The sequence below is a fragment of the Nothobranchius furzeri genome, chromosome 13 (assembly GCF_043380555.1).
Source record: "Nothobranchius furzeri strain GRZ-AD chromosome 13, NfurGRZ-RIMD1, whole genome shotgun sequence".
Classification (NCBI taxonomy): Eukaryota; Metazoa; Chordata; class Actinopteri; order Cyprinodontiformes; family Nothobranchiidae; genus Nothobranchius; species Nothobranchius furzeri.
In genome coordinates, this window is record NC_091753.1 from 33859043 (window position 1) to 33981300 (window position 122258).

The 122258-nt window shown below is 41.9% G+C and overlaps 2 protein-coding genes and 1 long non-coding RNA gene across 4 annotated transcripts; all 3 read right to left on the minus strand.

Moving 5' to 3' along the window:
* Positions 1-2290: 2290 nt before the first annotated feature.
* On the minus strand, positions 2291-2984 carry LOC139062386 (uncharacterized). Its single transcript, XR_011515958.1, has 2 exons — positions 2458-2984; positions 2291-2391 (listed from the first exon to the last, which is right to left on the minus strand). It is a non-coding gene; the product is annotated as an uncharacterized lncRNA (long non-coding RNA).
* A 26341-nt stretch (positions 2985-29325) lies between these two features.
* LOC107397333 (arf-GAP with Rho-GAP domain, ANK repeat and PH domain-containing protein 1) lies at positions 29326-75765 on the minus strand. Of its 2 annotated transcripts, XM_054742758.2 has the most exons (34): positions 75642-75765; positions 72318-73425; positions 64078-64223; positions 60513-60601; positions 60358-60437; positions 58041-58187; positions 56932-56998; positions 56736-56856; positions 56390-56574; positions 55804-55910; positions 53418-53617; positions 53215-53300; positions 52889-53071; positions 45476-45650; positions 43397-43531; positions 43098-43233; positions 42677-42779; positions 41723-41915; positions 41592-41637; positions 39553-39716; positions 38744-38956; positions 38284-38389; positions 38038-38185; positions 37748-37831; positions 36550-36639; positions 36293-36410; positions 34501-34614; positions 34258-34403; positions 34092-34174; positions 33783-33842; positions 31762-31825; positions 31296-31454; positions 30099-30144; positions 29326-29762 (listed from the first exon to the last, which is right to left on the minus strand). In XM_054742758.2, the coding sequence occupies exons 2-33, from the start codon at positions 73358-73360 to the stop codon at positions 30124-30126; spliced, it is 4812 nt and encodes a 1603-aa protein (XP_054598733.1). In that variant the 5' UTR covers positions 73361-73425; positions 75642-75765; the 3' UTR covers positions 29326-29762; positions 30099-30123. The 2 variants fall into 2 exon arrangements, with proteins under 2 accessions (XP_054598733.1, XP_054598735.1); XM_054742760.2 differs by lacking the exons at positions 72318-73425; positions 75642-75765 and adding an exon at positions 66166-66435.
* Positions 75766-83975: 8210 nt separating this feature from the next.
* Positions 83976-119770, minus strand: LOC129163945 (E3 SUMO-protein ligase ZBED1). Its single transcript, XM_070543502.1, has 3 exons — positions 119639-119770; positions 84196-85284; positions 83976-84115 (listed from the first exon to the last, which is right to left on the minus strand). The coding sequence occupies exons 2-3, from the start codon at positions 85120-85122 to the stop codon at positions 84104-84106; spliced, it is 939 nt and encodes a 312-aa protein (XP_070399603.1). The 5' UTR covers positions 85123-85284; positions 119639-119770; the 3' UTR covers positions 83976-84103.
* Positions 119771-122258: the final 2488 nt, after the last annotated feature.

The window sequence follows — 122258 nt, forward strand, 5'->3', positions numbered from 1 at the left end:
AATTTGTTCAAGGGCCGGATTTTTCCAGCAGACACCATGAGCGCGGCTGTTAGAGCGCAGTGGTTAGAGCTGTTGCCTTGCATCAAGAAGGTCCTGGCGCTTTCCGGCCTGGAGTTTGCGTGTTCTCCCTGTGCATGCGTGGGTTCTCTCCGGGTACGTCCAGCTTCCTCCCACAGTCCAAAAACATGACTGTAACCCCAAAATTCCACTATCTCCGCTCCGCTCCGCTGCGCTCCGCTCCAGTACGAACTCCGCAGCTAAAACAGTCCCATTGTAGTCAATCAGAGTTGTTCCACTACTGCGGCGCAGTGCGCCGCCCGCCGTTCCACCATCTGGCAAAAATAGGACTGATTCTATTTTTGCCGGACGCCGGAGCACCTCCGCAGTCAATGGACAGAAATCCCAACCGCCCAACAGGAAAAGGAGCAAGCACAACTTCCGTTATTTCACAATAAGTCGATAAACAAAAAGCGTTTTTTGCTTTATATGCACAGGTTTAACAACTTATAACAACTATCAATGGCGGCTGAACTTTAAATACAAAAAAGTAAGCCATAAATACAGTTTCCACTATCAAAGTAGTCACACTTTGTTGATCCAAACACTGCTGATCTCTCAACACAAATGATGGGCAGATTAAACAGTTCATTTCGATGCTTCTCCCACACAACCGGGGCAATGCCTGTTTACACACCTCAGGTCTCCGCACCGGAGCAGAGCCGTTGTAGAGCGGGTACAGTATAATTTGAGTTCGGAAGCGAGTGGCAGCGGAAAGCGGAGGCGGAGTGGAGACAGTGGAATTTTGGGGTTAGGTCGATTGGTCTGTCTATTGTCCTAATTTTCTAATTGTCGCTAGGTGTGAGTGTGTCTGTGCATGATTGTTTGTCCTGTGTGTCTCTGTGTTGCCCTGTGATGGACTGGCACTCTGTCCAGGGTGTAGCCCGCCTGATTGCCCATTAACCGCTGGAGATAGGCACCACCCCCTCCCCCACGCGACCCTGCATGGACAAGCGGGTTCAGAAAATGGATGGATGGATGGACACCGTGAGTGCCAGGTGCTCTTCTAAAATAAAGGTAAATTATTATTGTGTCTTACTGTAATTTATTACTATTTACAATGGCTTCTTTCTAAACAGTTTTGGTTGTAGCTTTATTTGTTTTTGAAGAATGTAAACAATTATTAATGTATGGGGCATGAATTTTGCTGCTAAACTTCCAAGTCCCATAATTGTGGGGCGTTAGGGCCCAAATTCAATTCAATTCAATTTTATTTACAAAGCGCCAAATCACGACAAGAGTCATCTCAAGGCACTTCGCATAATAAACATTCCAATTCAGGTCAGTTCATTAAGCTTATCGGAAAAAATGTTTCGTAGTCTACTGTCAGTGACTTTACAGCAATCGTCATACTACGCAAGCATATAGCGACAGTGGAGAGGAAAACTCCCTTTTAACAGGAAGAACCCTCCAGAGGATCCTGGCTCAGTATAAGCAGCCATCCACCACGACTCACTGGGGATCGAGACACACACACACACACACACACACACACACACACACACACACACACACACACACACACGTGATTGCTTTGTAAATATTCTATTTGGCGAGAGATAAACTTTATTGTATTTATCCTAGTAAATCTATTGTTAAACGGGTAAACTAGCAGTAGCACATCCAACGTCAAGGAAACAAAAAGTTATCAGGAGAGGGAGAATGTTTAAGTGGTTAGCAGCAGTGTGCTAGACGATGGCCCCCTCCATGAGGCCGCCACAGCTCAGCAGAACATCATTGTAGCATCCTCTGGGGAGAAAAACACTTAGAGAAAAATAAAGTTAACAGCTGAAATTGGACAAAATAGTACAGTTAAAGAGCAGACTGTAGAAGAAAGCAGTAGAGTGTGAGAAGTGGTCAGTGTATCCTCCAGCAGTCTAAGCCTATAGCAGCGTAACTACAGAGATAACTCTGGATAATCTATCCTATTTAGATGTAGGCATGTTGGAGGGAGGGCAAGGGAGAGCCGTCTTTACCGACTGTACACTCCACCTCCCTCTACTCCCCCACTTGTCCAGATTTAGGCTAACATCAGATTTTAACCATAGGCCCTATCAAATAAAAATGTTTTAAGCCTATTCTTAAAAGTAGACAAGGTGTCAGCCTCACAGACTAAGACTGGGAGCTGGTTCCACAGGAGAGGAGCCTGATAACTAAAAGATCTGCCCCCCATTGTCATGTTGTGTGGTAGATGCCTAACCCACGACATACAGAATCAGTCCACAGAGTCAAAGAAGATCGCAAACAATAATTTATTAGAAAAGGAGAACAGAAGGAGCTGCTAGGAAGTCTAGCAGTATTCGGCAGAGAAGCGAGGTTCGGGTGTGGAGAATCCTGGAGGAACAGGGAGAGTTAGGTCTGGCACTCGGAAATCTGAATGTTGGATCTGATGGAACTTACAGGTTGGAGGTGAGACCTCGTGAGAGAGGGAGGAGTGACCGGTCTGGGGAGGGCAGGAGGCTTACTGGAGGCTGATGAGCTTGGAGTCCAAATGAGGAGGGAGCTGAGCATGAAGGGTAATGGTGATCCAGGAGGGAGGGTGGGCAGCCTGGAGTGGGAAGACCAGAGGAGGACGCTGAGAGATGAGTGGACAGTGAAGAAACCAGGTTGGTAGCAGCAAACGAGGTGAACTGATAGGTGATATCTGCAGGAGGCAAAACAAGCAGTCAAAAACACAGAGAGCTCAAAAATCAAAAATCCATAACCCAGAAATTCTCAAAATCAAAGCTTAGTTTGGATTTGGCTGTTAGGAGAAATACCCAAGTTGAGTTAATCATCCAGCGAAGTGAAGGCGTCTCTCAGGAGCTTAAATATCCCTGGCCAGCTAATCAGCAGATTACCTGCAGCCTCCCAACTTCCAGGCACGCCCACCTGCAGAGGAGAGATGAGACTCTACACCAATTAGTGTGTGAAAAAACCCCAGACCGTGACAGTACCCCCGCCTCAAGGGACGCCACACGGCGTCCTGGCAGAGGAGGAGGAGGCAGACCGGGCAGCCTCAAAATCCCTAATGAGGGAGGGGTCGTCAATCCAGGACCCCGGGACCCATTGCCTGTGCTCGGGCCCATAGCCCTCCCATTCCACCAGATACTGGAGACCTCGGCCACGACGCCTAACGTCCAGGAGGCACCGGACCCGAAAACCGAGACCCCCATCAGCCAACCGAACCGGAGGAGCAGGAGGAGGGCAAAGGGGACTGGAGGAGACAGGCTTCAGGAAGGAAACATGAAAAACAGGATGTACCTTCATATGAGGGGGAAGCTCCAAACGGACAGACGAGGGATTGATGATTGAGGAGATGGTGAAGGGGCCGATGAACTTGGGGGACAATTTCTTGCAGTGGCCCTTCAACGCAATATCCCGGGTCGACAGCCAGATGCGCTGATCAGGCACATAGACTGGAGCCGGCCTCCGGTGACGGTCGGCTAAACGCCGGTTACGGTCAGCAGTCCTTTGCAGGGCCTTCTGCGTGGCTGACCAGGTACGTTTTGCACTCCTGAGGAACTGGGGAATGGAGACGACTGAGGAGGGAAACTCAGAAGGGAACAGGCAGGGCTGAAAACCAAGGGAGACCTCGAAAGGAGACAACCCGGTAGAAGAGGAGTCATGCGAGTTATGGGCGTATTCGATCCAGGGTAGTTCTAAACTCCAGTGGGAGGGGTTGGAAGAACATAAACAACGGAGCATGGCACCTAGTTCCTGATTCATCCTCTCACACTGGCCATTAGATTGAGGATGAAATCCGGAGGTGAGGGCGACCTTGGCCCCGAGACAGGCGGCAAAATCCTTCCAGACTCGAGAAATGAACTGGGGACCTCGATCAGAGAGTATTTCGAATAGAATGCCATGTAACCTAAAAATGTGTTTCACCAAAAGTGCAGCTGATTCTGCAGCTGAAGGGAGGGCCTTTAAGGGGATGAGATGGCAAGCCTTAGAAAAACGGTCAACTACTGTCATGATTACTGAGAAGCCACGAGAAGGAGGCAGGCCAGTTACAAAATCCATGGCGATGTGGGACCATGGTCTAGACGGAACGTGTAATGGGTTGAGTAAGCCAGAGGGTGATTGATTACTGGTCTTATTGTGGGCACAGGTCTGGCAGGCGGCAATGTACTCCTTAGTGTCCTTAAACATAGTTGGCCACCAAAAGGTCCGTCTGATCAATGCTACCGTACGACTAACCCCAGGATGGACAGAAAACCTAGCTGTATGCCCCCAGTGGATTACCTTGCTTCTGACCGAAGGGGGAACAAATAATGTGTTTGGGGGTACCTTGCTTGGGCCCGGAGTGGTCTTGAGGGCCTCAAGTACTTGGTCTCGGACCTCCCAGGTTACGGACCCAATGACACAGTCAGGAGGGAGAATGGATGCTGGTTCTGGATTGGAGTCAGCCGAAAACTGTCGGGATAGGGCGTCCGGTTTGATGTTCTTAGGGCCTGGTCTGTAAGAGAGGACAAAATGGAACCGTGAAAAGAACAAGGACCACCTAGACTGTCTGGTATTCAACCTCTTTGCCTCCTTCAAATAGGCTAGGTTTTTGTGGTCTGTCCATATGATGATGGGGTGCTCAGCTCCCTCCAACCAGTGCCTCCACTCCTCCAGGGCGAGTTTCATGGCCAGGAGCTCCCGGTCCCCCACATCATAGTTTCTCTCGGCTGGGGAGAGGCGCCGGGAAAAAAAAGCACAGGGGTGGAGACGGTGGTCTGAGGGAGAAACCTGGGATAGGACGGCACTCACACCTGTATCCGATGCATCCACCTCGAGTGTGAATTGCCGATAGGGATCTGGTCGGGTAAGAACCGGTGCTTGAGTAAACTTGTCTTTGAGGGCAGAGAAGGCACTCTCGGCTGTGGAATCCCAAACAAAAGGTCTCTTGATGGAGGTTAATTGAGTCAGCGGACTGGCAATCTGGCTGTAGCCCTTAATGAAACATCTGTAGAAATTTGCAAAACCCAGAAATCTTTGCAGCTCCTTACGTGTTGTGGGTGTTGGCCAGCTCTGTACCGCTTGGACCTTCTCGGGATCTGGTCCCAGTCTCCCACTCTCCAGAACAAAACCCAGGAACTTCACACTCGGGACATGGAATTCACACTTCTCCGCTTTCACGTAGAGGCGATTTTCCAAAAGGCGGTGGAGAACAGCACGGACATGTTTGGAATGCTCTTCAGGTGTCCTCGAAAAAAAATCAAGATATCATCAAGATACACAGTAACAAACTTGTTCACAAAATCAGCTAAAACCGAGTTCACCAAAGACTGAAAAACAGCTGGGGCATTGGTGAGCCCAAACAGCATTACCAAATACTCGAAATGTCCCACTGGTGTCTTAAATGCCGTCTTCCATTCATCACCCTCCTTTATTCGGACGAGGTGGTATGCGTTCCTCAGGTCGAGTTTGGTGAAGATGGAGGCATCTTGTACAGGCTCAAAGGTTGACGATAACAAAGGTAATGGATATTTGTGTCTTACTGTTATCTGGTTGAGTCCTCGATAGTCGATACATGGTCGGAAAGTGCCATCCTTCTTTGTAACAAAGAAGAACCCCGCTCCCAGAGTGGATGTAGACGGTCGGATTATGCCAGCTGAGAGTGATTCTGAGATGTATTTTTCCCCATACACTCACGTTCTGGTCTTGAGATGTTGTAGAGACGGCTAGATGGAAGAGGAGCTCCAGGAAACAAGTCTATAGCACAATCAAAAGGCCTATGGGGGGGTAAGGAGGAAGCTTTATCCTTTGAAAATACCTGCAGTAGGTCGAAATATTCCTTGGGGACACCAGTGAGATCGGGAGGTGGTTGTTCAGGGGTTCTGCACTCAGAGCGGATTCGAGCTGTGCCCAGACAGGAAACGCGACATTGGTTGCTCCATTCCTCCACCCTGTTAGACACCCAGTTGATGCGGGGATTGTGGAGACTTAATCAGGGATGCCCCAAGACGATTTCTGACTGGTGACATGGAAAAACAAAAAAGGTCAGTGATTCATGATGATGGCCAGAGATTGAGAGGTTAACCGGAACAGTTTTATGGGTTATAGAGGTTAGGAAGCTGCCATCTAAAGAAACAACCCTCGTTGGGGCCTCGAGTGGAATAGTGGTTATGCCGAGCCGATCAACTTGTAGTTGGTCTAATAGGTCCTGTTCACATCCAGAGTCAATCAGGGCTCGGGTGGATATTGAGGTTTTACTGAAGGTTAAAGAACAGTCTAAAGCACACAGAGACTTCATGAGTGCAGATGAACTGCCCACCAGTATCCTAGGTTCTACTGGTGGGCTCTGGAGTTTAAAGTCTTGGGACAGTCAGACACGAAATGGCCAGCTAGGCCACAGTACAAACAAAGACCAGATCTCATTCTTTTATCTCGTTCCTCCTGGCTTAGTCTAGCCCGGCCCAACTGCATGGGTTCGCTGGGGAGAGAGGATGGTGCTGGTTGGGCCGCCCTGGACTGAGTATGGGTCTGAAGATGAAAAAACGAATTGTTACCTTTATGACGGTCATTCAGTCTCCTCTCGATCCGGTTGCAGAGCATTATCAAGTCCTCCAGGTTTGTGGGTTCCTGGCAGAAAGCCAGCTGGTCTTGGAGGCGCTCGTTTAAGGCTTGTGAAAACGCCCCTTTTAATGAATCCTCGTCGAGAGTGGAAGCCGATGCCAGGGTCCTAAACTCGATGGCGAAGTCAGCCACTGATTGCTTGCCTTGGCGGAGATTCCAGAGCCGTTTTGCTAGCTCTGAGGCGGGCTCGGATTTGTCAAATGTCAAGTTAAACTCGGATAAAAACTCAGTAAATGGGCCCGCAAGGAAGTTCGGAGAGCGGCTCTTGGCTTCTGCCCACCTGAGGGCCTTGCCGCGCAGTAATCCGACAATGTAGGAAATCTTGGCTGCGTCGGTTGCAAAAGACTCCGGGGAGCGTTGGAAAGCCAAGTTACACTGGAGGAGGAAACCTCTACAAACGTTTCGATCCCCGTCGAACGTCTCGGGGGGAGGAGACAAGGCAACCCGGAAGTTGGGCGTGATGGATGATGCCGAGGTAACGGGTCCGGGCGGACTCGGAGCAGGAGGAGCAGAGGGTTCCGGATTGGTGAGCTGTTCACTTAATTGTTTAACCATCGCACCCAACTGAAACAGAGTCTGGTTAGCGTCTGACAGTTGTTTGGTGAGGGAATGAAGGGCTAAACTGTGTTGTGATAAGGTTTCGGTGATAACAGGTGGAACTGATTCGGTACTGATGTTAGGATTCTGGCTGGATGATTCTGTCATGTTGTGTGGTAGATGCCTAACCCACGACATACAGAATCAGTCCACAGAGTCAAAGAAGATCGCAAACAATAATTTATTAGAAAAGGAGAACAGAAGGAGCTGCTAGGAAGTCTAGCAGTATTCGGCAGAGAAGCGAGGTTCGGGTGTGGAGAATCCTGGAGGAACAGGGAGAGTTAGGTCTGGCACTCGGAAATCTGAATGTTGGATCTGATGGAACTTACAGGTTGGAGGTGAGACCTCGTGAGAGAGGGAGGAGTGACCGGTCTGGGGAGGGCAGGAGGCTTACTGGAGGCTGATGAGCTTGGAGTCCAAATGAGGAGGGAGCTGAGCATGAAGGGTAATGGTGATCCAGGAGGGAGGGTGGGCAGCCTGGAGTGGGAAGACCAGAGGAGGACGCTGAGAGACGAGTGGACAGTGAAGAAACCAGGTTGGTAGCAGCAAACGAGGTGAACTGATAGGTGATATCTGCAGGAGGCAAAACAAGCAGTCAAAAACACAGAGAGCTCAAAAATCAAAAATCCATAACCCAGAAATTCTCAAAATCAAAGCTTAGTTTGGATTTGGCTGTTAGGAGAAATACCCAAGTTGAGTTAATCATCCAGCGAAGTGAAGACGTCTCTCAGGAGCTTAAATATCCCTGGCCAGCTAATCAGCAGATTACCTGCAGCCTCCCAACTTCCAGGCACGCCCACCTGCAGAGGAGAGATGAGACTCTACACCAATTAGTGTGTGAAAAAAACCCAGACCGTGACACCCATCCTATTTTTAGATATTCTGGGAACCACCAGTAAACCTGCAGTCTGAGAGTGAAGTGCTCAGTTAGGAACGTATGGAACAATCAGGTCACTGATATATGATGGAGCTTGATCATTGAGAGCTTCATATGTGAGACGGAGGATCTTAAAATCTATTCTGAATTTAACAGGTAGCCAATGTAGGGAAGCTAGGATTGGGGGACTGAGTGGAAGGGTCTGGCGACAGACAGACAGACAGACAGACAGACAGACAGACAGACAGACAGACAGACAGACAGACAGATAGATAGATAGATAGATAGATAGATAGATAGATAGATAGATAGATAGATAGATAGATAGATAGATAGATAGATAGATAGATAGATAGATAGATAGATAGATAGATAGATATGATTGGGGGGCTGAGTGGAAGGGTCTGGCGGCACACCAGTTGAGGTTCACTGTACTATTGAGTGTGTTATTAGGATTCTATACTTTTAACTTTTAAAAATATAATCTTAGCAATCTCACAGCCTCATTACAGACAAAATTGTGAGCAACCCCTGTAATCTTATGGGGATCTCTTTGGGGGGGGATAACGAACCCCCGCTTTGGAACCACTGACCAAGCAGATTTTGTCAAGAAGATGTGACCTATTGTGAGGTGGAATGAAGATGGTTGTGCAGGGCTCTGTAATTACAGTAACTCCATTGATCACTGAATTAGGGTTCTGATATCTATAGATAGATAGATAGATAGATAGATAGATAGATAGATAGATAGATAGATAGATAGATAGATAGATAGATAGATAGATAGCTAGATAGCTAGATAGCTAGATAGATAGATAGATCGATAGATCGATAGATCGATAGATAGATAGATAGATGATAGATAGATAGATAGATAGATAGATAGATAGATAGATAGATAGATAGATAGATAGATAGATAGATAGATAGATAGATAGATAGATAGATAGATAGATAGATAGATAGATAGATAGATAGATAGATAGATAGATAGATAGATAGATAGATAGGTAGATAGGTAGATAGGTAGAAATAGAATATATATAACTAACTCTGAGCTCATCAGCAAGCTGACAAAATATTGAAGGATTCCAAAATTCTTTAAGCAGTGCTACCAAGGCCGGATTAACCATATGGGCAACTGGGCAATTGCCCAGGGGCCCACAAGCTCTAAAGGGCCCAGGCCCAGGGCAGCAAGGGCACGAGCAAAATACTGTATCTGTAATCTCCCGCTTTATATTAAACTATGGTGACCATACGTCCTTTTCTCCCCGGACATGTCCACTTTTCACTCTCTGTCTGGGGCGTCTGGGGGGGTTCTTGATGAAAATGTCCGGTTTTTCATCCAGGAGCAGGAATCGAATTATGGGGGAGCTGGATATCCTACACATCCAGGGGAGCCGGAAAAAACATTTTCTACCTGTGTTACATCATTCATGGACTCTTCTGAGCAGAGAGCACAGAGAGCGATGATCGTTGGTGTGCAGTGCTCCAGGCTGCTGCTTCCAGCGCATGGTCCATTCTCAAAGTGACGCAACCAAAAAACTATAATTAACACACGATCGTTCATGTCCGCACATGTTCTCTACTTTCTGTCTTATTCATGGCTGAAGCGCTCTGCTACTGCAGAGCTCATCACCTGCGCTGCGGTGATTTCACCTCACTGACGCAGCATCGAAACGCGCTCCCCGCTTTGCGGTCAGGAGATCCCTTTGATCTGCTCAGAAGTAACAGATGAGGTGAAAAAGTAAGAATCCAGGCAGCAGTTTTTCTAGAGAGTTTAGAGGAGATGCAGGAAGATGAGAGACAGACAGGACAGGAAATAGTTAAATAAAAACAAGAAAAAAAAAAGTAAAATGTAGGTAGATTTATCTCCACTACACGTTTTTACCTGTATAAAACAATAAGTTATACACGTGTAATATTTATACATTTGATACAATTCAGATCACCTTCAAAACTCTGTCACACACCCAGGGCTGTTTCAAGACATTTTGGGGGCCAAGGCAAAAGAAGAAGCCCTTCAGCAGCCGGCTTCTTCTGCAGTGCCTGTTTTTTTCTACACTCTGCCTGAAACGCATGAGTGAAGATGGACATAAGGGCGTTTTTTAGACAAAAAGTACAACGACAGAACCCCAGCTTTGATGAGACTGGTGTTGACTAAGGTTTGTGAGTCTCATTTGAAAATATTTGATGTGCTGCTGGTTTGCCTAAAGTTAGCTTACTATCAGGTAAAGTTGTTGGAGAAAGAAAGGTAATATTTATTATCATCTCACACTAAACACTAACAGGAACAATACTCTGCCCTGAATATGCTTAATATGTAGCTTCAGATTAAAAATTATGTGGTACAAGACAAATATATATGTTGACTAGTGCATGTTACGTGTGTGTGTGCGTGCGTGCGCGCGTGTGTGTTAAGCTCCGGATCTTCTTCAGTCCTTAATCCGCCCCTGGTGATGTCATAGGCACAGATCCCCTGTCCTCTTTTTTAGAAATGGAAATATGATCACCCTATATTAAACAAACTGTCCACCCGGGCTGTTGCGCTGCAGAGACGCTTCGCTGCCTATGACTTTGAACGTCAGTTGAGAGTCAGTCTCATGCAGACTGATCAATGATAAGAGGGCCTCAAGTTAAGACCCTCACCTCATTGGTCAGTCCACACGAGGTGTGTCAAAGGTTACCCTGAGCGGGTTACGTGATGTCAGGCATTCAAGTATTGAGTATATTTACTGCATATTACAGTAAAATATTCTGTATGTGACCATGTTATGGTGAGCCTTGGGTCGTGATGATGGGGCCCTTGAATATTGTTGCCCAGGGTACAACAAAGTGTTAATCTGGCCCTGAGTGCTACAATCCAATGAGCTGTCAGTCATCCTATCCTCCTTGGATTTTATAAGAGATAAAAACACAAACCACTTTTTATAAAACTAATCTGGTACTAACGATAGATCTACTTTCAATCGTGCATTTTCTGCTGCTTATTTGATTACGGGGTAACAGATCCAGGAAGGGAACATCCCTTCTCAATCACACACTATTGCTCCGGGGCCAGGGAGGATACAAAATCTGCCACGGGAGTTCTGGGTCAGTCCCAAGATCTCCTCCCAGTGGGATGGACCTGGAAAATCTCCAAAGGGAAGCAACACAGATGTGTCCTTATCAGTTGCTCAATTGACCTCAGCTGACTCTCTGCAGAGCAGAGCAGTAGCAGCTCTAATCTACAAAGCTCCTCTTGATGGTGGAGCAACTCATCTTATTTCCATAGTGGATCCCAGCTACCCCATGGAGGAACCTAGATTCAAATCAAGTGCCTTTCAGCTCAGCTCCTTTACAGCTACAGACCAAACGAAGACTCTCTGAACCAAAGATGAACCCTGATGGTCTGTTGGTACATTTCTTGTCCATCTTACCATCCCTTGTGAAAAAGTCAGACTTTTGGATTTTTCTCCTTGTGGTTGAGACTCACTCCTCAGATAACAAACCTGGATTAATTAGCTCCTAACATCCCAACTGACAGTAATTTCATGCCTGTGTAACATCCTCCCAATACAGAACCTCCAGTTCTAACATCAGTCCTGTAAAGTCATCAGAGGTCTTGAAAGGAAATGATCCGAAATGTTGTGGTCCGACTTTTAGACTCCCCTCTGTCTGGTCCTAACCCAGAAGTTACCTTGATACTTGGTTTTGGTTCTTTTTGGGAACTGTTATTTAGAATGACTCTAAATGTTACTCCAGGTCTGCTCGAAACTCAGACACTGATGATTTAGAACTGGGACCAGTGATGCTACAGGATAACAGAAAGGTTCTTCTTCCGGCTCTTGGAGGGTGCAGATGCTTTTTTCCTCCTCTCCTCCATATCTTATCCTCAAGGCCTTTATCTGTCTCTGTGTGCAGGGTGCACGGCTGCTTCTGCATTGTTGTGGAAACTGGAAACTGAAATTCACTTAAATGGATCTCGTCAGTTAGTCTCAACGCGATTGATAAAATTTTTTCAACGATGAGAACGGGAGAAGGGGCTCCCGAATGCCCCGCCGGTACAGACCCAGTTGGACACATCATGGACTCCTGGAAACAGTGGAACTTGATTTGTTTATCTTAGCTGTCTGTGGAGGACTCTGAAGATGTTGGCAGGTTTCCTGCTCATTGACCTTGGAGGCTACCTGGCTTACTGGAAAATTAACGAGCTGTCGAGGAATATTGGCCTGCTCCCGGAGATCAGAGATGGTTTGCACCGCGCTGTGAATTCACAGACTCACATAATTGTTGAGATGAATCGTAAGCTTGGAACTTTGGCCGAGATTCATTCATTGGCTCAAAAGATGGACGCCATCAAGGAGAGAGTGGACAAATCAGCACGGATTGGGATGGTTTAATGTCCATTATTGGGATTTTGAGAGGTTGAGGACCAACAAACTGTAAGACAGAGAGGAAATTATCTCTGTCTGGCCCCAAAACAATTTCTAATCGGAATCTGGTGTCCTTGAGCCTGCAAGGCTCCAACAACCCCCCCCCCCCCCCCCCCCAGAAGATATGTGGAATGTACCGTCGCTATGGCAACTCAACTCTGTATCCTTTCCCAGCCTGGGCGGGACTGCAGGAAGGCCGCTGAAACGTTCCAGGGTCACTGCAACCCTCCAACCCTCAATGTTCCTCCCCCTATCCACACTGAGGTGACATGCGCTGCTTATCGTGGCTGCAGGAACTGAAGTGGGGATAGTCCCAACCCACCACCCCACCTAGTGGACACTTATGTTGTGTTGTCTGAAGTCTGTTGCATATCTGTTTGAGGTGTTTTTTTTGCAGAGCAAAGCTGCCCTCCAGGTGGAGGGTAACTCTGAAGTGCCTTTTTCCCTCCACCTGAACCAATCCTCATGTAACCCTCTTATCTCTATTAAGGTAGTGCGACTCAGGGTTGCGAATGACCACAGTCACCAATTCTTGTCATGTGTCTTGCCCATGTATGTCTGATCTCTGAATTTTGTGTACTGAAACTCTAATTTCCTTCTGGGATTAATAAAGTGTCTTTGTATTGATTTGATGATGGTCAGTCTGACCTTTTCCCAGTTTGTATCCTTAAGGCCACCTGCCAGACTGGTTTTATACAAAAAACACCTCCTCTTCTACAAAAAGGATGCAACAAAAGTCCTAAGAAGCACAGATAAATAAATCATTAGTTCTGACATCTCGTAAAATGCTTGTTTGTTAGCCCGTTTGTCTTTCTAAGAACATTTTCCTGCATGTGTCAACACAAAATCATCTTCCAGAGGAGCAGCTCAAAGGTAACTGTTTCTTGTCTGGTGGAGAGCATTCTCCCAACATCATAATCGGGTAATCAAACTTCATAAGACAAGGCATTTCTGGAAACCCAACACAACACGTGACTGCTTATCAGACTCACTACAAGACCTGAAAGGCTGCCAACGAGCCTGTGGTACCAACTCATAAGCTGTCGCAGCTGCATCTCTAACAGCTGAATGTTTCTGGCTGTCAACTGCACTGAGTGCTGAAGGTGATTTTTGGGCCTTTCCTGTCAAAATCAATCGCAACACAGTGACACAATCAGCCTCAGGTCGTGCTCTGGTGACACTGTCTAAACAAGAATGAAAGATGTCCATCTCCACAACGAACATTAGATCTAAACCATCCGCCTCATCAAACATTTATTAATGAATCTCATGCTGCAATAAATTAATAAGTAGTTTTTCCAATTATTATAGTTTGCATCATCATGCCTAACAGAGCTCATTAAGGCTTGCTGGGGATCAATTACCCAAAAGGTTTACCCAAAATAACAAAGTCTCTATCTTCTACAGTTTTTTTGAGCACAGCATCATAAAACCTTGCTTGGTGATAAAATAATCTGCTTGTGTGCTGTTGAGCAAATTATCTCTGGGTTTCCAACCAGGTTTAAGTAGAGCCTCTCATTAAGTTGACTTTAAGTGCAAACTCTAAACTGGGAGAGGTGTTTAAAAGAATTCGCTGCATGGACTCATTTATTTTTTCTTTACCATTTTATATAACTGCTAATCTAACCGGCATGCACTGCGCGCCGATCACCAATGATCTGCACAGAACTAGCTCACCTCGAACACGGCCAACGTTAACTGTCACATGATTATCACTCACCCAATCACTTGCTTTGACGTAATTTTCCCGCGAATTGTAGTTCTTTGTAGTGCCAGTCTTTCGGCTTTTTCTTGTGCTTTTTCGCAATAATACATTTAGACAAATAAATCCTACACACATCACCCACCCACCACAAACTCTTGATACACACACACTTACCACTATGAACGTTTTGATGACTCACGGACCTGCCAAAAGGTACATCCTCACTCCTCGAAGCATTTGACGCCATTACAGCGCCAGGTGATGTTTACGTTTCACTGGCCTTGTTCAAGATGAGCCAGTTCTGTGCAGATTAGATCACCGGTGATCGGCGCGCAGTGCATGTCGGTTAGATTTGTGTCCGACTTCACACCGACTTGCCCTGATGTCATGCATACGTACGCAACGATAACCTCGTTTGTATTGATGTATAGAAAGTTGAAATACTCCAAAAAATGGCACCACAGCATGTAAACAAACTTGTTCTATGGCAGGTCTTAAAGGGTTAAGAAACTCCAGACTTGTCTGGATGAGGTTAAGTTGTAGCTAGCAGCAAACTTTCTACATGTTAATGAGAGCAAGACCGAGCTTATTACATTCCTCCCTTCTAGCAATAGGTGTGTGAGCTCTGCTCCTGATTTGGAAGCCCTGACAACACATATTACTCCTGTCCTGGATTCCATACACTGGCTCCCTGTGACTTACCGGGCAAAGTTTAAAGTTCTGGGGTCTCAATTATCAAACATTGCGTAGAATCCTTACTAAAACCGTACTTAAGCTCAGCAAAAAAAAAAAAAAAAAAAAAAAGTACTTACACCAAGTAATATAAAGGCCTGATTTGTGATGTATACATATATATATATATATATATATATATATATATATATATATATATATATATATATATATATATATATATATATATGTATATATATATGTATATATATATATATATATATATATATATATATATATATATATATATATATATATAATATATATACATACATATATATATATATATATATATTATATATATGTTGTTTGTTTAATTTAAGACTGAAAAAAAATTAAATGAATAAGAGATAAATCTTGGGGGTAAGGACAAATAAGTAAATACTTCTGCCTACTCCTTTTCAAACAAATAATGGAATTATATTTTGTTATGATACATGTGTGCAATGTTTGAAATAAAAATGTACTGAAATGAACAATTAAGTATTGTTTTATTAGCCAAGCAAGCTCCAAATTACTAATTGCATGATGTTCATTACATTATACAGCCATATGGACTGAGCATATAGTGCCATTTATTTATTCATATATTTAAAAATGTAGATGAAACATCATTACAATTTAGATCATCATTTAAGATGTGGTTCACTTGTTTAATCAACACATTTGCAGTGTTCTCTAGTAGGAATGAATGCCTTGTAAGTCGTACTCTGCACCTATTTCAAGAAGTACCAGTCAGCTGGAGGAGAAAGTAGCTTCAGACAACAGGATTTGGAGACTTATTTCCTGATATCTGGACATCTTGCATCTGACTGGCTAACAACAACAAGAGTCTACCACTGTCTCTATTTGCTCTGCAATGTTGATGTAAGTCTCCACAAATAACACAAGCCTGAAGGAGTTCTGCTGTGTGGTGGAGTTGCTAATGGTTCGCTTCTACTAGTAGAGACGTTATCTGCTGTTTGCTAGATGCTAAACCAACAAAAGCCGTACCTGTTGCGAGTCGAGATCTGGGCTGTTTCCTCACCATTCTTGGGGTCATTTGTACCTCACGAGATGAGATCTTGGATGGTCCAGGTCGAGGGAGATTGTCAGTAATCTTTTATTTATTCCATTTTCTAATAACTGCTCCAACAGTTGATCTCTTCTCACCAAGGCATGCAGCTTACCTATTGTAGATTGGCTCGTCCCAGTTTTATGAAGGTGTACAATCTTGTCCCTGATGTCCTTAGGCACCTCTCTGGTCTTGGCCAGGGTGGCGGTTGGAGTCTGACAGTTTAAAGGTGTGGACTTTTTTTACAGCGCACCATTTCAAACAGGTTTCACTGAAACAGGTAACGAATGGAGGAAGAGCTTAATAAAGAACAAGTAACAGTTCTGTGAAACAGAAATATTATTTGTTGGTGTTAAAACTTATTTTCTGCACAATTGTACAAAAATATTCTTTAAAAGTAATGCAATATCATTTTCTGGATTATTTTTTCTACAATCTGTCTCTTAAAGTTGAAGTGTACCTATGATTAAAATTACAGACCTCTCTTCTTTTAAAGAGGGACAACTTGCACCATCGGCGGCTGCCAAATACTTTTTTGCCCCACTGTGTTCCATTAGTCATTATCACACACTGGTGATATTCCATATGTGACCCATCCCCGTAGGGAGCGATGAGCTGCAGAAGTGGCTGTGCTGGGGATCTATTGGGTGGGTTACATATAGGATTCGGATTTTCTGAACCGTAGAACTGTACGTGGAGGTTGAAATGAACTGTGCAGCAGGGCTCTGCTGGTGTCTTTTCTGTATTTTTCTGTGCACCTTGAGTGAAAATGAAGCAAAGGTGACAAACGCAGGAGGATGTTCGGACGTCTGCAGGAGGCAGAATGCTGCTGCTGTCCTTCTGATTGTTTGTGTATTTTCAGAGCTCATGGCACACTGTGCTCAGTGAAAATTTACATTTTTTTAGGATGCGTCAGGTGGCTTCATGGCAGGTTGGCTGACACAGCTCAACACCAGTCCACCCTTGAAGCGCTTTCCCCCCGGTTTTGACTTTATCTCTGTCTTACATTCATGACCTCTCTCCTCGTTTACGCAACCGCTCCCATGACCCATGTAGTAAAGGCTACTCTTGAGTGTGTGTGTTTTTATTCCCCCTGATGGGTTTCCTGTGCATGCTTGAGAACAGTTTAAAGATCTCATGTGTGCACGTCCCTCACAGTGCTCTCTGGCGGGTGTCTCGAGGTAAAAAGTGACCCTGATGTGTCACTTCTGCTTAAAAGATGGAAGGAAAAACTGGTGGGCCACCGTGACTCACTCGCACACACAGAACTTCCCCAGGGCTCCTAACTGATCACTGTAACCCACCACTCTCAGACAGCGCTGACGCTTTTTCCTAGAAGCACATCTACAGGCTTCTATTTTAGGACTTCATTGTCATGAAACCTGCAGGCACCACAAAGTTTCTGTCTGTCTTTATTTGTGTTTACAGTGTGTTCACATGAAAAGTGTTCCGGGCTCTCTGTCTTTTCACAGCTCACACAGACTGTGTGTGTTAATATTGCACAGGGACAGAGAGGGGGTAGAGGGCATTACCACATGGATACCAAAGCTGCAGGGCTTCAACCTTTTGTAAAAACTGAAGAGTAACAGGAAGGAGCAGTAACAGTAACAGTAACAGTAACAGGAGCAATGATGCGTTTTCGGGAAAACACACAGAGTGGCTGAAAGTGTTTATTAGAGTCTCGGGGTTTTAAATTATGTAAAGTACAACAAAGAGAAGCAGACAAAGAATGAACAAACCACTGATAAAAGTTGAGCTTGGACCGGGCTGTGGTGAAACTACAGCTGCCCTAGGGCACACTGACAGAGGCGAGGCCTGCTGAACACAGGTGCCACCAGTCCCTCAGACCACCACCAACAGGCAAGGTGCGTTAAGTGTCTTGCCCAAGGACACAACTGCAGCATTCTCTGGTCGGAGCCGGGATCAAACCTGCAACCTTATGTTTACTGGGCTACCGCTCTACCTCCTGAGCTATTGCTGAATACATCCCATTGTTGGTTTTTGAAGGTGAAAATGCCATTCGCATTCAAAAAAGTGTCCATCACTCTGATCTGTACAATCTAAAAAGCTAAAGGGCACTGAGCTTTCAGAGTCTCCATCCAGCCTTTAAACGACAAACATCCATTTTTATCACAACTCATCCTGCTGTTCAGAATCACCCAAAAAGGTTGATAAATAAACTCATTCTGACACGCGGCCTACTTCCCTAAAGCTAGATCAGTCGTTTTCAACATCCTCCGGGAGGTCGAGCTTCAGATTCTCATCCAGAACTTTGTTTAACCACCATGGCAACCAGATAGGAGGTCGTTCCTGAGCGGTGGACTCCGTAAGCAGTGGCCATGAGAAGAGATAAACAGAAGCTGACAGAAACCAATGTTTATTCAAAATGCATGACTTTTTTAAAATATAATGGTATGTCTCAGGTTTTACAGTCTAACTTTGGGAATACAGTAACAAACAAAATGAAACGTGTCCACTTAATAACAACTGATGACATAATTTCCACTTCATCTTTTTAAGAAACTAAATCACCTCAGAAAATTTCATAGAAGTCAATCCAATTCAGGACAGCTGCCACAGTCGCAAACCTACCCAGACATGGCCGTCCACCTAAACTGATCAAGCAAGGAGAAGCTTCCAAGAGGCCCATGGTGACTGTGGTGGATCTGTAGAGATCCACAGCTTAGATGCAAGAATCTGTCCACAGGACAATTGTAAGTTGTGTACTCCACAAATCTGGGTTACATGAAAGAGTGGAAAGAAGACAGCCATTGTTGACAGGGCAGACATGCAGAAGAAGGTGCTCTGTCAGACCCATAGACTGTACATATATCAGACCACACCAAACCTTTGGGCCTAGATGCTAAACACTAGTTGCGGAAAAGTAACACTGCTCATCACCCTGAACACACCATCTCCACTGTGAAACATGGTGGTGGCAGCATCATGCTGAACATGCAACAAGAGCTACAGCAGAGCAGTTTAGATACAAGATTATTTATGAGTAAGGGTGGTCCAGTCTGAGTTCAGACCTAAATCTCATTGAGCATCTGTAGCATGACAAGAAAACTGCTGTTCACAGACGTTCTCCATCCAGACTAAGTGAGCTTGAGTTGATTTGCAGTGAAGAATGGGCTGAAAATTCAGCCTCTAGATGTGCAAAGCTGGAAACACACCCCACAACAAGACTTGCAGCTGTAACTGTAATGAAGAATGGCTCTAAACGTATTGATACAGGGGGGTGAATGCGTATGTATACCAACCTTTTCAGATTGTTATTTGCTTAATTTTTTGAAAACCATCTATCAGTTCATTCCACTTCACAGCTATGTGCTACTTTGTGTATAAGTCTTATGTGGAATAATATACATAACACCCAAAACCCTGTGTGGCTTAGTTACACTCACAGAAAGGCTCAATCTAGCTCTGGCAGCATCTCCATCACACCTAACCAGTCAACACAACAGACCTGAATCAATAGCAAATATCTGGAAACAAACAAACAGAAAGTGGTGTTTGTACCACTGAAGGTTCCTGCAGGCTGACTCTGCCGCTACAGTCTGTAGCAAACAAATGAGCAGTGTGTGACGGCTGGAACAGCAGCAGGAGACCGCAGCATCCTCACTCTGTCATGGTCTGCGTCCTGCGTCTCCCTCATGTGTCTCCTTGTGTTCTCCAAGCCACTCCAGGTTTTTTCCCCTTAGGTGTTCCCCCCAGGTTTCAGCGTCCCTGTGTGTCCCCAACCCCTTCCAGGCTATCTAGGTTTCCCTTATGTTTTTCCTTAGACACCTTTTATCATTAGTCTTCTGTTAAGTGTTTTATGTAGTCTGTTTTCTCCCTCAAGTTCATTTTGCTCCCTTCCCCATTTTTTAGGTCTGGTCCAACCCCCCCCCCCCCCCCCCCGCCCACTCCCCCCCCCCCCCCCAATCAATTCCCTAATCACCCAGCCCTTGTGTATTTAACCCTGTCTTCGTCTCAGGCCTTGTCCACACGTAGCCGGAGATCTGCCAAAACATAGATATTTTTCTACGTTTTGGCCTGTCATCCACACGAAAACGGATCTTTTTAAAAACTCCGGCCAAAGTGAAGATCTGCGTTTTCTCCGTTTTGGGTGTCTGTGTGTGGACGGACAAAACCGGAGTTTTAAGGTCCGCAACGTCACTTTCCGCGACAAAAAAAATGCTGACATCACGTGTGCGACCTGTGTTTACACTAGCCGACAGCATGGAAGCCCTCAGAGCTGCGCTCGCTTTATCAATTGTCCAAGCGCTTTTTGCTTGTTTGTTTTTGCAAGCGGAATTACTGCTCCTTGCGGAAGACCACAGACGAAGGACGAGGTTAAGAACAGGGGAAGTACTGCCGCCTACAGGTCTGGCATGTCCTTAACAACGTATTTATCCGGTGCGTGTGGACAGAGTTTTTTTTTTAAACGAGGTGGTGTGGATGCAAGTTTTTGGAGGGGTGGATATTCGTTTAAAAAAAAACGGCTATGTGTGCACAGGGCCTCAGTGTGGTTGTTGGTCCATTGTTTGTGTCAGCAGTGTCTCGCTCCCTCTCGGTATTTGGAATTTCTCTAGGTCTCTTGTGTTTTTGGATGTTCCCAGGTTTTGCTTTTTGGCTTTTGGCTTCCAGCCCTTTGGATTCACCCCTAAATAAAGGATTTTTACGTTTTCCCTACTCCTGCCTTGTGTCATCCTGGGTCTGCATCTTGGGTCCTAACCTCCCCCAACTTACAGTGTGACACACTCTGTGGACATTTTTTTGAAGTCTGAACACAGCTCAGAAAAAATGTGATCTTAAAGATGAAGCTAGCAGAAGGATGGAGGGTGATGCTGATGCATGTATAAAATAAAGCCAAACAAACCTAAAGTGATGGAGTTATACTGACTGATTGTACTGAGTCAAGTCTAAAGCTCAGATGAAGGCATCTGCTCTGTGAAACAGTGTTGACTAAAGTCTTTGTGTTGCTGATGAAAATGCTGCTGTCTCCAGCTCATTTGATCTGGGCTCTTAAGCCTGTTCAGACTGAAATATAAATAGTTGGACAAGAAAAGGCTGATCTCCTCTTTGAGTCAGACTGACAGTTAAAGAACCCAGATCATGTCATGATGATGTAGATCAGAGTTAAATCACAGATCAGAGATCGTCCACGCTGCACAGGTGTGACCCCAACTCCTCTCCTTCTGTTACCAGAGAAAACATTAAATATGTACCAGTTTCATAGATTTTTACCAGAAGTCACACCTCCATAGTCTGTGCTGCACAACTACTATGGTACAAGTAGTTCTGCTTCTGATAAGGATCAGTGGAGAGGGCGTGGACCACCTGTTCAGCATGAATGTCTCTGATTATCCAGCAGCTCCAAACTGTGCCACCCAGTTTGTCCCAGGATTAGTCCCCAGTGATTGGCAGATTTGACTCACAGCAAGCTGGTCTTGGCTGAAAGCAGCTACGCTGTTCCGCATCTCATTCTCACTGCCACGCAGCGGTATCAGTGACACGTTACCGTGACGCGTGTCTGGCAACACGCGGCTCGCTCGAGTCTGCTGGCACACATCCTTAGACCACACCTTGCCGTTGTACTGAATGGAGGAGTCCACGGGGCCAAGTGGAGGCATCCAGATGGAGAGGAAGGAGACATGTTATCATGCTAAAACTGGCTCGGTACCACTAAGAGAAAATCTTAAAGCAAAAATCAAACCGCCCTGCTGAGGTTGTTCAGCGGTGATCACAATCAGCAACGCTACAGTCCTATAGACGCCTAGCTGCACCAGATTCATGAGTTTTAAACTGCTGCAAATGTGTGTGTGTGTGTGTGTGTGTGTGTGTGTGTGTGTGTGTGTGTGTGTGTGTGTGTGTGTTCACGCACACGTGTATGCATGTGGGTGTGTGGGAGAGAGAGAGTGAGAAATGGGCTATTTTGTGGAAACAAGAATTAAGATCAGCTTTCAGACACGCTGAAACTTTATCAAGACAAAACAAAAGGACAAGCAAGTTAATCAAAGATAATAAGTGAACCTGACCTCTGTCTCTCCCCCATAGCGCCTAGTGGTGATGCTGCAGGAGGAAACATGGAAAGTGACGGCTGATGTAAAAGAAAAACACTGATTAGAACTTTCAGCCCCGTCTGCCTGTGTCCATGAAAACGGTTTGTGTCCCTAATGATCTAATGCGTGTATGTGCACATTTTATGCCACTCAGGTTTCCATCCCATAAGCCCCCTGAGTCATCAGCCGTGCTGTGATGCTTAATAAGCAGCCTTCATTTATACATTTATTACTGTTGCTAGCCCAGGTTTCAACCCTGGCCCCTTCCACTCCGACACAGCCGTGACACGAAAGCTGTGCAGCCATAAGTGTGTGCCACAGTTACAAATGTAGGCCCATGTGGTGCACATGCTAACACACCTCACACACAGATCTCCTCCCTATGCCCAGTTGCATCATCATGTTTAACAGCTTATTAAGACTTGCTGGGAATCACAACATGAACTCCTACAGCCCTGCGTCTGCAACAGCACAGCTGACTTTTTCTGGTTTTGCTTATATAAACCTGCTGTTTCTTATGATCAAAGAAAATCCGAAGAGAAAAATGTACTATAATAATCTGAAATCCTGCTAGTATAATAATCTGATGGACTTCTAATCTATAACGCAACCAGTTTTCTGCACCGTGGATTAGAATGTATCCCGTTAAGTGAAAGATGTTTCCTCTTTTAGTCGTCACATGCCAGTTCTCTACACTTCTTAGTTTTTTCCTTCCTGTCTCCATTTTGCTCTCAGGTGAGTTTTTCTAGATGGAGGAAAAAAAGTGACAATGGAGCGTAACAAAACCATAATATGTGCCCACAGCGTGACGGGGACAGGCCTCCCATTACATCTGTGAAGATGTTTACTTCTGTTGACAATGCAGGGCTCAGTGTGACACACAAACACTTAAATTCATGCAGAAAGCGTGTGTGGATGCACAAGCATTAGCTATGGTGAGACGCCTTTGTGCATGAGTGCGTCAGAGCAGTAAGACTGCTGACGTCTCAAATTGATATACCAGATTTTTTTTTAGAAAAGAACTTTGGCATAAAAAATTAGATTAATAAATAAAAGTAAACATGTGTCATTTCAATTAATCTCTTCATATGGTTTTCTGTTTCCCTGCTGCACGACTGTCTGTTACAGGAGTCATAGTTTTATTGTGTTAAAACATGTCAGATGTCATAAAAACCAAAATTGCAGAACTGCAAATGATGAATAATGCAGACAAAGGCCGGGTGGGACAAATGTTTAGTTTTAATTTTAGAAATCAAAGAAAAATAAACAAGCAGGTAAATTTTAAGTGATTAGCAAAAAATTATAGTTCAGTTTGTTTTATTTTGATGGGCCAAATTCATCATCCTAGGAGTGAATTTTATCATATCACGGTGCTTTTTTGAAAGACACACACACACACACACACACACACACGCCGTTGTAGGTGTTTTCCCCTCTAGGTGGAGCCGACCTTTCACGTTCCTCCCACTCTGAGCTAACATGGAGAGATCTGACCCGGTTTATGCGCCTAAAGAAAAGCCTGCAGCTTCTTCCGATGTTGCTCATGTTTACATGCATAACATAAATGTGATCACGCTACCACTACAGGGAAAATGCCACTGCCTGCTTAATATAACGCAGCAAACAAACTCTAGTTCAAGCTGAAGCTGACTGGCTCTGTGGAGGGCCTTCGCCATACAGCAAAATAACAGAAATTAAAATGTTTTGTACAATAATAACTTTTCTCTCATTATTTTGTCAAAGCGGGTAGCATATGGACTCAAATTCATCAGATGGAATTCCTCTAGTTATCACTTTAGTCTTTAATTTAATCAGAAAATGACACATTTCACTAGAAAGTGTCTGATTTGTTCAATTATGCTTCAGTTTGACATAAATATTTGAACCTATACTTCAGATGGAGCTAGAGACAACTGCATTCTGTGTCTGTATGTATGATGGAGGAAGGGCTACCCCGAGCAGTAAATGTACTAAGTAGATATTAGTTCACTTATCCCACTCACCACTGCTGCTTTTCTGGCTTATCTTGTTTCTTCCTCTCATATATCACCATCAATCTCCAGTTAAAAACAGAGAAAGATAAAAATAAGTAAATAAATAAATAAATAAATAGAATTCTTTTAGGGCTGACATTATAAATGTTGGTCTTACTCTGCCCTCTAGTGGTCATCTACAAAACTTACAAGTGCAAAAAGGGTGTGTGTGTGTGTGTTTTTTTTAGACCATCTCGTCTATCTGTCCCACAGTCTTTGGGTTAATTAGGATGATGCAAAGGCCTCAGTGTGTTTTAATGTGTAGAATAAATTATATCAGAGAAATAAGGTGGACTTAAGCAGATTTAGGTTTTCAGAGGCGAAATGGATGCTGTAATCACATTTTGCTATGTAATAAACAAATTATGAGCAAAACATACAACAAAAGAATTTACTTCAACAGCACAACAGTTATTTTATGTTATGGCTTTTAAAATAGAAAAGTTACAGCACCCATGAGGCCAATATTTAAGAAATTCTATTTTGCTATTATTACATTCAAGGTAAAATAGAATACTTTATTGTTCCCACAGCGGGGAAATTTGTTACACTTAGAGAAAAGGAAGAAGATAAATAATAACTAAAGTACAAGTAAATAAATAAATACACAAAGGCAGTAAGCTATTATTGTAACCAATAGTATTGTGAGATGAAAGCTAAATTTTATTTTTGGCCATCATTCTACACACAATGTTTGGAGGAGAAGTGGCATTGCCCACCACCCTAAAAACACCACACCAACAGTTAAGTTAGGGGGTGGAAGCATCATGGTGTGGGGCAGCTTTTCAGCAAGGGTACTGACAGATCACATTACTGAAGGCAGGATGAATGGAAAAATGTACCAATACATCCTGCAAATCTGCTGCCATATACCAGAAAGCAGAAAATGAATAGAGGATGGACATTTCAGCAAGACAATAGGTGTGTTTCTTCCTGCTTGTCTCACAAAACTCAGCGCTGCTCTTGTCTTCTGAAGGGATTAAATTAAGATATACTTCTATAAAATAAATGCTTTAATAATATTAATGTTGCTTTGGGCACTTTTTGGGGTGGGCTGCACAGTGGCGCAGTGGTTAGAGCTGTTGCTTTGCAGCAAGAAGGTCCTGGTTTCGCTTCCTGGCCTGGGATCATTCTGCATGGAGTTTGCATGTTCTCCCTGTGCATGTGTGGGTTCTCTCCGGGTACTCCGGCTTCCTCCCACAGTCCAAAAAACGTGACTGTTAGGTTAACTGGTCTGTCGAAATTGTCCTTAGGTGTGAGTGTGTGTGCATGATTGTTTGTCCTGTGTGTCTCTGTGTTGCCCTGTGATGGACTGGCTCTCTGTCCAGGGTGTACCCTGCCTGATTGCCCGTTGACAGCTCAGAGGATTGGGACATCCTACTGTACCTCCTGGTCAAGTTCCCCAACCCTGGAGTTCTGGTAATGGAAACATGCCTAATGATCCAAAACACAAGGCCAAGGAAATTTGTTTCAAAGAAAGAAAATCAAGTTGCTTGAATGGCCCAGTCAATCACATGACCTACATCCCACAGAAAATCTACAAAGAGAACTGAAGGTCAAAGGTCACAGAGGCCCAAGTACCTTCAAGATTGTGTTTGTATGGACGAATGAGGTAGAATCACTCCTGAACAATGCAGACGACTGATCTCTGCATACAAGAGGTGTCTAATCAATATGACTCACATTCAATAGAGGCTAACAACTCATCAATGGGTATGGAGGAGGGGTATTCATAGGTGGTTTCTGCTCATTAAATAACAATAGACATCTACAGCTTATAAACTTGACTCCCAGCCAGAATTAACAAAGCTCCTCAAATGAGAAGCGAATGCCTTCAAGAAACCAAAGTCACGTTGCCTTCATTCAAACCCTTTTGGAATACCATGACCTAATGATTGAGAACCTTCAACAGCACACAAGCTGTAATTACCAGCATGTTATGGTTTTAACCCTACTTAATGCACATGATTTCAATCAGCAGGTGATTAACAGGCTTCTACAGAGCCTGATGAGCTGCTGCACAGGCGATTCAACCAGTGAATCTAGTGTGTTGGACTGAGAAACCATTGAAACGTGCTGGATACCGGCCCTCAAGGCCTGGAATTGAATAGCCCTGTCATAGGAAGTCGTCTGCTGCTGGAGGACAAGCTTGTATACCTTTCATCAGATCAGCCCCAATGCAACTAAATCTCCTCTCCATAGCAGTTAAATGGCAAAAAGGGTGAGGGTCTATATTTGTACAGCACCTTCATAGGGTTCTACAACCCCCTCCCCCCAAGGCACTTCACAACGCAGTCATCCACCCATTCACACACACATTCACATCCCAGTGGCGATAAGTTACTTTGTAGCCACAGTTGCCCTGGGGCACACTGACAGAGGTGAGGCCAGCCATAAACCAGCAGCACCGGCCCTCCGACCACCACCAGCAGTCAAGGCAGGTTAGGTATCTTGCCTGAGGACACAACAGCAGCATTCTCTGGTGGGAGCCGGGATTGAACCTGCAACCATTTGATTACTGGACAACCTCCTGAACTACTGCTGTTGTCATTATTCAGAAAGACCAAATCAGAAGGGTTTTATTGCCATATGTGCTCACAGAAACTGCTGTGGTACAGACAGACAGCTTAGTGGCCTAGTGGTAGAGTGTCCGCCCTGAGACTGGGAGATCAGGGGTCGATTTCGGGTCAGGTCATAACAAAGACTGAAAAAATGGGACCCAATGCCTCCCTGCTTGACACTCAGCATTAAGGGGTTGGATTGGGGGGTTAAACCACCAAATGATTCCCGAGCACGGCTGTGTCTGCAGCTCACCGCTCCCCCAGGGGATGGGTCAAATGCGGAGAACAAATTTCGCACACACACCTGTGTGTGTGCCAACTAATGGGACTTTAACTTTAGACAGACAGACACTAGATAAAGATGTAAGTTGAAAGCCGGCCCCCATGAAGAAATGCGTCACCCCTCTCCCATGAGCTTTTGCAGCTGGGTCTTTTCTTGGCTCACACATGACAAACCCGTGTGTTTGATAATGTCACACGGGGACAGAGAGAGTGCATTACCACATGGGAACCAAAGCTGCAGGGCATGAACATTTTAGATAAAACTGAAGCGTAACAGGAACTATGCTGCATGTTCAGAAACACACACAGAGTAGCTGAGATTGTTTATTAGTCTCAGGGATTCAAATGGTGCAAAATACAACGAAGAGAAGCAGACAAATTATGGAAAAAAAGATAAAAAGATGGAACAACTCCTGATGGATTTGTTCCTTGTTTGACATCTAACAGTCCTTTAAAATCACATTTGTAGGTTTCTTCAGCTTTTCCCTGCACCTTTCACATACAGGCAGTCAAGACTGTCTAGTAATCTATTAAAATGCTCTAACTTTAAACGCCATCTGGATTCTGGATTTCTGAGTCTTGACTTTACCTTTTTTTAGAATTAGCCTGCTTTTTAGATACCTTTAGTGTAGGATCTCTAAGAGTGTCTGACTTACATTCAGTTTTTTAGATTGTTTAGTACTGCATAGGACCACATCTACTGTTAACTCTGCTTTTTCTATATTGTTTTATTTTTGTGTAGGAAAACCCAACCAGGGACAGCAGCTGTAAATTAGCATTAGCTATAAACTCTGAATGCGTCGCGTCAGCTACTTGTTGCACTATGCTGGACAGAAATGTCCTGCCAAAGATGAATTCAATATCTGTTAGAAGCTGCTTGTCTCTGACTAAAGACTCGTTCTATAAAAAACACTGAGGAAACTAGTGATGAGATCAGATTGCACACATGCTGTCTGAACTATTAAAACGTAAAAGGATTCTGATGAAATCTTCCAGCTGCTATTGCTCAACTCCTTACAAAAACAGAAATGAGAGAATTAAAAACTTGCATGACTCAAGTCTCCAACACCTGGAACTCAGAGGCAGCTTCAATAAAGACGCAACAGAATAAAGAATCAACATGGATTAGATGAAGGACTACGCAGCTCAGATCTTTGATGGATTTTTCATTTTTTCTTTAAAAACAACATTCTGTACTTGATCATTTTAGCTGCAATTTTCCCCTTTCTTCAGTTTATTTATTTAGTTTTTTTTACTTGCTGCACAATATGCAAACATGCTCAGGCACCAGACATAAACAGGGAATGTGAGGAAAAGCCACCAAGGTTTAAGGAAAAACTTGATCCAGACGACTAAAGATTACAAGATAATCTGGCTGCATGGAATTAGAATATAAATAAATAAGAAATGGTTTTAAACTTCTTCTCAGGGCTGCAAATAAAACCTGATCTCTGTTGTAAAACCTACACAGACGGAATAATTCATACTTGTTTAAAACTATTAAGTTGTTTGGCCCAAGCGGCCGAGGAGAAGGAAGCTTGGGCCTCCCTGCTTAGGCTGCTGCACCCACAACCCCACCCCGGATAAGCGGCTAAAAATGGATGGATGGAAGTTATTTGTTACCTACAGACTAAAGTCAGCTCAAAACAAGCACTATTACACTGTAAAAAAATTTTGACCTTTTGCCAAAAATCACATCAGGCCTAAGAGTTGGTGCCAAATTCAGCTCCCTCTGCTGTCAAAATAAATAAAACCGCAGAAAAGTTACCACTGGCTCACGGGCGGGTTTAAACTAAAGGATTCTGGGGATTTTAAAGACAGGGAGTGAACTGCATCTCGATGAGGTTTTTCAGCGTTTGCCTTCATGTAAAGATTTCATGAGCTGCACATAAAAAAATGACATTTCCATTTAAGTGTCTCTGCTGCAACTAAAAAAGAAAAAGAAGGAACGATCGGACAAGACTGGATGACTGAAGACAATGAGCAACTAAACATTTATTTTTAAATAAGGACATGTTCTGAGATCTCAACTTCAGGTTAAAGTTCACTTTTATTTAAATAACCTCAATAAATCAGCTACTTCTCTCGTTTTCTAATAATCCAACATGTTACATGATAAAACTCTTCTTTCTTTAAGCTGCAACACTTGTGTTTCTATGTTTTCTGTACAGGACGGATGGTCTTTAACAGCCCTACAGACAATCATTCAGGATAACGTGCTTAATGATGTATCTGCAGCTCTCACTGGGATTCCTGCACAGATATCCAGCAGATATGGAGCGGTTGTGTTTCAGTCCCGTCCTAGATGAAGTCAGATCCTCTGAAATCAGCTTTCCTTCATAATCGCTCAGTTCTGAGCTGCACATTTACAACTTTAGTTTAATGAACAAGTGTTTAAAGAAACAGATTCAGCTAGAAATGACTTTAAACATTTATTAAAATAGTTGAAGCACTTTGTGTTGATGTCCAAAATAACATTTACCTACAAGAACTTTATTTTTTACAAACACACTAGAGGGAATGAATATTTCCCGTGTCTTTTTGTGTGGGAAGATGCCAAAAATTGGTGGAAAGGCAAGCTGGAAGTGGCAGGAGAACTTTTCACTGAACATTGTCTCTTTTGCTTTAATGCTAGAGCTCCCCGCCACATCCATCCATGTGTTCGTCCACCCAAACGTGCAACAAGTCAAATGAATCTGTAGGAGAGCGGAACAGATCCTGCTGTTAGTCCTTTAAGGTGGAACTGTCGTCCACATCCAAAAAGTTAGAGTCCACTTCTCTGAGTGTTCATCACTCTGATCTGTACAATCTCTAAAAGATGAAGGCCACGGAGAATTCAGAGTCCCTCCATCCAACCTTTAAATGACAAACATCCACAGTTAGAGGCTGAATGTTTTATCACAAACGTATCCAAACATTCAGACAAAAACTGATTCTGACACACAGCTTATGTAGCAAAACCGTTTTCAACATCCTCTGGGAGGTCAAGCTTCAAATTCTCATCAGGACCACAAAAGTCTCACCACCATGGCAACAAGAGGCTGCTCATGAGAGGTGGATTCAGGAGAAGAGATGAATAAAATTAATATCATTTATACAGATGTGAATGGAAAAAATAGGATTATTGGATAATTAAATGTGAAAATCTCACTGGTGTTTGTGGTTTTCATTTTGAGTGTAGAGCATCCTTACCTTGCTGCTACCATCACTGTGAGCATTATCGCAAATCTCTAAGGAGCTGAAACACAAACAATGCAGAGGTTTGGACACAGAAGAAACAAAAATAAAACGTTTCAGGAGCAGATCTGAGGTGAGATGTGTGGCTTAGCTACAGTTTAACTTAACATTGAAAACTGGACACATTAACAAATTTATGCACCTGTCTAATCTTGACTGAACAATTATTGCACCCTTTCTGTAAATCCTATGAACTTAGTTTCACTTTTTAAACATCATTGTGTGTGTCTCCTATTTTATATATTTAACTGAAATATTTTTTTACAGCCAATGATTTTTACATGAAACTCATGAAGATTAACAAGGCTGCCCAAAATTTCGCATCCCACTGTATCTGGAAACAAACAAACAAACAGGAAGTGGTGTTTGTACCACTGAAGGTTCCTGCAGGCTGACTGTGCCGCTACCGTCTGTAGCAAACTAATGAGCAGCGTGTGATGGCTGGAACAGCAGCAGGAGACAGCAGCATCCTCACTCTGTGGACATTTTTTTGAAGTCTGAACACAGCTCAGAAAAAATGTGATCTTAAAGATGAAGCTAGCAGAAGGATGGAGGGTGATGCTGATGCATGTATAAAATAAAGCCAAACAAACCTAAAGTGATGGAGTTATACTGACTGATTGTACTGAGTCAAGTCTAAAGCTCAGATGAAGGCATCTGCTCTGTGAAACAGTGTTGACTAAAGTCTTTGTGTTGCTGATGAAAATGCTGCTGTCTCCAGCTCATTTGATCTGGGCTCTTAAGCCTGTTCAGACTGAAATATAAATAGTTGGACAAGAAAAGGCTGATCTCCTCTTTGAGTCAGACTGACAGTTAAAGAACCCAGATCATGTCATGATGATGTAGATCAGAGTTAAATCACAGATCAGAGATTGTCCACGCTGCACAGGTGTGACCCCAACTCCTCTCCTTCTGTTACCAGAGAAAACATTAAATATGTACCAGTTTCATAGATTTTTACCAGAAGTCACACCTCCATAGTCTGTGCTGCACAACTACTATGGTACAAGTAGTTCTGCTTCTGATAAGGATGAGTGGAGAGGTCGTGAACCACCTGTTCAGCATGAATGTCTCTGATTATCCAGCAGCTCCAAACTGCGCCACCCAGTTTGTCCCAGGATTAGTCCCCAGTGATTGGCAGATTTGACTCACAGCAAGCTGGTCTTGGCTGAAAGCAGCTACGCTGTTCCGCATCTCATTCTCACTGCCACGCAGCGGTATCAGTGACACGTTACCGTGACGCGTGTCTGGCAACACGCGGCTCGCTCGAGTCTGCTGGCACACATCCTTAGACCACACCTTGCCGTTGTACTGAATGGAGGAGTCCACGGGGCCAAGTGGAGGCATCCAGATGGAGAGGAAGGAGACATGTTATCATGCTAAAACTGGCTCGGTACCACTAAGAGAAAATCTTAAAGCAAAAATCAAACCGCCCTGCTGAGGTTGTTCAGCGGTGATCACAATCAGCAACGCTACAGTCCTATAGACGCCTAGCTGCACCAGATTCATGAGTTTTAAACTGCTGCAAATGTGTGTGTGTGTGCGTGCGTGCGTGTGTGTGTGTGTGTGTGTGTGTGTGTGTGTGTGTGTGTGTGTGTGTGTGTGAAAGAAAACACACCTGGCAGCTCAGAAATGTAGAGTACCACTCCCTCATTTCTGACTCTGTTTCACAGCAGAGATACCTGCAGACAAATGGAGATGATGTGAGCCAGGCTATGCAACAAATTCAGGAAGAAGAGAGAGAGAGAGAGTGTGTGTGTGTGTGTGTGTGTGTAATCATGATACTTTGTGGAAACAAGAATGCTGATAAGCTTTTCAGACTCATTACCAACACAAAACAAAAAGACAAGAGAGTTAATCAAAGATAATACGTGGAACTGATGTCTGCTGTAGCACCTAGTGGTGGCGCCGCAGGAGTAAACATGGAATGTGAAGGCTGAAGCCAGGCCATGCACTAACACACATGTATTTCACGGGCATCCACTATTATTCTTCAATGGACGAAACAGTCTATTCTTCAGTCTTTCTCTGTTTTTTATCTAAAAGCACCATGTATTGCACCTTCAGTCGGTCTCAATGCTTGGTATTTACAATGCCAATAAGTCCCTCATAGAAAAACAATGAGAAATGGCTCAAGTTTTTGATGAACCTTGTGCTATTTGAGAGCTTAGTGTGTGAAAACGTCCTGACCTAGAAATGCCATTCAAAGTTTAAATGGCTTACAAGACATGGGGATCTAACATATTCCAGCAGCGTTTTGATGTTCGTTTGTTTTACATATAACTTGGGTTACCACAGAATATCTTAGCTTCCTCTGAGTTATTTGAGGCAGAACCCTGGGAGAACCGTAGGTCATAGCAGAATGTTGCATTGGCTGAAAGCTGACAAACATCCTTACATTTTAGGACATATGTAGAGGTCACTCTTTATAGCGTGACGACTACAAATTAATTACGAGCAATAAGATGTGATGATTCCATATAAATATGAAATATCAATCTGATTGATCTTTGAAGTTTAATCAGAAGATTATAGTTACTTTTACTTCTTCAGGGACCATAAACACACTTTGTATTAATTCAGACAGAGTCAAGTATATCGTTAAAAAGGAATTTTATTATTTTCTAAACTAATGATTATACATGACAAGGTATGAATAATGAGATGCGATGGAGTGGATATGCGGTGATGGAATGTGATGTGTGAGGTGGTGTGATGTCAGTTAGATGATTATCAGAATATTTGTATCTGAAAGAATTTGTGAAATCTGGGTGTAAATGAATTTGTTGTCTGCTATAAACTAGAGAGTTGATTATAAATAAAACAGCATCAGACACAACCTGTCTACAAACCCTGGTGGAGACCCCCAGCAGATCCGGACTGTCAGAAGTCGGGTGGACCTCACGGCACCGGGATTTTGTGGATTAAACTCTGATACGAGCCGTCCAGTCTTGAGATGTCTCCAGGTCACAGCTGGAGTGCTTGTTTGCGTCCAAAGTGGATGTGGCTCTTAGGGAGCCGTCCGGCTGTGTCAGCTTGCAGCGTGCAAACAGGTTTTTGACTGTATGTCAAAAGAAATGTCTCAAGGATGCTTGTTCCGAATTGACCGGTTCGGAACTCCGCTCGAAACTGAATTACTCGGGAAGTAATTCTTGTTTTATTAAACTACTTTGTTATGATTTCTGGCCAAGTTTGGCCAATCAGAATTTGACAAGTTTCTGGGTATTTACCAACATCCCTCAGAAAGCCACTCCCTCCTCAGATACAAACATGTTTGTAACACTGTGAATGAAAATGGTTTTAAACACTTATGTGGGGTCAACCTTAACCTTAATTTGTATCTTATGAAGATATGTATGAGTGTAGATAATGATTAACTTGTTAAATCAAACACATACTGATCATAAGATCTGCAATGGATCATTGTAAGAGCTATATTCATTTAAAGGTTATTGATTTAAGCACAGATTATTCAAACATTTCATTTAAACATCCTGTTCATTCATCATATGATTATTTAACTTATAAGTTGTAACGTCTTGAAGGATTCGTGTAGATTCACTTTTATTCTGAGTGAGAAATCCAGCAGTCTGGAAATGTAATAAAGTGTAGATATTAGATCACTTATCAGCAACTCACCACTGCTGTTTTTCTGGCTTGTCTTGTTTCTTGCTCTCATATATCACCATCAATCCCCAACTAAAAACAGAGCAAGATTAAAAAAATAAATATATAACAATAATACAATTATTTTATGACTGTCAAGAAAAATCTTGGTCTTTTTCTGCCCTCGGCGGTCATCTACAATACTTACAAGTTCCACTAAGTAAAAAGTTTGTGAAGACAAAAATAGTTTTCCAAATGTTGAAATGAAAAACGATACTTGAACACAAAATGATGACAGTGGGTCGTTTAAATGAGCCACTTGAGTTTTGTACGTTTGCTGACCTTGTGGGAGGACGGAGTTTCTTCTTGATTCCAAAGTAGATGGTCAGGTTGCTGACTGGCCATTCCCGTTCACAACGATTACTCTGACAGAGTCAAACAATACAGGCCTCAAAAACATTAAACAAAGCGACAGCCGTAAAACCATAAAGCTGATGGGGTTTCTTACCCTAACATCCTTGTACATTCTGAGTGAGGTGAAATTCAGAACAAAATATCGGTCGTGGAAATTTCCCGTGGGCAGCCCTAAGCCCAAGATGCTTCGCTCTTCTCTGAATTTCATTATCCCGTGTTTTGATGAATCCATTTTACTGGCTGAGGGAGAAAGGAAAGGTTTAAAAATGTTAAAAACATATTTTTTTAAAAACACAATGCAGTGTTAAACAGACGGGTTTTGTAAGTTTGTGTTTACCCAGGTAAACGAGCATTGAATCCATAGCTGGATGTTTCTTGATAAGCAGAAAGGATTCTGTCCCTATAGAGTGGAGGATGGGTAGGACACGCTCCTCATAATGCAGCGGTCGTTCTGAGAGGCAGGCAAGGACAAAGAAACGAAGAATGATGAAACAATTATTCCTTTGTGATTAGGAGGAATCCTAGCTAGTGAAATGCCAGCATATGTAAAGGCACCAGGATGTTTAAAGAAAGGTTAACGAGAAATCTAACAGATCAGCCGAGTTTACTGGCATCTGATGAGACAGTTTTCCCGGTGGACACGTAGGCTGTCCACATACCAAGCTCAAATACCAAAACCACAGCAAACAATCACTGATGAGATAGAGCCTTTCTGTCACACTGGCTGAATAGAGAGAATGTCACGACTTTGCTAGCTTAGCTATGAGATTTGTTTCTAGTAACTGTCAATCTGACACAGCTTTTAAAGTAGCATTTAATTAGAAGCCCCGCTTCTCCCCATACTGGTGGAAAGCGGAATTATAGCTGTCCTCCTGCAGCCTGCTGTTGCTCACACCGACTTTGCAGATAATATCATCAGACAAGGTGTTTGCATGTTTTAATAAATGTGTGATTGTTGGCAGTACTGAAACAAAGACAAATACTGTAAAACTGAACTTTGCTTGCTACTTTTTAGATGGTTGGAAACAGAATCCAACAAGTGTAGGTCGTGCTGATGTTCACTCTGGTTTTCACTCTCTTTGCGTCACCTCCAAAGACATTCCTCTCTTCCTTTTACTTCCAAGCTCCATCACGACAACAACAAAAAAGCTAACTTCTTCTGCTTCTTGCTCTTTTTATTGGCGGTCAGCAAACTGACAAAGCTGCTAGCTTTTATATGAGCTGCCAGCACAGTAAAGCCATAAAACAGGTACAGACCATCCACTAGTGCTTACCCGAACCGCTAGAGTTAAGTGCAGTTTCTGGTCAGCAGAGGACTACAGTTCAGTGTGAAGTTGCTCCTGTTTCTGGCTCAAGAAAATTTAAACCAGTTTGAAAGCAATAGCTCAAATGTTAAAAACTAGTGTTACTTTAATGATATGAAACTTTTCCGTCTCACAATCTGAATGTCAACCCCTTAGTTTGTGTTTTAAAGTGAAAAAGTCAGCGATAAGATAAATGGATATATTGTTATTGTATATAACTTTATTTTGAAGTGAGCTGTTGTGGCTCTTTGAAAAAACTACTAGGTGTGTGTGTGGTCGTGTGTGTGTGTGTGTGTGTGTGTGTGTGTGTGTGTGTGTGTGTGTGTGTGTGCGTGCGTGTGTGTGCGTGCGTGTGTGCTCCGTCTTCTCAATCCCCATTCAGTAGTGGTGGATGGCTGCTTGTACTGAGCCAGGATCCTCTGGAGGGTTCTTCCTGTTAAAAGGGAGTTTTTCTCTCCACTGTCACTGCATGCTTGCTTAGTATGAAGATTACTGTAAAGACACTGACGCTAGTCAGTGACTCGATCAATCTGCTGGGTTCCTATATAGGAAACATTTTACTGACTGTATTGGGATGTTTTATTTGTTTGGTGCCTTGAGACGACTCTCGTCGTGATTTGGCGCTATGTAAATAAACTGAACTTTAAAGGTATGAAGAGTTGTGCAACACATGCATAAAAAATATAACATAATGATGAAATTGGCCAACAGGAAGTGTATAAATGCAGAAAATAAGTTGTCCAGGAGCAGATCCCCAAGATACACCACAATTTAACTGATCAAAATGTTTTGTTGGAGGAATACACGTGTCTCCCTCTCTCTCACCCGTTTCCTCTTTGCTGCAGACCTCCCAGCAGCACCAGTAATCTTTTTCTGTAAACGAGATTTTGCGGAGGTCCAAAATCTCGTACGTCAGCTCTGCTGCTGTCATAGAACCAGGAACCTGACGAGAAACAGAAAGTTTAAAAGGAGGACTGCATTCTAACTTGATCAGTTATTGCAGGAATAAAGACATGAAAACAAGAATAAACTAGATGAAAGCAGAAAAAACACAATGTGTGATTTTGTAAAATTCCAATTACTTTGACACTCTGCTCAATGACAGTATCCTTTATTTCTTCCAGGTAAACGGTACAGATGAAGTGGCCATCCTGTTCAGTCCTTGGATGTGTCTGACACACATGCACGCACGCACACACACACACACACACGTAACAACATCAGCAACAATGCAGACAGATGGCCTTAAGCCGGGCGTACACTGTGAGACTTTTTCACTTTTTTGAGCCGATTTTCCACTCGTGCGAGAATCCACAAGATCGGGGCGAGTTTTGCGCCGAGCGTCGTGTAGTGTACAGGGGGTTACGAGAGGCGATTAACACCACGTGACCAGCTACCGATCAGCAATCGTGAGCTCGCACAGACTTCTGGCGTGTTTAATATTTTGCTCGTCCCTCGTGAGGGTATTGCACTGTTGAAGCGACGCTGCGACCAAAAAAGTATCAGAACCGCTCACGGCGCATGTGCAGTCCTGCATCAACACCGCTCACCCGCTGTTTCCCTAATAACACACGTTGTTCGTTTTTGTTTCTACACGTTTTTTTACTCACAAAGATTGTCAAGAAAGCGTGTTTGTCATGTTCATGTCAAATTAAACTGATCACAAAACACAGATTTACTTTCTTTATTTCGTTTTCCTCATCCAACCCCCATAAATCCCTGTGTGTCCTCCTGCAGCACTCCCAAAGGACAACAGGCAAAACAAGACAAAAAAGTCTGACATGTTGAGTAAAAACGGCTATTTTTAGCATATTTTTAGGGCCGACGTGTTGCTACCAGACGTACAGTGTGAGCAGTCAGGTTGCAACCGAGAACTGGGTCGTACAGTGTGAGCACATGACTCGTGAGATCTGCTCTGCGATGAAGTCGTACAGTTTGAGCTGAAGCTGAGTGCTACGAGTGAAAAAGTCGCACAGTGTCCGCCCAGCTTAAGACTAAATATATTTTAATTCAACAACATGAAAATAAAAATCTTCAGTCTGATGGTTTAAGAGAGCACGTTAACACTGAGGAATATAACTTAACAACCTTAGAAACCTTACTGTGATGTGGACATTCCAGAGAAAAGCAATTATTCTAAACAAGATTTGTTTTTTGTGGGGTGGGGGCGGGTGTTAGTGGGGGTTGTGTGTGTGTGTGTGTGTGTGTGTGTGTGTGTGTGTGTGTGTGTGTGTGTGTGTGTGTGTGTGTGTGTGTGTGTGTGTGTAGGGGGGGACTTACAGGAAACTTGTTGCCGCCAGTTTCTCTCAAACGTCTGATCTGATCAATCTCTTTCAGCTGCTTGTTTAGCTGCTGCTCATCCACCTAAAAACAATAATTCACACACAGATGAACATGAAGTAATCCACTGGCTCGTAAAGCTCAGTAAAATCAATGATCCTGATCAGTAGTTTATCTCCTCCTGTATACACCGTTTTCCATTTACTGACTTCATTACCAAAGAAAGCAGCTTTGAGTGTAAAAATGCTTCCGGTGTGATCCCAAATGATCCCGTTGTGTGAAGGACAGACCTCAAAGATGACTTTGTAGTGCTGTATGAGGTCTTCGATGGCACGGCCGGCCGTGTAGTCCTGCCCATCTGTTTGGAACAGAGTGGGACCAAACACTATGGCCAGGTTGTGGAGGTTCATCTGATTTTGCTCAGAGAAACACTGCACGCTGAAACACAAACCATGAAGATAACCACTCTGTGCACAAACACACACACACACACACACTACTCAATGAAGAAGTCCGTTGTGGTGTCCGCTACTCACCAGTACAGGTGGTTGATTAAAGTTTCTAGCGTGGCCTTGTTGACATGAGGAAGTTTGTCCAACAGGAGCTTGTACTGCTCAATTTTTTCATTTTCATCTTGAATGTCTGGAGTAAAGGATGGAGTGAAAACGAAGAGAAGATGAAATATTAAATAAAAGCCCAACTCTTTGTTAAATTCATGTTTGCTGACAGTTTGGGCCCCACTGTCGCCTGCATCCGGACATGGGCAGAGTGTCCCTTTACTGCCCACATGTAAGCAGCCGCAGCAGAAGGAACAACGATAACACCTGTGGATGCTCTGATGAAGGCGACATTAGAGATGAAACCAAAACTTTTGCTACACTCTTTAAATACATTAATACATGTAAAGCCCAACTGAAAGACATGAAGAATACTATGCTCATACCATGCTCACACTCAGATATCGATCCTGTCATTTTTGTGCTGTGTGCCTCTCACCTGTGGCATTGAGCCAGCTCTGGCTATCCTCGGATGTAAACAGTCCATCCTTTAACTCCCTGAAGAAGCGTTTGAGCGTATTGGAGACGTCATCCACCATATGCTCTCCTTCCTTCAGACGAAGACTGCGAGCATCTTGGCGGAATCTGTCACACAAGCCAGCCACACGGGAGTTCACACCACTTTTGCGATAAATTCCCTCTGATGTCATTCCTTGAAAAGAAAAACATCATGACTGACGCACACGGGGTTGAGTTGTGCAGAGGGGGCAGGCATACTAGGATGACTGAAACATCTCAGCAGACTCATTTTAATGTGGAGGAGCAGCGGCTCAGCTCCAAGCAGACACGTTTACAGATGTTTTAATCAACGGACATGTACAGAAGAGACACATTTTAACTTCCTTTAACAGTTTTGTTCATTTATTTTTCATCTATCTTACGGGATAACATCAACCACTGATGAGAAAGACTTTGGTTTTCATTTTGTGTAAACATATCTTCTGATGACATCAGAGTGACTCAGCTATGGCATCACTAACAGGTGAGATGAGGACAGTGGCGTGACTAACTGGAAGTAGAGTAAACAGAAAGGAGTGTGGCGGTGGTTTATCAGCTGATAAATGAGGCTTGAAGGAAAAAGGGAGAAATGAACAACAGAATCAAAATCTTTGTTTTGTTTGTTGATCTGTCCCACAGTCAGACCTCCTCTTCCAGTCACATGAGTGTGAGCTATCACAGCTGATCATACATCTCACTTCTGTCAAGTTGGTAAAATTTTGTCTGCATCCACCTCCAGATGCCTCTTACCGTACTGCAAGACGTAGTCGATGCAGCTTTGTACAATGATGGGGCTGTTCGTCTCTGTGAGCTGCTGCTCGCTCAGCATGTCTCCTCCACTCCTTCCTGCTGCTTGAATGGCCGCACACCAACCTGCAAAACCTAACTTCCTTTCTCCCTCGATGTACAGAGTTCTATAAAAGGTGGAGGAAACAAGAAATGACAGGAGAAAGGGAAACCAGTGAAAAGGTGCCCTTTTCCCCAAAAGCTGTCTAAGAGTTGACCTATACTCCATGTTTAGACAGATATTTTACATGCTACATAAAGCTGGCTCATTACAAACCCATAGATATGGTAATGACATAAAGACACAAATGTTTTTTGACACTTTAAACACTGAAAAAGATTAAAGCAGACATTAATTAGATGAAATCAGGTTGGTCAAAATGACCTATGTACTGAAAATCAGAACCAGTTACAGAATTACAGGAATACCAGAAGACTGTGGCAGCGTGTTAAGTCTGCGACCTGCTACAGCAGCATCCCACAGTCATGTGATGAAAATATTGCATTCCTGAATGATCTCAACAACTACTTTTGTCACTTTGAGGACCTTAAAAGCACGAGAACGGAAACATTAAATACCCCTGGGCCGGATGAGCAGGTGCTCTGTCTGAACCCAACTGACGTTTACAGGGACCTGAACAAAGAAAGGGAGCAGGTACAGGCTGCAGGGTTTCCCTTACATATGCATAGCCCCCACCACCACCACCACCACCAGTGTTGGGGAAACACTGGGCTGCGTATTCAAGGGTTGTGCAGACCAACTGAAACAGGTCCCAGCAGATATTACGCACTGGCCCGAATAAAGGCCGACCCCCATTATAAGACGACCGCCCTTTCCAAGACTAATCTTCAGGGAAAGACAAAAAATATATAAAATTAAATTAAATCACTTTTTAAATAAACTATTTTTATTCAAAATTTGAGACAAAATACTGAGCAAAAATCCAATTTTAATGCTAACTATCATAACTTTGCTGACATGTGAAATCAAAAGTCAAAAGAGGTTTTTATTCATATGCCATCTGCCTCTCTACTCACTCTCATGCCGCTGCGATGTGTACCATCAGATCGCTGCACCTGCCGGCTCTTCCCATTGAATGTCATACTCACTGCCATCCAATACATCCATACATGCAATGTTTGACACCTCTGCTGAATTGACCACCGTCATCTTATAAATTGCATAACTCAGCCTTATAGCTTGCTAACCTGCCCCACTTTCGATCCACTCTGCTCTGGACTTCCCGTCTCCAATTTTTCTCCTGTTGAGAACATACAGCCTGGCACCCTCTACTGTTACAAGCGTGTAATGCTTAGAGCCTGATTATAAAACCCCACATAAACAATTTTCTATGAAAAAAACCTTGTCTTATATTCAGGTCAATATGGTAGTTAACACCTCCCTATGTCGAGCTGTGATGCTAAAGTGCTACAAAACCTCTGCAATCACTTCAGTACCCAAGAAACCCACAGACATCTCTATCAGCGATTATCAACCTGCAGCACCAATACCAATAATAATAAAGATGTCTTTAGGATCACATAACCTCCATTCTACCGCCATCACTGGATCCACTACGGTCCATGAATCAACCAAAATGTTCGACTGAGGATGCTTTATCCAATAATTACATCTTGAAGTATGTGAAAGACACAACGGGGATGCGACTCATCAAGGATGGTGATGGCAGAGTACAAAGAGGAAGTGAATGTCACACACCGAGACAGTTCCTACCCTGTTACTGTCAGACCATTAAAAAGACACTCCATATAAGACTGTAGCAGTCCACATTCATCTCTGTGCATGTTCCTGCATGTTTCTGCTCAAATTAATGAGCTTGTTATACAGCTGAAAAAACTAACAGTCTATTCTGCTATTTTCGGTTTTGCTTTATTAGTATATACACAGAGAAACACCCGAAATAATTTTGAAAGATAACTTATTTCGGCTAATTAAATCACCGTAGTTTTGTAACAATTTCAGGCTGATTTCTCCATCTCACCTTCCCTTCTCCACCAGCACTAAAACACCATTGTCTTGTTGAATTGCTGTAGAAGAAATAAACAATAGAATTATTTATGTTCAAGTATTTACAAAAAAATTATTTGGTTTGTTTTTAATCATCTCACTCACAAAGTTCACTGACTTTGCGCAGGCAGATCTCCTCTCCTTTGCTATTCTCCAGGTAGACATGAAGAGTAGAACCTTCTAGAGCAAACCAGCCCACTTTAGATTGCTGTAGGTTCAAGCCATCTTTACACTTCAGCCTACCGATCCGCTCAAATCCCAGCCGCAGCAAAGGCTCAGCTGAGGTTGGAATAAAGCTCTAGAGAAGAGGACAGAGGTTTTGATGCCGACAGTAGGAGTACCATATCTCATTATTAGTGGAACACCATGCGTTCTACTTATGACCAAGTTCATTTGTTTTTTCAATATATTTGCAGAGGTCTTTAGTGTAAATGAATGCCTTGTGAGTGAATCTCTGAAAAGAAATAAGCCGTCACACTCATGTTTCATGAAGTAGAAGATAGCCAGATGGGAGGCGAGCAGCAGATGAATTTGTCTTATATTCTGATATTTGAACATCTCACTTCTGAACGTGACTCTACTACAGATGCTGTTTTCTTAGCAACATTGATGTTTTATCTCCACAAATAACACAAGCCATGTTGTGGTGTTGCTAAGTCTAATGATTAGCTTAGCCGAGGCATGCGCTGCGGTTTCCAGGACAATAAATAAACAACAGCCTTCCCCATCCTGAGCCAAGATGGGCGAGTCCATGAATGCTAATTTTCAGTGTGACATAGGTATGACTGGCTTTTCTAATCCAAGAGTTTCCCGGTCTATTTTCTATTGGTGGCTGATGCAGGAAATAGGGGTAGAAGACTAATTTGACGTTCAGCCTGCATGTGGAACTCAGAGTTGACGAATCATATTTCAATAAGTAAAAAAAAATAAATAAATAAATAAAAGGTTTCTCGTTAAAATTGGTCTTTAAACAAAAATCTCCATTTTTCATAGAGCTATTTTAAAATTATGTTTTAATTTCCCCCCTAAAATGCTATTTGTTCCAGAAGAGGCTGATACCTTTGCAATGGACTTGACCCACCCCTTGTGGCTCTCAGGGTCATCAGTGCCAAACAAATAAATCCGCTCCGACTCGGAGTACAGCTCAAAGGTGAAATCATACCTGGAAACAGATTAGAAGATGAAAAGATCTGTTATATAGCACCTTTCAAGAAAAAACACGAGGCGCATCACAAGGACAAAAAAATAAAAAAAATTAAAATTATTTTAAAATATCAAAAATATGGAAAAAGTTTTTTTTTTGTAATTTTAAAAAGGGGGAGGAAAGGGAAAGAATAAGATTAAAGAGTAAAGAGTGAAGAAAGACAAACAAAACAAATCCATCTTAAAGTATTTAGTTCTGGCTAAATGTTCTAGGAATCAACAGAAATCAAAGACAGTCACACGTGTAAAAACGAGGTGAGTTTCCATATGTGCGTACCCATGTTTCTGAGGTGTGTCAACGACCAAACAGACAATCTCTGAGGTCTTTAGCGTTCCGTTTGGGTTTGGGTTCTTGTCACTTTCATAGTAGCTGAAGGAGCCGTCATTCAACGAGCACCAACGCCGACTGAACTCTAAGGAGATGAACAAAAAGGAATTTATGATGCATCATATCAGGAGTGAAAACTGTAATTATTGTTTTTTTAACTCTGAATGGTTTACTTATTATGTAAGTTCACAAAACACACAGTTAATCAGGATTACTCGGTTTTGTCAAGGAGCAGTTTTCACACGTACCCTCTCTAGCCTTGCATTCTGTGACAGCTCGAGTTAGAGATGCTGTTTTGAACAGAAAGCCATTGTAAGATGCGCACGGAGATGGTTGGTAATGTTGCAGATCCATACCCCCCTCCACATGTAACATTGGCAGCTCTGCAGGAGGAAGAAAGCGGTCAAAACTATTAGCTCAACATTCCAGAAATGCCGTGGGTTTGTATTGTAGCTCAGAGACACCATTACTACTTCCTCTGAGACAAAACCAAAGACCGTAATGAAAAAAAGGAAACTAAAGCATTTTATGCAGTTATTTGGAAACAATCTGGGTCACATGGCCACAAAGAACAGAAGCTACAAGAATAATGATTTAAAATCCTAACATAAAGTATACAGGTGCTGGCCAGTAAATTAGAATATCATCAAAAGGTTGAAAATATTTCAGTAATTCCATTCAAAACGTGAAACTTGTACATTATATTCATGCAATGCACACAGACCAATGTATTTCCAATGTTCATTACATTTAAATTTGATATTCATAAGTGACAACTAATGAAAACTCCAAATTTGGTATCTCAAAAAATTAGAATATTCTGAAAAGGCTGAATATAGAAGACACCTGCTGCCACTCTAATCAGCTGATTTACTCAAAACACCTGCAAAGGCCTTTAAAAGGTCCCTCAGTCTTGTTTTGAAGGCACCACAATCATGGGGAAGACTTCTGACTTAACAGCTGTCCAAAAGACAATCATTGACACCTTGCACAAGGAGGGCAAGACACAAAAGGTGATTGCTAAAGAAGCTGGCTGTTCGCAGAGCTCTGTGTCCAAGCACATTAACAGACAGGCGAAGGGACGGAAAAAATGTGGTAGAAAAAAGTGTACAAGCTCTAGGGATAACCGCACCCTGCAGAGAATTGTGACGACAAACCCATTCAAAAATGTGGGGGAGATCCACAAAGAGTGGACTGCAGCTGGAGTCAGCGCTTCAAGAACCACCACGAGGAGACTCATGAAAGACATGGGATTCAGGTGTCGCATTCCGTGTGTCAAGCCACTCTTGAACAAGAAACAGCGCAAGAAGCGTCTCGCCTGGGCCAAGGACAAAAAGGACTGGACTGATGCTGAGTGGTCCAAAGTTATGTTTTCTGATGAAAGCAAGTTCTGCATTTCCTTTGGAAATCAAGGACCCAGAGTCTGGAGGAAGAGCGGAGAAGCACAGAATCCACGTTGCATGAGGTCCAGTGTAAAGTTTCCACCGTCAGTGATGGTGTGGGGTGCCATGTCATCTGCCGGTGTTGGCCCACTCTGTTTCCTGAGGTCCAGGGTCAATGCAGCCGTCTACCAGGAAGTTTTAGAGCACTTCATGCTTCCTGCTGCTGACCAACTTTATGGGGATGCAGACTTCACCTTTCAACAGGACTTGGCACCTGCACACAGTGCCAAAACCACCAGCACCTGGTTCAAGGACCATGGTATCCCTGTCCTTGATTGGCCAGCAAACTCGCCTGACCTTAACCCCATAGAAAATCTATGGGGTATTGTGAAGCGGAGGATGCAATACGCTAGACCCAACAATGCAGAGGAGCTGAAGACGACTATCAGAGCAGCCTGGGCTCTCATAACACCTGAGCAGTGCCACAGACTGATCGAGTCCATGCCACGCCGCATTACTGCAGTTATTGAGGCAAAAGGAGCCCCGACTAAGTATTGAGTGCTATACATGCACATTCTTTTCATGTTCATTCTTTTCAGTTGGCCAACATTAGAGAAACAAACATTTTTTCATTGGCCTTTAGAATATTCTAATTTTCTGAGATACCAGATTTGATGTTTTCATTGGTTGTCACCTATAAATATCAAAATTAAACGTAATAAACATCGGAAATACATTGGTCTGTGTGCATTGCATGAATATAATGTACAAGTTTCACGTTTTGAATGGAATTACTGAAATATTTTCAACCTTTTGATGATATTCTAATTTACTGGCCAGCACCTGTACTTGATTCTGAAAATACAATCAGGCATAAATAAGGTGAAAAAACAAACCTAATATAAGTACAAACATAAACAAAACCAGAAGTAGGTGTTGCTGTACCTGTGCTGAGGTTAAGTCTGATTAGCTCAGCCTGCAGAGGCTGTGAGTGTGCACTGGCCAGGGACTCAAGGGTGAGACAATCTGTCATACCAGTCGAACAATTCACATCTGCACCGCAGAAAATCAGCCTCAGCGTCTCCAGTAAATCACCACTCTGCACATTTATGCAAAGAGCCTGGAGAGAAGGAGACACGGGGGAAAACAAAGATGCGCATAGGTTAATACCTGCAACAGTCAGACGGAGGAATGTCAGCATGAGCAACAGCAGCTACCAGCATTTCCCTCCACTGCAAGTTAAGCAGTAACCTGAATTATTGCTGCAAATGTAAAATATTTCTAAGTTACAGCTGCATTTTTAGTACAATAAAAGAAAGATGTAAACTACATAATACTACATAACTACATAAATACACACCATAAGCTAAATATGTAGACTACCTTGATGAGTTCACTCAAAATTTACCAAAGTCCAGTTTTAGAAAACAAACTCTTAACTTGGTGAGACTGATATAACAGCAAGCAAATGAATAAACAGTTATTGTTGTAAAGGTTTTTAAGACCGATTCTATCAAGGTAAGAAACACCTGGCAGTGAAAAACTCCACATGACAGTTGTGCCACAGAGTTATATAAGCAGGAGCTAGGTTTAAACACTGCTTTATGTGATTAGGACTGATATATACTCACAGACATACATTAGGCACAAACTACAGTGCAAGTCTAACGTGTGAAAATGAGGATCCTAGTATTTTAAAACTTGTCTGTTATTAGATGTATTACTATAAAGATGTACATGTAATAAGATGGATGCCAGAGGAATATTTGTTATTACTGTATGAATCTCTTTTTTAGGTGCAATGATATGTGAATCACTGATCTAAAGATCAAAGGCAAATAAACAGGAATTTGCTGAAAACATCAACAAATGTTCCTGCAATAAACAACAGATCTATGTGTGCAACAACTGAATAATGTTCCAAGATTACAGCAATAATAAAGATAAATCAACAAAAAACCTTAAACATAAAGAAAGGAGGAAACACAAGTCAGAACAATGTTACACTGGAAAATTCAACGCGGAGTTCTTCAAGACAAGAGGAACTTAACTCTGATTCATACAAACACACACATCTGTCTAGTGTTAAAACCAATAAGCTCTTTTAGGTCCGTGAAATTCCAGAGCACTCTGTCAAACACAAACACACACACACACACACGCGCACACACTAAGAGACTGTACCCCTCCTCTGTTTAAGCTCCACTGAGCTCCGACACTTACATCCAGACAAACAAACCCATTAATACAGATTAAAATTGCTCAAGAAACCCCACTCCCACACACACACACATGCGTGCATGCGCACACACACACACACACACACACACACACACGCACACGCATGTATGGCGTGCACACACAGGCTCCTATTTGTTTGATTCATGAAGCTCTAAACCGAAAGCTGCCATCTACAGATGAACACACCTGTTTTTGGTCTGACATTCGGTGTCTTTATAGAACCTTCTGGATGTTTCAGTGGTTGATATTCTTTCTTTACTGAGCAGAGTTAAGTTTTTATTTGTTAATGAGGCTAATCACAGATGCAGTGCGTCACACGTTTTCTGGCTAAAGCTGCTTTAGAATCTGGACGTTAGATGTGTTCAGTTAAAGCTAATTAAACCCATTGGTAAACATGGATGACTGTATGAGAACAACAGCATTATTTACAACCCAGATCAATAGGTGCTGATCAATAAAGGGGCATCAGTATTTACTTTTTTTCACCAATCTGTGGCACAAATCTTTTGTTTTTAGTTCAGCCTTAATTACTCTTCTAATTTACCCAAAGCTTTGTGTTTTCATCAGAACCAGGTTTAAATACAGAATAACCTTTGCAATATGAACAAACACAGCTGACTCGTGAAGTTTATTCTAAAGTGGAAACAGTTTATTTTTGCGTGATGATCAAGGAAATGATGAACTGATATGTAACGATGATATGCACAAAACCAAAACAAACCATTTATCTTCAAAGGAAGGGATGCAGGAGGCCTCAGCAGCAACTGCTGCAACCTTCATTTTTCATTTGAATCACTCGAGAATCTGTGTACTTTATTAAAACAGTGCACGAGGCAAACTAACAGGAAAACCCCACATTTTCTCTTTGGGACCTCAAGCTGCTTGTTTTGATGACTGATTTTAGAGACTTTCTTGTCCGTGAAATGTTCATCAACTCTGCATCAGCTGAGGTATTCCTTAAATCTGAAGCAAATAAGCGGTAGTCTAACGCTATTGGTTAGTTCTGGTCGGTGCTCAGTTTCCTATTGAATGGAGCTCTGCCGGGCAGGGGGCGCGGTTAGCAAAAAAAAAAGACGTATTGCTGATATTATATCACAGTACATGATAAGATCATCCCTTTTACGGATTTTTGACAAATCATACATAATTTCTGAAAGAGGAAAACTCCGGAAAGCAGCTTTAAGGTGCATAAAACTCAACCCTTAATCTTTGCTGCTGTTATCCATCTTGCTACAGCCGTAACTGAAAACCTTTTAAATTGTATCCACAAGATTATTCATTTCATAAATAAAGCTTTGTTATTAACAAGTATTGATCAGTCAGATAAAATATCAGGTGATGACAAACTCCCACAGCTAAATGAAACCATCTAGATGTGCATGTGAAAGCAATCTATGTAGGTCCGTGTGCTGCAGGGAAAACTGAACCTGTTCCCCCTGACCGTGTTACGCCAACCAATCAGAACAAAGTACAATGAGGAAATGAGCTGTCCGACTGTTTAAAAGGCCTCGCCCTCCAACATCTGCTGCCTATGAAGAAAGAGTAGTGTAAAAACACGCAGAGGGAATGGAAGAGAGGGGAATACAAGAATCCAAACCAATTTCCCCAGAGACAAACGGAGAGGAAGATTTTATCTGGGTGTGTCTAAAAATCACAGCCCTCCATCTGCCCTTTGCAGCTACATGGGTCCGGTTTAAAAAAAAGAAAAGAAAGAGACGAGAGGAAGCAGAAGAAAGCAAATATTATGAAAAGAAGATGAAAGCATTTTAGCCAGGCACATTAATCGGAGACTGATTAAACTTGGCTGGAAACTGGACCTATACAAACACAAAGGCTCTGCTTTGTAGATTTTAGTATTTAATGCACGTTGTGCCAAAACTCCACCCGGACTGTCACATGAACATGTAGGATCACATATTAACTCCAGATGAGAAAAACACACACGTTTCAGCATGACATCACCAGAGCAGCCGTTTTACAGAACCAGATGGATTAAAATAGAGAAGAATGAAATAAGAATAAGAAAAGAGAAAAGAGAAAAGGGAAAAGGGGGTCAAATGCTGGGAAATAGACAAGGATGCATCTTGAGCTGAACTCAATACAGAAAAAAGGACTTATTGCCTAAAATCTCACTGTGTGAAAGAGGAAACGAGGGGGCTGAGCTGGAGGAAGCACAAAAACGAAGCTAAGCAACAGAAAACAACTTTTCTTGCATGAGTTACCTTACAAAACTCCCAAAGCATGAAAACAGACCCACGATCTCAGCAGCTATAATAAACAGCTCTATTCACTCCCGCTACACTTAGCTTGGAAAGAGGAATGTTGACATTTCAATAAGACTTTGGAAAGCATTAGACAACAGCTCACCATAGAGGAAGCTCCACTCATGAATGGCTGTCATTTGACTAAATGACTAACCAGTGTGTGTGTCCTCAAAGAAAAGAAAACCAGAATGGAGCCAACAGATATTTTATTTATTTATTTTTATTTTTTGGGTGGATTAGTCAAAAGCATTTAGGATTTTTTCATTGGAACACTAAAGTATGCTCTTAAAATATCATTTGTTTGGTTACTATTTTTTTATTCCAAACTTTTACAACAACTACATCAGTTGAACTGGTACTGGCATTATCCCATTACACAATAACATCCATGCAATACTCAGTATGTGCTCAATATTGTGCAATGCAGGATGTACATTAGTATGTCTGTGCTTATGCTGTATATTTCTGGAAACTCATGTTTCCTTTTATTCGTTGTTTTTAGTGGTTGAAAATTACAATGATAGCTCACTGCCTTTGTGTGTTTACCTGCAATCTTGTTACCATTTTTCTTCTTGCCTTTCCTTCCTTAAGTGTACGTGCTGCTGTAGCAAGTGAATTTTCCCACTGTGGGTTCAATCGTCTTTTCTATTCTATTCTATATGAGAAAATCCTGCTGAGCAGTTTTTCACAGTTTTAGCTTCTCTTCAAGGACTCTCATTGAAATCCAGAAGAACAAAACTTGTGAAAAAACATCTAATCTTTAAAATCCATTTGATCGTGACTGAGCCTTTCTTCAGATGTTCTGGTTTAATTCTTAACTCCTTAAAACTTGTACAGGTAAAAGATCAAAGCTTCAGTTTATCTTAAAATAAAAAACTTCTGTTTTTTGTCCCTACCTTCTCAGGATTCACGTGTCCCTGAAGCATCTCCTAAACGATTTCGGCTTCCAGATTCTCCTGACCATCCTGAGTGTTTACGTTGTAGCATTCATCTCCAACTCTGTGTTTTTATAATTTCATGCACTGATCACATCGTTTTTTTCTTTTTCATTGACGTACATCATTTCCAGCTCACATCCTCTGACTTGCTGAAGATGACTGGACGAACCAGCTTAACTTTAGTTTGTGTTTCTTCCGTTCCAAGAAATACATCTTTTTCTTTGGCTCCATGTCTCATCACCCAAACTGTAAACAAAAAGTCTTTCAGGAATCTGGTTCTGCTAGAGCTGTCTTCCTGTTAAATAGGCATTCCTTTCTTGATCAAAGAGTTCAAAGTTTTGTTTCCTCATTAGGCCTCGAGACAACTTTTATCTGTGATTTGATGCTGGGGAAAAAAGCGTACCCGGCTAAAGACCGATAACTGATTGTGGACTGATAAGGACAAAAATAGAAAAAGGCACAGATGCATGCCCACACACACATTAATATGTATGCTAACATACTCCAGCCTACTCCAATGAAGAACACACACAAAGACACTCAGCTCACACGCACATCAGCTGATACTAAACTGCAACATAAACACAAATGTGTTTGTGCAACTTCAACCTGATCTCACCTACAGAGCCAAAGTCCATTAACACACACACACACACACACGCACGCACACACGCACACACGCACGCACGCACACACACACACACACACACACACACACACACACACACACACACACTTACCTTCAGGTTTTCAGTTCCTGTCACACACTGCTCTGCTTAATGTCAACAGACTCAAACAGCCACACAAAGTTCTACTTTTCCTAAACTGCTTTAACTGAGGCTAAATGTTCTCAGGAAACTTACAAACAAGAGGAAAAGCACCCAGAAGTGAAGAGATCAGCTTTCTTCAGCAGTCACAGCCAAACAATGAATACAGGAGGAGGAGGAGCACAGGAGGAGGAGAGGCGGAGTTACAGCACATTCCTGTTAAATCAGCGAGTAATGATGTCACGTTCAGAAAAAGGGGGAAAAACAAACAAATGAGCAACGAGTAGAGAGGAATAAAAAGCCAGGAATAGATCAATAAACCTGATTTTATCTAATCACACTCAGATCCTCTAAAGAAACATGAACCTGTCAAAGTCTTATGGTGTAACACCAAAGTAGACAGAAACACAGCTTATGATTTCTTAAGACACACCCAAGCTGAACTAAAACACACGTCAAGCTGAAGAAATTGGAGAATTTTAAGACAAATCTGGTAGAGAAGTGATTAGAAAACCAGGAGAGCTGCTGCTGAAAGGAAAGGCAGCTGAAAGATTCAGTAGTAGAAAAAAAGGGAGTAGCAGCTAAAACTTCCCCAACCTCCCTCTGAGCATCCCAAACACTGACTCACACACACACACATTCATGCGGTTCAGTGAGGAGAAACAATAACTCACAGTCAAGTGTTAAATGTGACTCAGTGACACTCAGAGTCTGGAAGCTGCACACTTTGTTGCTGCAAGTGGGCTAAGAGGCTATTAGGTGACCAAGAAGGGAACAAAGACCTTTTTCTACCACACAACCTGGAGCTCCACAAAGCAACCTAAACACATCCAGGCCAAACCCAAAAATATGTCCCACAGCTGACTTTACAGCAGATAATCATTCCTCAAACTGACCCAGAGACAGAAGTGTTACAACACCTGGACTAAACTGCGACGTTTCCTATAAAGCCCACATCACACCAACTCCATAAATGCAACAATAACAAAGCAGCTTCAGACGATTTCATGCTTTTTAAGTATTGTTCTTTTAATTTCTTCAAAGCTAAAATCTTGTTTTCCATTTTAATCACAAGAACAACAAGACCTTGTCATGGTCTGAATGAGGAGGTGTGTGTACTAGGGAATCATGTGTAGCTATGTTCAAAAGCTGTAACACAGGTAAACATGTGACCCTTGAAACATTTGGCACTTCATTTAAAAGCAACAACTGAAACAATTCATTAGAAAAATCACTGAAATCTAAGGAGTAAAGGAGACGTATGTATTTTACTGTGACTCAAAATTGGGAAAAACTACAAGTCATTACAAATCTCATAGTCTATTTTTGTCGGCCTTATCTTTAGGCAAGCAGCTATTATTTACAGGGTAAAGGTTTGTCACTTCTCTGAGTCAGAGGAACAAAAATCCAACCTCCTCTCCACCGTTTCCTCCCACCTTTATTTTTTTTTGTGAAGCTTTTTGCCTTCAATCAATTCACAGCAACTTATCACCAGAGGGTACGTTCCACTTAATTCCAGGAAAAAGAGACAACATTAGTGTTTTGTTATTCCCAATAAAAAAATGTTAAAACGCATAATATTTGCAAACTAGGTCAATATTAGAGGCTGATAAACAATAACAATCAGTTAGGATTAGCATCTATGTTCTAATGGCTGATAAAGCACAGGACAGGTCCAAGATGGGTGGATTATTGGCCAGTATCCACACAGACAAACTGAAATGTAATTAATAACCATGTGTTTGGTTTTAATGACTTAAGTTTCTGTCAGACACAGAAAGCTATATCTCCTAAAATATCTTTCTTGCAAAAATATAAGAAAAGGAGTCAAGATCGAACTATGAAATCAGCTGCAAAGAAATGAGCTGTAAAGACGAGAGTGATCTGGTAAGGTTATTCTCTTGTGTGTGGGTCAAAGTGTATCACAGACCTCATTAAGTCCTTGAGAAAAGTACCAACATGTGCAAAAACCAAGATCTACATTGCAGTTCAATGTAATAAAGTCAAAGATGTGTTATATTAGAATATGAATCCACAATCTAAGTGTTCCTCTCTAAAATGTCCACACTGTGCATGAATTCACTCTTGCATAACAATAATGTGAAGTGGACAGAGCAGATGAGAACTAAAGCAGGTAGCTGAACTTACGTTGTTGAGCTCGTTCGGATTGCCGTACAGAGGATGGTATTTCCTGTATTTGCCCTGACGATATTTGCTGCTGATGAAGTGCTGTCGCTCTTCGTTGCTGCTTGAAGGTGTTAAAGCTTCACTTGGTGGAACATTAGCTGCCCAGAAACTGTTCACCCGGTTGTTCCCCAGCTTCAGGAATACCTGGGCCAAATTGTACGTTTTAACGTTAATGTGTTTTATTTAATTTTCCTCCATTTCATGTCAATCTCCATCAGGGTTTGTCGCAAATTTATAATACCAAAAGCAACATGTTCAGACTTTCTCCTCAACCACATTTTGTTTACCTGAATGAGCTCCTCTGTCCACACATTTTTGTCCATCTTCAGACTTCGTACTTTTGAGATACTTTGACCGAGTCCTCTGTGCTGTCCTGAAACACCCACACATAAAATAATCTAACATAGTTTGTAAGAACTAAAAAAGATAAACAAATTTATGTGAAATTCAGCAGAAACTAACGCATCACTTCTAATGCTCCCCCACAAACCTGCACAGGATTTGCAGATCACCACACACAAGTTGACAGATGCCCAATCCGGCTTGAGAGCGCCGCAGTCCGCACAAAAACTGTTGCTAGGCTCCTCCCAGATCTGCTTGACCACCTCGCTGTTGGACAGAGCCTCACTAATGGCCTCCCTCATGGCAGCCACCCATTGCTCTCTCACCTGCTCTGACTCTGCTATGAAACTGAGGGAATAAACAAGAGATAATGGTGACAAGACTGGCTCTCATAGTTGCTTGTGTGTGTGTGTGTGTGCGTGTGCGTGTGCGTGTGTGTGTGTGTGTGTGTGTGTGTGTGTGTGTGTGTGTGTGTGTGTGTGTGAGCATGTTCTGCCCTCCGCCAATAACACGGTCAGACCAAAACCAACCATCGAACCATCCGGTTGTCAATTTTGCAGTACTGCCATACTTCCCTGGGTCCTCGATTCATTACACACTCACACATTTTTCAACAGAACACCACTGGTGTGAGAGGTTCTATGCTCAATAATATCAGAGAAGGGGAAACAGTCGGCTGCTACCATTTCAACTTTAGGACAAACTACCAGAGTCCCAAAAAGAAATACATAATTTGACGTCATGGACAAAAAAAAAGATGTCTGGACCTAGAAAACAGCGACTGGTATTTGGTGCTCTCTTTTCTAGCAATGGGGTTTCTGGTTCTGGTAGTTGCAGAACCGGGGAAGATATCCGAGGGGAGGGGGGAATGTTCCATGACTGCATTTGCATTTAAAACCTAACTTGTTCTATAGATTTGTTACAGCAGCTTTAACTGGAGACTCTCTCCTGGTGACTGCTGGAGTTAGACACCAGCTCCCTGTGACCCTACTAGCTACGTGTACATGCGCCAAATTACCCCTATCCAATTCAAATCTTCTAATCTGTTTACACGGACACTAACGGAAAGGACCCAATCATGCCGTGAGTATACAAACACCAAGCACTCAATCAGGTTAAATAGGTTGAACATGCAGAGTTGTCTTTCCTGAAAAATAAATAGTAAACAAACGCCTTCTTGTCCAGACGTCTTTCCCTTGCATCTTATTTTCTTATTCTCTAGCTTTGTCCATTGACTTACATTATAGACCACTTCTGTTTACCTCCTGTCATGTTTTCAACTTGTCCTGAGGGTCTGCAAAAACGGAAAGACTGCATGCTGAAGTGGCACACATGCGCATTGGGCATTATTTTACTCCTACAATCCGAATGAGTGCGTACATGGGCGTCAATCGAAATGATGATCGAACAAAACCACCTCTCGCAATCTGAGTGAAATTTCTTTCCATTCGAGCTGTATTAGATATTAGATCCGAATATTCCGGTTGACATGTTTACGTGAAGAATTTTTGATCTGATTGGGCATTCATTCCAATTATTTGTGCCCATGTAAACGTAGCTACTGTGGATTAAGCTGTTAAGATGATGAGCGAGTGAAAGAGTTTCAGACCCAAAAAACAAAAAACAACAAAAATTAAACCTGCCTGTGTCATCTAAAAGATAAAAAGTCACATTTCAATGCTGTTCTTGTCTGAAGCACACACTGGGTTATGAGTATTCACAATTATTTGTAGCTAAACATGAAGGGCATGAAGTTTAGACTCTTGTGCAAATTCAGCACATAACAAAATATAAACAACACGCAACCTGGGATTTATACATTTATAGCACACACACACACACACACACTCCTCAAACATAAAAGCTTTTTCACAGTTCCCCATCCTGCCAGGCTGAGCTCTCACGCTGCAGTCTCACAGTCTCTCTCACAGTCTCTCTCTCTCTCTCTCTCTCACAGTCTCTCACTCACTCACTCACTCACTCACTCACTCACTCACTCACTCACTCACTCACTCACTCACTCACACACACACACAAAGCTTCTTGCATTCTTGACAAAAACCCAGTTGAGTACTATGTGGACAGATGAGGGCAGAATGCCGGCTAAACAGCCAATGATCTCATTTCTGTAAGAGACCTAGACTAACTGAGATTCTCTCTTACAGTAAAGAATTATTGCATCTAATGAACACAGTTTTGAAAAAATAAGAACCAGATACCTAAACAGTGGTATAGCTTGTAAAATATCAAGAAACCTAAAAGATCCTATTTTCAAAAGTCAAAATGTTGCAGCCTAGAAATTTTAAAACAATGCAGAGGGCCTACTTCAGAGAAAATATTTCTTTTGTCCCATTTCGGTTACTGCACAGGTTAAAAACGACTATCTGTTGTGGTTTTAGATATAAGTGACTTGTTCTAAGGTAACGAAAATACAACAATTTTTTTTCAAGTGACAATTTGTGTTAAACAAAAAACATCAGGTGATGGCAGGGCATCTGATTACTGCATTTTTCTACCAGAGTAAATTTAAATACCTGAAAACACGGTAAGGGGTGGTGAGATCAAAGCTCCGACGATCTGTTCCTTTGATGTTTCCAACATTCATGTCAATAGATGTGATCCCCACTCCAATACGATAATCCTGAAAGCAAAGAGAGCTGAAAATGACTGACACAAATATTATTTATTCATCCATGACTAACACTTCAGCTTAGTAAAAGAAGTGTGGAACATAGGGCTGGGCAATAAATCGCTAATTTATCGTTATCAAACTTTCTGGCTCTTATCGAGATAATTTTTCCCATGTCAATAAATTCGATAAAAAACATAAAGATGTATTGGCAACATTCATGTCCCTTTAAGAGGCTGTACCACCTTGAATCAAGTAAAAATGTGACTCAATGTGATACACGTGACAGCCCCATCTAGTGGACAACTTTTGTTTCTGTGCATACCTGTAGTTATCGTCCATTTATCGTTATCGAGGTGAAATCTTTAATACATTGTGATGTTTGGGCCATATTGCCCAGCCCTAGTGGAACACCAAGATTCTTCTTCTTCACAGTGTGTTGTGACATTATATCATAGGTGAAGTCTGCACACAGCTCTGAGTATTCTTACATCTATGTTTTTGTAGAGGAAAACTTTGTCTGAGGCAACAATTGTGTAAAGTTTGGAGCGCGGTCCTCTGAGCTCTAAATATCCCTGAAAATTGGGGTTGGAGATGGAATAAAGAGTCGCAATGCTTTGTCGCTGGCGCCCCCTGGTGCACTCTAGCAGTGTTGTCACCCAGTCATTTCTTTCACCTGCAAACAGAAATACATGTTTATATTTTTTATTGTGTGTGTGTGTGTGTGTGTGTGTGTGTGTGTGTGTGTGTGTGTGTGTGTGTGTGTGTGTGTGTGTGTGTGTGTGTGTGTGTGTGTGTGTGTGTGTGTGTGTGTGTGTGTGTGTGTCTAAATAGAACCTTCATTTTCAGCCTTGAAGGTGAAGGTCCGGTTGCTAGTGATGACCTCAAACTTCAGGTCTCCCACACTGCTCACGTTAGTGATGAAGGCTGTTGAGATGATCCCCTTGGAGTAAACATCCTACAACACAACTAAAGTTTTATAAAACAGCTCCACAGTCTGTCTAATGCTTAATGATGTAGAGTTTACTGTTACCTTGTCACTGTCAAAGTATCTGAGATAGTCATTGTCCAGCTTAACCCATCGTCTCTGGTAACGAACACTGTGCAACAAGATCAACACAACAAAACCAACATGTTTTCAAGGTGCAATATGTAAGAATAAAGTAAGAATCATATCCTGTGGTCACATTTGGTTCATGCAGTCCATTTTCCTAAGCAAAAAAAATCCCTCTCTCACTGCTGTTCCATAAGTTCATGTTGTTTCCAGTTATGTATCAGCACCAGAAGATTCTAGATAACAAGCAAAGATAGAAGTTTATAAATACATTGTCATATCTGGTGTTAAACTCTTGGGTGTTTTACGGAAGGCAGCACTTACTACACTTATGGTAACATTTCTCCAGCATTGGAGGAAGTGCGGTTGTTACCGTCTTGTTGTTATAGTCCTGAACGACTCATTAAAAGAAGTAAAACAATATCGAGTTGTTGGTAATTGAAAAAGTAGACCGAGATATTTTAGAGCCGACTATTTGCTTCTAATTCACCATTAGCATTGTTAGCTCAACATTAGACTCTAGCCTTCTTCATCCAATATTCACTAACCCCAACCCTAACCCTATAGAGTAAAACAAAAGGATGGCGTGGCTTCTAATGGGTACAAGAAATAACGTCTGAGTCGCTCCTGTTTGTTGGCTTCGTTTCTTTAAAAAGTCTGGAGCTTTTTGTTTGCCAATGTTGAATTACAAATGCTGGTGCTGCATAGTTAGTCGGAGACATGGCAACCTCACTAACTCACAGATTGTAAACAGTGACTATGACCCTCTTTATTATTTTTTTAAAGGAGAAAACTGGCAACCCTCCTGCCAGCTGAGATGGACTTCTGTTTCTATATAACCTTCCTCTAACATAATTGAGACATTATGCTGTTTTGTGATTATTTCACTGTAGAATTCTTACATTTTTAACATAAAACAGATGCAAGAAAGGTGACTTCTGTGCCGTATTTTAACCCAATTATTGTCATTCCAATTTTTAAAAAGTATAATGCATTTTAAGTCTATAAATATTTATTTATTCAAATTTATTTTTTACGGAACCCAAGCTTGTGTGTTTGCATGTGTGTGTGTGTGTGTTGTTAAATACCCCTGGGGAGGATTCTTTTCCAGCCATCCCATCTTGATGACAGTAGACAGCAGTGAGCTGTCTTCTTTGACGCCTCCAGACTCTCTACTAATGTGTGGCAGGTGGAAGCTGCCATTTGGGGAGCTGCAGAGCCCATCCTCCCAGGTTCTGGATTTTTGGATGCACAAAAAAAGCTATTTGTCACATACATGCTTTAAGAAGCATGTATACTGTATAAGTAACTTTAGTGTGAACTGCTGAGTGTCTGCTAAATCTTCTCATAAGTGAATGGGCTTGAACTAATAGAAGCCAGGCTAAACTGGCAAACAAAATATCTTGGTCACCATTTTGGCCATCTGTACAACACTCTCCTGCAACGTCCACCATGGGGGACCCAAGTGATCAGTATCTGGTTGTGTAGTATGATGCAGTTTTTACAAGTACGAGTATAAAGAAACATGCAGGGTATCGGGCCAATATCGTAACAAATTTTAGACTATGTACAAAAGCAGAGTGGGAAGAAAAAAAGATCAATTCACTGCTTCCAAAGGAATAAAAAAACATTAGTAAGTGCAAGCTCCTTTACAAAAGCAGAAGTTTCAACAGTAAATTTAGAGAAGCTATTGCTGCTACCCACCAGTGTCAGATGGGTTATAATGTAATTTATAAAGAATGTGGAGAAACTGTATTTGAGAAAAGGATTGCCATGCTTGTTAGACCTTGTTAACTAAAGACGTCCTTCACTCGTGTTTTAAATAAATTTGCAGTAGAAATTACTGCCTTGTGGGCTGCGCAGTGGCACAGTGGTTAGAGTTGTTGCCTTGCAGCAAGAAGGTCCTGGGTTCGCTTCCTGCTCTGCATGGAGTTTGCATGTTCTCCCTGTGCATGCGTGGGTTCTCTCCGGGTACTCCGGCTTCCCCCCACAGTCCAAAAACATGACTGTTAGGTTAATTGGTCTGTCCAAATTGTCCTTAGGTGTGTGTGTGTGTGTGCATGATTGTTTGTCCTGTGTGTCTCTGTGTTGCCCTGCGATGGGACTGGCTCTTTGTCCAGGGTGTACCCCACCTGATTGCCCATTGACCGCTGGACATAGGCACCAGCCCCCCCGCGACCCTACATGGACAAGCGGGTTCAGACAATGGAAATGGATGGATGGATGGATGGATGGATGAATGCCTTGTAAGCCGTACTCTGGTGAGCCTGTTTCAGCACAGAGAATTCAGCCAGAGGAGAAAGTAGCTTCAGACGGCAGGATTTGGACCTCTCGCCTCATATTGGTTAATAGCAACATGGCTCTACTTGCAACGTGGAGGTTTTATCTCCACAAACAGCACAAGCTTTAAGGAGTTCTGCCGTGTGGTGAAATTGCTAATGCTAATGGCTCTACTTGTCAAGATGATTCTCTGCTGTGTCCTGGATGCTAAACTAGCCTTCCCCGTCATGAGTCAAGATGGGTGAGTCCATGAATGTTAAGTAAAAGTGACGTAGGCATTTCTGCATCTATTTTCTATACAAATCTAAAGCAGGAAATAGGTGTAGGATGCAATATTCACATTCAGCCTGAATGTTAAACTCTGACTGATCATTTTCAAAAATAATAAATAGAAAAACATACCCATATCACTCTATAGACCTCAGTTACCTCATTAAATATGAAAGCTCCCATCTAACACTAGTAGAAAAAGCCTGAACAAGTATGTTTTTTGAAAGCGCAGCCCCAAGAAAAATACATATTCTTACAAAACACAAAAAGGCTTCATGGTTTCAACTGACATAAACAAACTGAAAGACTTAAAGAACAACCTTTAGAAAAATGAGTTGTAAGAGGAGATGTTTGGCCACAAAGTAAACTGAGCACAGCATATCAACAAAACCATCTCACACCAACAGTTGAGCAATGACGGGGGGGCTGGTGATCTCTTTTTGCAGCCATTGGAACTGGATAGCTTAAACCTATTCAATCCATTCTCACAGAGCTTGCTTTTTAAGATTAAACAAAAAACACAATATCCTCTGTTCCTCTTCAGTAACACACACATACTATAGAGCCATGGCTCAGTGCTGATACACAGCTAGCTGGCAGTGGGCAGAGTGATGTTCTGCTTGTTCCACATTTCAAATAAACACACCCATTCAACTCAAACGCCTTCATCAAACCAAAAGTCAATATCAGACACATCAGGAAAGACAGACAACAACAGATAAAAGTGCTGCAGGTGAAAATTACTTTTAATGTATTAATGATAATGGAGCTTTTTACTACCATCAAACAAACAGGGTGCAACTTTTATTTCTTCACAAGACATGGGTGCTTAAAAATGAACACAACAGGACTCACTCATAGTCATCCAACAGTCCATCGTCACTAAAAAGAGAATTGGAACGTGCTTTTCGTTGACCAGGCACTCTCAGGGTCATCTATCGGAAGACACAGACCGTCAGTCACATTACCCAGAAACACACAACATCACAACATCAAGTGTCTACGGCCACCTCATCTGCCATGGTCCTTTGATTAACACTGGCGAAAAACAAGTCTGAATCTTCGTAGTCATCAGAATTTTCATCGATTGAACTTGAATCTGTGAAAACAAAGGTTGTGTAAAGTAAGTAGTTAGTTTAACATTTTCATGAATGTCAGAAGTGACATTTCAGTTCTCAACAGGAAACAAACGATCACATTTTTAAACCAACCAAACTAAAACACACTGTGATCACAAATTCATCACCATTGTTTGGAAAACCTGAAATATTGCTACTCTAGCCAAGCAACTGAACAGGTTTCCAACATAGAAAAAAATCAAGGCATTTTAAAATATATTTGGCAGCAACAACTAGTTCTATTCTAGTCTTTTTACAAGTCATTCACTCTGTCTTATCACAGTGAGCACTATTCTAGGAAACGCTGAAATACCTGCTGGGTGCGAGATCTACCAAAACACACCAAATCTATTTGTATAGCACATTTAAAAACAGCGTGCCAGCTGGCCACCTTCATACACATAGCGTGCATGTTTAACAGTCATAGGAATAAAAACAGATAAAACATAAGCTCTAAAATCGTTAATAAAATGAAGATGCAGCATAAAAGAGTGCTCATCGGTCAAAAGCTTGATGAAAGAAATAGATCTTTAAGTTAGATTAGACCAATATGGATCTGTGATAGTTAATAACACTGCTACTGTCAGAGTCTTTTATTTTACTAACACTGTTAACATAACATGCAAACATATGGATGGTTAAAGATGTTAAAGATGGTTTTAACAAGATAAACAAAGCACTTCTTACCAGACTACTTTACCAAAAGTGTAATCCAGTCAAATAAGAAACACTGATGACTATTTATTTTACAAAAGGCATTAGGCTGCCATTAAACAAATAATGTGTCTCTTATTGAAAGTTTACTGACTATTTTGATATTTGCTATAATACAAAGTAGACAGACCAGTTCACAGATTTTAAATAGGCTCGGCTCTGTAATCTCTTTTGGCTTAAACTAAAATGTTCTCACGCTAAAACTGTGGGATGTCTTTATTTTGATTGGCTCCCAGTCAGTGAGGTTCGGTTATATATTTGCTTTGGGAAGCTGTTCAAGTCCCACCTACATTCAAACTCTGACAGAGAAAATATGAAGAGATAAAGAAGTGTAACAAAAAATGACAAACAACCTATACCTGGAGGGCTAATTCTGTTTCAAAAGGGGTTTTATGTTGGTATCTGACCTCAAGGACTAATATTAAATGAGTGTTTTATCCATTTAAAAAATGTGTTTCTGGGCACAAGTTAAAAATTGTTCCTCTTACCCACCGTAGACTGATTCCAGAATGATCTCTGTTTGGAGAAACAGAGCTGCTATTATCATGGGATTGGAGCTGCTTTATGACAGCAGCAACTCACTATGGTAAATGGTAAATGGTAAATGGCCTGTATTTGATATAGCGCCTTCTAGAGTCCTGGAACCCCCCAAGGTGCTTTACAACACAATCAGTCATTCATCCATTCACACACACATTCACACACTGGTGGGGATGAGCTACAATGTAGCCACAGCTGCCCTGGGGCGCACTGACAGAGGCGAGGCTGCCGAGCACTGGCGCCACCGGTCCCTCCGACCACCACCAGCAGGCAACGTGGGTTAAGTGTCTTGCCCAAGGACACAACGAAAGCGACAGACTGAGCGGGGCTCGAACCTGCAACCTTCCGATTACGGGGCGAGACATTGTTCCCATGTGCTTATTACAAGCAAATTTCCAAAACAAAGATAAACCCTGAGAGCATAAGATAAATGTCAAATGCAGTGCAGAGTTTTTACCTGACAACGGCACAACACTAGCTGCGTTTACATGAGCCAAATTTCCTCAATCCGATTGAAATCTTGGTTGATCGGAATTTCTGAATCTCTGTTCACATGGACACGAACTGAAATGATCCGATTATGCCGTGCGTACATATGCACCAAGCATTAATTCGATTAAATAGGTTGAGCATGCGCAGAGCTGCCTTTCCCGAAAGAAAAATTGTAAGCAAACGCCATGAAATGAAATGAAAAATGTAAAAACAGAAATAACTATTCTTCCCTGCTTTCCTGATCGATTTACTCAATTTAATATTTTTATTTAGCTCATAGAAGTTACGTTTTCTTCAGTTAATAACTGCAGCTATATGCTTTGCTGCATTTTATTGATTAAAATAAGGGAGGGTTATGTCTCTGCCTCTTGATCAGCTGGTCCGTGGGTCTGAAGTGACAGCTGTGCTGTTGCGCTGTGGCACAGAGCGGGGGTGGGGGATGGGGGTTAGACTCATGTTTTATTACTGAGCTCTGTTGTGGCTTATTATTAATAACATGTGACAATCAGCTGAAACTGTTGAGAAAAATCTGTTGAAACAAAATAACAGAAGATGTTCAGAAAGTTTAGAAGCCTGTGTTCATCATCTCAGCATCCCAGGTCATCTGCGTTAACGTGCTTTTAACACGGACTTTACTGTCGTCCAGATTATTTAACCGAGGACGTTTTCCTACCCAACATCCTCCAATCAGGTCTGTGAAACCCATATTATCCTGTGTTCTTTACAAGCGCGTCTCCATCACCTGCTGCAGAAGCTGCTGCGCTCATAGCTGACAGAAACGGGGATCCGTGCGCTGCAACCCCTGCAAAAAACCTGCGTATTTCCAGCACAGATTTGAACATGTTTGTCGAATGATTTGTGCAATAATCAGATTTTTATTTACTTCCACAAAATGCAAGTTCTAAATTAAATATTACTGAAACGGGGACGGCTTGTCGTCGGATTTAAAAGCCGCCACTCGTTAATTACGCCGTCATTTTTGAAGTCAGGCAGTCCAAATGACAGCGGAGAGGCCCGCCCGCTGTTGCACACATGCGCAGTGGGCATTATTTTACCCCAACAATCCGAATGGCTGTGTACATGCACGTCAATCGTAATGATGAACGGAATAAACCACCTCTCTCAATCGGATTGAAATTTCAATCCGATCGGGCCTAATCGGATCATAATATTCCGATTGACATGTTTACATGCAGAATTTTCGATCTGATTGGGCATTCAATCCAATTAAATATGTGCATGTAAATGTGGCTACTGATAGTTTTAGGCAGAAAATTTAAATTTTAACTAAAATCCACTAAAGTGCAAAACTATTGACTACACGTGCCTGCAGCACGATTAGACACGCATTTATACAGTTTATCAGAAGAATAAGTTGATTTGGGGGTGACTTGCTCTTTAAGTCACCAACTGTTTCCCAACATCAACCAGGAAATAGCAAAATAGCACAGATCAAAATAAATCCATCCAGTTTTACCGAACACGATGAAACTCACTTAATGTGTAAATGTGTTTTAAAGGTTTTTAAAGGTTGTCAGCTTGTTCTCTACTTTCTAGACAAGTATTCATCTGTGTCCCGTTTCATTTCTGTAATTATCAAAATGTGTAAACAGAAATGTAACTTTCACTTTGATGCTCCAGATATAAAGAAAATGCTCTTTATGTATGTAAGAGTCATGGTTTCTGCATAAATGTTCCTGAGTCTACTCACGTTGAGCCTGTAGGACCGTCCTTGGAACAGCTGGTTTTGTGTCCAGGTGGAATGACTGTCCGTGGTTTACTTGCACAGTCCTGCGAGGTCGGACCTGTGGAGTTTTCTGTTTCAACTCATCTGCTTCTGTCCTGGCTCCGGATGGGCTGAAGGACAAAGGCATACAGGACAGGTCAACAGAAGAGCGTACAGGAGAAGATGAGTCCTTGAACACCATGGTGGGCTCAGACCGAAATCCACGCAGAAAGCCGATTCTACGCATCCTCTGCTTTGATGTTTTCCTTTAGACACCGCCCCTCCCTTTAGTCAAAATGATTGCGACGACTGCATTTTAGAGGTGTCTTTGAGTAAGTTAGAAATAAATCTAGCACTGTAAACCTAACATAACTCCTGAACAACAAGAACAAAAGATCCCGACATACACCGTGACTCCACACTGCTGCTCTGGAGCAAAGGTGTTTTTAGTTGTAAACACACTCCTCCGAGAGAGAAACCTGTGTTCCTGCACTCGCTCTCGTCAGTCAGGTTTGTCTTCATTACTTTAGGTTTAAGCGGCAAGTTCAAACCTGCTTATGAAATAAGACAATGTATGTAAATAAAGTCAAATTCTGCATCGCCTGTCAAAACATACACAGGCGCACACGAAGGGACTAAATACCATACTCTTTGTGTCATGATTTCCAACTGTTTGCCTTAATGTCAAAGTTAGTTTGTTCAATTTGCTGCTAATTTTAGAAGGTGAGTGTAATAAGGTCATGCAAGCCAAACAGCAGTAGAAGCCTTTTTTAAAAAGTTGTTTTCTTATGAAATTTTTTAGCCAAACATTTCTCAAAGAACCGTTAGTTTTAATCAGATTGCTCAGCAGATTCTCTACTCAAATTTTTCACAAAAGTTTTAGTTTTAGTCTCTCCAGTCCTATTATCTGTGTCTGTGAATCTTCAAAATAAAATGTAAAAACACAAAACAGGTATAAAACAGATTTTCTATGAAAGATGTGCATGTTTACATTCACTACACTGTATGGTATGTCACTGCAGTGTGCTGTGGGAGCCAAACTAGTAAGTATGACAATAGTGTCATCAGCAAAGCACCATGAGGAAAATGGGAACCATGCATGTAGGGACAACTTGTTCAACTTTTCTGCATCCCACAAAATTACAGAGGGTGGAACCAAAAATCTAAAACAACCACAGATATCTATCCATTGACCTGGAGGTGAAGGAGTGAGCAGTTTGAAAATCTTGTGGGTGACGGTGGCAGAGGACCTATCCTAGGGAAGTCATATTGCCTCAGCTGTGGGGAAAGCCCAACGACACCTCTATAAGCAGTTTCCCATCTGGGCCAGCACGGACCCGCATGGGTGGTGTTGGTCCAGCTCCCGCACCAGTAGGGTTTGTTCACACACACTTCTCAGGAAAGAGAAAATGTCAGAGAACCTGGGCAGGGCAAAGGTCCATGGTCTCTTCCTTAAACAAAGGTGGCCGTGAGCGTGTGTGTGTGTGTGTGCTCCTCACAGCAGTAAGGGAGAGAGCTGCTGCAGCTTCAGTCAGAGGTGACTTTTACTTCTCAGCATCCAGAATGATAATTGTGCAAGCGGGAAGCCCCTACTGGTTGATTCTGTCAGTCACAGGCTCCTCCTAACAGTAGGTGTGTATTTGAGCCAGCAAATCAGTCATAGTGGGCATTATGGCCCGGGCCAGCCCTGAGCGGACCACCAGCGGATAAGGGCCAAAAAAGCGCATGGTAGGATAGGGTTATAGTACCAGGCCACCCAGGTATGAAAACAACATGCAATGTGGGCCGGGCCAAGCGGTGCCAAAAACCCCTATATATTCCCAAACCTCTGATGGTGCATTTTTACAACTGTAAACCTGTAATGGAGACCAGGGATTCCATTCATTATGATTTATGTTATGTTTCTGATTGAGTTACAGACAAAAGGTTTTGTTATTGAAGTTATTTATTTTGTGTTGGACATTTGTAACAGATTCTTTAGAATCAGAGGGACTGGCCACCCTTCCTGTGTAAAGAGGAAATGTTGGTTAAATGTCAATTTGTGTTTAAGTTAATCTCCAAAGTTTCACTCACCTTTCTGGTATTGTCTCCTCAGCAGGGCGGGGCAGCAAAGGTAAGTTTGTGTCCCAGGTGCTGCTTTTAAGCTGCTGGAGCATACCACTTAAATAAGGAGGGGTGATTCTTGGAGGAGTTATGTGAAACAGAGTTTCTTTTGTTTGATTGAACTTGGATTTATTTAGTATGATTTGTACTTATGTAAATAATGTTTGGTACCATTTATTATTTTGGTGGTTGGGTTCTGTAAATACATTATTTATTTGATTACCCCTCTTCTTGGTTTCTTCCAATCAGTCAGTTATAAAAGGCAGTGAGCGTTGGTGTAAGGTTGATGTCTGTGTTGGTGACAAAATATGTTGCAATAAAGCCACCTCAACCTGATTTATTTGTTTGCCTCTCCTTCAAACCACGTGCCGCCGCCGGTCAAAACTGACAAAACCCCATCTGTACAACTGTTAACTCGCACTGATGTCATAATGGCTAAATGGTTATATCATGCTATGCAATGTTGTTGCTCCAGAGATAATTTCATTGATTTTGTGACAATGACCATAAATCTCTGATTAATCAGAGGTACAGCAGCAATATTTAACATGAGGGAGGAGAAGGTGTTTTATTACATCAACATGAATCCTCTTCAAGTGACACCAAAATGATGTCATGAATTAAATGTTATAGTAGATTGCTTATTTTAATTAAATACATTCATTATTAAACAGACCCTGCAATTATTCATGTTTATTAAAACTTACATAGCAACACATTTGCTGCTTATTGATGAAAAGATTTGTCTTGGTGATCTTGCTTCTCGCAGCAACCCCAGTTAGGAATCTTGTGGGCCATTCCCATCTGTACCGGGTCGGCCTGGGCCGGGTAGCGTAGGTTGTTTACATATCTGGGTGGCCTGGCATTTTTCCGGGCCAACCAAGGCTCATTTTCAGCCCTCTTCTCGAGGGGGTCTGCTTCAGGCCGACCAGGGCCAACACACCCACTGCTGACAGCAAATTAACACCTTCCATTAGAGCAAGCCTCTGATTGGTGGGTAGAATCAGCCCACATGGGCTTAAGACAAGGATGTGTGGAATCAACCGGGCCAGGCTGGGGCCGACTGGGGCTAACCGGCCCGGGCCGACCCGGTACAGATGAGAATGGCCCATTGGTGTGACCTTTGGCCCAGCTCTCACCCTGGATTCTCATGTCAGTTCTCTTGTTCGCTCTTCCTTCTTCCATCCCAGGAACATTGCTAAGCTGAGTCCCATTCTGTCTCGCTCTGAACTTGAGACAGTTCTCCACACCTTCATCTCCTCATGCTTAGACTACTGTATCTCTCTTTTCACGTGTCTGAGCAGAACCTCCCTGAACCGTCTACAGGTGGTTCAGAATGCCTGTGCTCGGCTTCTGACCAAGTCCTCCAAACACACCCACATCACCCCGCTTCTCCTCCAGCTTCACTGGCTGCCAGTCAACTTCAGGGTTCATTTCAAGATCCTGGTTCTGGTCTATAGGGCCTTACATGGACAAGCACCATCTTACATTGGTGATCTTCTTAGTCCCTACACACCCAGCAGGTCCCTGAGGTCCAGTGATCAAAGCCTACTGGTTGTGCAGCACCAGGCTAAAGACCAAAGGTGACAGAGCATCTGCTGCTGTGGCCCCCAGACTCTGGAACTCTCTCCCTTTGAGCCTGAGATCAGTGGTCTCCTTTAAAAAGCAGCCAAAGACTCACCTGTTCAGGCTGCTTTGTGTGCCCTCCTGTTCATCCTCTTCTTCCTCACTAGTGTAACGTGAGGAAATATGGGTTTTCTGTCACAATGGTGGTGTTGGGCTCAGCTGTGTCAAAGCTGGGTCGCTGAGAACTTTCACCCACAGATTAAGACCTGAACGCCAGCGAGTCTGGGAGGAAACCATAACATCTGCCACCTGCAGTCTACCAGAAGATGTGTTTACATGAGTTGTACCCAGACCAAGTCAAAACATAAAGTTTAAACTTCTTTTTCTTGATTTTAATGTTAAAGTAACCATTATCATTTTGCTCATTATAAATGTGATTAATCAAATGAATGACTATTTAGCTTTGGGGTAATTATAATGGTTTAATGAATCCATTCTTAAATAATGTTGAGAATGTTTGTTACTGACCTTCACACACACTCAAGCACAAACATTCACACACATCCACACACACCTGCTCACAGTAAACTCCAGACACATTTGATGACGCACGTTTGCTTTGAGAAGAGAAAGGTTTTTGGTAAGTTTTCAGTCTTATGATTCAGTTCATGTTGGGCCACGAGAGAGAGAGGACTTGTGAACAACCGCTAACGGGGAACGGAGCCCATGGGCTCAATCCCCCCCCCCCCTTCTCTCACGCTGTTTCTGCCACGCCAGGCAGAATAGCTGAATCGCAACTTCTAACGCAGACTCACTACCGAGTCTTTTGATTTCTGAGTGAATTAACTTAAGAAAGCGCGTCGACAAAACGCTTTACCATCAACGTGTACCGAGGACAACTCTGGACCGGGTCGCAGCGCATCTTTGTCTTCTCTGCCAGCCAAGGTGTCCTGGATGAAACATCCTAAGGTGACGCCCCGGATCCGAAAGAGGGTCCAAAAGAATTCGGTGAGACAGAACACGGTGTTTAGCGTTTTGATGCATCTTTTCCACTAAACCTAAGTTTATTCAAACCATCACTTTTCACTCAGACACCTGGTTCTTCCTGAAGCAAAATCAGATGCACTCACGCATACATCTCATCTCATATCACTCTCACAATCACAACATTCTCAATCTTCATAAATTCACCAGAAGGTCTATTTGAGCAAGAACAGCATATAAACTGTTAAAAGATTGTCCCACAAAGTTACTAATGTTGATTGTATTTCCTGTTTGTCAATTTCAAAATCATTAGTTTAATTTGAAGAATTAAAACTTTTAAACGTCAAACTGGTTTCCTCATTGAACTGAAACACAGACACTCAGATATTATCGGCAGTTTATGGATGAAAACAACCTTTGAGTCTTCTGAACAATATAAAATTTGGTGATTGATTTATTAAAATTAATATTCCGAATTAATACGTAGCATGGTTTCTCTTTCATAAAAGAGCATAAATTCATAACGCTACACTAGCTTCTTTTCATGATAAATGACCCACACTTCTATAGTGCCTTTCAGAATGAGAGGACACCAAAGCGCTTATCCTGAGCCGTGGAATCGAACCTTCCAATTACTAGACAACCCGCTCTACCTCCTGAGCTACTGCTGCCCCATAATGGTGTTTCTATCAATTATGTTCCAATCAATTATGTATTTATTCCAATTTTTAATATTATCTTCTTCAATTATTTTTTATATTTTGATTGTTCTTGTGAAGCAACTTGTGATTTTTATCTTGAGAGGCGCACTACGAAGATATCCTTCATACTCTCCTAACACTCCATGTTCTGTTTCCAGTGTCACTCATGCATGCAAATGGTCACAGATGATTAAAAATCCCTAAACTGTGAGATCAGTTGATTTGCACAATCATTCTATTTAGATGCTAGTGGGAAAGTCATGAGTTTCTGAGTGTATCCAGCATTGTGAAAGTTCCTCTTTATTACTGTGTGAATTTCCTTCTTACAACGCTAACAATATTTTTTAACACTTTACAGTTAAGTGATGAGAAAATGTTCCATAACATCAGAATCCTTTTAAACCGATGTTAAAAGATTTAAAACAGAACAGAGCAGGTTTAGTGTTTCCCAGTAGTTGTAATGTTCCAATATTACATGACACAGGAAAACCAACCTCTCAGACCCACTACCTAAATAATACAGCCAGATTTTTCTGTGAGCTAATTCTATTTGTACATGCAGGGAGGTTCCAGCACAAGGCAGACATTTACGTATACCCCAGTTATTTTAGCTTTAAGCTCTACAATCTAAACATGCAAGCTGTTCTATTCAGAATTAAACCATGAAACGACTCAAATCCGACAATGACGGGAAACTGCCCAAAGTTTCCCCTTTTTCTCAGAGGAAGAGTGCTGAGAGGGGTTAGCTGGTTATATTTACCTATTCTAAACAACAATGACGGTAAACTAAAGAGACAATGACTGTCCGCTCTGTAAATGCTTTTCAGACACATCAAAATAATCAAGTAACAAACCCTGAAACACTCTTTCAAAATGGTGCTGACCAGCATTTTAAATCAGCAAGTGTGTTGCTTTGTGACCTTTGGTGTTGAACACAAGCTAAATGCAGTCCTTTGAGTGACACCAGATCAAACCGCTAGTAGCTCTACTCTTCCATACCTTGTCTGAAACTAGAGTTTAGAGCTGCTGTGTACAGATTTAAAGCATTTAAAGTAAAAATGTATTTACTTTTTAGCCTTGTTTAGCTTAAAAGTAAACCAGAACCAGATTGAAAAATCCACAAGATGCTAATAATATCAGCAGTTCAATTAACACGTAAAGTCCTGCTCCAGAACAGGACAGGAAACAGCAGTGTCACCAAGTAAAACCCTGAATCTCCATAGCCAGTCAAGGTAAAACTAACTCAAGGGAATACTACGCAAGTCTGTTTCTCAGCTATTTTCTGAAATTGGTGTAGCAACAGCCACAACACAGCACAGCAAGAAAGGTCAGTGTTGTGAACACAAACCCAAAAACAGTGAGACGGGGGAGGAAAAGAACTAAACTCCATGCTAATGGTAAAGACAGAACAGAGACCTTCAGGAAGATGATGTGTATAAACGCTACCTGTCACAACATGTTCAGATGAAGTCCTCTTCCATGATGACACAAACTTAAATACACACACACATTCACGCACACATCAAACAGTAGGAGGAAATGACTCAAGACCCAGAAAAAGGGAGGAGGCTAAAAGGCACAATGAAAAGGAAACAAGAAAAGTGGTCAGAAAGAGTGCGTGAATGTGCTCGGATTGAAGCTACAATAAGCTCTAGGGTGGTTCCTGACAGCAATGTGCTATTGTCGAGTTATAATGCTCACTCTGCCTTTAAGTGAGAACCCACAACAGCTAACGAGGAGAGGTTTGCCTGATGTGTGTTGTTCTGCATAGTGACTTCCTCATGCTCTCTAAAACTAGTTTCCCTGTTAGACACAGAGAACCTGAACTTGTACAAGAAGTGCCCCACAGCCCAGGGCTAGGCACAGGTTTCCCCTTACCGGTGAGGTGACAAAACAGAAAGCATGCAGAAACAAGAGAGTTCCAATGTAGTGTGTGCAATCTCCACAAACTGTTTCACAGTTAAACAAGCATGAGCTAACTGAAAAAGCTGCATTTCCCCCCATAAGAGCAGTGTTATTTTTCTGTTAGTTAAACACACACAATGCACTATACTAAAAATTAATCACATGAGTTGCAACTTTCTCAGTGCAAGTATTTTAACTGTCAAAGGAGAGAGGAGGTATCCAGTAAGCTGTACATTTATTTTGGGTGCAGCAGCACAAACAGTAAAAGCAAATGTGTACTTTCAGCAAGTCCTGCTCACATTTATTTAAAACTAGCCAGTGAGCTTTGAGCCAACACACTAATTCAGTAAGCTTGACTCTTTCAATAACAGGAAGTGTCCATTTTTACTTTCAGGAAGTGTTTCAATTTGTTCAGTAACATTTTAGACTGTCTCAACTTAGACTGGTCAACAGAAGATGTGCTTCCCACTTCAACCAGCAGAGGACAGTGCAGATCAATGATAGAGCAAAGACATCTCCAAATTTATTTTATTCATCAAATATCTCCGCCTGACTATTGGCTGACAATGTTGAAGTGAGTACCGACCAACCTTCCCCTGGGAATAAAAGAACAAAGGACAGAGGGTCTGCCCGGACCACAACTAACGACGGTGCGGACCCAGCAGATCCAGATTCAACCCTAACCCTTCAATCATTTCCATTTTCTTTGTCATCACTTGTAAATCGGAAAACAGGCTTGAGTCATTCTGTAGTTTCACAACAGTAATGTCAGTAAAAAATGTAGTCTTTCCCCTAAATCCACAAACACAGTCATCATTTATTGTACTTGTGCGCAGTTCTATAAATACCAACAACACTTTCACCTTAGTTCTGTTTTCAATTAATGCTTGAACACACGTGTTTGAGAAAACATAATCTAAGGCTAACAGTGACAGTAACAGAGTGCTACATTGGCCATATCCTCACCTGAGATTTCTAGAAGGCGGCACATGATTTCGCTGTGGTAGAGGTGGTGGGGCTTTACTTCCTATTCCCACTTTGGGAGGAATCGGTGGGATATGCTTTTCTTCAACAGGAGATTTTACCGGGATGATGGGAGAGGCTTTTTTGACTTCATCACTGCTTTGCGGCTGTGTCGGTGGATAAATGGCTAATGTTTGTGGCCTTCTTTGGGTAGGGTTGATGTTAGTAGAGGAGAAGGCTGACTCTGTTGCGGAAGGGGTGCTGGTACAGGTGGAACAAGGAGATGAAGATCTGCATGGTAAAGGTGGGAGTAAGATAGTGTGCTCTGCTCTTGTGGAACCAGAGTGCTGTGTGGGCAGTGAGGGGCTTTGGGAGGAGGTGAAGCACAGGGGTGGGCAGTTGTGGGTGACTCGTGGGGGAACAGGCGGTAAGGAGGAATCAGATGATGGAAATACAGAAGGGCAATCGACCGATGTACCAGCACGAAACTTAGTCCTCTGTCTTGCTACAGGCTTGTCTTTTTCTTTGTCCACTCCAAAAATCCTGTTCTCCTCTTTTCGCTCAGACGGGGTTAAGTGTCGTTTTCCAGGAACAGGCTTTGGGTCTCCTCCTTTGGTACTTTTCCCTTGCTTTGTGGACACATGTCTTTCCTTTGGGACTGGTTTACCTTTTTCCCTGGGAGTAGGTATCCTTGTTTTTCCATCTTTTGTTCCTGCATCCAGTTTTTCTGCCAGAGAAACAGGGCTCTCTTTATGAATGACCTCAGTGTGACCTTTCTGCTCCAGTGTCTCATTGTGGTTACCATCCATCCTGCTGAGACTGGAAAGGATGCGTTTCTGGTGACCTGGAGGGGTGATGCCAATCCGGTCCAGCTGATCTGGCGTGAGGTTCAGACACTGCATGAGCGTTTCCAGCCCTGCGCTCTGAAACGCCTCGGTGTACTGCTCTAAATGAAGCACAAACAACCAGTCCGACACATTTGTACTGGGTTCAGAGTGAGACATGGTGGATTTGTAGGCGAGTGAAGCATATGTGAGCATCAACATGCCATGAGTTCACTTCCACAGGGAGAAGGTAAACTGTAGGATCTCTCAGGTCATGGCAGGCCCGTCTATGGACAAAACAAAACATATTGTATTGATTTAACAAAGTAACTGGAATAATGAACACATTTTAAAATATGGAAAATATTTTAAACAATGAAGGTATGCTTAATAAGGTAGACAGAGCAAATATCAGGGAGTGTGCGCACGTCTGGTAAGTGAATGACACAACAGAGAGGATTCACATTTGTCATCAAAGAAAGCAACACTCAACAGAGACAAAACTACACAAGATGTTCTCTACCCGTCTCCTCTTTCTGTCCTCTGGCTCATGTTTCAAACAAATCAAAAGATCAGCATCTTCCATGACAGGGCAGATCTGAGTGTGTAGATAAGAAACAACACAGCTGCAAAGGCTGAACTGCAGGACATTTCCAACTGTGAGATGTGACATGAGAGGAAAAAATGTTGATAAAAGATTCTATAAGGAGCCTAAGTCAAGAATGAAAAAATGAATACAAGTCAACGGGGCTAAAACTCGATTTTCTAGTTCCGCTTGTTATGTGCCATGGATTTCACATATGATGTCCGAGAATTTTAAAGAAGCTATTTGATACCAAAAACTCACTTATTTTCTAATGGGGGGAAACGCTATTTTAGGTTTTGTGTGAAAATAAGTTCAGTACTATAAACGCGCTTCACAAAAGTTACATCATCAAACCAGACAGAGTAAACAGAGGGAAAATGGCTGTAAGTTTAGCAAACTTCACATCCTTCCCACAGGAGGAAAGAACCACCATAAATCTGGCCATTTGGCAAGTAGCAGCTACACAAGGGGAGAGGAGATTATGTGGTGACGTTACATATGCAACGTGCCAATGGAGTCATGCTAATTACGAACTTTTACAAGCTGATAAATCTCAAAGTACGTGACTGGCGTGGTCGAAACACCCATTATTACTTTTCATTTAAATTGCAGTACAACATATGTGCGATCCAGGCCGTAAGGCAAAGCAGGTTAGAAAATAGCTCTTTTAGCCACATTGACTTGCATTCATTTTTTCGTTCTTAAGAGGACCCATGAGTCAACTGGAAAGGGAGGAGACTTAGGCTCCCTATACAATAAAGCTTCAATTCTCTTTTGTCCCTTCACACTGGACCAATGATGCTGCTGGAATAGAGACCCACAGACAGCACGGTGCTAATGGCTAATGCTTGTACACCTCTTATTTCTGCTATCACTTAAAAAAGGAGGAAAATTGTTGCCTTGAAACAAAATGACAAAAGGCACAACAATTTATATTTTTGACATAAAGGGCCCGAGCAGTTCAGTTCAATTCCATTCAATTCGAGTTTATTCATATAGCGCCAAAAAAATAAAAATAAAAAGGAACAATCTGAGTTTATTTTGACAATTTTAATTTGGTTTTAGTCTTAGTCTTTTGACTGAAATTATTTTTAATTTTAGTCATGATTTAGTCATCCAATTTGTTTAAATTTTTGCCTTATTTTAGTCGACTAAAACATACTTCTGATGCAATAATTTTCTACTTCTGTTAAGGACATGTTAGCTACACCTACTTGAAACTGAAGAAATAAAAAATTTCACATTTCACACTTATGGTTATTAATAAAAACTCTAAATTTGTTATTATTTTTATAACAATAACAATGGAAAACATAATGAACACTGGCCATTTGAAATTTTGTCACTTAGTAATAATAAAGTTAAAAAAACTGTAACCCTTGTATTTATAATCATGACAGAAAATGACATACCATCAAAACATTAAAAGGTGTTACTCTAATTGAAATAAGTTGGTAAAGTAAATGTAAGAAACTTTTTCAAGTGTATTTATTAGTTTTCCCTGCACAAATTTACCAAGGTAAGCTGCCTGAATGTTTTTCTTGACCATCTGAATGTTTCTTTCCCTCAAAATAAATACAGCTAGAACACCGAAAGACGATAACACCGGCTGCAGCAGCAGCCGATATCAGCTTTATCCTACCAATAAGCACCTTGACACCACCCAGGCTATTTTCATGAATGTTTTTGCAAGGCACTGTAATGAATAAAATTAAGTGCTACATTTAATTTGCTTGTGTTTAACTTTCATGGAGCCAAATCTGCTTCTGATTCCTTAAAATGTTGCTTATTGCAAGTGTAAAAAATAAAGGGTAGTTCAAAAGTTTTTAACACTATAAATGTTTGTCAACCTTATGTCATATCGCTCCAATACTATATACCTTGCACTGGCTCCCAGTTCAATACAGTTCTGCTCACCTCTCATCAGTCAAAGAGCTTTACGCTGCTCGGATCAGCATGTACTGCTGGTCCCATGACCAAGGTTCAACCAGTGCGGGGATTGAGCTTTCGCAGTTGCAGGACCAATGCTCTGGAAGGGTCTGCCACAAGAAATGCACTTCATCAGGGATCTCAATTTGTTTAAGGCCAAACTGAAACACCACTTGTTTAGACAGAGGGAAAAAACATCACCGTGTTGATAACTTGATTTTTATTTGCTGCTTTCAGGTTTCTGTGTTTTATACCAAACTCTAGTTTTAGTGTTGTTCAATACCAAACTCTAGTTTTAGTGGTGTTCGGCGTCTTGTGAAATATTTAGTTGTTGTAAAGCAATTTTATAAATAAAACATTGATTGACTAAATTGACTGGCATGTAATTTTGCTATAAAACATTCAACATATTCCACAAATAAATAAAGTTCTTTTGGGGGGGTTACATTCTGACGACAGGAACTGTGGGCCCAAGAATATAAAAGTAGGCTGCGTTATCCAGTAAGAGATGCTATTTGCAAGTGTAAGTTAGTCTGAGTGTGCAGAAAAAAGTTCATTTCCTGTCAAATGTTTCCTCTGATGAGACCACAACGTATGGGGACAGTGTGAATTTAGCTCTCTTCTCACTGATCAAACACAGTTCCTATTTTAGAAAAAGGGAACTCAGAGACTTTTTATGCCAAGAGTTAAATCTCATTGGCCGCCATCACAGCGTGACTCCCAAACTTAAAAACGCAGTCTCTAAACTACATTTAAGCACAAAGGCAGATTTAACTGGCTGATCTCACATTTAATCAAATAACTTTCTGTGTCAGCACTGCTGAACTCCTTTTTAGTAGTGTTATAATGAAAAGGCGCTGAGATCTGCTATAAAGGGTGAGGAAAACAAAAGAATCTGAAACGGCTATGCCTCATTAACTCCTGGTAAATGCAACAACAGCTTTGGCAGGTGGTTTTGAGAAGTTAATGAACCTGTAGAGATAATCAAGGTGCGAAAAAGCAAAATCTGACTCTTTCAGTTGCTTGAAATTCCTACAATGATGGGAGCATGACAACAACATCCTTGCACCAAACTAAAGCAATACAAGGACTTAAGCTGATAACGCTGAAGGGACAATGTGTGTGCTTACCATTCATCTCTGGAAATATTATTCGAAATGTTGCTGAAAATGAACTAAATGATGCCCAGGGCTGCAGCTATTGAATATTTAAATATTAATGATTGTGATTAATTCACAGGTGTCAAACTCTGGTCCTCGAGGTCTATTATCCGACATGTTTTAGTGTTTTCCCTGTTTCAACACTCCTGATTTCAATCAGAAGGTAATTAACAGGCTTCTGGAGAGCTTGATGAGCTGCTGCACAGGTGTTTCAACTGTGTTGGAACAGGGAAACAACAAAAAGACGCCGGAAACTGGCCATCGAGGACTGGAGTTTGATGCCCCTGGGTTAATCAAATATTCCATTTGACAACATATCAAGTGAAACAAGATTGAGGTCTGCTGCTAAAAATATGAAAATAAAATAACAAAATTATAAAAGGATCAACAATAAGTATTATAGGTGTCTTCTAGTTTCCTCCTTCCCAGCTGATTTTTATAGGTAATAAATAATTTATGGAACAAAATTTGACTTATATTTCAATATTTGGTTTAATATCACTCATCCTACTCTAAACATATCTAAATAAATTCACATATGATCAGTACAATAGAATTATTTCAGTTACATGTCCAGTCGTAAGCTACTGGAAATGCTACTAACATTTAATTTCTACTAGTAAGAATGCAAAGGTGGCATATATATTTATTATGTACGGGTTGGCAACATAATCAAGTTTAAATTGTATTCAAATATAGGTGTTTGTGAATTACATGCTACAACGGCTTGCCATAGCCCTGCTGTGTTGTGTGGAGCAGACTCCATTCGCTGACTCTCAGGCCCTGTCCACACGTAGCCGGGGATCTGCCAAAACGCAGATATTATTCTACGTTTTGGCCTGTCATCCACACGAAAACGGAGTTTTTTCACACGAAAACGGATCTTTTTAAAAACTCCGGCCAAAGTGAAGATCTGCGTTTTCTCCGTTTTGGGTGTCTGCGTGTGGACAGACAAAACCGGAGTTTTAAGGTCTGCAACGTCACTTTCCGCGACAAAAAAATGCTGACATCACGTGTGCGACCTGTGTTTGCACTAGCCGGCATCATGGAAGCCCTCAGAGCTGCGCTCTGTCACTACCCGATCCATCAATTGTCCAAGCGCTTTTTGCTTGTTTGTTTTTGCAAGCGGAATTACTGCTCCTTGCGGAAGACCACAGACGAAGGACGAGGTTAAGAACGGGGAATGTACTGCCGCCTACAGGTCCAGCATGTCCTTAACAACGTATTTATCCGGGTACGTGTGGACAGAGTTATTTTTTAAAACGCATTGGTGTGGATGCAAGTTTTTGGAGGGGCGGATATTCGTTTTTAAAAAACCCCGGCTACGTGTGGACTAGGCCTCAGTAGCAACAGCCTGACTCCAGGTAGCAGCTGCAGTGGTTCTGCTCCATATCGCTGCAGCTGCAGACATCCACACATAAACGGGATGGTGGGGATTTTTCTCACGCTTGTAGAGTTTAGTTATTCACGACCATCACATTTTTTTCTGAATTCCACTTGATCGAGAGAGTGGTACACACTAACTTAGCATTAGCCAATCTGCCCGTAGTTTTAACTCTTGATCCCAAACTTTGGACCATTTCTGCCTTTTACAATGGTTTCTTTCTTTGTTGGTTTCTCTATTTTCCTCCACAGCACATAGATTACCACATAGTGCACCAGTAAAATGTGTTCAGACAGTGGTGCGCACATTTAACAAAGCTTCGAATCAGTAACAAATTAATCAAGTAATTAAATGAATCAAACTATTCAAATAATTTGATGATTCGTTTCAGCCCTAGATGCCCAGTAGAAAATTTTGTAACATTTACGCATAAAAATTGGGTCTAAAATACATAGGAGTGGGTCTAAGGGTGTGTCCGAATCCATGGGAAGGATGCTCGTAAGAGCGCATTTTGAGGTCGATGACGTCACAGCACAGCAACGAGTACTGTCAGAAATCCAAAAATACTCATTCTCGCGTCCTCAAATGTGTCCTCGCTCCACCCACATGTAGCATTATGAAATGCATGCTCCAATTTTATTGGTCTAGAGCAGTACGCCCTCCGTACGTAGGAGGGCGCTGCTGCTATAAAAGGGGAGCTCTTCCGGTAAGGAAGTAGGTTCGGGAAACAGCTGGTCCCATTATGCCGCTGCGTTTTGGTGCTGCCAGCCCGTGTCCTCAGGCTGCGTTTATGGTGCGATCGGCTCTGCTTCAACCGTGCTTGGGCATTTGTGTCAGTGTTGGGTGTGATGTCATCGCTTGCCTACTGAATCCTCGTTGCTTCTGGGCAGAGAGTTCCCTTCTGTTCAGGCGTTACTAGCGGGAGGACCGATTCCTCCGTGGTCCGGCCGGAGGCACCGCTGTTTCGTCTTGTTTCCTTTACTACGTTTTAAATCAGCTGGTCGAAGGAAGTTCCCCTGGCTCATGGCTGGAGTCCAGGAGGAAGAACAGCTGATCTATATCGTACCGATTTTATACAGTTTTTAATTTTGTTTTCTTTGTGCAGGCTGAGGCAGGAAGTGTGGGGTGTGGCCTCGGAGGTGGTGGTCCCGTGTGCGAATGTGGTGGTGCTGGGTTCTCACGTTGGTATGAACGCTCACTGCCGGGGGTGAATTCTTTATATTTTCTCTTATTTTTGCTGGGTGGGGCTTCTCTGCCCCGAGTCACCTGCCTCCATCACTAGCCTCAGTCCTGCTTTTTGTTTGGTTTAAATCCATTGGTTCTGTTCCTGTTGTCATTAATTTTAGCATTTTTATGATATTTTACATGGCCAGTTCTTAAAATGTCTTTTAAGCAGTTATTTTCAATGAAATAAAATACATGAATTGTAACTTCTGAAACCACGTCTCTGTCTGAATGAAGTGGAATGAATCTACATGCTTTGATTCCTTGGGGGAAATTCCCAAGGTGGCGTTGTTAACAAAATTGCACTCGCGCAGGTACAATTGCCATACCTGGCGTCAACAGGTCATAGACCACTCCCGTATTGCCACACACATTTCAAGGATGGGTCTGTGGTATCCTCACAGAACAAGGCTATCCCAGCATGTTTTGTGCGCCGGCTGTGGATTTTCAACAGGAAAGCTATGAAGGGGAGAGGGGGAGAGCTACGAAGTTTTAAACGTAAGTTTGTTTAAAAACTAGCTGTAGAAAACTAAAAAGCTTAAAGCGGTTCTGTTTATAGACATTTTTTGTTTGTATATTTGTTTTTTAAATTACATTTTAGGCAGATATCAGCCAGAGCGAGTTTGTATTGCGGGTCCCTTAGTTATTCATGTGTGTGTGTGTGTGTGTGTGTGTGTGTGTGTGTGTGTGTGTGTGTGTGTGTGTGTGTGTGTGGCAAATGAAACGTCATTTGTTTTAGGGACAACAGAGCATTTTTATTAAGCTTAGAGTTGACGAGTGAAGCTGTCTGCACATGAGTACAGTAGTTCTTCTGTGTTCTGCTGTGAAAAGCAGTTTTACATTCTGACAGTTTACGTGTTAAAGAACAATTAAAATAGTGTTTGTGTTTCTTTAGCAAATTAAGCTTATCATTTGTCTTAAGGACAACAGAGCAAAGAAGTGTTTTTATTAAGCTTAGAGGTGAAGAGTGAAGCTTAGAGGTGAAGAGTGAAGCTGTTACACACACAACCACAGAAGTTCATCCTGTATTCTGCTGTGAAAAGTAGTTTTACATTCAGGGATTTAGACAGCTGACACGTTTTAATGAAGTAAAAATTGTTTGTGTGAAGAATATAATTTTTTCTCTTCTCGTGGATAAATGTAAAAATGTGTTTATTGCCTTTTAGTCACCCGTGGTCTCTGATTTTCTCTGTTTAGGGCTGCAGGTGTCCAGGGTCAGGAGAGGCTTTAGCTGGTGGTCCTCCCGGGAGAAAGGCCTTCAACTGTTATCATGTTAATGTTATTTAGCTGTTTGATATTTTAAAACGTTTATTAAAACAAATACTAACGATAACTCTTTCTGGTCATTGATTTTATCAACAGTTTTATTATTACAGATGTTTTTGAACATGTTACATGAACAGAAAATGAAAAGATGGTAAGGAGACAAGATTATTTATAATACGTTACACTTATTTACAGATCAAAACCAGTATGGACCAGTTATGTACAGTTAAAGCAGGATTAACCTGAGTGACTCTTCCTGGATCATTTATTTAAACTGAGTGAGCAGGAAGTCTTTAACAGTGCAGCTGGATCTGCTGCAGGAGGATCCAGAAGTGGATGGAGGGCTGGAGCAGACCCGTGGCTGGACGTTTCTGGTCAGAGGAACATCATACAGGATGGTCTGCTGAGAGAGAGCTTTGGGACGCTTTCTCTCACTGTCCACTCCATCGTCCATCTACAGGGACGGCTGGCTCAGACGACGGCTGTTGCATCTCTAAGACGTATTCAGAAATATGAAATGAGGAGATGGTTTATGGATCCACTGGTATAACAATTGTGACTCTTCAGCAAATATAACCACAGTGTAGGGCTGTCGCGGTTGAGGAATTCCCCCTGCGGTGATTCAGGGTGGCTTAATATTGCGGTGTGCGATATTATTGCAGCCCTTTTTTTATTGCAGTACTATCTAAACATAATGCTTACACATTTAAAAAAGGTTAAAAATTGCCGTGCCTTCTTTTATAACACTTTACTGAATGCAGATCAAAGGGCAGTAACAACACAGATCGCAGTAACGTTTGTTTCTCCGACAGTCGGAGTCCGACTGAACTTAAAAACAACAAAATTCAGGAGAAGGTTAAACTTATAAATGCAGATTTGGCTGCAGCATCTAACAAATAATAAGCAAGTCCCCATTTTGTTTAGTTGTTTAAAATCAAGCATAAAAAATTACATGTACCGGGCGCGCGCGCGCCGGGGGGGGGGGCGGGGGGCGGGCGCACTATCATTTCACTTTCACACACACGAATGACGGTGATTTATAGCTCGGTCACGTCCTTGTTACCTACAAGGAAAACCAGCATGTTAACCATATACGGTTTGAGAGAGGATCTGAGAGGGGTGGCAACATTTCCAGCAACACTGAAAACCCTCTCGGATGGTGCGCTCGTTGCACTAACGCACACATACTTGCGTGCGACTCTGGCAAGCAAAGGGAATCTCTCCCGGTTGTTGCTCCACCATGTCAGGGGGGTTTCTTTAGGGTGGATGCATTCCTCCTGCAGGTAGCGAGTGAGCTCCAGCTCGGCTCAAACTCTCTTCGGGACGGTTGCAGAAGCAGTGCTTGTCCGGGACTTCAGCAGGTCTCCGAGCGTTTTTTTTTTTTTTTTTTTTTTTTGCCGCTGGTGGCAGCTCTGTCTCGGCCAAGGACTCTGGCTGCGCAGCAGCTGACGTACTGAAAACCAAAGTGCTCCCAAAGGAGCGAAGTAACGTTTCGTGTTGATACCAGTGCAGCCATCCTTCTCAACATGCATCATTGAGTTGAACCAAGTTCAGTAATCGCGGTGGCCCATGATGCAGCGCGGTGGGCTTCTTCATATTGCGATATTTCATTTTTGCGGTTACCGCGACAGCCCTACCACAGTGTTGTTTTTAATAGAGGTTCCTACATAAATGACAGTAGTGGTGGTTTGCTGGTACCTCCTGCAGGACAGAGCATCACAGGCCTCCTCCACACACATCTTCCTCACGCTCATCCTCCAGACCCACAACTTCACCAGCACAGATGCAGATGTGCAGCACAGTGCATGCTGACCTGTAATAGATTAAAAAAAAGAGGTTTTTATTGAAAAATGTAAAACAAAACATATAACCTGCAGTACACTGGCTCTGTTCAGTTTAAAGAAAAGCAGCAGGAAATAGTTAAATTAAAACTACAGAGAATTTACATTTTTAAGACAGATCTAATCATTATTAGGCTTAAGATGAATAAACAAATGCACGTTGAAAAGACTTCAATGCCATTTTATTAAAAAGCCTGTTTTTAAAGCATTTTACTCCCATTTGATGCAAAATAAGTAGTTCTAAGGTCCAATTTACATTAGAAAACATCCTACTGCATTCAACATTTATAATGCATTTGGTTTATATTAATTACCTACATGTTAATACTCTGTAGTAATGCGCTGTACGTTTAACAAGTTCATTCTGTAGCTTAAACATACATGAAACGATCTGAAGTTAACATGTAAGTCCTGAAAGCTTCTAGAATAAACAAAATTACTTTACCTGAAAACGGTTGTGAACAAACACTGCTGATGGACGTGAAGCTAGGGTTGTCACGGTATGAAAATTTAACCTCACGGTTATTGTGGCCAAAATTATCACGGTTTTCGGTATTATCGCGGTATTTTTTAAACGGTGTTGCATATGTTCAGAAAGCATTGATAGTCCTATTCTACACAAACTGAAATAGTTTTGAAAAGGTTTAACAGTGTTTATTAAACCTAAAAAAACACAAAGCCTTAGCAAAAGTGCAACTTTTCACAAGGAACAAATAGCTTCTTTTTCTGGAACATGTTACAGTAGTGCAGGTTTAAATTATACAAATCCAAACATTCAAAACATAAACAATATGTAAACAAATCAAAGAAACACCACTTGTTTTCTTCATTATCAAAATGAAAATCTAAAACTCCAGTCCACACTTGACTTGAGCACTGTACAAGTCAACCTTAAAAAAAATATGTATTTAAAATAAATAGCCACTTTAAACAAATTACTAAAATAACTACTACACTATGTAATCAAATCCAAATGTTCAAGTATAAATGGCATTGAAAAAGTAAACAAATCAATGACAAGGAACTAATTGTATATTTCCTTCATCAACAAGTAAGATGCTTCATCCAGCAACCAGCATCATGACTGTATGCATGACCATTTACTTCAGGTTGAAATGCAAAAATGTCAACATATTAACCTTTTCTGGTTTAAGATGTGATCTAAGAGAGGAAAGAATGTGCCCGCTGGCACTGAATATTCTCTCTGATGGAACACTAGTTGCTGGGATACACAAAAGCTTTTTTGCCAGCCTGGCAAGATGAGGCAGCTCTGATGCATGGCCCCTCCACCACACCAGTGGATCATCATCAGCTGGAATGGATGGCAGAGACATGTAGACTTTGACTTCCTTCTTCACTTTATCTTCTGGGGTGGCTGGACATGAACCCTCTTCAGATCGCTGCTGCCTTGTTGAGGTAATCTTTTTTAGTAACCCAGCAAGGCCTTTCCCTCCTGCTGCTGCTGTAGAGTTACTGCTGGTGCTTTGTGGTTCCTGCCTGACTTGTACAGGGGTCAGCTTCAAGGCCTCCTGAACACAGCGGTCAACTACATCATCCACAGGGGCATCTAAGAAGTTATTCTTGAACCTGGGGTCAATGAAACAAGCCATCTGCATGACATCTTTTGCTTTCTCTGTGTACCGGTTGTTTAGGTCTTCTCTCATTACCTGTTTCATCTGCTTGGTCAGGGCTGGTTCCTCTTCATTTTCCTCCAGGACATCACCAGTGATGTGGTCAAGGACTGGCTTAATGGCTGATAAAGTCACTCGTGTCTCTGAGCAAAGTGCATCTGTAAACTTGCTTAGTGGTTCAAGGAGCTGGCAGACTTGCTCCATGACAATTATGTCAGTGTCCTTGGGCATCAGATGCAAAGCTCCTCTTTCTGCAGCCAGTGTAGCACAGACTGCCTGCTGCTGGCTGATAAACCGCTCAAGCATCTTGTATGTCGATCCCCATCGGGTCACAACGTCATGGATGAGAGCCAGCGGTGGCAAGGTGAGGGCAGCTTGCTTTTCTCTCAGTCCTCTCTTTCTCTTCCAGCTCCGTGAGAAGCCTTGGACAAGATGACGACAGGTCCTTACTGCTGTTTCAACACTCTGTATTTTCAGAGCCTTTGAGATGGCCAGGTTCAAATTGTGACCGAAGCATCCAAGCCACACATCTGGAAACTCTTCAAAGGCTTTGGTCATGTTGGCTGCATTATCTGTGGTTATGGAGACCAGATCTGTCTTGTTTATCTCCCACTCCTCCAACATATTTTCAAAAAACTCTGCAATATTTTGAGCAGCGTGAACTTCTGGAAAAAACTGAGTTTCTAAGCAGTGTGATTCCAGTTGCCAGTCTGGGGTGAGATAATGAACTGTAAAGCTGATGTATGGTAGACCACCCCCTCTTTCACTGGTCCAGAAGTCAGTAGTGGCAGCAAAGAATTCACCCTGAGCCAAACTCTTCTTAACATCAGCTTTGACTGCGTTGTACATTTTTGGGATTTCAGTCTTAGAAAAATAATTGCGTGTAGGCACTTTGTAATGAGGTACGGCAACCTTCATCATCCTCAGAAAGCCAGGTCTCTCGACTGTCCGGAAAGGCATCATGTCTTTTGCTATTAAATAGGTGATGGCTGCAGTCAGTTCTTGAGCCTTTTGGGATGCAGGCACGTAATCGGTCTGTTTTTGGAATGCTTGCACAAGTGTCTATGTCACTGATGATCCAGTAGCGGTACTCCGTTGCCTCGCTGTCTGTCCCACTGCTCCTCTCTGTAAACAAAAATAAAATATATTAAAAAAATATCCATGTCATTGTTTTGAATCATTATCATTATTCAACTATTCATATCAATATACATACGATGTGTTTGCCTATACCTTTTTTTTTTTTTTGCTAACTCCAAAGAAAAGGATTGGCAAAAAATGTATTATCTCACAGGGCATTTTAAAGGAAGTTCAAGGCATATTTCCCATTAATTCCAATATTTCATTATAACTATGCGTTGTTGATCACTTCGAGGGTATTAAATGTACTAATTATAGTGCCAGAAATGTGTTACAGTTTCAGACAACTACAAAAAAAACTATATCAGGAAAATATTATTGTCCTCGGTTTGTGTCCTTCAAGTTAATATGATATATCATATCATTGCAGATTAGGGTAAATGTCATCAAGCAGTAACCATTATTAAATTAATAATAATAGGGTGAGCAGTGGCGACCAACTCATCTGCGCCATGGGAGCCATAATGCATAACATCATTTTAATATGGGGGTGTCCGTGACACGGTTTAAATGCTGGCAGAGGACGCTGCGGCTGCAGTCTATAGTGACTCGTTGCATTCTCCCTCAGCCAAAAGTCCTCACGTCATGCATTTAAGCTAAAATGCTAATGTTGACTTACCTTGCACTGGCTGTAGAGACGTGGGTGATGGTCACGCAGATGTGCCATTAGATTAGAAGTGTTGCTGCCTTTTGCAGACACTTGTTTCCTGCACGTTCTGCAAACGGGATAGCCGTCTTCTATTAACTGTCCCTCGGCATTCTTCAGAAATCCAAAATATGCCCATACTTCTGATTTAGTTTTCTTTGAGGGCTGATGGATTTCCTGGGCGCTGCGGTCTCCTCCTTCGGCCATTATTTCAGCTTCCGTGCAAACTAAAAAGTGCGTGTGCGGCGCGCGGGATCTTCAACAGAAGCGACGGTGGCTGGTGAGGGTCACCGCGCCTAAACCGCAGCCACGGTAAACCCACCGAGATAATTTAGTTTTTTAAAAACTGGACGGTTATTTTTATTGTCAACTTTTTTACCGGGGTTTACCGCTATACCGGTTACCGTGACAACCCTACGTGAAGCTGCTGTTGCTCCTTAATATTCCTGCTCGATTTTCGCTAGCTTTAGCATTTTTCCTTTGCGTGTAGCTGCCACCACGGCTGTGACGGGACCTACGGGCCACCGTAGAGGTGAAGGCTAGACTGTCCGAGCCACCGTAGAGGTGAAGGCTAGACTGTCCGAGCCACCGTAGAGGTGAAGGTTAGACTGTCCGAATTCAGAGCCGCTGGGTTCCGGTCTTAGCAGTCGAGCAAGGACCCGGCCTTGCTAGACCGGCGAGGACCCATACTCATAAGCATCCTGCCCACGGATTCGAACGCACCTTAAGTCTCTGGACGACATCATATTTCCTTCTATGAGAGCCTGTGAGGACAAAATGCATTTACTGATTTGTAACAAGCGGTTATAAAACTTTCACAATCCATGAATGTTTTTTTACACATTTACCTCTTTGCTCATTGCCAGTAGTCTGACGTGCTTGTTATTTGCAGGAGATTGAATGATCTCACAAAGTACTCATTCGAAAATCGCGCTCCCAGGAATTTTTGACCCTGATGGCCATCCATTGGTAAGGTCTTACTCAAACACAATAATACCGCTTGCTTGCAATAATTTAGGTATGTACTGCCTCCTATCGCCAGGAAAGATACACATTGTCACTTTAATGCACTAAGCTAAACTCAGAACCCATCTTTGTGAAAAATTTAGGAAGCCAGATGTGTTAAATCGATGTGTGCAATAAAATGAAGTTAATAACAAAAAGGTCATTATGGCATTCTTCTTACGGCTCTTGGAGGGTGCAGACGCTTTTTTCCTCCTGTCCTCCATATCTTATCCTCAAGGACCTTTGTCTGTCTATGTGTGCTGGGTGCACTGCTGCTTTTGCATTTTTCTGGAAACTGGAAACTGAAATTCACTAAAATGGACCTCGTCAGTTGGTCTCTCAACGCGATTGATAAAAAAAATTTCTACGATGAGAACGGGAGAAGGGGCTCCCGGATGACCCGCCGGGACAGACCCAGCTGGACACATCATGGACTCCTGGAAACAGTTGAACTTGATTTGTTTATCTCAGCTGTCTGTGGAGGACTCTGAAGACATGTGGATATTCGTGGTGTTGGTGTCAGGTTTCCTGCTCATTGGCCTTGGAGGCTACCTGGCTTACCGGAAAATTAACGAGCTGTCAAGGAATATTGGCCTGATCTGAGCTCAGAGATGGATTGCACCGCGCTGTGAATTCACAGACTCACATAATTGTCAAGATGAATCGTAAGCTTGGAACTTTGGCCGAGATTCATTCATTGGCTCAAAAGATGGATGCCATCAAGGAGAGAGTGGACGAATCAGCACGGACTGGGATAGATTAATGTCCATTATTGGGATTTTGAGAGGTTGAAGACCAACAAAATGTAAGACAGAGGGGAAATTATCTCTGTCTGGCCCCAAAACAATTTCTAATCAGAATTTGGCACCCTTGAGCCTGCAAGGCTCTAATGAAAACTCCCCCCTCAGAAGATATGTGGAAGGTGCCGTCGCTATGGCAACTCAACTGTCTCCTTTCCCATCCTGGGCGGGACTGCGGGAAGGCCGCTGAAACGTTCCAGGGTCACTGCAACCCTCCAACCGTCAATGCTCCTTCCCTATCCACACTGAGGTGACATGTGCTGCTTATCGTGGCTGCAGGAACTGAAGTGGGGATAGTCCCAACCCACCACCCCACCTAGTGGACACCTTTGTTGTGTTGTCTGAAGTCTGTTGCATATCTGTTTGAGGTGTTTTTTTGCAGAGCAAAGCTGTCCTCCTGGTGGAGGGTAACTCTGAAGTGCCTTTTTTTCCCTCCACCTGAATCAATCATCATGTAACCCTCTTTTCTCTATTAAGGTAGTGCGACTCAGGGTTGCGAATGACCACAGTCACCAATTCTTGTCATGTGTCTTGCCCATGTATGTCTGATCTCTGAATTGTGTGTACTGAAACTCTAATTTCCCTCTGGGATTAATAAATTATCTTTGATTTGATTTGATGCTTCTTTGTTCAAATCAATATGGAAATGTAACCAGCAACTCAGCGACTGACTGTCAATCCCCTTTTCGTTTTTTTAATAAGACTATTTTACTTTTTTGCATCTTTTACTTCTCTACCACTTCTGCTGGTCTCCCCCTCTCTCCCTCCCACTCAGACCTACCAATAACGAGGTCTCTGTGCTTCCTTCACAATGGAGCATTCTGTTGCCTAGGCAAGAGAATGAAACTGACGAGAAGGAAGGAGTACTGGAGGTGCCTCTCAGTTAGAGTCTGCTCACACACTCTAAAACAAACCATCTCCTAACAAGACTTCTGTGCAGGTTGCTGTGTGCGACAGAGACCTGACTTCCTCTACGATTGTGTTTCACATCTCGTATCCTCTTTTGATTCAACTCAAAACGCACTCTGAAACTCTGTGTCCTTTAGGGCTGGGGGTAAACGATTATTTTTAAAACGGTTATTCTGACGATTATTTTATTGAATAGTCGACTATTCTAATGACTATTTAGAAAATTAATCTAATGATTATTTTTCTATTGCACAATTAACAAAAACCAGAAAATCTCAAATAAATTCCTCAAAAAAAATTGATAAATTCTTACTGTAAGAGAATAAACACTACAGGCCTTCCATTTTGTATAACACTGCGTTTATTGTGTTGGTTGGTTATGTTCTGATGACGTGTAGAACTTGGGAGTGCAGGCTGCTGCCTGAGAGGTGGTAGAAGATGGAGTGTCTCCATGCTGCTTTGTTTTGGTCACTTATGTGCGTGAGGCGAGTGGTCTTACGGGTTAAACCAAACTCAGGTGGTATTTTACACTAAACCGAAAACCCACAACACTCTAAATGTAATAAAAGGGAGATCTACACCACAAAAAAGATGAACTCTAAACCAAAACGTAACAGCTTATCCCAACGCAAGAAGCTGTTAGCGAAGATGCTAACAGTAGCTTTACCAACATTAAGTTCAAGTTACCAAGTTTAAATAAACCAAAAACACCCAGCAGCAAACAGACCAGCACGGAGGAGAGACTGCTACCACCAAAACAGCTCTCCTCATGTCTGAAAGAAGCTCCTTTATTAAGGGAGAAGCGCTCCCGGTGATTTTCTACATCTGCGGTAGACACGAAGCAGCGCATCTGACCCCGGAAGTTGTTGTCCGTTGCCGGGAGACGAAGGGGCAAAACAGGAAAATAATCTAGTAGGGGACGGACGTTGTTCCGGGTCTTCGGTATTTGGCGGAGATGTTAGTTAAGGCGGAGAAGAGGGCGAACTAGAGGAAGAACAGGCAGATTCCTCCTCTATTTACAAACTCCTGGGGATGCAACAAGTGGGCGCGGTGCGTCGACTTCCGGATCTGACGTTAGGGTTGTCACGGTAACCGGTATAGCGGTAAACCCCGGTAAAAAAGTTGACAATAAAAATAACCGTCCAGTTTTTAAAAAACTATATTATCTCGGTGGGTTTACCGTGGCCGCGGTTTCGGCGCGATGACCCTTACCAGCCACCGTCGCTTCAGCTGAAGTTCCAGCGGTGCGCACACGCACTTTTTAGTTTGCAACGGCACCAAAACTTTGAAGCTGAAATAATGGCCGAAGGAGGCGACGGCAGCGCCCAGGACATCCATCAGCCCTCAAAGAAGACTATTCGGAAGTATGGGCATATTTGGGATTTCTGAAAAATGCTGAGGGACAGTTAATAGAAGACTGCTATCCCGTTTGCAGAACGTGCAGGAAACAAGTGTCTGCAGAAGGCAGCAACACTTCAAATCTCATGGCACATCTGCGTGACGATCACCCACGTCTCCACATCCAGTGCAAGGTAAGATAACATTAGCATTTTAGCTGAAATGCATGACGTGAGGACTTTTGGTTGAGGGAGAATGCTACGAGTCACTATATACTGCAGCCGCAGCGTCCTCTGCCAGCATTTAAACCGTGTCACGGACACCCTGTTGCTGGATGAAGCATCTTATTTGGTGATGATGAAGAGAAATATACAATTAGTTCCTTGTCATTGATTTGTTTACTTGTTCAATGCCATTTATACTTGAACATTTGGATTTGATTACATAGTGTAGTAGTTATTTTAGTCATTTGTTTAAAGTGGCTGTTTGTTTTAAATACATATTTTTTAAGGTTGACTTGTACAGTGCTCAAGTCAAGTGTGGACTGGAGTTTTAGATTTTCATTTTGATAATGAAGAAAACAAGTATATGAGAAAACAAGTGGTGTTTCTTTGATTTGTTTACATATTGTTTATGTTTTGAATGTTTGGATTTGTATAATTTAAACCTGCACTGACTACTGTAACATGTTCCAGAAAAATAAGCTATTTGTTCCTTGTGAAAAGTTGCACTTTTGCTAAGGCTTTGTGTTATTTTAGGTTTAATAAACACTGTTAAACCTTTTCAGAACTATTTCAGTTTGTGTAGAACAGGACTATCAATGCTTTCTGAACATATGCAACACCGCTTAAAAAATACCGCGATAATACCGAAAACCGTGATAATTTTGGTCACAATAACCGTGAGGTTAAATTTTCATACCGTGACAACCCTATCTGACGTCGACAAATTTTTAGAATCGAGCCGTCGACTTCGTCGAGGCTTCGCTACAGCCCTAGTGTCCTTTAAGTGTTCTTAGTTTTGAAATGCTTCAACTGCGACAATTAAGGAGGCAAATGAGCGAAATGGAGAAGGAAAATCTACTCTATCATCACTTTTATTTTTCTGTTCTCCAATGACAAACAAAACAATAAACTCTTTCCTCTTTGTTGCATGCTTTCCTTGTGCATAAAGAAATCACATGGTACAAAATAAAAGATACCAGAACAATAGTGTCAGGCTATTTGTCACAATATGGCCGATAGTCTGTGAGAGTGTGCGTCTCTGTGGTTTTACCCAGCCACACTAACCACTGCCTTTGTTTCATTTTCACATCTGTCTTGGAATTTGTTTGTTTTTTCCTTATTTCTTCTTTTTAAACTGTATTTGTTTCTTCTTTTTTGTTGGTTTATTTGTTTGTTTTTGCAAGACCAGTATTGGCAGAAATGGGTGAGTTTTTTCTAATCCTTCAGCTAGGGTTAATAAATAATTAACTTTATTTAGCACCAAACCACTGAGGCCACAATAGATCAAGATCTATTGAGATGTGGCGATAGGTCTGCATGAACATCTGACTGTACATTAAACCCCTTAGGAAATAACTGAGGGTTTTTATTACTTAAGATTTGTAAACTAACTATTTACCATGTCTTCTTTATACTGAGTTTTATATTTCAAGATGTCAGCTGCATTTTCATCCCTGACCACTTTCTTTTTAAAGAATAACTCCAAACAATGAATCTCAAGTCAACAGTTTAATAAATGATAGTAAACATTTTCTCATTCAAAATAGATTTTACTGGAAAACGCCAGCACACTGGGTTGGATCAGGGTGTACGTTTTAAGATATTTCTGCAAAGAGGCGCTAAGAATAAAAGCAAAAGTCAAAATTAAATGAACATTTTTCACAAGCATACATAGAAACCCTAAAACAGCTTTTACAACCTTAACTGTAAGACTAAAATATATACTAACAAAACAAACTACAAATGAATGAAAGGACTCCTGCTGGCACATTTAACATTGTGTTGGCTTTGGTTGGAAACACTGATGTGTGCCAGGAAAAGATGAGAAGAAATCCTAAACAATGGCACTTTTTATGCATTTAAAAGCTTCATTAAAGGCCTTCTTTTTCACTGTCTATTCATTAACTCTAAAAATGTTCTGCTCTGTATACCATGGAAATAAATATCCAATAAATTTCAGTGGCTGGTGTAGCGTCACGAAGGTCCTCTAATTTGTGACAAAGGTCACATTTTCCCAGCTAGGTCAAGCTGGGTCGACTGTAACTTTGCCTCACAGATTAACCATGCAAGGAGCCATGATGTCTGCTGAATATCATCTTTATCTGCTGCTGTTCCATCCCAGATTGAAGGACACTTCAAGATCACAATAATAATTTTAAATAATAATTTTAATAAACTCGTTGACTTTATAACTGTTTATTATGATCATCATAAATATTCTCTTGGTTCAGTAAATGTATTTTAATTACTGAAATGAATTATTATGCTTTGGGTATAATAATGATTATTGTGATAATCGGTTATGTGTGTTCAGCAAACCAGAAGGTCATCTCGCACGTAACCAGCCTCATTCAGAAGGGTATCCAGGGTAAAAGTAAACTGCCATCACGTCTTTGACTCATGACCAAAGCTTTCTTGCTCTGAGAGTGGGCATGTTCTGATGGGTTTGTTAAAACTAAATTTCCAGCAGCAAAAGTTCAGTTCGTGAACCAACCACCAGCCTGAGGATAAGGGAACGGCTGCCCTAAACCTCCACCTGCTGTTCTGTCACGCCGATAGAATAGCTTCGAATAAACGTACCTGTAACCAGCTGATGCAAAACTGCTTCAGAGTTATTGATTTTTAAGTAAGACGCAAAACTCCTTCAGAGTTAAGCCAGATGCTCGACTGTGTACCCTGTGACATCTCTGGACCAGAGGATCGGTTCTACTCGCGTCTTCTCTACCGGACCGAGTACCCTAAGGCTGACATCCTCCTTGACCTCCGGATCCACACAGAGGGTCGTCTTGCTGGATGAGGTAATACACAGATTGTGTTTGATGCTGTTTCTCTAAGTAACAACCGAGTTAGCTACAAAACCATCATTTCCAACACAGAACGAGTTCCTCTCTCTGAAAGAAACCTTCTGAGAATCCATTCACGCATCCAAGCTCTCATTTCATTTTAGCTTTCCATCCAGACACAGGTAAAGCTTTTGATACCAAGTTTAATATCAAAGCTGGTAAATTGTCATTTAAATTGTCATTTCTGAATTGTCATTTCAAATTGTCAAGTTTAAAATTGTTAGTAATAAATTCTTCATTTTAAAACTCTGCCTCATCTTTGAAATGAAACACAGAATGGTGTGTATTTCTGGTTATTGCAAAAGCAAAGATTCCTAACTTCTGATTCAAAATTAAACTTTTGCTATTAAATCTAATTATCTTAAATTAAATATTAATCTTTGGATTAAATATAGACCAAGCAGGTTTGTGTATGAACTTCTATCGATTATATTCAATTCAATTAAATTCAAATTCAAAAATACTTTATTAATCCCAGAGGGATATTGATTAAGTAGATATAAGTATCCTGGATATTTATAATAATAATAATAATGCATTGAACTTATATAGTGCTTTTCTAGACACCCAAAGACGCTTTCACACACTCTCACATTCACACACTGCTAGTGATGGTAAGCTACTTGTAGCCACAGCCGCCCTGGGGAGGTCTGACAGAGGCGAGGCTGCCATTTGGCGCCGTCGGCCCCTCTGACCACCACTAACACAGGCAAGTTGGGTGAAGTGTCTTGCCGAAGGACACAACAGCAGGATACCCCTGGCGGGAGCTGGAAGCGAACCCATGACCCTCCGATCATGAGGCAACCCGCTCTACCTCCTGAGCTACTGCTGCCCCATGATATATATGATATAAGCTTCATGTGCTAATGTGCTTGATCATTCTCAGAATCTAACAACTGATAGCAAACAGTGTTGATTCTAGTATGTAGTAACACGCTACACTGGTCCATTATTAGCTAAATATTAAACAAGGACTAAGTGAAAATTAACCCGAGCTAACAGCTCCCCATTGCAGATTATCTGCTCAAAGAAATAGTGAGAGCTCAATTGAACTGACACGACTACTTTTGTAGCTCCAGAAAACGACACAGGAAGTGGATAGGTGCTACAACTGACAATAAAAAAGCAGAGCAAAGTCAAATTAATTGATATTTACTGAGATCACTCAATAATGTAAGACATATTTAATATAAGTACGACAGAAATTTTTGTTTTTGTGATACTTTCAAACTAAAACTTGTAAAAGTGGACCCAGTGAGAATATTAGGGTGAGAAAATCCTAAAAGAGCTTAATGTTTCAGCCATTTTGGAAGGAAGGTTATACTGAAACTAGGGCTGCACAATATATCGAAAAATTATCGTCATCGAGATAACAGGACGTGCAATAGGCCCATCGCAAAGCACGTCAAAAACGGCGATAAATGTTTGGTTCAAACATCTGTGTCATACATCAACTTTTTGTAAACCAGCTCTGTTTTTTACGCGGAAGTATTATTGGACCAATCAATCAAATGTAGCCCTTCTGATATGCGGCCAATCAGATGGGTCCGTTCACGTAATACACCCGCCCCCTACGTAGACCCTTACCCCAAAATTCCACTATCTCTGCTCCGCTCCGCCCCCGCTTTCCGCTGCCGCTCGCTTCCCTTGTTCGTCATGCTGGCTCAGATTAACGAACACACTTTGTGCTGAGGTTTCTGGAATCAGCGCTGCCTTCAAACGTGAACGTGAGTCCGCTCGGTGTCGTTAAGCAGCTGATAGTAACCGGGCTGACTCCGACACGTGCCGGTGAACCAACCCACCTACCTCCATGTCGCTAGTGTTCCACCAGGTGGTATTGTCAGCCCCAGGCTCCGGTTAGCTTCCAGCTAAAAGGCTACAGCACTCTCCTCCCAGTCCCACCCTGCTAAAGAGGGCCTGGAAAAGTCCCCCCACACATCAAAGTGATTTTTCATTTATGAGCTTTTGTAACCTTGTTAATCAGGATAGTTGATTTGCTGCTGCACATAAACTGTCAGTCAGAAGCTCTGCTAGCCGATTATCTTAAGAGGAGCTAGTTCAATTTCTTAGCTTGTTATCAGAATCATAGTTGCAGTTTCATCATCTGAGCTGCTTTTTAAGATCTAGGTAAACTTGTTCAATTTGGGGTTAAAAACAAACGTTTTCACATATTTTTCATGTAGTTTTTTGCCAGTTCCTCTTCTGAAAGGTAGACAATCATTTTTCTCTTTTCCTCAGAAAATCTTAATGTTCTCCTAGTTTGGCCCAGCACAGTTCACTTCCCAATTGCAGCAACAGCCTTATATCATAACCACATAAGTGGAGAAAATGCTCAGTAGCAATGACAGAATTTGCTGTTGCATTTAAGTGATGTTAAATATTATTTAACATTTAAACTTATTTTCTGATTTTTTATTTATTTATTCAAAAAACCCTGGTAAGGGATGCTTTTCTGTATTTGGAGCATCAGAAAAAGTTTTATGGTGGAGGTGATGTTTTAAAGTCACTGAGAAACTGCATGCATGCAGTTTGTTGTTTTGCTGCTAATACAGTAGCAGGTGCAGCTGCATATTTTTGCAATAAAAATGTTATGTTGTAATGGAATTCATGCATTCGTTTTTGTTTGCTTTGAACCCAGAGCAGACGTCACACGCCAGACGACAACAACACTGCATACTTTAGTATTTGTTCATTTATCGTGAGTAATATCGATTTCGCAATATTAAGCACTGTTATCGAATATCGCAGGTTTTCCTAATATCGTGCAGCCCTAACTGAATTTCATATCCAGCTGGCTTTGGAGATTGTCAGTTTTTCTCCTTTCAAAACAAAGGAAGGAGAGACATAACTACGATTGGGCATCGAGCATCGATTTGAACTGGGACTAACTCAGTTTTCCCGGAATCGTTCAAATTTTAAGACTTGGACTTGCCCCACACCTTTAAAGGGGCATTATATATTAATAAAGTTAAAGTGACATATCATGGTAAAATGTGGTTACTGTACCCACTTTTTGCCGGCTGTCATCAAATTACAATTGTCGGCGCTGCAGTATTAACTTGCAATGGACACGGCAACCCCACACTCACTTCCTTCTAAAATGACTGAAACAGTAGACTCTTTTGGGATTTTCTCACTGTAAAATTATCACTATATTATTACATACCTTTAAACCTTTAAAAGAAATTCCTTTCTGATTCTTCATCTGACTAAATAACTTGGGAAATACTCGGAACTGAGCCACAATTTTCTCAATGTCATTTCTCGTAAGAAGTATCAAGTTTATCAAGTTTATCATCTGTCATCAAGCTGTAATGTAAGGAATGTAAAACCTTTGTAAACTCAGTCTACAGAAGAACTCACATGAAACACATGGTGAACTCTGCTTTTTCAGTAATGATTTCACTTATTTTTTACTCACAGGGGATTAACCTATATTTTTAAGATGATACTGGAACTATGTTCAACTAAACAAATACAGGAAAAGCAAATCAAGCCGACTGATCTTGAGAGATTTGACGAGAGTTCAAATGAATACCGACAAATTTAACTTCATGAAAATGAATGCCACTTACAAAAAACACATCACGATCAACAGGCAAATCTAGAAAGGATGTTAACACGTTACATTTTGGGGGACTTTCCTTGTCTGCAGGCAGAGGAGATGGCCAAGATAACAAATGTACAACAAAATGAGGAAGTTCAGGTAAACTTCAGCTGTAACAGTAAACTGAGACACAAGTGCATCTAAAATAGGGCTGAACAATTTTGGAAAATAATCTAATAGCGATTTTTTTTCTTCAATATTGCAATTGCGATTTAATTCAATTATTTTCTCAAGGGGCTTTTCTCATTTTTCAACTAACGGAAGCAAAAAAAAAGATCTATGTAACTTGTACTGAATATCAACAAGTTTATTTGTCTACACATACTAGGGCTGGGGGTAAACGATTATTTTTAAAACGATTATTCTGACGATTATTTTATTGAATAGTCGACTATTCTAATGACTATTTAGAAAATTAATCTAATGATTATTTTTCTATTGCACAATTAACAAAAACCAGAAAATCTCAAATAAATTCCTCAAAAAAAATTGATAAATTCTTACTGTAAGAGAATAAACACTACAGGCCTTCCATTTTGTATAACACTGCGTTTATTGTGTTGGTTGGTTATGTTCTGATGACGTGTAGAACTTGGGAGTGCAGGCTGCTGCCTGAGAGGTGGTAGAAGATGGAGTGTCTCCATGCTGCTTTGTTTTGGTCACTTATGTGCGTGAGGCGAGTGGTCTTACGGGTTAAACCAAACTCAGGTGGTATTTTACACTAAACCGAAAACCCACAACACTCTAAATGTAATAAAAGGGAGATCTACACCACAAAAAAGATTAACTCTAAACCAAAACGTAACAGCTTATCCCAACGCAAGAAGCTGTTAGCGAAGATGCTAACAGTAGCTTTACCAACATTAAGTTCAAGTTACCAAGTTTAAATAAACCAAAAACACCCAGCAGCAAACAGACCAGCACGGAGGAGAGACTGCTACCACCAAAACAGCTCTCCTCATGTCTGAAAGAAGCTCCTTTATTAAGGGAGAAGCGCTCCCGGTGATTTTCTACATCTGCGATAGACACGAAGCAGCGCATCTGACCTCGGAAGTTGTTGTCCGTTGCCGGGAGACGAAGGGGCAAAACAGGAAAATAATCTAGTAGTGGACGGACGTTGTTCCGGGTCTTCGGTATTTGGCGGAGATGTTAGTTAAGGCGGAGAAGAGGGCGAACTAGAGGAAGAACAGGCAGATTCCTCCTCTATTTACAAACTCCTGGGGATGCAACAAGTGGGCGCGGTGCGTCGACTTCCGGATCTGACGTCGACAAATTTTTAGAATCGAGCCGTCGACTTCGTCGAGGCTTCGCTACAGCCCTAACACATACATGAGCACTCAGTAAAGACAACATCTTGTATTTGAAGGTGCAATGTTTTGCAGCCAGGAGCACATCCCTTGAATGAGAATAGGTATTACCATCGACTGTGAAAATTTATTTGCAGGAAAGAAGTGTGTCCCATTTATTGAAGTCTATTGTGTTTAGAGTTTTTGACGTCTTGTCCATGCAGAGCTACCGTAGTTCAGTTATGTTCACAGCTGCTAGCCAAAACTCAGTGGAGTTAAAGTACAGTTTTCTAACTTTACTAAAATATCTGTCTGTACTTATTTGATTAATGGCAGTTTTTACTTTTTATTAAACTCCAAATGTAATAATTTGGCACGTTCCTAATTCGTAATTTGTACGAATCTAATCGGCGATATTAGCATTGGCATCCCTATGGGTTTTTCAATGTATATTAGCATTGTGCTAACCATTCGCTGCCAGTCCAATCGCAGCCTTTGCGATTAGAAAATCTCCCTTTGTCACATCGCAATTTAATTACATATGCAATTAATCGTTCAGCCCTAATTTAAAATTAGTAATGCAAGTCACTAAAGATGAGTAATGCTTGACAAAGAGGTTGATGCCTTTCAAGCAAGGTGCCTGCAAGCATAAATATGGGAGGAATAAAAAACAAAGAATACAAAAAGTTACCTAAAACCAAAATTAAGAACCCACAACTCTTTTTAGACTGGTTGTATGTTACCACCACAAACAGGATCCCCTCTTTATGCTGTCTTCAGATTTTAAACTAATCCTAATGTTTAATAAAACATCAGCAGCACTATTGGTTAGAATAGAGCACTGCTAGCATCATCCCCACCTTCAGACTAGGGCTGGGCAATAAATCGAAAATTTATCGTTATCGAAATTTCTGACTCTTGTTGTGATCATTTTTCCCATGTCAATAAATCTGATAATAAAAAAAAATTAAAGCTGCAAGCAGCGTCGTTCGGCCCTCGCAGCGAAGCTGCTCACCCTCCTTCAGCACCCCCTCCGCTCCATCCCCGACGCTCTCCAAACCCGGCTCCGCGCTTCTCCATCCTGGCCGGCAGCCGAGGGCATCAGGGCATGCCTGTCGGAACAGAAAGTCAGCCACCCCAACACCGGAAACCGTGAAAGGCCTCCTCGTCCACACCTCACCCTGACTCAGCATCCCTTCTGAGCCCACCATTACATGTCTCACCCCTAGGAGATACTCTATCTTTACCACACTGGTGATGTGATGTTCAGTCTCGGGCAAATCGGAGGATGTTTGTGGAAGTTACAGTCAAACGTAAGGTCACAGCGTCACGCCAGAAATCGCCATGGCATCAAAGCCCCTCACTTTCTGAAAAGCTATCAGATCTGAATGGTCATTACAACATCATGAAGACAGTGCATGACCTTAGTGTCATCTTGACTAAATTAGAGGGGACAAATATGGGCAGTTCACCATAAAACAATAGACTTCCTTTAGTCAGGGGGCGGGGCTTAGGTGATGTCAGCTGTCCACATTGTCACTGTCTTCAGATGTGGTCAGTGATCACACAGACAAAGTATGAAATTGATCTGATCATGCACATGGGAGTTATTAAGTCAAATAAAGTAATGGCGACTGGTCAAAGTTTGAGGCTTAGCCACGCCCATACCTTTATACTTATTTAAAATCCGACGGTTGAATTTTTTCCTCTATGTCTTAAGAGTATATAGCAGGAGTTTGAAGGTGATCGGTGGAAAAGGCGAGGAGATATCATTCTCCTTATAACGTGTGCGAAAACCACTAAATTGAGTAATTGCACCAAAATGGCCGACCTCCTGTGCGACATTGCGCTTGGCTCCAAGAGACTTTTTTGTAGGTCCTGAGACACTACATTAGTGTGCCAAATTTTGTGATCCTCAGTCAAAGCATGGCTTGGGGCTGACTGTTTTAATGGTCCTAGGGGGCACTGTTTTGGAAAATAGGCCACGCCCACAAACTTCAGCTGTCCAATTATATTAGGGGTCAGAGTAGGATCACTCATCAGAAATTGTGTGGCAATGTCACAATGATTGAAGAAATGAGAGACAAACGTATTTCCATGGCGTGATGGCGAATTTCGCCATGCTCCCAAAGCCCCGCCTTTATTCGAAACCTGCCAGTACTATAGACCTAGTGACCTCAACTTGTCTGCTGCTATTTGCCACTGTTTGGTGGTGATTGGATAAAAGGAGTCCAATAGGGAGCTGTGAAAAAAAGAGTGGCGTGGCGACAAGTCAGAGTTTGAGGCTTAGCCACGCCCACACCTTTATACTTATTTAAAATCCGACGGTTGAATTTTTTCATCTATGTCTTAAGAGTATATAGCAGAAGTGTGAAGGCGATTGGTGAAAAGGGCGACGGAGCATCACTCTCCAAACAACGTGTGCGAAAACCACTAAATCACGCACTTGGACCAAAATGGCCGACTTCCTGTGCGACTTTGCACTTGGCTCCAAGAGACTTTTTTGTAGGTCCTGAGACACCACATTAGTGTACCACATTTCGTAATCCTCAGTCAAAGCATGGCTTGGGGCTGTCAGTTTTAATGGTCCTAGGGGGCGCTATTTCAGCAAATAGACCACGCCCACCGGAATGTCACATCAGATTTTTTGGGGGGCCGGACTAGCATCACTCACAAGAAGTTTTGTGGCGATATCTCTAGAAATGACGAAATGGGAGGCAAACGTAAGGCCTAAGTGGTACGCCTGAGTTCGCCGCGCCGCCACAGCCCCGCCTTCTGCAGAAAACTCCCATAAAGTGACGCCAAGCAACCCCAACTTGTCTTCAGTTACCTGATACAAATTTGGGATGATTATTTGAAAGGGCAAATTTTGGAAAATTTCCCAGTAAAACTTGACCTTTTAAGTCCTGAAGGGGCGGGGCTTATGTGACATCATCAATTGACCATTCATTTGTCTTCGGGGGGCGATGATGATTGTCCATAGAAAGTTACTTTAACTGTAATTCTTTCATTTATGAAATTATAGCAATTTGAATTTTTTTGGCGAGTGCTCGAACTTTGAGGCCTGGTCCCGCCCCTTCAGTATTTACGAAAAGTCAATTTTATTGTCTCATTTTAATCGTCCGTCGCTTCTGTTCGATCGCACACTATTTTTGAGACGATCGTGCGAAAAATGACCCAACTGTTCAACCAAATATAGACCCAAGAAATGGCCGAAACAGGGTCAAAATGGCCACTTTAGTCCAAAATGGCCGACTTCCTGTTTGATATTGACCATGGATGCAAGAGGCTTTTCTGTGCGTATTGTTGAGTTCTACAAGTGTACCAAATTTCATAACTGTACGATAAACTAAGGTTTATGGAGAGGGGTATTTTTCACTTTCTAGGGGGCGCTGTTCAGCCATTCTTTTATGAACTTTCACATTGCCAGTGAAATACGTAAATTTCACGCACTTTCAATATTGGGCCAGAATTTGGTGACTTTTTGGATATGCTAAGACCCCCTAAAGGCCAGTCAAAGACGCGGAAGAAAAAAGAAAGAAAGAAAGCGTAATAATAAACGGAGCAGATACAATAGGCCTTCGCAGCTTCACTGCTCGGGCCTAATGAAAAGATATGTGTAGGTTGGCAGCGTTCATGTCCCTTTAAGAAGCTGTACCACCTTGAGTCACGTAAAAATGTGACTAAACATAATACATGTGACAGCCCAATCTAGTGGACAACTTTTGTTTCTGCACATACCTGTAGTTATCGTACATTTATCATTATCAAGGTGAAATCCTCAATATATCGTGATATTGATTTTAGGCCAAATCGCCCAGCCTTCCTTCACACCTACTCACTAGGGATGCACCGATCAGGTTTTTTGCTGCCGATCACCGATACCGATATCAAAGAATGCTGATCACCGATACCGATCACCGATACCGATCACATGGATTGGCCAGAAATTTTCTACAACATTATAATGAGTGGTACAAACTACATAATCTGGGAATAAAGGAAATGTAACCTAATCTAAAATAGTCTGTATTAGGGTTGTCACGGTGTGAAAATTTAACCTCACGGTTATTGTGACCAAAATTACCACGGTTTTCCATATATCGCGGTTTTTTTAAACGTGCTACACTTTCACACAATTAAATAAACCCTGTATGTCAGGAAATATTGTCCTCAGTTTGTGTCTAAATTTTGCCTAAAATGTGTTATTTTGTAATTATGTTGTTTATTTGTTTACATTTTTCCCCTTTAGTCTTTAAAATACCAATATTTGCCCATAACTTCTTATTTTATGTCTGTTTGATGTCATCATTTAAAAATATTAGATCAGATGATACTCAGTACTCAAGTAGCCTTCTAATCAGATACTTTTTACCCTTACTTGAGTAATAAACCCTATCAGGAAAAATTGTCCTCGGTTTGTGTCCTTCCAGTGAGCTTTGCAGATGTGGGAAAATGTCATTAGGCAGTAATCATTGTTAAATTCATAATTATTCTCAGAGAGAGACCAACTCTTATCTGCTCCTGGGAGCCCTGTAATGCATAGAGTCATTTCAACATGGGGGTGTCCGTGACACGGTTTATATGCAGGTAGCGGCGCTGCGGCTGCTTTATATAACGACTCGTTGCATTCTCCCTCAACCCAAATCCTCGGATCACGCATTTTAGCTAAAACACTAACGTTAGCTTGCCTTGCGTTGACTGTAGAGTTGTGGGTGATGGTCACGCAGATGTGTCATGAGATTTGAAGCGGTGCTGCCTTTCACAGACACTTTTTCTGCTCGTGCTGCAAACAGGATAGCCGTCTTCTATAAACTCCCTCGGCATTCTTCAAATATCCAAAAGATGCCCGTACTTCCAACTTTGTCTTCTTTGAGGGATAATAAATGTCCTGAGCGCTGCCGTCTCCTCCTTTGGCCATTATTTCAGCTTTAGCTTCAAGAAAGTTTTGTTGTAAACAAAGCATGCATGTGCCGCCGGCAACTTCAGCCGATGATACGGTGGCTGGTAAGGGTCACAGCGCCTACACCGCAGCCACGGTAATCCCACCAAGATAATATAGTTTTCTAAAAAAGAAGACGGTTATTATTATTGTCAACTTATTTTTTTTTACTAGGGTTTACCGCTACACTGGTTACCGTGACAACCCTACCTGATCGGTTTGCTTTGATCCATTTTGAAAATTCCGATCAAAACCGATAGGGGCACTATCGGCCGATTACGATCAAATGCCGATCCATCGGTGCATCCCTACTACTCACCAACTTAGCTCTGTGACTACCTCTGATGTTAGTTTGGTTTTGTAAGCGCTTCAGACCCTGTACACATGGACATCCCACAACATGAAGATTTTTTTTACAGTTTGGCCTAAAAAAGTTGTTCTCTTGCATTTGTCTAAAAACCTCAGCCAATAACATGATTGATTGCCTTTCTCACTGAACCACCACACTTCTGCATTTACCAGGATCCGTCACTCATTACGTGCTCACGCATTTTGCAATGGAACACCACTGGTGTGAGAGATTCTCAGCTCAATAATATCAGAGAAGGAGAAACATCCGGTTGCTAGTCACTTTAAATGTAATTTAATGTTTTATTGATTATATTATTATTATGTTTTTTTTGACTGAATAAATTCAATTCAAATTCAATTGAAATTCAAGGAGGTTTTTGGACCGAAATTGCGATTTCAAACTACGCTCACATGATCGTCAAATCTGCAGTTTTTTGAGTGCTTGTGAAGGATCCTGGATTTGTTTTTGAGCCTAATCGTTCAGCTGACATAGTTGCACACTGGTTATTTTCCGCATTTTATTTTTCTTGAAATTTGGGTTCCTGTATCAGGCGAATGTGGCCCAGGGATGAGAGCCGAGGGGAGGGGTGAGCGTCCCGTGACTGTATTTGTGTTTAAAAGCTGGCTTGTTTAACAGATTTGCTATTGCAGCTTTAATGGGATACTTAGCAATTTTTTCATATTTTTTAATAATTTCTTTGAGCCAGCATGTGTTAGGATGACCATTTACAAGGTTAATGAAAGGCCATCCAGCTCCTATCGCCCCCCTATGGCAGAAATATTCCACTTGCAACTTAAAGAGCATATTGCAGGTTAGAGCTTCCTTTGAATAGCATAATAGGAACTCATTCTAAATTAGGGTTATCACGATACTAAAATTTCAAACTCGATTCGATACTTGAAAGAAAAACCCGATACTCGATTTCGATACCATTTATAAACACCAATTTATTGAACAAGTTTATTCAAAAAATAACATTCCTCAATTTATATTGCAAAAATTAAATGTTAAGAATAAAGTGTATAAAGTGCTTAAACCTTTCAAGTATCAGCATTTTTTAAAACGTGCATACAAAAACTGGTGAAAGCTAACACTTTAAATCATGAATTGTCTCACTATATATATACCATTTGCAGAGTGATGTTTTGCTGCTTAAACTCTGTTTAAGGTGCATTTTTGTCATAAGCTGTAATGCCATATGTTTTGTTCTGTACTTTTGAACAACTCTGTTGGGTCAATAAAGGGAGAAAACGAATTTCTCCACAGTAGGACAAAGGTAATCTTAATAAAAACAAATTGGCGCACGGCAGTGACGTCATTAAAAGCGCCGGTTAATTAGCCGCAGCTAGTCTGTTTACGCCTAGAAATCCCAGACTCGCTCCAAACGAACAGGGGCAATCACGTTAATGATTCCTAACAAAACCTTTCGGCATGAAGATGTTTTGGTGCAGATAATGTCTTATTTCGAGGCTGCACCATGGGTGCCCGTCTGTACCCGTTATATGGATATACACTGATGGCGATTCGCCGATGGATCTAAATACCCTGGGGAATCCAAGTAGCACCAAAATTGTCAGTGTGAGTAAACAAACGTACTGCATGCTAGAAATTAAGTCCGGGTTGCAATAAACGGGAGTTTCCTTTAAGCACATGAGCGTCAATGTACAACTACGTGTCGGACTTGGCATGCTAATTAAGTTGGGCTGTGAAGCGCCTCCCATATTCGCTGTTTATGTTTTTGTTTATATTTATTTGGCAGACAAAACTTGGATCGGAGACAACTCGCGTGGGAAATTGTAATGTAGCCATGTGGCGTCTTCTTCTTCTGTTTGTCTGGGAGGCGGAGGCTGCTTTACGGCATCTGGCTGTCGTGCGTGTCGGTGTACTTGAAGAAGGCTGTGTATAGTAGTCCATAATATCGATACCACAGGGATGGTATATCTAATTTACTGTAGATACCACTTTTAGTATCGATTTATATCTAGGTATCGATTTTTTTGACAACACTATTCTAAATACAAATTTACACGTACATAAATTATTTAGGCTTTGGGAGTTGTTTTTGTGAGAAATATGTAGGGATGTACGATATATCGGTATCAATATCAGTATCGGCCGATGTTAGTCATTTTTGAACATATCTGTATCGGTCCGATAAGTAAAACTGGGCCGATATTAACAACAGATATTTTTTCCATCTTGTTTCCGTTTGCGTATCTGTTTCAGAGGGTAAGATGGGTGATGATGTGTAGTTGTTTAGTTCTGTGACAGTGATGGTAATCATCTCACAAGCATAACTGTGTGTGTGTGCATGCGTGCGTGTGTGCGTGCGTGCGTGTAATACATTGCAAATTCCACTTTATAGAAATAAAGCAATACATTCAAAAATTCAGCTTGCATTATTTCTATACAAATTTGCTGATTTCAGAAGAATAAATCGGTATTGGCAAATATCAGTTATCGGCCATAACAGTGATATTAATATCAGATATCGGTATCGGCCTAAAAAGTTTATATCGGCACATCCCTAGAAATATGTTTTTCTGCCAAACCAGAAGTGACACAGCCAGAGGGAGTGCTGTTAGCCTGATCCAGAGAAAAATATGGATTTTTAAAGCCGACTCTGACACAGAGGAAATTTTAAATGTTTATAATGATACTTAATGGTGGATCACAACCATACAGGTATGAACCTGCTGCATGCCCCAGACAGCAGAGACAAGCAAGCCAGAGGGAGATACGATGGCTAAAGGAGAGGGATTTAGCTGTGGTGTCAGCGGGTTCTGTGGAGCGAGCAGGTGTCTCAGTGACTGAGCAATGCTAGCTAGCTAGCTTAAATGGTAAAAATGGTAAATGGCCTGTATTTGATATAGCGCCTTCTAGAGTTCTTGAAACCCCCCAAGGCGCTTTACAACACAATCAGTCATTCACCCATTCACACACACATTCACACACCGGTGGGGATGAGCTACAACGTAGCCACAGCTGCCCTGGGGCGCACTGACAGAGGCGAGGCTGCCGAGCACTGGCGCCACCAGTCCCTCCGACCACCACCAGAAGGCAACGTGGGTTAAGTGTCTTGCCCAAGGACACAACGACAGCGACAGACTGAGCGGGGCTCGAACCAGCAACCTTCCGATTACGGGGTGAGCACTTAACTCCTGTTCCACCGTCGCTTCAAATGCCCTAAACTTGTGTGCTAACATCACAATGTTGTATGGATTACTGTCATGTATCAGACACTTAAAATTAGTATTGGTCAGTTAATATAATATTGATTCTTGACCATAATAAACTATAATGAACATTTTTCAGCTGTTTCATAGCTTAGCACTTCAGAGAGAGGGAAAGACGCCGTCATCCTGTTCAGGGCAGGTGGTTCAGACCTGGGACAGACCCAGAAACCATTTTCCCTGGCCCGCTAAGAATTTTTAAAAGCTCCCTGTCCTCTTCTGGATCTCAGCGAGGACCTGCCTGACCTGGTTTCGAAGCTGATCTGGGCTCTAGGAGCCCACAAGTATTTTTCAAACTCTGCCATGTGCGTCTGGAGGATAGGGGGCATGTTGAACTCCCATAACATCACTGGGATTGTAATTCTTCGGTCTGAAGTGCGCACCACAAACGACCGTGTTTTCAGCTGCACAAAACACTCCAGGAACGGAGGATGCCGAAGTTGTCGTTCATTCTCTTATTTGGAAACCTGTGGACTTGATGTCCAGTGACCCGCTGGAGTTTGTACAGCCTCCACAAACAGAATAGTTTACTATTTTTTAAGAAAAATGTACGCAATGCTTAACTAGTGAACACACACACACACCCTGACTCAATAACACAACCTCTCTACCCGAAAACTATACTCTCCGCACTGAGCTTCAGGCAAGACTCGCTTATAACTCTCCTTTGTTACATCTGAGGTTAAGATTGTTTTTAAAAAGCATTTTTAGAAGCTTTGCTCAAAAAGGTCACCTTTTTTTAAAGAAGATTGGGAGCTCAGTCCGTCCGGCCCACACACACACACACACACACACACACACACACACACACACACACACACACAGTAACGGATCTCTCTGTGCTTGCTTCACTGTTGCTGACGTTTCTTCTGTGCTCCCTAGGTTTTCTTCAGCTTGTCTCTTTTTCGCTTGAATATTTAAAATTACTTTTTTCATAACGTACGTGGTGCATTTGACAAGACAGAGCTGAAAACAGCTTGTGTCACTGCCTCTGCTCCGGTGGGTTTTTTTTTTATTATTTTAACTCTCTCTCCCTCTCTCTCTCACACACACCTCAATCAACATTGTTTTTTTAACTGTGTGGGGAAAATGCCAACAACGTTAGGAAAAAATCAGTTTAATCAAATTAAAATAAAATGGTTCTAGTATTTCATATTTCCTAGTTCCTACTGCATGAGTTCAGATGCATTAATTCATGCACTTAAATAATAATGTTCTGATTTTACTGAAAAACTTGTTCTGTAATAGTTCCTTTACTATTGTGATCAACACTATTTAATCTTAATTCTGAGGCTGCTCTGTAAATAGTTTTCAAATAAACAATACACATAGCAACTTCCAGGGTTTCCCTTACATGCACGTAGCCGTGGCGGCCCGCCACGGCTGAAGTCCCACCGCCACGCCTACAAGATCCCAAATTATTTTTTGTTTTTGTTTTTTGCACTGTTTCCCGAAGAAGCAGCGGGAACTACTATGTTGTTGCTTGTGATCACAGCCGGAGGGCAGTAGGGATGCACCGATCAGGTTTTTTGTTGCTGATCACCGATACAGATATCAAAGAATGCTGATCACCGATACCGATCACGTGGATTGGCCAGAAATTTTCTACAACATTATAATGAGTGCTACAAACTACATAATCTGGGAATAAAGGAAATGCAACCTAATCTAAAATGGTCTGTATTAAGGTTGTCACGGTGTGAAAATTTAATCTCACGGTTATTGTGACCAAAATTACCACGGTTTTCGGTATTATCGCGGTATTTTTTTTAAACATGCTACATTTTCACACAATTAAATAAACCCTGTATGTCAGGAAATATTTGTCATGAGTCGGGGTGAGTACTCCCGTCGCACATTCCATCTTTGAGTTGTTTTTCAGGAGAGGGAGGCGCCCAGCTGCTTCTGGTTAGCAATCAATGGCACTGGCTTCGTAAGGAGTTGGAGAACACACCTCGACGCGGGATGATTACTACTACTCAGTAGATTCCAGCCGTCTAGTGTTGCAGTGACTTTGTACCTCTTGTGTTTTGGCTTATTATTCTCTGTGGATTTTTTGTGCTTACGCCTTCTTCAGGATTTTTGGAACATCTCTGGAGTAGAGACTTCTCAGGATTCAGTGACTCATCAGGAAACTCAGCTTTGCCACATAACTGTCTGGACGCGGCTTCCCAGTGTTCTCCATCTCTCCAGTCGCCCCACTCCTCTGCTTCCCACACGCTCCCTCTCCTGGATTTACACACCTCGACTCACCCAACTCTCGACCTGCCCCTCCCTATTTCTCCTCATCTCCTTTGCCCAGTAAGTCTTATCTCTGCACCTCCTCAGTTAAGACTTACTTCTCAGGACTCACCTTATTTTGCTCTCCCCTCCTCAGACGCTGAGTACGGGCTTTACTCCATCCACTGGAAGCTCCAGTGCGCTTTTTGTTCCCGTTTAATAATAAATACCTTTTTTTGATCTTTATTACCTGTGAGTGTGTTGATTCTGCATGTCCTGGGTTAAACTCCTTCCCCAGACCATGTCAATATTGTCCTCAGTTTGTGTCTAAATTTTGCCTAAAATATGTTATTTTGTAATTATGTTGTTTATTTGTTTACATTTTTCCCCTTTAGTCTTTAAAATACCAATATTTGCCCATAACTTCTTAATTTATGTCTGTTTGATGTTATCATTTTAAAAATATTAGATCAGATGACACTCAGTACTCAAGTAGCCTTCTAATCAGATACTTTTTTACCCTTACTTGAGTAATAAACCCTATATCAGGAAAATAATGTCCTCGGTTTGTGTCCTTCCAGTGAGCTTTGCAGATGTGGGAAAATGTAATCAGGCAGTAATCATTGTTAAATTCATAATTCTCAGAGAGAGACCAACTCTTATCTGCCCCTGGGAGCCCCGTAATGCATAGCGTCATTTCAACATGGGGGTGTCCGCGACACGGTTTGTATGCAGGTAGCGGCGCTGCGGCTGCTTTATATAACGACTCGTTGCATTCTCCCTCAACCCAAATCCTCAGATCACGCATTTTAGCTAAAACGCTAACGTTAGCTTGCCTTGCATTGACTGTAGAGTTGTGGGTGATGGTCACGCAGATGTGTCATGAGATTTGAAGCGTTGCTGCCTTTCACAGACTCTTTTTCTGCACGTGCTGCAAACAGGATAGCCGTCCGTCTTCTATAAACTCCCTCGGCATTCTTCAAATATCTAAAATATGCCCGTAATTCCGACTTTGTCTTCTTTGAGGGATGAAAAATGTCCTCCTGAGTGCTGCCGTCTCCTCCTTTGGCCATTTTTTCAGCTTTAGCTTCAAGAAAGTTTTGGTTGTAAACAGCAAAGCGTGCATGTGCCGCCGGTCCGGCCACTTCAGCAGATGATACGGTGGCTGGTAAGGGTCACCGCGCCTACACCGCAGCCACGGTAAACCCACCAAGATAATATAGTTTTTTAAAAACCTGATTGGTCTGCTTTGATCTATTTTGAAAACTCCGATCAAAACCGATAGGGACGCTATCGGCCGATTACGATCAAATGCCGATCCATCGGTGCATCCCTAGCGGGCAGCAAGGAGCAGGCAGGGCAAGGTGAAGTTACAGCATAAGTTACTGAGTTTAAAATTAGAAAGGTAGCAGTGGATATAATGCTTTTTGGTTTACATGTTTCAGCAGCATTAAGATAAATGAGTGTTGACGATCTTGACACGGTTTCCTCCAGTGCTTATTAGGCCAGGTTCTCCTCCCCCCACCAGGCTAAGCGTCACTTATTCATGTAAAATGTATTTATTTTTTAATGTCTGACTTTAACCGCATCTAATACTGTATTACGGCGTGAGCGCAACAGCGACAACTTAAGATTGATGTGTGAGCAGAGTGAGAGGTCGGGTGTTTCATCTGAACCCTTAAAACCTCCAGCAGGATACGATCCACTATTGACGTGTTAGCGCGCGGCGCTAACAACTTAGCGACGTGATATGTCTCGGAGAAAGCGTAAAAACACATTGGATGCTTCTTCTGAAGCGGGAAAATAACACCTCTTCTTAAGCAGAGCACAACGTCGCCTCGGCTCGTTCACGGCCGAGCCGGACTGAGCTCGATAACATTGACCCAGCACAGCCACTGGGTCGTTGGAGCTGCCCCGTGACTGCCTGATGGAAAACCAGCGGGTTTCATCAGACTCGTAAAGTTTCTTGTTTTTGCTGGGGACCCCCTGTATTTTACCGCTCCCTCCTGCAGTCTTCTCCTATTAAAATTTAAAATGATTCTGTAAATGCCGTGTATCAATAGAAAAAATCTCTGCCTCTGCCAGCTGCAGTAAATGTAGTCTCCAAATAATAAATAAGAGGTGCATTCATCTGTGGATCTCCTTTGATCCGCATGAGTGATATTCTCAGCACCAGAACAATGAAGCAAAGAAAGATTCCTGAGTTTGTTAGTAATTTTATTTATTAGGTGCATCTAACATGTTCTATTTTTTCTCTGAAATGAGATCAAATCATTGCTTCTATGGGTTGTCTCCAATCTGCACTGGAAACTTTTACTTTATTTAGAGACTTGTCAAATGCTGTTCAAAGTGGAGCGCATCAAATAAAACAATATTAACATAAAGGTGAGACGTGTCATTCCCAAGCCACCACAATGCGGCTCAAAAATTGAGGCCAACCCGGAAGTACAAAAATTGCAGTTCCACCCTCATCCGCTGGGGGCTGGTGTCAGAAGCGAGCAAATCCTCATTGACTCCCATGTTAAAATTACCAATTTCACAGCAGAAATAAACATGTTTACAGCCTGGTTCCAAAATATGTTTTTGGTTTAAATTATCTAGTTTACACTAGGGATGCACCGATCAGGTTTTTTGCTGCCGATCACGATACCGATATCAAAGAATGCTGATCACTGATACCGATCACGTGGATTGGCCAGAAATTTTCTACAACATTATGAGTGCTACAAACTACTAGAGCTGAAACAACTAATCGATTTAATCGATTATAATCGATTATTAAAATAGTTAACAACTTTTTTAGTCATCGATTAGTTGTTTAATAATCATATTTTACCGCATAAAGTCTATTTTTTACCACAATCTGACATTGGTTACAATCTGTTAAATTTGCCGCCAGTGTGTGGCAGTAATGAGCCACTGATCTACCAGTGGAGCCGTAGAAGAAGAAACGAGCCAATAAGTGCCCTTGGTTTTCATGACGTATCACGTTACTGATGCTCATCTTGCTGTGAGAGATGGCGGAACAAGAAGAAATACGGAAGAAAAATAGAAGCGACAAAACTGAAGAGAAACCCCAGACAAAAACCTCACGAGTATGGGAGCACTTCACTCTAGATGCCATGAAAAGACGGGTGACCTGCAAAATATGCAAAAACCATCTAGCATGGCACGGAAGCATGATGTCCCTAAGTGAACATTTGAGACGAAAACATGTGGGGGCTGATGCAGCAGAGGAAAGTCCGGTAAATCCGGTAAGTAACAGAAAATAAACAAGCTAACGCAGATCAAATTTGGGAGCTGAGTTCGTTATAGTGGATGTTAAACATGTTTTTTTGCCGCGTCAGTCTATGGTGTTCTACTTCTGATTGACTAAATGCAATCGTGAATCTCCTCCGTGTTGTGTATCATGCGCTTGCCAAATTTAGCACGTCTGTTTATAAGAATGTTCTCGTTAAGAGAAAAACGGCACGAACCCATAACTATGTTCCTCATTCAAAAAAGGACAACTCCACGGAGAAAAATATACAGACGAGCTGTGTTCAGGTGAATATAACGCGACATTGTACGCTTTCAATTTTTAAATACAGGAGAAATTCAGAAAGTCTTTTTTTTTTACTATTAAAAGGCTGTTTTACTGTCTAACGCTGTAAAACGCCTCACAACACATTTTTGTCAAAATAAATGATCATTGTATATTGTTAATTAATTCAAATAATGTAATATTGATTTAGTGTTGTAGTGTGTGTGCTGCTTTACTTTATATGTGTACTTATTTCAGTCTATTTGTGTTTCTTATGCAGAAAAAAAAACAACGATGGACAACTACATGGGGAACAAGACACTCGCCTCCCAGCAATGCATACCACTTACAAACTCTATTCTAGATTCTACATTATTTTTTATGGAATTTACCTCTTATATTTTGATGCCAAAAAATTATTCTGGACTGATATTTTGCACTGTTTAGCTCATTTTACACCGCTGACTGTGTTCATGTGCAATAAAATAGATTGCAGTCAACTGTGCAATTCTCTTATGTTTTTCTTTTTCTTAACTGAAATGTATTCATCACTTGTATAGGTTAAATAGCTAAACAATAACAAACCGATTAATCGATTAATCGAAAAAATAATCGACAGATTAATCGATTATGAAAATAATCGTTAGCTGCAGCCCTACAAACTACATAATCTGGGAATAAAGGAAATGTAACCTAATCTAAAATGGTCTGTATTAAGGTTGTCACAGTGTGAAAATTTAACCTCACGGTTATTGCGACCAAAATTACCATGGTTTTCGGTATTATCGCTGTATTTTTTTTTTATGTGCTACATTTTCACACAATTAAATAAACCCTGTATGTCAGGAAATATAGTCCTCAGTTTGTGTCTAAATTTTGCCTAACATGTGTTATTTTGTAATTATGTTGTTTGTTTACATTTTTCCCCTTTAGTCTTTAAAATACCAATATTTGCCCAAAACTTCTTATTTTATGTCTGTTTGATGTCATCATTTTAAAAATATTAGATCAGATGATACTCAGTACTCAAGTAGCCTTCTAATCAGATACTTTTTTACCCTTACTTGAGTAATAAACCCTATATCAGGAAAATATTGTCCTCGGTTTGTGTCTTTCCATTGAGCTTTGCAGATGTGGGAAAATGTCATCAGGCAGTAATCATTGTTAAATTCATAATTATTCTCGGAGAGAGACCAACTCTTATCTGCCCCTGGGAGCCCCGTAATGCATAGCGTCATTTCAACATGGGGGTGTCCGTGACACGGTTTATATGCAGGTAGCAGCGCTGCGGCTGCTTTATATAGCGACTCGTTGCATTCTCCCTCAACCCAAATCCTCGGATCACGCATTTTAGCTAAAACGCTAACGTTAGCTTGCCTTGCGTTGACTGTAGAGTTTTGGGTGATGGTCACGCAGATGTGTCATGAGATTTGAAGCATTGCTGCCTTTCACAGACACTTTTCCTGCACGGCAAACAGGATAGCCGTCTTCTATCAACTGTCCCTCTGCATTCTTCAAATATCCAAAAGATGCCCGTACATCCCACTTTGACTTCTTTGAGGGATAAAAAATGTCCTGCTGAGCACTGCAGTCTCCTCCTTTGGCCATTATTTCAGCTTTAGCTTCAAGAAAGTTTTGGTTGTAAACAACAAAATGCACATGTGCCACCGGCAACTTCAGCAGATGATACGGTGGCTGGTAAGGGTCACCGTGCCTACACCGCAGCCACGGTAAACCCACCGAGATAATATAGTTTTTTTTTTTTTAAACAAGACGGTTATTATTATTGTCAACTTTTTTACCGGGTTTTACTGCTACACCGGTTACCGTGATAACCCTACCTGATCGGTCTGCTTTGATTTATTTTGAAAACTCCGATCAAAACCGATAGGGGCGCTATCGGCCGATTGGGATCAAATACCGATCCATCGGTGCATCCCTAGTTTACACTCATGACAACTCTGAGGGGGGTGAATTTTTTTCCCACTCCTCTGTTTAAGTGTATTAAAAGCCTAAAATTCTGTATAATTAATGAGCATCTGACCCACGTGGCCGCCGCCTCAGACCCACGTGACCGCAGAGCTAGCTCCGTGGAAAGGCCTCAGTAGAGCCTCGGTCTGGCCTGGAAACTGTTCCAGGATTTTCAGTCTCTGTGTTTGTGTATTCTTTTTTGGATATTTTTTGTGCAATTGTTGGACAAAATGGCTTGCTGTGGTATTAATTGCATTAATAGAGCGTCCAACGAGTCTCCATTTCATTTTTTTCGGCTAAGTAAAATTTATATTTATGTATTTTAGGTCACTGCCGAGCTGAGCTTAGATTTTAACATGTACTGTTTAACCATCTCGTCTCGTCTTCCTCCGCTTATCCGGGTCCGGGTCGCGGGGGCAGCATCCCAACTAGGGAGCTCCAGGCCGTCCTCTCCCCGGCCTTGTCCACCAGCTCCTCCGGCAGGACCCCAAGGCGTTCCCGGACCAGATTGGAGATGTAACCTCTCCAACGTGTCCTGGGTCGACCCGGGGGCCTTCTGCCGGCAGGACATGCCCGAAACACCTCCCCGGGGAGGCGTCCAGGAGGCATCCTGACCAGATGCCCAAACCACCTCAACTGGCTCCTTTCGATCCGGAGGAGCAGCGGTTCTACTCCGAGTCCCTCCCGAATGTCCGAGCTCCTCACCCTATCTCTAAGGCTGAGCCCGGCCACCCTACGGAGGAAACTCATTTCGGCCGCTTGTATCCGCGATCTCGTTCTTTCGGTCATTACCCAAAGCTCATGACCATAGGTGAGGATTGGGACGTAGATCGACCGGTAAATCGAGAGCCTGGCTTTCTGGCTCAGCTCCCTCTTCCCCACGACAGATCGGCTCAGCGTCCGCATCACTGCAGACGCCGAACCAATCCGCCTGTCGATCTCCCGATCCCTCCTACCCTCACTCGTGAACAAGACCCCGAGATACTTAAACTCCTCCACTTGAGGTAGGACCTCTCCCCCGACCCGGAGGTAGCAAGCCACCCTTTTCCGGTCGAGAACCATGGTCTCAGATTTGGAGGTGCTGATCCTCATCCCAGCCGCTTCACATTCGGCCGCGAACCTACCCAGCAAGAGCTGAAGGTCAGAGCTGGATGAAGCTAGGAGGACCACATCATCCGCAAAAAGCAGAGACGAGATTCTCCTGCCACCAAACTCGACACACTCCACACCACGGCTGCGTCTAGAAATTCTGTCCATAAAAGTGATGAACAGAACCGGTGACAAAGGGCAGCCCTGGCGGAGTCCAACCCTCACTGGGAACAGGTCCGACTTACTACCGGCTATGCGGACCAAACTCACGCTCCTCTGGTAAAGGGACTGAATGGCCCTTAACAGAAAGCCACCCACCCCATACTCCTGGAGCGTCCCCCACAGGGTGCCCCTGGGGACACGGTCATAAGCCTTCTCCAAATCCACAAAACACATGTGGATTGGTTGGGCAAACTCCCATGCCCCCTCCATCACCCTTGCAAGGGTATAGAGCTGGTCCACAGTTCCACGGCCAGGACGAAAACCACATTGCTCCTCCTCTATCTGAGATTCAACTATCGATCGGACCCTCCTCTCCAGTACCTTGGCGTAGACCTTTCCAGGGAGGCTGAGGAGTGTGATCCCCCTATAGTTGGAACACACCCTCAGGTCACCCTTCTTAAAGATGGGGACCACCACCCCGGTCTGCCACTCCCTAGGAACTGCCCCCGATGACCACGCAATGTTGTAGAGACGTGTCAACCATGACAGCCCTACAACATCCATAGCCTTGAGATACCCAGGACGAACCTCATCCGCCCCCGGGGCTCCGCCGCTGTGTAGTTGTTTGACTACCTCAGCAACTTCTGCCCCCGAGATCGGACAGTCCATCCCCAGGCCTCCCAGCTCTGGTTCCTCCTCGGAATGCGCATTGGTGGGATTGAGGAGCTCCTCAAAGTATTCCTTCCACCGTCCGATTAACCATGAAATATAAATGTAATAGGGTAAAACCCAGTGCATTTAACATAATGCTGCACTTTAGAAAATGGGTTGAAATATAACATGTTGGTAGAGCTGGGATCCGACTATTGGCTTGTGGAGTTCTCGGGAGACCGATGTTTTCCACCAGTTCTCGCCTCCCCGCAGCCCGGCGCATCTCTGTCTGATCGCGGCTTCTGTCTGCTGTGCGGGCTGCCGGCTTGTGAAGCTCTGGATGGAAACCGATGTTTTCCACCCGTTCTCCCCTCCCGGTAGCTCGGCGCATTTCTGTCTGATCGCGGCTTCTGTCTGCTGTGCGGGCTGCCGGCTTGTGGAGCTCTGAGATGGAAACCTTTCCACCCGGTTCTCCCCAGCAGCAGCTCTGCGCATCTCCGATCACAGCGGCGCTTGTCTGTGGAGGTCTCGGAGACCTCTGTGTTCCACCCGGTTCTACCCAGCGGTCAGCCCGGTGTATCTGTGACTCAGAAGCTCTGGTGTTGTGCACAGTTAACTCCGGTTGTAGCTAGGTTGCTACCTCCGTTAGCTTAGCTCCCACCTCCGCATTAGCTTTGGGTTAGCTTCAGGTTAGCTTGTAGCTAGTTCGACCGGGTGTCGTCAGTTGATCCCAGCCTTACAGCCCCACCCTCAGCTCCACATCTCTTCCCTTTTGTGGAATTGTCTGGGCTTGACGGAACCTGTGACACAGTCAAAATGGCGGTGGTGGCCACCTCCCATTTGGCCTCAAAAACGTGTTATTGGAGCCTATGGAAATGAATTGTCCAGTATTTATTTGTCGATGGTCATAATATAGACACAAACTGAGGACAATATTTTCCTGATATACAGGGTTTATTTAGTTGTCTGAAAATGTAACGCGTTTAAAAAAATACCGCGATAATACCGAAAACCGTGATATTTTGGTCACAATAACGTGAGGTTAAATTTTCACACCGTGACAACCCTACTAAAGGCAAACTGCCAAAGAAATGGTGTTAGGAAATATTCACCAGAGCAAGACTGGTAGTTTATCAGAGCTGATAGATGTGCCTGCATCATGTGTAAGGGTATTTCACAACATTACTGTCTTTACTCAAGTAATGCTTCACATTTTAAAAAACAAACAGGTACAGGATGTGCAAGTATGAAACTGTGGTAGAAATAAAGCAGATTGTAAAAGGTCTTGTGGTTGCACTAATTCAATATCCGGCTTTAATGATATGATGCTCATAATCTCCACTGACTTTGGTTTAGAGTAGCATACAATGCTTGCTCATCGTGTCCGTTAGTCTGTAACTAGCATTCCCACCATCTACCAGCTCAATTGAGATTTCTATTAAGATGCTGTCCTAAAAGAAAAGAACCTCCACATGCACAATGGCTGTGACTCATAAACCCACCACAGAACAGATTGCTCCTTTCAGCCCACTTTCAAAAAGAACTGAATAGTGACTCAGTCCTGCCAGCATAGCAATGTATCGGAACAGTATCTTCTGCTTGCCTTAACACACTTGTTGCGGTCTGTTCAGGGTATGTCATTAAGGTAAAATATGTTTTTAACCTGAAAATTTCATTTAGATAACCATACATATAACAGATTCATCAGAATAAAACAAACACAGTTTTGATCTGGTTATTTTTGTAATATTCTTCATAAAAATTACTAAAAGTTAATGTTTGAATACAATCACCTAAAGGAAGAGCTGGTTTGAACCATGTTCATCCTTTAAAATGCCTTAAAGTTAACATAATGCTCCAAAAATATCCACTAATTATTTTCTTTGTGAGGACAGAACTTGTTGAAGACAATCTGTTTCTTGACATGATTTCCCCAATATAACCACAAACAAGTCAACAAAACAAGTTCAATTAATGATACCAATTCCAGGAGTAGAAAAAAAAACTTCTGGGAACTTGTCAGAATGTGTTCCTGCATAACAAGTTCATCTCCTTTTGAATGCCTGTACAACAATTGGCATTTCCATCTAGTATGAAACGTTAAGTAAAGCTGAAACATATTACCTTATGACGTTTTATTTACAGACTCGGGTTTTGCACTCCTTGTGCAAAAGACTTTGTGATTCAAACCCACTTATCTGTACTATCTATCAGTCTGCTAAAATTGTTCTGTGAGATTTTGCTTCATGCATCATGGAGGAATGATTCAGAAGGAAGTAATCATGTGAGTTTATGAGACGGATGTAGAACTTTTCAGCAGATAGCCTAAAAGAAAAGAACCTCCACATGCACAACGTAAACTTTAGTGTTTACACAATTCAGCAAGCAGTAGCATAAATGTAGCCGACATAAAACTCTGATATCAAAGGGTGGAGAGATGATTATCCACTTAATAGACTACATCCTGGAGCACAAAATCATGGGGGTTTGTGTGAGCTCATAAGTACTCTTGCTTCTCAAAAGTTTACAGCAGGACAAAACAAAGAATTTTGCAACTCTACTATAAGCAGATTTGTTGGGCCATTTTTGTTTCTCCTTTTAGATGCAATAGGAGGTGCACGACCCTACAGTAAGCCCCATGTCCTGCTCAAGTTCTCTAACAATCTCATCTGCAGGCCTTTAAGCACTGCAAGTGATCCTCAACAAGAGCAATAAACACTGTTGCTGCAGGAAATCACACTAAAATAATGTTCTCACCAACTTTACACCAAGTTAATTCTGCTTGGTTGACTTGCTCTCTTGATCCTGAAATGAGAAGCCCTGTTATGTAAAACCTAAATTTCCTTCAAGCGTCACAGCTTGATTTAAAAGCAACTTCTGCTCTTGAACACCAGAACACCACTGAGTGGATTTTATTTATAAAGAGACTCACTCAAAATAAACAGGATAACACTTGACAGTTTCCACAGATCTTAAGATCTTACACCTGAAAGGATGTTCAACCATTAATCACGCCTAATTAAATCTTGAGTGGGTCTTGTTCAGCAGATATAAGCTGATCTTTTGGCATGAGTGGTTTTAAACTCTTAACATGCCAAGTATTTACCTTCTAACCTAAAATGCAAAACATCGTAATGTAGTTGTGAAAGCATCCACAAAGTCAGATTGGAAATAGTTAATACCACAGGGGATAAACAGTCCAGTCACAAGCTCAACAAGGCAGCCTGGGAGAAAAACAACCCAAGTCACATTTTACTCAATAAGAGTATTGTTTCCTCTTCATAATTCATTTAAGGAGGTAAGAAAAGCGGAACTGGGCGAACAGCTGCTAAAGTTTTTCCGAAAACATACAAATGAAGTGTAATTCATTTCCCAGTGAGGTTCATACAGGTCAAAGTAACGGTCAGCGACACGGATGGAACTCCTGTGAAATGCTGGAACGAAACCGCTGCTGCTGAGTAGTGGGCTCGGTTTTTTAATGTCAGCGGTTCGAGTAGAGTTCAGCGTGAGATAAAAGTTTTTAGTGTAATTTTCTCACCTTTTTGACGAGTGTCCGACTCAGTGAAATGTGCTCGTTTTTATCCTCAACCCAGACTGGATATTAAGTACGACAGCTACGCCAAACAGCGCAATACATTCTCTCACGCGCCACAGAAGCAACTCATTCGGCACCAAGCTAACAGGACGGAGAGATTGTGTTTCCGACAAGACCTTTCAAAATAAATCAACTAGTTTTCTACCGCGGCGCGTTGCATTTTATTCTGAAATGTAATATATATACTTTTTCGGTGTATTACCCATGATGTTACCTTTTCACTTAAAAACAGGAAAACTTCCGTGAGTCCGTCATGTGACCATTGAGAAGAACTGGCCAAGCCAGTTTATCAGTTTGTTCTCATAAATACTTTTTAATTTACTTTTTTTCTGTAAGATCGAATGAGTTTTACAAGCAGAGGAATACATCCAGTTAACTGCACAAGTTTTAAACTTTATTTGCAAAGATCCAGACTTTCTTGTAGGTTCCTAAAGTGGGATCTCCAGACATTTAAAAATATTTTTTAAACTAGAAGTGCATAGTTTTTAGTTTATTTATTTATTTACTTATTTACTTATTTATTTATTTATTTATTTATTTTTACTTTTGTAAAATCTGTTGTAATTTAGAAATATTTTCAGTTGTAATAGATTTGGAAAAAAAACATTTATTGAAGATTTACTGCATCTGCATCATTTCTTTTATATTTTAGAAACATTTTGTGGTTTTGGTCTTGGAAGGGAGCTGCAACACTTTGCAGATTTTACTCAGGAGTGTTACAGTGGCAAAATAAAAAACAAAAGGGTTTTAATTGCCTTGATGTTATAAGAGATTAAGTAATTTGTGTGCAATTTGAGTGAGGATGTAAGAAATGTGTCTGATTTTTAAAACATCAAGGCAATTGTTTGCTGTACAACCCATTATCTATTAGAAAAGTTTAAAAAATGTGTGTAGCCTATGTAGTTTTGAAACATTATTTAGTTTTTAATGAGAGGTTGGTAAGGCCTACATTAGTTTATAAATCAATCTGCAACACCTGATAATTTACAGCAGTTGAAAAAATATTGACCATTTAAATTAATTGTCTTTATGTCTAACTGTTTTATCTTTTTTTCTTGTATTTGTTCATTTTATCTGTTTTTCTTTGATGTAAAGCTAACTATGTTTCTGTTGCTGCTACCTCTTGGCCAGAGTTCTCAATCGATTCATCTGGTTAAATAAAAATAAAATAAATAACAGAACAAATGGTTGTAGAGTGTCAATGGAACCAGAAGAGGACAGTCACTCACCATCAAGCTATAATGCTAAACTTCCAAATGTTTTTTTATTCATAAAATGTAAAAATAAAATAAAACACTAAAATCCACATTTATGTAAAAAGTAGTTAAATTTTTTCCCAAATGTAGTTTTGTTCTGTGAAGATGGCAAAAAACAAACCAAAAAAAAAAGGCTGGCATGCAACAGAATTCATAAAACAATAGATGTGGGGAAAAGTGTGTTTCAGTTAACAGAATACGACGTTCTAAATGTGAATTATTTTATCTTTTTTAAGAGGCTTGGTTGTTTTAATTTCTTTTGTTATTTTACAGAAGACCATGGATGTGAAAGTGAAGCTTGGATGAGTAGAAAACTGGTGGTAAATTGTCACCAGCAACAGGCAGAAAACAAGCACAACACACAAAGGTGAATGAAAGGATGGCTGAGAGAACAAACAGAAGTAAGAAATGAGCTGATTAGAAGACAGAATGAGCTTAAATGACAGGACACAAACAACTAAGGCTTAAGATGATATGCAGAAGATCAGAAATCTTTGGAGAAGGAGAGAACAAAGAAAGATAAACTGCACAGGCACAGAGAAAAGGGAGAACACAAGTGCTGTCAGAGGAGGAAGTGGGGGAGGTGGGTAGTGATGAGTCATCACCAGGCTATCATCCCTGGTGGGTTGGGTTGCTGTGGGGGTGGCAGAGTGACACATATGTAGTCCCACACACACACACACGCATGCACACAAACACATACTCTTGAGGATTTCTAGCCATCACGCTGCTTATTCGTCTCCTCCTGCTGCGGAGGCGGGTGAAAGACAATACAGGGATACCACTGAGACATCAGAGTTCAGCCGTGCACTTACAGCCTGTTTTCCTCTGACGTGTGCACTCGATGATAATGGCAAAGCAAGAGGCCTCATTAACACTGAGGATGGATGGATGGTACATACATGGGCAGGGAGATAAACAACAGTCAATACAGCTGTAGAAGGTTAGAGCAGGACATGTACAGGAGGAACTGAAGCAGCATTTCACACCCTTTTACATCTACTTCCCTTTATCATCTATACTTTATTAGATGGCTCGTGTGCAGAATAGGCCAAGAGGAAGGCATGCAAAAAACATGCACATCAATGGAACTTAGCTATGTTCCTCTTACTGGTGTACTCTCAGATGTGCTTCATCTACTTAAACATATTTAAAAGCCACTTTTTGCTGTTTTTTTACAACGCGCAGTTCAGGCTTTTTTAATCAGCTCAACACAGGAAATGGTTGTATTTGCATAAGGATGATTGATCAGATGCCATGTGGTAAGTTATTTCCACACCTCACCCGTCAGTCTGTGTTGCTCTTTG

Excerpts from the sequence above, each read along its gene's own strand:
- LOC107397333 (XM_054742758.2), bottom strand. The coding sequence starts at position 73,360 with ATGTTGATGCTCACATATGCTTCACTCGCCTACAAATCCACCATGTCT. Across the intron at positions 38,390-38,743 it reads GAGCTGGCTCAATGCCACAG|ACATTCAAGATGAAAATGAA; the intron begins GTGAGAGGCACA and ends CCTTTACTCCAG. Across the intron at positions 36,411-36,549 it reads TCATTGAGCAGAGTGTCAAA|GTTCCTGGTTCTATGACAGC; the intron begins GTAATTGGAATT and ends GTTTCTCGTCAG.
- LOC129163945 (XM_070543502.1), bottom strand. The coding sequence starts at position 85,122 with ATGATGCCTTTCCGGACAGTCGAGAGACCTGGCTTTCTGAGGATGATG.